Raw genomic sequence first — 144,179 nt, forward strand, 5'->3', positions numbered from 1 at the left:
GTTCATAGGAATTTCCTCTTGGTTTTCCATGTGATGGATTATAATTACTTCATAATAACTTAATATTATTTACACATAACCATGGTTTATACGTTCACATTTGCATATTTGGTTTATACGTTCACATTTGCAGTCTCTAATACCATTAGTCCAACTGCGGAGATGAGATATTTCAATAATAACAGAATATTTAAGTCAAGATTCAGAGCTCACATAAAATACACTTCTGCCACCAAGTGCCAGGCAATTTCAAAAAGGTTGTTTTTTCGAGAACTTGACAACCACTTGAAATGTTGATGTCTTTTAACTTTTTTTTTTTTTTTCTGCCACAGCAGTGTTTTTGATTAAAACTGTTACATCAGGGTATGAGATGAGAATGCGCCCAAAATGATTCTCTGATGAATATTCAGATTCATAATGTAATAATCAGGTGTTAATATTTCACTTTTGAGTGGTTAATCAAAGATATAACAGTACTTTTCATTTGTTTCAATTAATAGAATATTAAAGGGACAGTTCACCCAAAAATGAAAATTCTCTCATCATTTACTCACCCTCATGCCAACCCAGATGTGTATGACTTTCTTTCTTCTGCTGAACACATACACAGGCTTTTGAAGTTCTGTAGGTCCATACAATCTAAGTCAATGGGTAAAAAAAGGAAGCTTCAAAAAAGCTCCAAATGCACACAAGTCAGCATAAAAGTAATCCATAAGACTCTAGTGGTTAAATCCATATTTTCAGAAGTTATATGATATATGTGGGTGAGATATTTAAGCCCTTTTTCTATCAATCTCCACTTTCACGTTCTTCTTTTATTTTAGCGATTCGCTTTCTTTTTTGCATATCACCACCTACTGGGCATGGAGGAGATTTTATAGTAAAAAGGACTTAAATATGAATCTGTTTCTCATATTACTTCTGGAGACATAGATGCACCACTGGAGTCTAATGGATTACTTTTATGCTGCATTTATATGCATTTTGAAGCTTCAAAATTTGATATGCTCACTTGCATTGTATGGACCAACAGAGCTGAAATATTCTTCTAAAAATGTGTTGTGTTCAGCAGAAGAAAGAAAGTCATACCCATTTGAGATGGCGTGAGGGTGTGAATGATGAGAGATTTTTTATTTTTGGGTGAACTATTCTTTAAGCTGACTGTGAACTCAGTACCTGGCAAATCTAACTGATGTTGCACTTCATAAAGCTGTTTTATTCTTTCTAAAGTGTGGGAACTGTACTGAGTTGCTGATACTGCTGAAATTCTTATTGAAACTCACCAACTAATTTGCCTTCAGGACAATCTGCAGCTCTAAGTTTATTTTAAATTATTAAGAGTACTTTTTTGCCTTTTTCTATGCAATCATTAAGGCCATTTCTACTCTTCAGTCAAAGATTAGGGCCATTTGCATAATATATAATCACAACTATGTACTATATAATCTAAAAGAAAAGTCTTCTAGAGAGATCTGTAGCCAGTTTTATTGCTGGCCTCACTACTTTGGAAATCTGCTTAACATTTCAAACTTTTCTGGAACCAGCTCGGTGACATATTTGTTTTATTCCGTGTAAACCACACTTGAACTGTGTCATGTGTGCACTGTAAAGTCTCAGAATGTGACAGTCAGTGATCAGGAATGCGCAGTGTTCATCCTCACCGGAACTCTTTGCAATTACAAAAATAAATATGCCAGACGGGCAATGTCGAAACTCTGCTATTGAAAACAGATTGTTGGTTCTCTTTAATCTTTATTTGCACTTGTTTGTAATTATTCAGCTATTAAATCCCACTACTGATAATGTTTAGTCATTTTTGCACCTTTTTCCTACAAACAACTATACTGTAAAAATAAATTGTTCACATAAAATAATAAGGGAACTTGCTGCACAACTTTTTTGAGTTTACTCAACTTTACACAAATTAGTTGTACTAAATTAAACTCACATTTTGAGGTTTAGCTAACCACAAATTTTGAGTAGTCATAATGAGTGATTTAAAAGTTCAAAAAATTTTCACCAAATCACACAAATCAGTCCTACTTGTAACAGTTCATCCTGACACTCCCAGCACTTTCACTCCACGTTCCCTCTCTCCAGAGTACTAATCACCCGCACCTGAAACCTGTTCCCTCATCAATCTGCCTCACAACATATAAGCTCCACTCTCCGTTCACTCTTTGTCTGATCTCACACGTGAACATAGACTCACTTACCTGCGCCTGCGCCTGCCCCTGCCCAAGCCGTTTCCTGGCTTTCATCTAATGCTCCTCGTGCCTTCGTTCCAGCAACGTTCTATGAGATTCTCCTCTCTAACGCTTCGGCGTGTTCTAAGCTCCTTACTCCAGTGCTCCAGCAACACGTTCCCGAGATCGCCTTTCCGAGCTCCTCGCTCCTTCATCATACTCCCTTCATCTCCACTCCATTGCACTGCAGTGTGCACTCAATTTCTCCAATTCCCTTTTTCCCTTCAATAAACGATACCTCCGGGTTCAACACTATCTTCGAGTCTGTGGTTCTGTTACACTACTAGAGTCATTGCTGTTAGTTCTACTAATTTATCAAAGGAATAAGTTTCATTGATGTCACCAGAGACAAGAAACTGGTGAAGAAACTAGACCAAAGTGAACACTAATCACCATGATGGTGATTTAAAACTAAGCACAGCTTTTCACAACAAAACATCATTAAAAACAGTAAAAAGAGGTAAAACATTTTATTTCTAGCAACAATTATTTCGATGTCCTCACAAGTTGACATGCATTCACGTGCAAGGAATTGTGGGTATTCACTTCAGCCACATTAAAGAATCTATATCACAATTTTTTTAATTCACTGATTTTCCATGTCTGTGGGAGCTCTGGCCTTAATAGACTTGCTGTAAACTTAAGTAAATATTGCTCAATATTTACAAATCATAAATTGCATGATAAATACACATTTTCTCATTAAATTATCACCCAATGCTGCAAGAGCAGTTACTGGCAGTTCTTAGCTGGGGAAACTATTTTGCCACAAATGACTTCCCCAGAACTGAACATGAAACTGAGCATGCTCAAAGACTTGAAATTTTATGTTCCCGCTCTTTCAAATTTTGAGTTGATCACACTAATTTGACTTGATCTAAAAATGTTATACATTATACATTTCAATCAACTTTTAAAATAGAGTTTGTCTGACAATATAGACATGGCTAGAATTTTTTGTGTGAACACATCGAGACAGTGGGATATCAGATCACCAATGCACAAATGAATTAACACCATAATGGTCTTACTGTGTAGAGGCAGTAAAAACATTTCAGGTTACTGGTTTTACCTGTATTTATTGAAAAGAATCTGTGATGACTTGAACCAACAACTAATCTACCCCCTTATGAATATCTGGTCTGAATAGGCTTAAAAAGCACAAAATGATGTCTATTGAATTGTGCAGAAACTGAGGAGAGAGGACTTTGACAGGACTTGTCCAGAGGATTATTTATCTCTATGGTTTGACGACAGTCTTCACCCTATTCAAAGATTATCTACTGACAATAGAAGTTTGAAAGAAGATTTTGACACATTTCCTTTTTAAGGGAGTAGAACTGTTGAGCAATAGCTCAACCTACTCAACTTATATTTCCTTTTAAATGGCCTTAAATGAATATTTACAGGATTCTTATTGAGGTTTTTAATCATAATTTTGAACCATTCCTGAAGGATCCTGATGTGCAGTAGCAAGCAGAGGTGGAAAGTTTAGATATTATATTTGAGTAAAGTATGGGAACTGTGTCAGAATTACTTAAACGATTAAAAGTCACTTACTCGAGTGGAAGTAAAAAAATAAATAAAAGAAGATTTCCACATTCATTTTAGGGTTTAATGGGGCTAGAGGCACCTTAAGAAAAATGTGTTTTTATTCTGGTCACAAAATGCATTGCAAAAACGTACAGTTGTACAGTTATCATTTTTTATAATTTTTTAAACAGTTAAACATTTTTTTATTTTTAAGTCTCTGTTAGCTACAAAAATTTGTAACATTTAAAAAAATAAACCTGTATTTCCTCATTTCTTTATCTGTTGCAGGATAGTGCATCTTTGTTGCAAGCACTGATGGGGCACTGGTGATCTTGAAGGAAATCCCGGTACAGCAGATGACGCGTGATGAACGTCCTCAAGTTACTGAACCACCCCAACATAATTGAGTATTATGAAAATTGAGGACAAGATGCTCATGATCGCAATGGAATATGCTCCAGGAGCCCATTTTATCACTCACTCGCTATTACTAGGGGCAAAATAAATTTGGGTGAATCTCATGGAGAACTGTTTGGGTCATATTCCAAAATCAAAATATATTTGCATTGTAGCAAATCTCATTACTGTAATTATACAGTATATTTGTTATGATTCTCTGTTGTTTGCCTTGTGTTTTGCCCCTGTCATCTGTTTCCCATGGACTACACTTCCCATAATTCCCTGCCCTCATCAATGCCAGCTGTCCTTGATTGTCCTCACCTGTGTTTCATTAACTCATATGTCATTGTGGATAGAAGGTTTGCTTGGTCTTGGACAGTTGTTATGTGTTTTGACCTCCTGTTCTCCACCCGTTCCCTTCGTTCATGTTTTTGATATTCCAGTGTTTTTTCCACATCGTGGATGTTTCTTTTGTTCCTGTTTACCCTAATCTGTACTTTGCTCATTTTATTAAATACTTCAAGCTGCATTTAGATCCTGTTTGTATGACCTCCGTTGTTGTAACAATATTGTGTATACTGTATATTATATAGAAAAGGAATGATATATTTATATAGTAAAGTATTTATACATCATAGTAGGATTTGTTGTACTGCTTTTCATTTACAGTATATATATATATAGGTGGAACCCTGACAGACTTCATACAAAAATGCTGCAACACCCTGTTAGACGAAGATACCATATTACACTTCTTTATGCAGATCTTACTGGCCCTTTATCACGTTCACAATAAGCTGATCCTACATCGGGACGTCAAAACCCAGAACAGTCTCCTTGACAAGCACCAGATGATTAAAACGGGTGACGTTGGGATCTCAAAAATTCTACACCCTACACCATAAGTGCCATATAATATTGTTCAATGAATTGAATTTAACAGCACATGATTTCATTCAATTCAAAATATCCTTTTCATGGCAGGTTGTGGGGACACCATGTCATATCTTCCCAGAACCATGTGAAGGAAAGCCATACCATCAGAAGAGCAATATTTGGGCCCTAGGCTGTGTACTTTAAGAGCTTGCTAGTCTCAAGAGAGCTTTTGAGGCTGCAGTATGATATATTGTATTATTGATATGACTATTTGTCTTGATTTTAAATCCTCAAAAGACTAATATTACAGTATCTTTGAAAATATTTGGAATAGCATACTGTCTTACTACTCGTACTACTGTATTTCTGCAGTATGCTGTATGTTTATTGTGGCAGTATGCATGTATGCATGGAATACCCAGATGACCTACTACATTTGCCAAAGTATGCAGTATATAGCAAAGCACACTGTTTGCAGAGCACGGTGGAATACTATATCATTCAAAAGCAAATGCTTTTCTTCTTTTCTCAGAACCTGCAAGCCTTGGTACAGAAAATCATGAGTGGCACCTTTGCCCCCATATCAGATCATTGCAGCCCAGCGTTGAGACAGTATTTCTCAATGTGCTGAATCTGGATCCATCCAAACGGCCCCAAATCAATGAGATAATGGCCAATCCCATCTGCATCAGACCACTGCTCAATCTCTAAACTGATATAGGCAACACCAAAATGTGCAGGTAGGATCTATCTATCTATCTATCTATCTATCTATCTATCTATCTGTCTGTCTGTCTGTCTGTCTGTCTGTCTGTCTGTCTGTCTGTCTGTCTGTCTGTCTGTCTGTCTGTCTATCTATCTATCTATCTATCTATCTGTCTGTCTGTCTGTCTGTCTGTCATCTATCTGTCGGTCTGTCTGTCTGTCTGTCTGTCTATCTATCTATCATCTATCTGTCGGTCTGTCTGTCTGTCTGTCTATCTATCTATCTATCTGTCTGTCTGTCTGTCTGTCTGTCTGTCTATCTATCTATCTATCTATCTATCTGTCTGTCTGTCTATCTATCTATCTATCTATCTATCTATCTATCTATCTATCTATCTATCTATCTATCTGTCTGTCTGTCTGTCTGTCTGTCTGTCTGTCTGTCTAAAACTATTGTCTAGCTCTGTTGATTTCACTGTTTGTTTGAGGATTTTCTGTTCCATATGCAATTTTTTCTCATTCCTTCCACTTTATTAGGTGGGTACTAAGGATTTTCTAATCAGGATACAGCATATACAGCTCAATTTCAAGTTAAAACTGAAATGTAAACGATAAAATTACAATTAGAAAAAATATTGAAACTACAGTGTCGTTCTTTTCAACAAATCAAGTGCTCAAATAAACATTCGACATATTTAATTTGACAACTTCATCCCACATTAGCCGCTGTTGGCACTGGGATTTTCTAAATTGGTGGATAAATTCATGAATCAGCATGCTTTAAAGTGAAACTTGATGGTCTAGTTGTAGCAATTATGCTTTTTTGAATCATTCAGAGTTTTGTTTGAGACAATTAGTATCAAGTAAATTGGATATATTGAGCAGAATTATGTCTTGTGTTTTGTTTTGTGTACTTAGTACTTTTGGAAGGACATAAAATGTATTCACAAATTTTACACATTTTGTTCACTGAGATTGCTGTGCATTTGAATTGTTATTTGTCTTTCATTGTGGTATCATCTATTTCAGGTTTACCCACCTCTAAAGAGCACATAAAAACAAATTGAACTGTGGTTGGTCTGTTTACATGTTGGTCAGATGTTTTTTTTCCTGTCTTAAGTGGGCGGTTCTTGGCCAGAATAAACAACAAGGTGGACCATAAATTATGCCTTTAGTCAAAAGTCTGGCTACATGAAACAAGGCAGAGAGTGATTTAGATGTTGAAGTTGGAGTTTAGGAGGGATGAAAGAAGGATGTAATCACCCGTTTTACCATTCTTCTAACAGAGCTCATTAAGCCCCATTTGTTCACACTGGAAAAGCTAATCTCTTATCTCCGGGAACTGTAGCACAGTGGTATACATCTGTCTGCTCTAAAGTAAAGGATATGCTGTTTCTATCTGTCTCTGCAGGAGAATCATTAGTCATGTGACACCAGCAGATACAAAGGATTAAATGGTCTCACTTCCAGTTCGATTGCTTTTTTGTACATTTGATGGTGAAATGATTGTTATTTAATCTTTGTTTTTGATTAAAACTGTTCACTGTCACTTTGAATAGGCTTTGGCTGTATTCATCAGTGGCAGCATTTAAGTATAACCCACTCAATTTGCTTTCGTTTTGCAGACAGGAGTATAATCATGACGTTTGGTAGTGGAAGCAATGGTTGCCTAGCACATGGCAATTTCAATGATGGGACACACGTACATTTATTATTAAGATGGTCCAATATAGCTGTTTAGTCATGCTTGCTAAGGCAAGGGTATAATATTGCTCTCACTCAGGGTTAGGCATTTGAACAAACTTATATGATTAAGGCCAGAAACATACTTTAGTAGCACACATATGCATAAGCAAGCGCTTGGCCATAGTGCGGCCCTGTTGAACATGCTAACATGCATTCTTGCATTACTGTGGCGGTTATAAACCTCAGGTTTATACACAAGGGGACGATAGAGATACCTTCAAACATGTACCGGTAAACTGGTTATTATTCAGGTAGGTTTCTATAAATATATTATCTTTAACTTATTTACTCAGCAACACTCTCATCAAACTGTTTCTCCACCATTACAATAGGTCACAATTATGCCTGCAAGTGCGTCTATATATAGAAATCCAGTATAAAAGTACAACATATTCTAGGTTTAAAACTATGATAAACAATGAGTGAAATAAACATAAATCATTTTAGTATTTATTGTGAAAACATTATTTGCAACCATTTTGGCATCATTCCCACATCACCAAACAATATCTTAATTTCCAATGAAGCTGTAATTTTGCCAAATAATATATAAATGAAATCTAAGCTATGAAATTAGCCTTGGCAAGACAAAGGAGAACAAATGTAATTTCCGTCACCGTAATTTCCACCGCGGCTTTCTATTAAACACAATATAGAATTGTTTTTTGTTTTGCCAAAAATGACATAAAAATCCATGAGATGCACGTACACTGTTGGACATTGTTAGCAATCAATATAAAAAAAAATAGTGAGAATGTGAAAAACGTTATAAAATGACTTTACTTTCTAGAAATCCACAGTGCTATAAGTGCCCAAAGGTTAAGAAACACTATTGTACTCAAATTGTGCAGCTTGTTTAGAGGCTAATGCTTGTCTTAGCATTGAGATTATAATTTACGCCTTGCGAAAATGGGTGAAAAATCTCCCATTGTTTGGCACTGAAAGAGGAACATAAGCCATAATCTAAGGACCAGAATATTATAGAGACTTGAGGGTGGGGTCTTTTGACTTGGGCAACCTAGCAGCACCATAACAACCACCCCTGGCATCCTACCGAAAAAAATATAGTATTGTGGCGATATGTTTCACACAAGCAAGCACCTCACATTTTCTTTAGAAAGCATAAATATCTAGTTGCATTTGCATGATTTCTCATGTCCATGTCTTTCCCATGTATTCAGTTCAAGATAGTGGAGGCTTTCCTTGGTTATGAGCTGGTCCAAGTGTCTTGTGGAGCATCTCATGTACTGGCAGTGACCAGTGAACGAGAGGTCTTCTCCTAGGGAAGAGGAGACAGTGGTAAATGAGCACCGTCATTTGTCCCTTAAATGTTGCGTTTCTTTGGTTTACCTTGTTCTCTTGTAGACAGCAGTGCCTCCAGGCAGACCTGGCATTTTGTGCTACAACATTCTCTCTCTCTCTCTTTCTCTCTCTCTCTGTCTGACATGCTGGCTTGCGCACTCAAGACAACCACAACTCCCCGCAGCAGGTGAGATTGCCGTCTGATTTTGAAGCCCAGCGAGTGCTGTTCGGGATGGACTGCTCCATGATTATGAGCACAGAGCACCAGATTTTTTGGTATTCAAAATAACATTCTGAAATGACCTCTCACTGTTCATTATGTAGAAAAACTTTGGAAAATGAAATGTCAAGAAAACGTTTCACATTTTTATAATAGGGTCTAATGGTACCTTCGAATCCCCCTGGTAAGTGCAGGGCACTTACACAATAAAGAAAGCTTCGACATACATCTTGACAGATAGGAATATGTAAGATCCATCTAAAGGGTGTGGAAAGAGCTGTGTCAGTTGAATGAAGTGGGAATATAGTGAATTGGATTTCACTGGATCCCACGTCTCTGAAATGCAATTTTTTTAACGGATGCCTACATCAGAGTGCATTGTCATAATTTTCGCAAGCATGGTGGAGTGTCACTTTTACAAACCCTTGTGTTTTTCCACTACAACCTTGTGACGCACCTTTTTCATTGAAATCAAAGGAATCATAGCATTCTTAAACGCAGTGTAAACTCTAGTGTGTAGGCACCCTTAATGTGTTTGTTAAGTAATTATAATTATAGTATGATGTGCAGCAGGGGCGGTACTAGGGGATAAACTGTGCGGTTCATTTTGATCTTTAGGGTGGACAACTGTTTATCTCTTTGGGTTGGTACCCCTTGATCATGTTTTGGCATTGGTCTGCCACAGAAAATCGTGTCGTGTGAACTTGTTGCCTGATAAACCAGCTAAATGAGTACTGCTAGAGCTGTATACACTCCTGAGACCTCAGCATGACTGCTTTGTGCATTGTCCAATCCTCTTCTTGATTTCTAACTAATAGCCCCACAAAACATGCAAAATATATTTACTGTAGAGCTGCACGATTATGGATTCATTGAGAATCATGATTTTTTTTGCTTAGAATAAAGATCATGATTCTCGAAAAAAAATTGATTTACAAAACCTGGACATAAGGTTACTAAACAAAGTAACATGTAATGTACTAGAGGTTCTGACTAAATGTTCTCTGCTTCAATCTATGCAAAAATGCATAAAAAAATAAATGAACAATTTAGTCTCGCATGCTAAGTAAAAAGCAAAATGAGCGGAAAAAGCTTCATTAACAGTTTTATGTCAATTAAGTTTTGCAAATATGCAATAAAACACTGTTATTTTACTCATTTAAAAAATATACAGTATATATATTAACAATTTAAATTAAAACAATGAGGCCTTCAGTTTCTCTTGTAAAGATTGCTTCAAGCTTTTAAAGGAATTTTAAAGTTTTTTTTATCAACAGTAAGTCAACATTTACAAAATTATAATATAAAAACATTAAAATAGTAATTTAATGCTAAATGAAACGATTAAATGTTTGACACTCTATTGTGCGATTATTAGATATACATTAATACTGATTTTATGCAGTAAGATTGCCTAAATGCAGGGGTGTAGATTCTGAGGGGGATGGGAGGAGGTTAACCCCCCCAAAACCAATAATCAAAACATGCCAGTACAACCCTAACCCTGCCTAAATGCCTATAACTGACCGCATGCAGCTTATATTCCTTTAGACCTCACACAGATCTGACACTTTGAAGAATATGTCCCATCTGCTTATACATTAACGTCTGTGTTTGCTTTAATATCTGGTCAAAACAGAGAAGATTTAATACTGTCTGTTTACACTCTCGTAATTCATTAACAGCTGTGTTTACTTTAATATCACCTAAAGATTCTTATTTTGATTAAGCACAGAGTCTCATGCGCGAGTGCTGCATTCATCACGATACACAAGCGTAAGGGCAGACACGTTTGAGAGCAGCCGGCTCTAATCAAACAGATCACAGGTAGTGAATTTAGTCAGATGTTGGTATTGCCGGTATTTTTTTTAGCATCTGTCAGTGGCTATTAAAATATTGAATTGAGCAGAGATTCAGTCAGACTCCTCGCTAATCTTGGCTGCACCCCGAGTTTGTAAAGCACTATGCTGGACAAACATCTTTGGCTGTTGCGTTTTAGTTTAATCAGCGTCTCATGCAGGAGCGCTGTGTTTTGTAGATGCCATAAAATGTTTAAAAGATCAACATTTAAAAACATGTCTTGAAGTGAATTTCGATTGAAATTTGACTGCCTTACAAATGCATGCCACAGGAATGTTAATATACTGTACACTGCAGAATCGTTGTCATTTTAATATGAGATTGCGTGGGTGTCTGAATCAAGATCGCAATCCTTTGGTGATTAATCGTGCAGCTCTACTCTATATACAGTATATTTAGACCCATTTTTTTTTCCTAAATATTGAGGTCTACATATGTGAGACTAAGCTGTGAAATTTTGAATACTGTAAAACCAAGCTACAGAAAGTTTATCATGTTTCCTGGAGTGTTGGTTATACATGTTTTCGAGATGTTACAGACATTACATCAAAAATTTTCATAAATAATTCTGATTTAATGTAATGACCAGCATCATCCAATCACTGCCAACCATGTTAAAATACAATTTTGCATGTAAAATTCTGAATCTATGCACTGATTACCATTGTACCATGTCTGTCAACCATGTAGACATGAACCTGAAAATGAACTTGAACTTTTGAATGAATGCATTTGGCTGCATAGGAAAGTATAGGGTGTTCCCTTGCTCCCTATTTACAGTAAGTAATGACTTAACCTCCAGTGTGCTGGGTGTCTGCACTGGTCTTAGAATAGCTTGCTCCTTATTTTCATCCTAACTCTGTATACAGTCTCTGAAAGCAAAATGTTTCTGCTTTTGGATGAACCCATTGAGCCTCAATGTGATAATGCACAGTGACAATAGGATATTCAAAGGATAATGCACCTTTAGTCCACACATGTGGTCATTGTGTTTAACAGTCGTTTTGCGATAAACCAATGACAGTTTCTAAATATCATATGGATTATCAGCATATCAGATGAAACTAGAGACTCCTCTTTTTACTCAAACAATGTAAAAACTTAATGAGGTTCCTTACCAGATGTAGTTTTGTTGCCATTTCTCCCAAAGTCCAACTAAAACCAGCTTCATACATCATGTGGTTGGTTGAGATGTTGACACTAAGTGTCACAGATCTCATCCCCAAATGTGCCTAGACTTTGGCATGCTCTTCTGGCTTTGGTCAACGATCATCAGTGTATTTTTACAAACATGGTATGAATTCAAAATTGCATCACAAAATGTAAATATTTCCATTTATGTGTTGCTCAACTATCTTGATTTATCGTAGATTGCCAAACCTGTTTAGGGAGTTAACACTCTCCGTTCTTGCTTTAGCATTAAAAGGACTTTGATAATGAAGAGGTTTAATCACAGGAAATGGTCTAAAACTGTGCTATCCATATTTTCCATAACTGAGTCACACCCTGTTAGCCACACCATTGTACTCTCTGAGCGCTACATATTCTATTTCATCCCACTCTGAGGTAAGACTTCAACTAAAAGTTTCAATCTGATTTTTTTTTTTCTTCAGAGAAAGCCTCTTTAATTTTTTATAACAGACTTAGCAGGTTTTTACAAAATGCTTCTGCTGTTTTGCTATGAATTAACTTTATGATTCTCATCTATTTGACTACTTTATACACAGATTTAATACACTGGGATAGGACATTGTCACTGACATGGAGGAGCCCCCGTCCCACTGTCAGGCGGAAGAGACCCACATGTTCCAGCCTGTCAAGTCAGCTCCTCTAAATGTTGAAAATATTGTTTATATAGACATTGGAATAGCGCACTCTGTTGCAGTCACAGGTTAGAATGTTGATGCTGGTTGTCTTAAAAAAGTATTTACATTAGAGATCAATGGGTGAAATGCACGAAACCTGTCAAGAACACGTCCAGGTCGCATTTCACCCCAAAATCAAAAGAAACATATAAGAAACCAGAAGGGACCATTAAGGTTTTCTGCAGAGTAAGATTAACAGTACCACATAGGGGGATAGTTAAAGTGTGAAAAATGAGGATTTACTTTCTAAAAATCCTGTTGAATAAACACATATATACATCATGGTAGTATTTTTAATGCAGTATTTTTTCTGTAATACAGTAAGGGGAATTTTAATGAGGATCACCATACAAATAATGTATGGTGTATGGCCAAATGGTTAAAAAAATAAGCTTAATTTTTGGTAAAAATATCATTTAATTTCAGGATTTAATTGTTTATCTGTGATTAACCCCAGTACACATCAGTTTTCATTTATTCTCATTTTTGTGAAATATACACACTAACAAACTACAAATATGTACCATATATGCGGAGAAAGGTCAGTGTTTCACCTTCGGCAGTAACCAGCATGGGCAGCTTGGCTGCAGTTCCTGCAGAACCAGTCGGGTGCCATATCAAGTCCCAGGACTGCAGGGGATCATCATGGCCGCATGTGGTGATGCGTTCACAATGGCTACTGGAGCAGGTAACTAAGACATATATAGACCAAAGTTTTAGACCTATTCCTGATGCAATTCAGTGTATAAATGTTGTAAATGACGTCAAAAGCTGTGCATCCATTTCAACTCTACACTGTATTTTTTCCCATAAATTCATCTGTTATTTGGGAATACTAATACAGCATTTAGTCCAGTGTTTGTTCAGTGTGTTAACCTGGTGAATCACACTTCTGCTGTTGTTCTTCTTTTGTTTATGCATTTTACAAAATTGTCAAATAGCTTATAAGTCAAGTTAAAACTTTTGCATATTGTTGGGCCTTGTCTGTCCATAGTGTTTCATGTTTGATTTTAAGGACATTGTTACTTTTGTATAATTTACAGGTAAAATAATGGTGATGCATCCCAAGTTCATTTTTTAAATGCTTATCATAAAATCAATCTGTAGAATTAGGGCATGCAATAATTGTTTTCCAAGGAGGGAGGGGAAGGCAGGTAGGCTAATTAATGTAACATGTGGGTAAAGGTCAGCGTGTCACCCTGATTGCGTCCTGAAGGCCTAGAAGACTCTGAAGACCCTGTTTCATGTTGTCTTTGTTCATTTGTGATTCTCACAGGATCTGACAGAGAAACAGAAGCACAAAGATGTAATTCAGTCTTGCTCAGTGTATATGGTATTTAGACTTGTAAGTACATTTTCTGTTCCTTCATTCTGTAGAAGGGGAGGTGTACACCTGGGGTAAAGGGGCACGTGGTCGACTTTGAAGGAAAGAAGAAGACTCAGGGATACCAAAAGCAGTGCAGCTCAACGAGAGCCACCCATTCAGTCACATCGGTAGCCTGTTGCCATGGAAACAAACTGTTGGCTGTGAAACATAATGTGCAGCTATAATTGCATATACAAATATCAACAGATCAATAATGTAGACATTTTTTATTTAAATATTAATGATCCATTGTTGATTCCAAGTTTTTTGTCATAGTTTTTTTTCAGCATTTAAAGAGATTAAAAGCAAGTTCAACTGCCATCAAGTACTCACCCTCACGTGTTCCAAACTAGTGTGATTTGTTTTGTGGAACGCAAATTGGTCGCATTTAAAAAACTTTAACGCATTAAAACCCCCAAAATGATTTTTTTCCCCAATGTTCAAGACATGGTTATGGCCTTGAATGTACATAATCTATTAATACCATTCAGATGGTGCTCTGTTGCCCTCTTTTGTATAAAAAAAGCTAGACTGAATTTGATTGAAAAATAAGATCTTTATGTAGTGTAGTTAAACAAATTAGGAGTATTTAAATGTTTTCAAGAAGTGAAACTGGAGAAAATGCATTAGATTACATTGCGATACGCACACACATGCATCTAAATGTAAAACATTTTAACAGTTGCTTTTTGTGTATTGTTGTGGCCAAAAATGCATTACTTTAAAATATACTTCAACACTGAAACCTTTTGGATATCATTTAAACTAAATAAACAATATAATTAATATATTAACTATTAATCAATTATTATTACTATCCAGAATAATCTTATTAAACTTGAAATAAATGATATGAAAGTCCTGCTAAAGTCTCAGATGAATGCCATCAACACTGCAGGATTCGCACAAAGCTCTTGGGTCCATCATGCGATGATGTAATTCATGGGCAATACGTGTCGTGATGCTGCTGTACGTGATGATGTCATTGTCCAGTGACAACGCTTTCCCGTGTACAGCATATATAAGGACGGCGTGCTTTATAATAATAATAATAATAATAATAAATGATCAAAAAATTACACCAATTAGGCAAAAAGGTTGTTGTTGTTTTCTTTTTGACGTTACGTCTCTTGGCATTGCTCGCCGATAGAGGGAGTCATTTCATTTACAAACAACAGTCCACAACCTTTTGTTTCCAATAATCCAGTTATTTTGTATGCACGCTTTGATAATTTAACTCTAGATTTTATGTAAAAAAGAAAGAACGTATACACCTCGTGCATCTTATTTTCCACAACTAGGTGTTTACATAATTTTTTTGTCTGCTTTTGGAAAGATGCTTTTCAGTGAAAGATCAAATACCATTTTAAACTACAGCAAATTGAAAGGACTGCAAGTCTATCTATCTAAGTTGTTTTCATCGCCGTCAAACGTTTAATTTGACGCTACACTGAAAGACTGTTTGTATTCAATAGTCACTTACATATTGAATGATCAAAACAAAGAGAAAACCCAATTAGCCTCCATGTGCAGCTGCGTTGTTAAAATAATGGACAGGAATAAAACATAACGATAACGACACAACTCCACTACAGAAGACTATTTACAGACTTTATTAATACTTTAAATAAGCTTGCCTTGCTGATTTCTTAAGGGCCGAGAGAGCATACACTACACAGAGAGAGAGAGAGAGAGAGAGAGATTTAAATTAGGCCCCTCCCTTATGGAGAGTGGGCGGGGCTTTATATACCTAAACAGATGGGATTTGAGCTTTGTCAGTGTGATCAAGACGTGCAGAGAGATACGCGCGCATCATTCGGTTCATCAAAGAGCACGAGCGCTTCATTGACAGGCTCTTCATACAGACAACCCGTGGCTTTAAACTGTTGCCCTGAAGCTGGATCGAGCCTGGTTGCTCGAAAGAGGACGCTGAGAAGGAACAATACCGAGACAGCCTGTGTATCGTTGGCAAGTGAATATCAATTTTCAGACTGAGCCCGTCTTCTGTTGACAGCGCCTTACCAAGCGTCACTGCAGAGGAAAACAGACGCCAGTTTCTCTCGGCGCTTGTTATAACACAAAAGCAATGCCGGGCTTTGACTACAAGTTCCTCGAGAAACCCAAGAGACGCTTTCAGTGTCCTCTTTGTAGCAAAGCGATGAGGGAACCCGTCCAAGTTTCCACATGTGGACACAGATTCTGCGACACCTGTCTGCAGGAATTTCTCAGGTAAGAAATCACTTTTGGCAACATATTTCTTGCGCGTGAAGAATAACGCGTGACAACAACAACAAGTAATGCATAGGATATGACAGACAACCATATTCTGATATTCTTGGCAGTAGGGATGGATAAACACTAAAGTGTGTTGTCTAAGTCATAGTCTCACAACATGACAGACAGTTTACTTTTTTATTGCTGCCCTTAGGCCCTCGTTTGTTTTGGCAGCCAGTTTGTGTATGCAAATATCTTTTAAATGAAGTTAGTTGCTGTTGTGTTCGGAGGTAAACACAGATGCATAATGGGAGGTAAATCCTGCTCTAACCATATAGAAAAAGCAAAGGTGACAGTTCAGGTAATCTGTTTAAATCCTGGTATCAAAAGCAGCACTTCAAAGCAATTGTTCCCCCCAAAAATGAAAATTCTCTGATAATTTACTCACCTTCATGCCATCCCAGATGTGATTGACTTTCTTTATTCTGCAGAACTCAAACAAAGATTTTTAGAAGAATATTTCAGCTCTGTAGATTCATTAAATGCAAGTGAATGGTGGCCAGAACTGTAAAGCTTCAAAAAGCACATACAAGGAGCATAAAAGACTCCATGACAGGTGTGTATGAGAAATAATTTTTTAGTATAAATGTCCACTTTACATCAGTCTTCCTAAGTGCTCTTCTCTCCTAAGAGTTTTCCTCTTTTTGTTTTTGGAGATTCACATTCTTCATGCATATTGCCACCTACTGGACAGAGAGCAGAATTTATAGAAAAAAAGACTCAAATATTGATGTTTCTCACCCACACCTATCATATCACTTCTCAAGAACTTAAACCACTGGAGTCATTTTGAGTTTACCTCCTGCATTGTGTTGTATAGAGGGTTGGGGAGTAATGAAATACCTGTAATGGGATTATGTATTTAAAATACAAAATATAAGTACTCCACTACAGTTACAATTTAAATCATTGGTAATTATAATACAGTTACATTTGAAAAGTACTTTGATTACAGAAGAGAATATTTTTATCAGAGAAATTTGATTGTCATTTGTTTCATTTAATATTTAGTCCTTTCGGATGGAAAACATATAGACATATAAATGATGCGATCCAAAGTGCATTTGAACAGCAGTGAAACATTTTCTTATGATGTGTTACATTCATACAAGCAGACAGAGAAGTACGTTTGAAGTAAGTTTGGAGCAGAAGAAATAGAAATAAACCTTGTGTAAATTGTCGGCTTTATGCTAAGATAAAATGCTATTTCTAGACATTTTACATGCACATGTTACCAGACACGATCATAATTTATCAAGAAAATTCATGTTAGATCATTATTTCTTTTGATATTAGGGCAAAAATCGTATTCTTGATAATACATTTTTATTGTTTTCCTGTAAAAATATCTAAAAATCCTTAAAACAAGATCGATATGATTCATCTTGTTTGAGAAACAACACTGCATTAGATATTTATGTTTTTCAGAGAATGTATTTTTAACATGTGTATTTTGTCTTACTGTTCTGACAGAGTTTTTATTGTCAAAACAAGTGAAAAAATCTACCAGTGCTGAAGAAGTAATCCAAAGCATTTATAATACGTTACTGACCTTGAGTAATCTAACGGAATACACTACAAATTATATTTTACATCATATATTCTGTAATCTGTAATGGAATACATTTCAAAAGTAACCCTCACAACCCTGGTTGTACCTTTGTGAAACACTCTTAGGATGAAAGATCATAGAAACATGAAACAAGTGGGACAGCCTTCTCATTATGTGTGGCAGTAGAGACCCTGAGATCTGGCCCTGTCTGTCATTTTGACCCAAAACACAGCACCGGGTTCTTTGAAGGGGGGCCTGTTGCACATGTTGGATTAGGAAGGGATTCCTTTATTGGAATCAGGGCCATTATGCCAAAACACTGGCGGAGCTTTCGTTCAGCACTAATTTGTGCTGCAGTCACTAAGTTTTGTTTGCACAGGCGTGTCTGAATATGTACGTTCTGTGAAAATGCGCAGAATATTACACATTGCCATTCACCTTTCAGTATGAAAGGATCAAATTATTCTAACATAAAGGCTTAGATCTTACTGAACATGGTACAAATTATTTTTTTAAATGCTTATTTGATTAATATTTTATGTCAAAGCTGATATGAGCAGAACAGGGAACATGAGAGCATAATTCGATTTTGTTTTATACATCAGTTCATGGTTTTTTTTTAGCAACCACAAAGGCACAAGTGTTGTCATGATAGCACAATTTCAGTAGTCAGTACCTGATACCAGTGACATGTCATGGTTCTCAATACCATTTTCAATTTCCACAGTATTTTTATAAGGTTGTGCTATTGAACACACTCCTTTAGTCTATTTAAGAGGTTAGAGGTTGTATAATTCTTTCACAATTTCATCTCATACAATGTGCATGATTTTCAGTCTCTGTAGAGTTTCAGTGTGTTTCAGGCTTCACACATTCATTTAAAGCATGCAACTCCTGCAGACTAAGCACAATGCAATAACTGTGCGAAACTTCCCTGCTGTTTTAAAACAGGCCAAAGTTCTTCTTTGCTTTTTCTACACTGTAAACCCTAAAGTTGTCATTACTGTAAAAATCAAGTTGTCTTAAGTATTACTTGAAATATCAAGTTTCTGAAATATTTAAGTTCATTGAACTTATTTTTCTTAAAAATCCATAGATTAAGATTTGAAGTGATAATAACTCAAACCACTGAGTACAAAATTGAGGCTATGGGGAGTTCCCACAATCCCTTGCTGCTTAAATTATGTTTCCTTGGTCAGAGGGAACTGATTAGGGAATTTAAATAATTATTATTAAGAATTCATAGATGTTTTAGCTCTTTTGTTGTATTATTTATGCTTTGTTGCAAATAGATATAAGGTGTAATGTCACCATTAGGGTGATCTGTGTCTCTTTGTTCAAGTTGGACCCTCACACTATCTCAGTTCTCTTTGTGTATGTGCAGCTGAAGTGCATATATGCATTTCTGAAAATAATTATTTAGTAACTGACCTAGAATCAGTTATCATCTTTATTTGAGCTGTGCTGTTGTTTTGATCTAAAATCGAAGCAATTCAGTTAAAATGTACAACAGTAGAAACAACAACATTTAAATTCAAATGTGAGTTAAGTCTACTTGCATGTAGTTGACTGAACTTAAATAGTTAAGTTCACTCTACTTGAAAACCCAAGTTAACTGAACTTAAATACTCAAGTTTTGGGAGACACCATTACTCAGTGGAATTGAGGAAGTTAGTTTACTCAATCAAATGAGTGCAATTAACTTATTAGGGTTTTCAGTGTACATATCTAACAGTTTTTCTGGAATATAAACAGGATTATTTTTGCTGATGCTCTGTTGAAAGATTAGCAGTCTCTTGGCAAGATGGCATCTTTCTCAGACTCTAGTGAATGCAGGACCACTATAGTTAAAGAGACGATATGGTTTGGAGAGAGGGAGGAAGAGGGAAGTGCATGATGCATTTTGCTTAAGGATCTGTGTTTTTGTTTATGCACTATTCTCAGAACTTTCTCAAAGTAAACCTTTTTTCTCACACCTGCATATTAAAAGGATTCTTTTAGAATCAAGAATACATTTTCATAAAAAGAATAAAGGTCATAACATATAAGACTAAATGAAGCCAGAAAAACGTGTAAGTCAACAGGTTTTTTTAGTGTTTCATGGAGAAAGAATGTGATCTACATTTCTTTCTTTGTCACCAACTAATAATTGACTTATTTTAACACTTGTTAAAGATACGCCTACAGTAATTAAAGGTTACTGTTTTCATACCTCAAAGACTGCATAACCTGTAAGATTCATTCAGAACATCATTAATGACTCCATCCTGTCATTACATTTATAAGCTCTATTCTTTACAAATTACTGTCCATTCAAGTTTGACTTGATTCATTGGAGTAGTTTGCATTGAGCTTCAATAAACCAAACTGGCCCCAGTTGAATTGATCTCTGAACATTAAATAAGACATTACTTGTGCAGATTCTTATAGCTTACATTTGGAATTGAACACATTTCAAACAAACATTTGTGTATATCATCATGATCATGATCAAGACCTAGATCTTGGATGGTATTAAAGGAATAGTTCACCCAAAAATTATTTTCTCATCATTTACTCACCCTCATGCCCTCCTAGATGTGTATAACTTTCCTTCTTCTGCAGAACACAAATTAAGATTTTTAGAAGATTATCTCAGCTCTGAAGGTCCATACCCCATTCAAGTGAATGGTGACCAAAACTTTAAAGCAGGCATGAGTGTGAATAATGATGAGAGAATTTTAATTTTTGGGTGAATTATCACTAAGAATACAAAATAAAATATTTCACCAACTCACAAGGCAACATGTGTAGGATAAGTCTGTGCTTTACTGGCATAGCGTGATAACTGCCATCTGTATTATACATTTTTGTGTACAGTACACATTCAAAGTTATAAAATCTGTCATTACAGTTAGCCTCTGATCAGTTCAGACCTGCATTGGGAAATTTTGCCATATGCGTGAGAGTTTACATCTGCCATGCTCTTGCACAACAAATCCCAACTATGAATCACCATCTGCTGCATTTTAACCATAATCAGAAAACACCTCCAGCTACTTCAGCTTAAGTCTTACCCTACATGCACACCTATAAACTCACCCTTCTAAATTCAGTTTCAAATTAATTACCTAAATCATCTCAATCAAACTTCATTCACTGAAGGTTTGTCTCTTGTATTTTGGCATGGCAGCAGGCACTGATTTTGGTCTGCCATTGGTATAAACTAATAATTGCATTGTAATTGAAGTGTGTTTTCACTGAAAGTGGAATGTGTGAGGATGGCAGTTATCTCAGTAGGCATAATCAGAGCCGGGAGGGTCACGAGGGGCTGACCCTCAGGGCATATCACACTGGCAATCAATTGATTCACATGACCATGTCACTGATGCATTATAGCAGAGATTATTTAGCAGAGACGGGCCATTTCTATTAAAATGAATGGGAAAAATTGGAACATTAAACCGAGGAGCTCTGAGCACCCAAAGGTCAACGGATGTAGAAAGGAAGTCCCGCCTAACAGATAAAAGGAACAGTCACCTTTTAGATACAGACATCACCTGTCAATCAACTCTAGAATGCCCATGTGCATTAGCTATACAAGCTGGAAAAATGTATTGTTTTTTAATGTAATATGAGGTAAAGAAGCACAATTTATGATACCAGTATTGTCAGATTTTATTGCTGATTTTAAATAAGTTCTTTGATCATAATCTTGACCAACCATTTTTTAGATTTTGGTCTTTCTCCATTCAAATAAGTAGGAGCTGCACTGGCATGACTGGAAATAGCCTCCCGAGTGCATTCCAAAGATGTCCAAGAGTGGACTGACTTGCTAGAAAGACTTTGATTATAGGCAAATCTTGCACTAAGGGCAATTGGTTCACCGCCATCACACAAGTTCTCTTAATATGGGCTAATGTCTCTTAACTCACATACAAGGGTGCGCATTATGTGATATAGCTACATTCATGTCCGTTAGACAAGTAGAGCCAAATATGCTCCTGGTCTGAAAAAGATGAAGGTCTTTGTTTGTGAGATCACAACCTTTGCATAACTATTGGTTAGTTATGCAACAAAAATGTGCATGTATTTAGTAGTGGTTGACCGATATATCGCAGAGGCCCATAAATCGGTCGATATTCTGACTTGTTTAAATAATCGGCATTGGCCGATTTGTTTCTTGAGGGCGACTGAGACATGTAAATGACCTGTTATGGTTCGTTTTCTTGGTACGTGCCATCGTGTTACTACAATAATAGACCGGTTTGCACCACAGTGTCATTTAATATGTGTCATATTGGAGCCATGGCAGACGCGTTTGAGCTCATAAATTGCTCACCTGTTTCATTCTCCCTCTCTCTCCTCAACAGTTCCCTGTAACCTTTAACTGTCTTGTCTAATGATAAAAAGGTAAATGTCAATAAAACTAATATAATGTACCATCTGCTAATATGCACATATTTCGTTTAAACATGATTTAAATCAACCTCACAAAACTTGAGCAAATCCAGCATCCAGTGTAGTGCTCATTTATTTAACTTTAAAGCACGTATTATATCAGTCTCTCCTTAGCAGTTCCCTGTCACTTTTGACTTTCTTTTCTAATGATAAAAGGCAAATATCAATAAAACTTCTAATATATATACTGTTTGCAAATACGCAGATATCTTTTTAAATGGATGTAATTCACGAATCTCACGAAAATCCAGCGTTTTCCTCCCGTCGAGTGCTCATCTAATATCTTCCTCTGAAGCGTGTATTCCATCAGCCTGATTCAAAAACTTCAGGATCAAAAGTTCCTCTGATTCACAAATCATGACAGTCAGTGGTCACAATCCAAGCAGGTGATCCAGGCTGTTTGAACTGTCAGGAGATTGCTGCTGCTTGTGCTGGATACGCACAAGCGCATGAGTGCAACTTCAAGGCTGTGTACGAAACCAGGAAAATGCTGTATATGGAGGGAGGAAGAAAATAAGGTGCTTTTCAAACTGTTCGGAGACCAGTTTCTTTAAGCGTTCCATTCATTCAAAACATATGTTAGTTAAGCCATTTACTGATTAGGCAGCAAGTCCGCTGCCTATGTTTTCAGATGCAGCCCAAGCATTTCACGTGTGCAATAAGTTAATGTCTTATTCATTATGCACTGTATGCACAATTGGTTTGATTCAATATTTTTGGAGTAAATGTGATTGCTAATGTGGACATTCCATCCATATCTGCTGGACAACTGTGTGTTCTGTTATTTCCTTTTTCCAAATATATTAACAATTTCTTCATGTGCAAATAAATTTGATGACTAAACAGAAATGTAAATAATGTGCTATCTATCATTTAAAATACAATATAATTTTAGTTTTGTGTGAAATTGAATAAATATAGTGCTAAATAAGAGTTTGTATATTTTTTATAGCAATTTTATGTTTGTTATTTCCTATATTAAATTGTGCTATATTTTGGCATTGTTTCAGCATTTCGGCCACCCTGCTCTCTGGATATCGGCATCGGGCATTAAAAAACCCATAACAGTCGACTACTATGATATAGGCTCTTTAGTTTGGTGTGGTTTCTTAAACTTTTTCTTTTTTTTTTTGTCTGCACATAACACACACGCCTTCGTTTACAAGTCACAATGTTTATCAGTTCCAAAACCTAGTGAGCTGCCTTGCTGTCTACTGTCTACATAGGCAGCTGCCTTCTAAGGCAGCATCCCAACTGAAATAGAACTTCACTAGTGATTTATTTGGAATGCTCTACACATGCAGCAGCTCTGTAAGGCCTCCACCACACAAAATAGCTGTTTTTATACAAAGCAAATAAGAGATGTACTCATTTCAACGTTGAGTTTGACGTTAGCATGTGGCTAAGCTAACAATGTGATACTCTATTAAGCAAAACAAATGGAGGTGTATGATCTGTATCTTAAGATTCAGTTTGATTCATGTTACTGAACTCCCGGTTCGGTTCAGTTCACGATATTCTGGGTTTAATACAGGATTAGCTCAATCAACAGTATTTGTGGCATAATGTTGGTTATCACAAAAATCTATTAATTCTGCATTTGCAACAGCGTTCTATAAAACGATGGCAAAATTAATGGTCAAACTATTTGCGCTACAAACCAATTTTTTTATGAAAATAATGGTTAATGATAATAAAATGGTGACATATATTGCCAGCCTGCAATATAAAGAAACATAATGTAGTATTGTTGTGTAGCTAAAATAGCTGGAGGTAGCTTATTCCCGAAGAGGTCCACATTCAAGGAGGATAATGGTGCGTAGGTTTCCTAGTCACACTGAAAATAAGGTGCGTAGTCAGTATTGCTCTCGCTTGTTGTCTGTTATCTTGGATTATTTTTTTCACTGACGTTTTCGAAATGCATTCTGAGATTGCTTTCTCCATGAAGGATAAATGTGATGCTGCCTTAGAATATGGCTATGATATCTTAAAAGGCACCATAACTTAGCTGCCTTCCTTTTGGAAAAGCCTATGATGCCTTAACATGCCATCTTGCCTAGGTAGGTAGCTCAGTAAATATCTAGCTTTAAACACACATATACAGCAGTTCTATTCTCTATAAAGCTTCTGTCTTTAGTCACATTTTCTCAAACAGAAAGTCTTTTCCTAGAGAGGCTGAATAGTTCTGTGTCTTCTATTTTCTCAAGACCTCCTACATTCTCTTGAGGGGCAATGGTCTGTAGCATGTGCACTCTGAAGCTGCAACGGAAGGATGGATTTAACCGGGATAGAACGTAACTGGTGATGGGCAAAGTGGGAAAAGAAATATTGACTTCTTTCAAACTAGGGCCATCTGTGTGCACAGCATCTTTTTTACATTCAATCTCAGTGAATGACCCTCTGTCCATTGAAAAACACAGAGGAGCCTTTTTAGCCTGTCACAGATAGTGAGTAGTCCTCTGAGGAATCGGTGCTTTAAAGGAAGCATTGGTGCCAGGGAAGCCCAGCAGAGTAGGGTAGGGCAGCTGGGAGACTGTGTTCTCTTAAGGACTCATGCCATTGTGGGTGATGAATGGTGACTGGGCATCCTCTGTTACTTCCTGCTCAGCCTTATTAAAGACCCCCACATCCTCTCACAGGTGGCACAGACCATCTTTGTCAAGAATAAGCAGAGAATGAAACTCAACTTGAGACTTGAGTTGCAAATAATTTGAATTGAGACTCGACTAAAGCAAGTCGCACACTGGATGAGAAGCACCATGTCGCGGGTAGGACAACGCACAGGTACAGTTAAAAATGTAAAGTCAAACATATACAGTTGAAGTCAGAAGTTTACATTCATATTGCAATAATCAGAGTATTGGTGTAAACATAGTCGTTGATGAGTTTGCAGGTTAGTGGATGAAAATTGTGTAACTGCAAAAACTGAATGATTAGAAATAGTGGCATTTATTTTGCAATTTCTCTGTATGTAGCCTTGAATAGGTTTCATTCAAGCTTTCAAACCACAAGCGAGTAAAGACGCTGACTACCACCCCTGGAGTTGTGAGTTCGAATCCAGGGTGTGGTGAGTGACTCCAGTCAGGTCTCCTAAGCAATCAAATTGGCCCGGGTTGCAAGGGAGGGTAGAGTCACATGGGGTAACCTCCTCGTGGTCACTATAATGTGGTTCGCTCTTGGTGGGGGCGCGTGGTGAGTTGTGCATGGATGCAAACCACACGTGAAGCCTCCACATGCACTATGTCTCCGTGGTAATGCGCTAAACAGGCCACGTGACAAGATGCACAGGATGACGGTCTCAGACGCGGAGGCAACTGAGATTCCTCCTCCGCCACCTGGATTGAGGCGAGTCACTACACCACCACGAGGACTTGGAGGGAATGGTAATTGGGCTTTCCAAATTGGGGAGAAAAAGGGGAGAAAATCTAAAAAATAAAAACCATACTTGTAATTGAAAATACATTGTGTAGGCTATTGGAAAGATTTTTATATATATATACACACACACACACACACACACACACAGTATCTGACAAAAGTGAGAACACCCCTCAAAATTTTTGTAAATGTATGATTATATCTTTTCATGTGACAACACTGAAGAAATGACACTTGTAAACAATGTAAAGTAGTGAGTGTACAGCTTGTATAACAGTGTAAATTTGCTGTCCCCTCAAAATAACTCAACACACAGCCATTAATGTCTAAACCGCTGGCAATGATAATGTCCAAATTGGACCCAATTAGCCATTTTCCCTCCCCGGTGTCATGTGACTCGTTATTGTTACAAGGTCTCAGGTGTGAATGGGGAGCAGGTGTGTTAAATTTGGTGTCATCGCTCTCACACTCCCTCATACTGGTCACTGGAGGTTCAACATGGCACCTCATGGCAAAGAACTCTCTGAGGATCTGAAAAAAAGAATTGTTGCTCTACATAAAGATGGCCTAGGCTATAAGAAGATTGCCAAGACCCTGACGCTGAGCTGCAGCACGTTGGCCAAGACCATACAACGGTTTAACAGGACCGGTTCCACTCAGAATAGGCCTCGCCATGGTCGACCAAAAAGTTGAGTGCACGTGCTCCGTGTCATATCCAGAGGTTGTCTTTGGGAAATAGACTTATGAGTGCTGCCAGCATTGCTGCAGAGGTTGAAGGGGTGGGGGGGTCAGCCTGTCAGGGCTCAGACCATACGCTGCACACTGCGTCAAATTGGTCTGCATGGTTGTCGTCCCAGAAGGAAGCCTCTTCTAAAGATGATGCACAAGAAAGCCCGCAAACAGTTTGCTGAAGACAAGCAGACTAAGGAAATTGATTACTGGAACCATGTTCTGTGGTCTGATGAGACCAAGATAAACTTATTTGGTTCAGATGGTGTCAAGCGTGTGTGGCAGAAACTAGGTGAGGAGTACAAAGATAAGTGTGTCTTGCCTACAGTCAATCATGGTGGTGGGAGTGTCATGGTCTGGGGCTGCATGAGTGCTGCCGGCACTGGGAAGCTACAGTTCATTGTGGGAACCATGAAAACCAACATGTACTGTGACGTACTGAAGCAGAGCATGATCCCCTCCCTTCGGAGACTGGGACGCAGGGCAGTATTCCAGCATGATAACAACCCCAAACACAACTCCAAGACGACCACTGCCTTGCTAAAGAAGCTGAGGATGAAGGTGATGGACTGGCCAAACATGTCTCCAGACTTCAACCCTATTGAGCATCTGTGGGGCATCCTCAAATGGAAGGTGGAGGAGCACAAGGTCTCTAACATCCACCAGCTCAGTGATGTCATCATGGAGGATTGGAAGAGGACTCCAGTGGAAACCTGTGAAGCTCTGGGGAACTCCATGCCCAAGAGGGTTAAAGCAGTGCTGGAGAATAATGGTGGCCACACAAAATATTGACACTTTGGGCCCAATTTGGACATTTTCACTTCGGTGTACTCACTTTTGTTGCCAGAGCTTTTTATGTTGCTATATATATATATATATATATATATATAGATCAACCTATACACAGTATATCAAAGATCTATGTCCTATGATAACGATTTGGTTCGGATTTAATGGAAAAGCTCCCCCTGTAGTGCTGCAGAATTTTGAGCAGCCGCTGGAGTCATAGATGGCTGCTGCCGACAGATGCCGAGTGATGGTAGTGGTGTGATGGAAAATCATTTTTGAATTTCAGAATGTGCCATTTAGTCAGCCAGATGCGTGCGGTGTGTGACCCGCTTTAGACTTGTAAGCAATTGACTTGAAACTTAACATTAACTTTAAATTAGAGACCGGTGTTCACCAAAATGTAAATGAGGTTTATAGAACAATCTTGTAGTGTATTACCAAAAGAGATTTATGACTTAACTTAGGGGCTGTTCCCACTAAACACATTTTTGCATCATTACTCCCTTCATGCTGTTTTTCAGTAGTTTTGCTATATCAACATGAATTAGATGGAAGTCATTCACGGTTTTTTTTAAGATGCCTTGTGAGGTGACAACGTTTATTCCCATGGAGACCAACTCCAATATCCAACACTGTATATTAAGAAAGGAAATACTAGTGAACAAATGTGGTTACTTATTCAGTATTTATTTATGCAATACAAATGACTGATAAATGTCTATAACCTTTAATGCGTTTCCCTCATCTTGTTCCAAACCCCGGTGTTGTCGTTCTTCCATGGTACACAAAAGGTATTTACCTTTCAAAATCATGGTTGGGTTAAAAGGATAGTTTGTAGGATTTCTTTTGATTTTACCATCTCATATACTGTATTATGATTTGTCATGAGGCTGGTTTGGTTTAGCATTTGTAGCGCAAGAATGCTTTTGGTCTGAACGGCCCCTTAGACTTAGCCCTTGAAAGACTTGTCTCTGTGTCAGAAACTTGTGAACATTTTGGAACGGTCAATGCTTCAAGCTAATCCATGTACGCTGAAGGGGAGCTGAGCTGATCACACCGTTGTGTATTTGCCAATACATGGTGGAGAGATAGTTAACAATAGGGTAATATTGATTGTCTTCCTGAAATTCACTGTGAATTCTGAAGAGCTGGCACTTCAGAAATCCCAATGTGTGCACAGCTTTTAGACAGCGGTCCAACAAATGAAATAGCCTTGGGTGCTACACTGTCCTAATCCATAAATATGTATATGCAACTACTGCTGAGAGGAAAAAGTCAACTGGAAATGTTCTTTAGTCCTGTCAAGTTAAGTCAAATCAATTCATGTAGATGACAAAAACAAGACTTGGTACGTCTAGTGAAGTGTTGCATGTGAGAGTCGTTTGACCTATGAAATTTACCACATCTGTAAAAATGTTTTATTGCAGCTGAGATTACGAACAATGCTATGGGAACTGGGCGTGAGTTGCAATATCTTCATTTGTTCTGTTCTTTATAGGTTCCATATTTCATGCATTGTTTTCTCAGCTGAAAATGTTTTTTTTGGTGTGAATGAACTGAGATCAGAATCTGTACGTGAATGATGTCATCAAAAGGGGACTTTAGGGAGTTTGTTATTCAGATTATGAACCCTAGCTCCAGCTGTGAACAGGAAATTATTGAGCAGAAGATTTGCATCCGTTACACACAGCTGCAAGCAATGGTGGGAGCATTCCCTCCTGGCATAGGGTGAGGTAGTTATTGAGAACCACTCTACGTTTCATTGCATTTAAATATTTTACATCAACGTTTCTTTGGTTCGAAGTGCTGTAAGGGTTTTGTGTTAATTAACGTTGTAGAGGGTATTATTAGGAACTAAAGGACTTGTTCAGTGAAGGCAACACAAAAAGTGGGTGAGCTCTTAACATTCTTTGCTGCCCGCTCCACTGCCCGCTTCAGATGTCCACCGTCTGCATGTGGATAGATAACATTCCTTCGTGAAGGAGTGTGCGTCACGGTCATGGACACTCGTAGGTATTAACATGCTTATAAAAGGTGTTCATAAACACTGTTTGGGGTGACTCAGGGCATGCCCAAACATTAGACTAGTCTTTGTCTTAATTTTTTCAGTCAGTTGCATAAAAATTAGATCAGCCTATTTTAAGACCAAAATGTAAGAGAGCACACCCCTAGGCTAACTTCTGTTAACACTCCATGTTGCCATGGAAAATAACTGTCAGCTGAGTCAGTGGGGACTTCAGTGTAGGCTTTGTAGAAGACTTTGACTTAAACGATGGTAACAAAATGTCATGTATTTTTTATTTTTTAGGTTAAAATCACTAAATGTGTTCATTGGACTCAAATTTGAAGCACTGGAGTCCTCTAATAAGCAAATATTTTTAGTGAATGAAAACTGTATTGAGTGTCCACTGTCGGACATTTTTTTTCAAGCTTAATTTTCCCAGTCTTACTACAGACAACTGTGAGCTTGTTTTATGCAACAGGCTTTCTATGGCATCTTTAGCTAGTCAAATTAATTGTTAGACGCAGCCTTAAGTTAATGGCTATGTTTATGCAACCGGCCCCAGGTTGCTTTAACCTGGACCTATCAGAGAAGCTTTATCAGCTGGCATACATAATGAAGAGGCATGTGTTGAACTGTATGTGCCACAGTTGCATATTAAATATGCTTGCTTGCAGGAATGCATCACTATAAATATTGCTCATTCTTGGGGTTAATTTGAACAAGAACCAGCTCATAATAATAATTTGTTTGGGAATTGGACTATACCGGGAACAATGTAATGCTATAGATTTAAAGAACCTGGTAACTTTGTATGTTTCAAGCAGAATATTCAGAAAAAGAACCTGCTCATAAGAGACATTCATTCGGGAATCAGTCTACACAGGTAACGTTGTATGTTTCATGCTTTAGATTTAAAAAAAACTGCTCATAAGAGTCATTCATGTAGGATCGGACTACACGGGTAATGTTGAATGTTTCATGTTTTAAATTAAAAGAAGGAACCGGCTCATAAAGACCTCTATATAACTCCTTCGAAATCGAAGATGAACGGGTTTGACGTCGTTTAGAACAAAATCGGGCCAAAAAGAAGTTGTTTTTGCATTTGTTTCGTTGGTTTGTAACAGCCCGCTTGGGCGAACTTTAAGGAAAAGTTCTATTCGACAATAAAACACCTGCTTACTGCCATTGGTCCACGTCATCGGTTGGTGTGACCTAGAGCTCCACCTACCTTGATGCCAACAGCAAGTTCTGTTTATGTTGTTTAGGGATTCAAACTGAGTCAACAGGAACACATCGGCATGTATAGTTATTAGTGAGCTGGTGCAACTAACATATATCTGTATGATCATTCACTTAGAGACATTTTCCAAGACCATGTCATGTATTTAATTTTTGTTTGTTAGTTTACTAAAAGGAATAAAATCTACTCAAATACTCTCAAATGCCCAATCACTCATGTACCATCTGCAGCAAAAGCCATTCACACTAGGGCTGTGTCGATACATTGATATATCGATATACCTTGATACTTTTTCTCACAATATTGTATCGATACTTAGATTCATGTATTAATGATATATCGTAAATTTTAAACTAACTAATCCTGCAGTCTCTCTCACGGACATGCTGGACCTCTCTCATGCGTTTGGATCTAGGACCAGGCAAAAATATTGATTTTTCTACTTAACCTTAATTTGTATGATCCCAATGTCGATTCTGAAAATGTCAAGATCGATTGAGCTTTCTTTCTGCAATCCCCAACAATCAGATGTGCATAATCATTTGCTACAAAAAATGTCTGTGATTAGCCACTGGCTGGTAATTTATTTACATTCAGATTTCATCAGTGTGTGAGTGGTGTAGTGGCAAAGAAGTACAGCACTGAGCTCTTTTATAAGAAAAATCAAACCATGATATGGTGATGTATCGTATATTTAGGTGGCTGGTGATCCCCAACCCTAATTTACACATCTGTCTAAAGAAAGATGCTCATGGGCGTGTATAGCATAATAGCACATTAGTGTCAATAATTCAGAATATAAACAACAAATTAAAAATGTTCTACTGCATATATATATATATATATATATATATATATATATATATATATATATATATATATATATATATATATATATATATATATATATATTACTTTAAATCATAATCGAGTGAAAATCTTTTAACCACTCACATGTTCTTCAGAAAATGTCAAAATCACATATTAATAGTATCTACAAATCATATTTGTGTATGGCTGTATATTCTGTTGATGAACATTCTGGTTTTGATATTTACCTAATGATTTAAAGGTAAATTGCTCACTATAAATCTTTTATGTTGGTATTTTTCATCATGAATTCATTCAAAGCTATACATTTCGTAGTGCGTCATTCCAACAGATAATTCAGGGTCACTTCATCCAGATGCAATTAGTTTCTCTCTGCTGATTATGTTCAATGCTCTGATAATGTAAACCTTCAATATCCTCTCTACTGACTTAAAATCCCAGTCAGAGCACACACACATTAGTACATGCAGCCGATCTCTTGTGTGTTTTTTCATTTGCTGTGACTCTGTCATGCCTTATCCTGTATTCATCCAGCATGCAAACATAGTTTAATCAAAAACGATTGAATTTGCAAGGGCTCTGAAGGGGGCTGGTGGGCTCAGACAGCTGAGAGAGCGCTAGTGTGAATACGCTATCTGTTGTGTAGCTGACAAGCAGGCATTTGAAGAATCTGACTCTGAGGGGAGCAGCTGGGAGGGCCAGATCTCCAGGAAGGAGGTGTCTCGCACTCTAAGGGCACCTGTCTTCGTGAAAGGCTCTCTTGTAGAGCCTAACAGGTGTTGGCAGAGCGCTTAAGCTCTTCGGTTAAAGCGTACACCCATTCGATGTTATTGACTGTCTATTCCGGAGGCCAGCCTGAATCGAAGGTCACAGCCATTGGTTCCTCTCCATGAATGAGGCCCTGTGATCGCTTCCTTCCTGCCTACCCTGTGCCGATCCGCTCTGTGTAATGGCTCAAAGACACCCTCTCAGATCCCGCAAGGAATGTTACACTCATCGAGCTCCAATGGCTTATTCTTAAATGTGTAAGCGCAGCACAAACTCAGAATCCCACCTTCTGACCAGGTTGAAAGTTACACAGATCCCATGAAAGAGAACACAGAAAGATAATTCCTCAAGTTCAAGGCCAGGTGCGTTGATGGTTTCTTCTGAGAGAGATGAGAGAGACATTAAGGGTTTCCTGTCTGAATTTATTAACCTTTTGGTGAATTTCTTGTTCTCTAAGCTATGCATCTTTCCCCCTTTTGAAATGCCAAACAGGGGTATAATTGTTTAAGGTTCAGTGAGCAATTTCAGTAACATTTGGACATTTGGAAAAGCAATAAATTGATGTTGATTTAAAACATTTATGGGTCTAAAAATTTGGTTGGTGTAACCATCATGTAAATCATAACATATTTTCCACAAACCTTAAACGCATGTGACTGGATGTACTCCTCTTTAATATATTATTTATTTTCAAAGTTTTAAAACATATTTTATAATGAATATCATGAAGGTTTTTTCAATGTTATGTCACAGATAATTATCAGACATTTTTTAGTGACCCTGACATTCATTCATGTGGATCTACAGAATTTCCTGCTTTAGTTTTTTGGTCACTTGATAACAAAATGGCTTTTTGCATGTTGGTTATACTACACTGACTTTGATTTGGTGGACAAAAGAGACGAACATCATTAATATTTTAACCAAACTGATTCATGGATTTTATTTATTTAAATAAATTGTAATTAAACATTACTTAAGGATTTTCCCACTTTTTAAAACTGTCTACCACCTTATGCTACCACTTAATTCCCAATGTTTTACTTTAAGCTCCACAAAAATTAGAGGTCGTCCGATATTGGATTTTGCCGAAACCAAAAACTAAAGTGGTTTTCAAAACATGGTTAATTACACTTTTTGTTTTGATTATAGTAACGATAGCATTGCAGCATCATATCAGTTTGTTTGCCATGAAAAGTCTCTGATAATCAATGTACCCCTCAAAGTCACAATATAATCAATCTCAAAATGTTAAATAAGCTCCCTCTTTGACACATTTGTGTTTAGTTGTGAGGTAATTGTCACTGGATTTTTAATTAAGTGAAAAGTCACATCATGCTTGATCACTATCGATCATTGTTTTCTTGATCGATCAGTGCTGCCGCATCAGAGTACCCCAGTCCTCGAGTACTCGTGCCCATCCCTACTTTCTATAATGATCTTTCGATAATGATCCTAAACACACTAGCAAATCTACTAAGGAATGGCTCAAAAAGAAGAATTGGAGGGTTATGGAATGGCCTAGACAAAGCCCAGATTTGAATACTGTTGAAATGTTGTGGGGGGATTTGAAACTGGCAGTACATGCAAGAAAACCCTCAAACATCTTGCAACTGAAAACAAATCGCAAGGAAGAGTGGTCAAAAATGTCAGCAAGCCGATGTCTGAGACTGTTGGACAATTATGCAAAACGCCTACAAGTAGATAGTTCTGCTAAAGGGGGCAATACTAGCTTCTGAGGCCAAGGGTGTATTTACTTTTTCCACAGAAGAATTTCACATCGATTGATATTTTTGTTGAATAAATTATTGAAAAGCTAATTTTCCTTGTGGTTTTGTTCAAGTATGTCAACTTTATTAATATGCGCTGTTTCAAAGAGGAGCAAATGTTTGCTTGTCCAAATATGCCAAAAAAGCCAACAATTTCCATGGGGTGTACTTATTTTTTCACATGACTGTATATAGTGTGTATAATTTAAAATATATAATCTTGATGCAAAGAGAGCACATTTTACACCACTCTTTGTCTCTCTCCACTGGCTGCCGGTTCATGCACGTACTAAATTCAAGGCCCTGATGCTGGCATATAAAACAGTCACTGGGTCTGCTCCAGCATACCTAAAAACATTTATGCAGAGCTACTATCCCACCAGAAGCCTGCGGTCGGCTAAGGAACGTCGCCTTGTCGTACCAAAACAAAGAGGCACCAAAACACTTTCCTGGGCTTTCAGTTTCATCATACCACGTTGGTGGAATGACCTTCCCTACTCAATCCGTGATGCTGACTTGCTCTCTATCTTCAAAAAATGGCTAAAAACACATCTTTTCCAAGAGCACTTAAGCAGTCACTAAAAAAAAATAATAATAAATAAATAAATAAATAAATAAAATATTTACAATTGTTGTTGCATTAAAATCTGTTTTGTATACTATTCTGATGATAGTGAAACTTTGTTGTATGGCACTTTTCGTACCACTGTCTCCTTAAGATGATTCGCTTATGTTTTCCTCTTTTGTAAGTTGCTTTGGATTAGACCCCGAAGCCGCCGCCAGGCGCCGCCATTTGCGCCATTTAGAATTTCAGCCGCCGCCAGCCAATAATTTTGTAAGCCAAATTGAGCCGCCATCTGATAAAGTTTGGCTGAGCCGGCTAGAATTATTTGCATCAAATAATAATTCTATCACATAGTGACATACACACACGAAATATATAAACAATACACGATATCTATTTTCCCACTGGATTCATAACAGCACAGTTTTGTGCTCGTTGCTACGATACACAGACTCACAGTGAATTGACGACCAATTAAAATTGCTCGTTTTCCGTACAGAAGAAGCGATGCATTTTTTTCTCGCACTGAGGTGAAATGGCGGAAAGAAGCAAGCGAGGTAATTTTGATCTCACTTCTCACATACTTTCCTAATTCCTACTTACTTTTTTTTTTTAAACTTAGGCCTACCCAGACTTTTGTTAAATCTTCAGGGCACGGTTGCACAAACACCTGAATCAAAGATTGATGTTATGAACCAAATTTTCTGAAACTGAGAGATTTATAGCACTGAACGTGATATTACTGCAGTAACAAACCACCGTTTCCACATTGCTAATTCACGACGCATGCTTCAGTGTACATTGAAGTGAAATGTGCAAAACTTTGTCCAAAATAATACTGATAACAGTGTGTGTTTATATTAAGGCGAGACACGGCAGGCAAAAACATCGTTTTTTTTTTTACTGGTCAATTTTGAGATTTTTGGATATTTGTCTTCAATAACATGTCTTCTTTCAGACTTGTGGTGAAAAAAAGTCCAAAATACACATTTACTACACTTCGTCTGTTTGCGTCTGTAGATTTCTCATAAATTCAACAAATGTTTGCGTTCTTAATTAACATAGCCTACTTCTACGCGATCTCTGCCGTCACTCACCCTCTCATCACATGCACCGTTAGGAAACTCTCTCTCTTCTGTACAATCCTGTTGGATCCAAATATGGTCATTTCCTTTTTATCAGCAACCAATCGTGAAAGTAAAAAGACTGAATGCGCGATCTCATTGGCTGATGATAAATCTTTAAAGCCCGTTTTCTCAAAATGACCTTTCTCTCATACTCCAAGTCCGAAATCTCCACTTCAGTAGTACCTAGTTATATTATGAAGACATTTACAGAGGGATTTGTAAATATATTATTCCTAGCCTGATATATATATAACATTTTATTCCAAAAAACATGGCGAAAATCATTATATTCTGATTTACAGGATAACAAAAGTAGATATCCATAAATCCCTCTGTAATTTTTTTCCCATCTAATATGTGAACACAATGAAAAAAATATTTTTAACCTGGCTTTATCCAATACTCAGATTTCGTTTTTTAAAATATATGCAAATTAGCACATATTTTATTAGATATTGCCTAATTTGCATATTTAAACATTAAATTAAAGAAAACTTGTAATACATTTTTTTCTCATCTTAATGTAACTAATCAACTGGGAAAATTTCATGGTGATATCTGCTAGTTAAAAATTTTACCCTATTCACCCGTAGTGTCTCGCCTTAACCATAAAGTTGTACAGCGAATTACTGTACATGTCATAAATATATGCATAATGTTACTCCGTGAAGTTTGACAAGTGTGCATTCTTACACAGCATCAGGGACATTATTCACTAACGTTACAGTGGCTATTGAATGCGCCTAGCACTATAGCAAATATGTACATACGTTGTGAAAGTAAAATCTGGTGTTTTCTTTATTACATTGTATTGCATTTTGTAGAAATATAGTGTAAGCCATGCATTGCTTGGAAATATTGAGATCTAGTAAATCAGTATAACATAGACATCTGTAGACATGAAGTGGCAGCTTCAGCCATTTACAGCTATGAAAAGTTTGGCGGCTGCAGCAGCCATTTAGGTTTTGGCTGAGCCGGCTAGCCAGCCAATAACTTCATCAGCCAGCCATTATTCTCAAAACAAATGGCTTCGGGCTCTACTTTGGATAAAAGCGTCTGCCAAATGAATAAATGTAAAGAAACCCCTTACTATCATTCATAGGGAAAGAGCTGCTCAGTGGTAGAGTTGCAGGCTGTGTAGGAGAGCAAATGAGAGGACTGTGTTTCGCTAATGTTCTCTTCTCTGTGTGAGGGTACTCTGCCTGCGCTGTGGGTGATGGTGCGTGCTGGAGTTCTAGCATGTTCTTATCAGCTAAATGAGTGCACATCCAGCTTCCGAATAGACATGCCTCTCCCTCATACACACGCCTCTCTCCGGCATAAAGAGCCTCACCTTCACCCCGTTACCATAGCCACTGAAGTTCCAGGCCGAGCCAATCGGTAGTACGACTGATGAGTGAGGCACACACACACACAGAATCACTGATGAAGTGCTGATGAACCTCCCGCTCTGCTCTTCTCTAACTCTCTTTCTCTAATCAATGAAGAGAAACACAAATCACATTTAAAATACATAATCCTCCTACGTTGAGTGTTACTGGCTGAAACTGAAAAGTTTTTGGATTCATGGAACTCAAGACAGGCTGAGTAGACTAGGGAGGAGTGTTCGCAGGACGAAGGTGAGTCACTGCACATTAGGTGCATAGTCGCGTTCAGCACACGGTGACTCAGATAGACAGCTACACAACAACCGATAACGAGGATGGATTCTTTAACTTTCACAAAGTGCTGCACCCACTTTCCAACTATTTTTACCAAGCTGAGTCAACTGCATAATAAACTTTTACAGGGCTCAACAGAATGGGTTTTTTTCTGTAAGGATAATTCAGATTCATATTTGCCTTGACTATATTATTTCTGGCCTTCTGTAAAAAATCATTCAGTTCATTTTTAGCAACATACTTTTAAGTTTTAAAAAGTATATTTTATATTTTTTATTAAACGTTTATGTTGAAGGTGTTCATCTGCAGTTATAGCTGGAAAATATGCCACTATTGTGTAACTGCTGATGCTAAATGAAATTCAAAGTTGTTTTGCGATCAAAAGTATTTTTTACTATAAATCTGATTTTATATGTGATATTTATTACTCCGAATTATATTGTAAATATTCATATACATTACAATATTCTAAATACATATTATGTGTTTATTGTTGTAAACAATATACAAAAACACACACATAAAAAACAAACTGTTATTGTTAACAAATTGTATAGATTTTCTTTTTTTTTTTTTTTTTTTACATTTGTCAAACATATTGATCCTGGATATTGGATACTTAAACATCAAAATATCTGTTAAAAAGAATATTGTTTGGTTTCTAAAGGCAATCTTGTAATTTCTACAAAGCATCAAACAATTATTAAACATTGGTTCTGCATATCAGTTATTGGACACTTAAACAAAATAATCAAAATCGGATCTGTTGTAAAAAATCAATATCGGTCAATCTTCTAAACATGTCTTCTCACAATTTCGACAAAACATCAAACAATTATTAAACAAAACAGTTCTGTATTATGGTTATTAGACCCTTAAATATAAAATAATCGGGATCGTATCTTTTGAAGAAAAGACAATTATATCGGCCCTCTAAACAATTAATTCTTGCAATTGATAATCTCATCCATTTTAGCTGGCTTGATAACCTTGGGACTCTGACAATCAGGACAACTTTCAATACATCACAACAACAACAAAAACAGTTTAGTAAAAACACTTATTCGCTCAACAAATGCAAGAAGTAGAAACAATGCAGCACTAGCCATATTGAGCAAGTGACTGCTCAGTCAGTTGGGCCAAAACACTTTCACACTGACCATGTGGCCATCATTACTGTTGAGCCATTCTTTTATGTGGCACATTTCTATCCATATTTTCAGCGCTGCAAACCGCAAGTGGATATTCTCACCCACTGTTTTTTAAATGTTTTTAGTCACATGAGGAAACGGATTGTATAATTATATGGTGGATCTGTACTATCGGGTGTGGTTGACTTTTTTCCCCAGAGTATCTATGGAATAGAGCTTAATCAAGCCTCCCACACAGCACACAAATTAGCTTATTCTTCCAGCACCTGCTACTGTACAGAAACTCTTGCAGCAACACACAATGAAGAGCTTTGTAAGTCTCGCATGTTAACGTCAAGCCGCGGCTCAAGTCTTGCCCGTGCTAGTGTTGGAGATGCATGAGGTTAATTTCAAGTTTATTCAAGCCATCTTTAGTGAGACTCAATAACACTGGACCCATTAAGAGGCTTTTGTGTTCATGCATACAATGCATTCACTCACTTGAAGGCCAGATCTCTATCTATCTTTGAATGAGGAATATACAAACCACTATGAAGAACTGTTGACAAGCTAAAATGTTAGCTGACAAAAATAGATACCAATGTATATAAATATTTGTGTGCGCTTTCTGTACTAATTTCTACTGCTTAGCTTATGTGTTGTAGAAATGAACATGTTTGTAGGGATATCTAAAAATTAAGGGCACCAGTCCAGCTCTGAAGAGAAAAATGTGTGGCTGTTGCAAGCAAATGAGAGTCATCTCAGCCTGATAATTATTAGTTGGCAGGGATTATCTGTCCATTCCACCTGCTGTCAATGTAGAAGGACCATGAGATAAAGCACATGACATTCAGGAAGGTAATCCATCTCAGTCACCAACATTCAGAATTAGCTTGACACTAATTTCTCCCTATCGAGGCCTGAGGTTGTGGCTCTGCTTTTGTCTGTTTAAATAGGTGTGAGGTGATGGTAAGATAAGGAAACTGTGTCTGATCTTATTACCTGTATTTTATGGCACTAACTCAGGTGCTGCCTCACTGAGAAACTTGTGTAGACTTCAGAGAGTGTGTGCTAAAAGGAATCGACCAGGAACAAACAGTCAGATCATTTGATATGCACCCTCTCTTATAAGATCATATCTCCAATTTGGATGAGCCTCAATTATCTTTTAGGCCTAACAACAAAGCCAAGAACATTTAGAACAGCCCACAAGCTTTATATCTTCCATCCAGAGTTTTGAACTTGCTAGAAGGCTCTCAAATGTACTTTTCTTCTGAAATACACCCTCAGAAGGTTGAATTTATCAAGCCGTTGCAAGATTATCCAAGAGCCATTATCAGCTTGTTCTTAGATCTTCTCATTTTAATGAATTATGTATTCATCTCAGAATGCGCTTTGAGAGCTTACTCTTTTGCAAGCCAGGCCCGTAGCATCTTAACACAGAGACTATTTTGAACATCTTGCCTACCCACCAACTGAGAGGGCAAGAATGCCTCACAGCTGGAAGATGAGCTAAAAACCTGCTAATTTTAAAGTCTTTTATTCTTGCACTTTCCCTTCTAGTTTCCACAGCACTAATCTCGCAATCCAATCAAACTGTAAAGAAGCTTTTTAATTCAGGCCAGCTTTGTCTTTGTCATCTGGGGTTTGTCAGTCGGAAACTTTAGTTAACCCCTCAAGGGTACCAGATGTGATGTCAAAATGTGCCCTAATTGTTCATTTTCATGAATCAAATGCTTTGTACATTAGCACACCATTCAATTTGTCATCAAGCTTTATTTTGTAATTGAGTGAAAGCTTTCCAGTTATGGATGTCTATTTATAGGTTTCTCTTATTTTACATCAATCATATTGCCTTAGTCAGAACGAATGCTTACTATGCTGAGCAAATTTTACAACATGATCACACAAGAAGTCGACATGTTGCTACCGAATGTTCCATTACCCTGACGTCGGCCCCATTCTGCTGAGTTACTGACAAGTGCCATCTCCCATCAGACATTTTTGCATCAGTTTACATGTGTTTACCTTCTCTTGTGGCATGACTAATAGCGCATTGCTTCAGCAACGTGTGAGACCCGGGTTCTCGTGCCGCGTCAAAACCAGGAAGTAATCGCTTTTGCATCGTCAGTGACGAGGTTCCATTTTCCCTCTAAAATGTAATTTTTACTCCACAGATGGTTCGGTTTAGGGTTGGGATTTAGGTGTAGATTTAATAAAATATGCATTCATCTTCACTGTATTTACATAATTTACAGTTAAAAACAACATACTTTTACAATTCACTTTTGGTGCCACTTGTGGAAATTTTACACTGAATCTGGAGCTCACATGTGCTCATGTCTTAAAAAAACACTTCTTGCCTTGACCACTGGGGGCAGTGCTTCGAATTTAGCTAAGCACAGACTGAGTTTAGCTTAAAGGGTTAGTTCATCCAAAAATTTTAATTCTCTCATTGTTGACTCTCCCTCATGCCATCCCAGATGTGTATGACTTTCTTTCTTCAGCAGAACACAAATTATGATTTTTAGAAGAATATTTCAGTTCTGTAGGTCCATACAATGCAAGTGAACAGTTGCCAAAATTGTTATGCTCCAAAAAGCACATAAAGGCAACATAATAGTAATCCAGAAGACTCCGGTGTTTTAATCCATATCTTCAGAAGTAAAATGATAGGTGTGTTTTTTGCTAGAAATTCTTCTCCCTGGCCAGTGGGGGGTGATATGCCTGAAGAATGTGAATCACCTAAAAAAACAAGAAGAATTTAAGTGATCTGTTTCTCACCTAAACCAAATACATTGCTTCTGAAGACATTGATTTAACCACCGGAGTCTTATGAATTGCTTTTTTGCTGGCTTGTGTGATTTTTGGAGCTTCAAAATTTTGGCATCCATTCACTTGCATTGTATAGAAAGAGCTGAAAAATTCTTCATTTGCGTTCAGCATGCACATTTGTGATGGCAGAAGGGTTAGTAAATTATGAGAGAATTTTCATTTTTTGGGTGAAATATTCCTTTAAGAATGGTCGACATACTGTTTCAAAATTCACAGTGGAGATCAGTCTTTATTAGATCAGATTTTTGAAGATACTAGAGAGCATTTGAAAAAGTCTCCGTTTGCAGTGGAGAAAATATCCATCTAGTGTGAATGAGATATATAAACGTAGCAAAATCAATTTCAACCAAAAATGTATTAGTGTGGACGTGGCCATATTTCAATATAGTTGAAATCTCAGCACGAATGTACAAAATCACATGCGCTGGAATATTTCTGTTTTATTTAAATTTTTTAACATTGACAAATGGAAAATATGACTTTTGCTTTGTTTGCCTCAAATTTGACGGATTACCCACACATTTGGTGCAGATATTTATTTAACAAAAAATAAAAAAATAAAACCAAATCCATTGTTTGTGAGAAGTAGACATGGTTTTAATTTTGTGTCAAATGATATATAGTATCGATTGAGGTCTATACAATCCAGAGTCATAATACAATTATGACTTTAAGGGGTTCTTTTGCAACGTCTCAGTATTTTCAGATATTTTCATAATCGATTGTAGTGGAAATTAACAATCAGTTAATCGTTAACTCTAATACGGCAAAAATCACATGGAGGACTCCAAATAATATGTGCATGTAGCTTACTGTTTAAATATAATTTAAATTAATACACTTAAGAAATTAAAGCATTGGCATTTTCCTCTTTAAATATTCTTAGTTCAGTGTATTTGAATTCATGTAGGCTATGTTTAGTAAAAATGTGTGGATTGTTTAATTACTGTTAATAATAACTTGTATATAAGAAACATATTTGAGCACTAGCCCATATAGGACAAGTGACAGTTCTGTCAACTGGACTAAAACAATCTTAAATCACTCACCATCATTACTGTTTAGCCATGCATTTATGACAGTACCCTTAATTGATCAAATTATTAACAACAATTAATTGATGATCAATTAATCATTGACATCTCTACATCCATCAGTAATATGTGAAATTACAATGAATTGCAATTGAGTGAACACAGGGGGCACAACATCTACATAATGCATGTTTAGGATGTTTCTAATTCTCTGCTCTGTTAATCTAGGATTGTAATAACGAGGAGTCCTATTGGCTGTATTTAATGGACAAGAAGCCATGTGTCCTAAGACTCAGTCATTTATCCTCAAGAGAACCAAAATCTTTGGATTAACAAAAACCTGAGTCATTTGTTAGATGTGCTGGTTATCCATCCTCTCAGTATCTGGGATTAGTGTGACACTTCTAAAATGGCTTTAATGTCTTCTTTTTATTTTTAGCCCTAGAATCTCCTGACCCCTTCCATGTCTTCCTTGTGCCATGTCTAACCTGATTGTGACAGTTAGCGCTGAGTTACCGTTTGTTAGCAAGGGGATCACCAAGACTGATCAAAGCACACTGCTGCATATGGAAGGCTGTCAGTTGCAAAACACCACACATATCTGCGGTGTCATGCACTCGCATTTTACAAGATTCCTATGGCGAGGAAGCATGTGCCTTCTCATGGATGAGTGTACTACAAACATCTGCCGTTTACAGATGGAGCCAAAATTAGACCTGCCATCTGTAATTAAACTGCAAAATCGCCCTGTCGGAGGAAATTTGTTTGCCATACACACCGTATTTTTCATGTTTGTGGGCAAATGTACACGTATGAATGCGTAGATATGTAGGAGGCAGGAAGATAGATGCAAACCAAAAGAAGTGACATTACAATGTGTGGGAGACATGGAAAGCACACGTAAAGGGGTTGACATTTAGAGTGAACATCAAAGCAGAGGTTGTGGCATTTCACATCTGCATTTGACTGCAGCTTTTAGCACCTCTACACAGACCAGTGTCTCCTTCTAACATGTGTGCAAAGTCTAATGGACAAACTCTATTTAACTAAAAACTATAGCCACTTAGATTATTCACATGCATGATCAATCTCTCCCGGATCATCTTTCAAGTTGGGATCAAAGTTCTGGAACTGTTATACTCTCTTGACACTGTGCAAATGCAATCTGTGTTCAGATCTAATCCCAATTATTTTGAGTCCCATTTACACCTGGGTTTAGCATCCATCTGAACAAAAATGGACAGCATTAATACAGGAGTAAATTAAGTCTAAAATGGTTTGTGATCCAATCACTCAAACCACTTTCAGAGGTGCTCAGGGCGACATATGGCAACATGACCTTTGGAGTTTCAATGCTAATGTGTTGAAAATACAGGATGTTGAAGGACTACCTACTGTTGTATCATATTGTGCCAAATCAAGAGTTTTAAACATTGCTGATAGATAAAAAAAAAATAGCCCAAAAGCATGCACAAGACTTCAGGGAACACCTTTGGTATGCATACATTTCCGAAGGTCAGTTAATACCGGTGCCTTGTTTAAAATAACAAGAAGTAATCCTCTCGCAATGTTATGCTAAAGGGAAATTTTACCCAAAAGTGAAAATTCTGTCATCATTTACTCAACCTATTGAGCAGCTTGGACATACTGCTGTAAAGTTCTCATTTTGTGTTCCACAGAAAAAAGAAAGTCAGATGGGTTTGGAACACCATGAGTGGAGTAAGTGAGTATATGATGACAGAATTTACAATTTTTGTTGAACTATCGCTTTTATAGTCCTCTCCGAGGGTGGGGGATGGACCTGGCAAGAAGGTCCAGGCAAGTTGCATCTGATGAACTGAAGCTGGTAAGAGATGAGATGATGGCAGGGGGCAGTAACACATGCCATCTCTATCAGGACTAATGGCAGCAGCTCGACCCAGAGTAGGTCACTTAATGAGATGGAATTGATTTTCCCTTGCCTCCCACATACATCTGTACTTAACCAATTACTTCATAAAAACACTCCCTGAATGCGATTTTCACTGGAAACCTCTTATACAGCTCCATTCAAATGTTGAAATCAAAGTTAGGATGCCACTAGAGTGGCCTTTTGTGCATTTTGACAGACATTCTTTCTATTTAAAGGAATTGTTCAACCAAAAAAAGAGAAAGCTGCCATCATTTACGTCATCATTTTCCAAAATCGTATGAATAAAAGATATGATGAAAGTAAATGGTGACTGAGGCTGTCAGTCCTTAACATTGTGTTCCAAGAAAGAAAGAACGTAAGACAGGTTTGAAACAACATGAGGGTGAGTAAATAACTAAATTTAAATGTTTTGGGTGAACTATCCCTTTAACTGTATTTTTACTTTTCATTCAATGACTTTGAAAAATGTTCATTCATATTAAGACTCAACTTACCTGATCTACCTGTTGTTGTTGTTGTTCCAATAATCCTAAATATAGAATTGTGTGTGGATGATGATTGTGTTTTCCATTACTGTCAGCAAGGCAAAGAACCTCACTTACCCCATTATATTGCGTGTAGATAAGAGGCCCTCTCACTCATCTAGTTAGTACTGACATGCTAAAACCATACTGATAGAATCTGTTATCGATGGGCACAGGCTGAATAACATTGACAGATCTTGCAGACATTTATGGGAAAGAACATTTGGAACTTTTCATTGGAGTAGAAGCAGTTGAGTTTATGTTAGTTTTGGAGTACTTTTATCACACATGGACTCTTTGATGGCTCAGCATGTGACATCAAAACATATCGCTCTACCGTATTCTACCTTTACTGTTTAACGATGTGTGTCTCCTCCAGGCGTCCTCATTAATGCTGATGGATGAAGTATATCGCAGAGTTCTTTACATCAAAAAACCTTCCCGCTAAAGATTCTGACATCGGTTTTCCTATTCTGACATAACCATTTTACCATAGATGTGAAGTGCCTTGCTGTTTGGTATCCATTAGAACATTTGCACACTTCTCACTGTGGAGACGTCTTTGTAGATATATCTTGTAATCTGCATTTATTATGTTATTATTATTATTATTATTATTATAAAGACCTAATAAAATAGTTTGAGGAACACATTTTTCCCCATGCAAATGTCATTAGTGGGAGGGGACATTCTCAATCCAGTAAGCATTTTATTAAACAAACCTTGTATACACCCATTTTTGGTCCATTTTCCAAAGCTAACAGACATGCACTAAAAGACACAAAACACTTATTTTGATTTCATGGGTTTTTAAGAGTAAATGTATCTGCAACATCTTTAACTCCTTATAATAATCTAGATATTGGTAGTAATATGACATTTGTAAAAAGGCTGATATTTTGCTAACTTTTGCACATGGAGGGACTGTGCAAATTAGACTACAGATGGCTTGCCTCACAAATGTCATTGGAGAGAATGATAAGAGAACTGAAGAGAAAAACGAAAGGGTTTTGCACAAGTGTGACCCATGATGCCAACAAAATGTGTCAACGAAAATGTGCATGGGGGCACATCATTTATTCTCGATATTTCAGTGCCCACCATCGTGATTTTGGAGTCCTGCCAGGATCCACCATATTCTTCATATGAGGACATCATCATAAATTTGCATTTGATTCAGCATCTTCATGCACAGTATTTGCATTATAAAGATTTGGCAAAACATATCTGAAATGTTTTTGTATTAAGGTCAAGAATATTTGACTTGGCTGTTATAAATCACATTAATAATGGCTGTTAAGACACTCAGGCAAGGGTAAGTAGCAGTGAGTGAGGAACTGTTAAGTGCTGGGGTTAAGTGCTCAGCCCCTGCACTGTTTTAAACCAGCAGGCATGGTAGATTTATGATTGTCAAGTCCTTGCAATCTAACAAACCTTAGTTGCAGTGTTGCGCAGACCTGGTCCTGCATGCCTGCGGAGAACGGCTGTGCCCATACATTCAAATATTGATATAGCCTGTTTGTCGATTCTTAAAATGCCAAGAGCGATCAATCTTTCTATCTGCAATTCCCAACAATCAGTTGTGCATAAATACTTTCCATTTGCTACAAAGTATGTCTGTGATTAGCCACTGGCTGGTAATTGTTTTAGATTTCACTCATCAATGTTTTAGTGGTGTAGTAGCGATGAAGTTCAGAACTGAGATCTTTTCACTGCATGCTGAGAGTAAAGGCTTTGACACTTTCTGTGTAATGTGAGTCCATAGACTAGATCCAAGAATTTCTTTCATACTGTATTCAAGCAAAATGGATATTATAACTGAACTATGCCCAAATGTAGTGACTTTTTATCACTTTATTGATCGAGACAGTAAGGAAAATTAAATTTGGGGAAGAGAGATGGGGAATAGAACATATCTCTGGCTGGATATGGTGCTTATTTTCCCACTTGAGCACCATAGCGTCAAGGCCATGTCCACACTAATCTGTTTTCATTTGAATTATTATTATTTTTTTTTCAGTTTCATAATGTAATTGGTCTCCACTTTCGGTTGTAGAAAATTCGGTTCTAGTGTGGATGAGAGGGATAAACGTTCAAAAGAAAGTTAAAAAAAAAATAGTTCAGAAATTAGATTGCACCATTCAGAGTTTCATGCCTGAACTTAGTCACTGATTAAGACATTTTAGGATAGGGATTTTTTGGGGCGAGTGAGGAGGAATGGGTGATGAACATGTCACAGACTGGAATCGAAGCTGCATTTTCCAATTTAGCACCGCGGCTGAAAGTGTCTGGAGCATGTGCGCTAATCACAAGGCCATGGCCATGCAGCTGAGTTTTGGGGATTAAGGGAACTCCCACAGAGATGAAACAAGATTCCAGGTTCCTCTCAACAGGAAAGTCATCATTTAGTAGTGGAATAAACAACAGAAAAGTATTTTGCAAGGTCTGCGATTATAACACAATTCCGGTACCCACTATAATTTCTAAATAAACACTAAAATTTCTATAAATTTTTTTGTCTTGTTTTCCTGTAAAATTACATTCATAAAACGTGATTTATTTACTTCTCAAGCGGAATGGGATAAGATATTAAGACTTGTTTTAAGATAAATCTGACAATTTTGTAAACTTTAGACTTAAAACAAGTTTATTTTGCCTACCCCATTGGCAATTTTCTTTTCTTGTTTCAAGTACAAAGTTCACTTTTTTATTTCAGAGCAAAATCTCTTTTTACAGAGCAGTGCCGTTTTCAAGGGCTGAGTTTCTTTTCACTGGATCAATGTCCTCAATTGTATTTACCATTCGTAGCTTTTGAATCAACGGCTTTAACGCCTCCATGCAACTCTTGAGAAAGAAATGGAGAGAAAGAGAGATATAGCATTCATAAAGAAGGCATTCAGAGTTGCTCTTAGCCCTTCCAAGGTTCCTTTTGTTGAGCGTTCTTTACAACGATTGGCCACTTCCCTGGTGGCCTGCTTGTCAAAGGCTGTGTAGAAGGTGTGAGTACGGTGTTGTGACGCCTGTCCTGATCTATAACACTTTGCAAACTGATGGTTTGATAATCTGACCAGAGGGCATACAGAATCATTGATGAGTTTGGGAGAAGCAGTGGTTTAAACACGCTTGCTGTTAAAGCTACATAGCTGACCCTATTATGCATTCAGGATGTAGAAGACGACCAAAAAAGATGTAGTAAGAAATGCAAGGAGAGGCTAGAAGGTTGTAGCGTTTAAAACTGTGGGTTAGATGAATGGAACATTAATGAATATATAATTAGCCTGCAGGGATTTTCTTCTGTCCTGCTGTTATAGCACATGGGCTCTACTCTCGGTTGGTCCTCTTTGTTGCAGAGCAGCTGCCACACTTGCTTGTGTGCTGGATGGAACTGAGGTTTTGCTTTTAATGTAACTATTGTTTGCCCCATTGCTTATGTGCGGTTTGTAATTAGTACTGTATATAGTTTCAGTTGTTTGAAATTCAGGTATCTTTTAAATGTTTTTTTTTTCTTACTCTCCACCGTAGCTCTCAAATGTCAGTCAAGCCAAGTTATAGTCAATCTAGCCGTGTCTGATTGTTTGGTGTCATTGATGTAAAGCCTGGTGCGATGAGTCTTGAATACATTGTAATCACATGGAAAAAGTACATGTTGCATCCGAATATTCATGATTTCAGGTTTAAAATCGACCACATTCTGCCGAATTACTGAAAGCGGCATTTCCCCATTAGAATTTTTTTTTTCATCAATCCAAATGTAAATAAGTTTCTTTCTGGCAATACATTAGTATTGCCACGCATTGCGTGAGTAACTTTCGAGACACAGGTTTTGGTCCCATGGGAACCAGGAAGTAATTGCAATTAGGGTTGGGTTTTGGGTTAGGGTGTGGAGTTAATACAATTTAATTCCTGTTGACTGTATTATATGATTTAAAACAAGAAATACAACACACTTTTGGCACCTTCTGTGGACATTTCACCAGGAAACTGGAGCTCACACATACCCATATTATATGTTCAACAACAATTCCTGCTTCAGCCACTAGGGTAGTGTTTAAAATTTCGGTAAGCACAGATCGGTTTCAAAGGCAGAAATCTGACCTACTGTCGTTGTACTCGCAGTGCGATCAGTCTGCAACCATGAATGAGATTTGAGAATGAGTAATAGAAAGAATTTTATTTTTGTAACTATTCCTTTAAAAGCCACATCAGAGGTTCCCTCATGCACTTTTCCAACTTCTCAAAGTAGTGTGTGAATTGAAGGGGCCAAGCATCAAGGGTTTTGAAGTGTCCCTTTCATACTGTCTTGTTTTAGTATTGATGTCCTCTAACAGGCCCATAGCCAGCCTAGTGGCCTAGCCAGCCTATTTTGTTCAAAAAGTGGACCTTTTTGCAGTTTTCCCCCTCATTTTGTATTTAATTATTCAAATACTTCATTTTGGTGACTTTTTTAATGCACTAATTTGTGCTGGATTAACTTGTCTGCTGGTATCTTAACGAGCATGCTTTTTGATGCACTGAAAATATTTACTACAATGTTGTCAAATTGCTTACCAAGTATAACAACCGTACCCTGTTTGGCAATTTTTTGAACATATGTTCAGTATTCTGCGACAATGACGCTGCTGCCTGCTTTCTCTTCTGTCTGTCCTGCTCTTTTCGCCCCATACTCACTATCCAGCTGGATGTCATTGGCCTCACTGATTTAGTGCGGTAAAGTTTGACGTTCGACATTCGGTTTAGCAGATGTAAGGGACCGTCTGAAATCTCCACTCACTACGCAAAAACATAAGAGATGTCCAGTCATTCATTCAATTCACGTGCAAGTTATACATGAAAAAAACAACCTGTAAAATACATTTTCACATTCAGAATGTTCTTATAACTTCCCCAGAGGACAGACAGACAGACTACAGGTGATTTTATTACAATATGATCAATTATATAAGTGATGTAATCAATTTTAGAGGATAGAAGGATTTACTACTTAATCACTAAAATAAAAAAAAACTATAGCAGCTGAGCATTTATAGCCTTTAAAATGAGAAAATGTAATTTTGGTGAATGGTTGGGATTTGTTCTATAAAATAATTGATTCCTGTACTTGTATAATTGATGATACTGTAAAAATCTATCCTGTAATAAGTCTGTCTATCCTCTGGGAAGTTACCACAGCCTTTAAAATGAGAAAACATAATTTTGGTGAATGGTTGTGGGGTCATTCGAACTACCCAGTCTAGGGGGGCGGTACTCAATTGTAAATCAGAGGCTAATCTTAAAAGCCGATTGGTCCCAATGGAACTGCATTGATGGCCTGGTAATAAAGTCCATCAGCATGCATTTGTTGCTGAGTAGGCCTGCCTCTGGTGGGTAATTGATTGACTTTTTTTTGTTAAAGTCTGGTGTATTAATTGCAGCCTCAGTGACACACTGACCTTAATGGATGGAAGTGGCTGCCGTCTGCTTGGGCGAAAAGCACTTTCCATCTGGCCCATCTTTTTCCGCACATGTCTACTACTTTGTCTAAAGAGGACCACAAAACGGCGCTGCGATCTGCTGAAGGGGGCCCCGATGAGCAGAATAGGACAGCGACAACCCCCCTGGATATTAAAGAGATAGTTTACCAAAAAATGTAAACACTTTACTCATTTACCCTTATTTTGTTCCACAGCCAGATAACTTTCTTTCTTCGGTGGAACACAAAATGAGATTAACTCTGAATTCAGAACTCAGAAGAGAAAGTATTAGATTTTCAAAAATTACATTTACACTTTAACATAAATTCTTTTTTATTTTATGTGGCTCACAATGTATTGTGCTATACTGTTTAGTACTGTTTAATGGCCACTTTTGTTCAGGGAGGCCCTGTGTCTTGGCTGTAACAGGCAGTAGACGGGCCATATTAACACATCTCTTGGGACCACTTCCACAGATGGTCCTTTGGAAGGATTCTCTTTATGTAAATAACGGTGCTGTACAGTTGGACACAAAGGCACACATACACGCACACATCTCCCACTACCCCCGTCAGTGCTATCTACAGTCACTTCCATTATTTTACACAGTGAATATTTCATGGTGACATCAGCGCTCTGGAAGGCCCATGCTGCCAGAGGGGCCCTGCTAATGAGGCACGACACCCCTCTCAGCTGGTCGCCTCACAGCCATGCCAAATCTCATGTCATTCCTTTCTCTTCTTTATGTCCCACCACAACGTCGTCTCTCAGCTCCATTCAGCTCTTTTGTAAGCAGTTCATAACCAGGGTACATAATTAACCTTCATCCAAGTGAAAAAGGGCAGTAGCAAACAAAGAGCCTCTGCCTAGAATAGTGCACCCCTCCAGTCAGACACTAAGTCGATATTTAGAGGCGTTTGCTAGGGCTGTGTTGATACAATCCAATATCGATGTCACACTTTTTCCTCACAATATTGTATCTATAATTTAGAATCCATGTATCAGTATTTACCGTATATTCAACTGTTTGTGCTTTCATATCTTGTCCAGCATTTCAGTGAAGTAGAAACAGGTTTTTGATTCATTCGCTGCTTCTCTTTAAATTTGACAATCCTCTCTTTCTTCTGTTTGCAGTGAGGGGGTCTTCAAGTGCCCCGAGGACCAGCTCCCACTGGATTATGCCAAGGTAATGGACTCCACACTAATCTCTCATGCATTCTGTTGTTGAAGAGATTACAATTAAATCTCACACAGTGATTTACATTCCTTTAATGTACAGTCGAATAGACTTAAAGGGGCCTTGCTCTTTGGCTTTTCTCTGTGAGATTGTACTTTCCTCTAGTGGCCCTGCAAGAGTGTACAAATGTTGCTGTGTCAACAATTGCACGCTACTTTTTTGAGTCAGAGCGTGGTGAGGCTCTGGTCCTGCCCCAGGCACTCACCCCTTGTCTAGGCTCCTCAAACCATCCGAGTAATCACACTAATGAACTATCATGGGCCACTCATGTCCAGAGATGGCTTGTACTGTATCTAAATTCCAAATGTGACAAGATAAGTTATATGCTGTCTTGCAGACTAGTAAAACTAGTTCAAGGACTAGTTTACCAGTTTCATTTTTCTTTCATTTTCAAGAATATTCCAAAAATGATCTACTTTTGTGTAAATATAGAAAGTCTTAGAAAAAAATGAGGTTTGCTAAATTATGACATAATTTTCCATTTTATTAATTTTTTAAAACTGGAGAAGCAATGTGCTAAATGCTGTGTATAACATATCAATTATTTGATATAGCCACCCCTGGAGTCACAAGTTCAAATCCAGGTCATGCTGAGTGACTCCAGCAAGGTCTCCTAAGCAACCAAATTGGCCCGTTTGCTAGGGAGGGTAGAGTCACATGGGGTAACCTCCTCGTGGTCGCTATAATATGTGGTTCTCGCTTTTGGTGGGGCACGTTTTGAGTTGTGTGTGGATGCCGCAGGGAATAGCGTGGGCCTCCACATGCGCTACGTAATGCACTCAACAAGCCACGTGATAAGATGCGCTGATTGACAGTCTCAGGTGCGGAGGAAACTAAGGTTTGTCCTCCGCCACCCAGATTAAGGCAAGTCACTACACCACCACGTGGACTTGGAGCACATTGGGATTGGGGATTCCAAATTGGGGAGGAAACGATCAAACGATTCTAACGTCTGATTCATCTTCTCACGCAGTGCACTTGACATGCTTCTGCAAGGGCACATGCAGGACGTCAAACCTGTTCTGTTTGCAAAGAGCTTTAGCGTGCTAATCTGTTGAAACTGTGATTTGCATGAAGTCAGGGGGATAACTCTACTCATCCTGGAAAGCCAGGTATGCTGGAGATCTGCCTGGTGCTCACGAGTCTTGGAGCGCACACAGTATTACACAAGCAGTCTTTTTAAAAGTCCTAGCGGCAGCCCAGTCACCCACAGATTACCCATCCACCTATGCAGGGCTGTTGTTCTGTCTATACCAGTTTGAGGTCAGGTTCACCTCACGTCTCCAGTCTCATTTGGTACACCTACTCTTTCAAAATGGAGAAGCGAGTAATTGATGGCGCCAGTCACAATCAGGCACTGTAAACCCAAAATCTGTGCATTTCTGTTCAGAGCAGCTTGACACTGTCTGTTAACCTGGCACAATGTGATATAGCGACAAGCTTAAAATCTGTGTATCTAGTGTTTTTAGCTGTGACTCTATTATGTGACTTTATTATTAGGATATTACTGTTAGTATTAATAGAATTATTAGTATTGGTATTATTTTGTTGGTCTCTTTGTTTCAATTTCTGTAGCATTGCCATAGGTTGCCCCAGCCACATTAAATGTCATTGGTCCAAATTTCTACCGGCAGTATGCATTACATTCTGTAAGCAGGTTTCAGGGGCTACACAAAAATAATTTGATTGTGCTTTGTTGAACATATTAAACAAAATGTATGACTTAAAATAAAAATAATAAGGATTATGGGTGACTAAAAGATGGATTTTCTGATTAACCACGATCTTCATTTGAACGATCCTATTATCGATTCTTAAAATCCCAAAATCGATTTAATTTTTTTACTCTGTGAAGTTCACACATGAGATCCTTGCACTGCATGTTGAAAGTTTAAATTTGACTCATTCTGTCCAACATGTGTCCAAACACAAGATCCACGCAATCCATTTGTCATTGATTAATGTCATATTTAATTGCATTTCTGTTATTTACAGTCAGTTGTTGATCAAAAACAAAAAAAGAAACATTTAATTAGTGCCACTCCACTCTTGTTACTATGCTCTCAACCAAAGCAAAATGCTGAACTGCCAGTTTTCTTAGTCATATTAAATGAAAAATGGAAATGGAAAAAACAACATGTATCTATATACAGTGTTTCCCATTCATTGACTAGACTATGGCAGCCCGCCAGTCTAATTTGCCCCGCCACGGTCTCCTAATGAGCCAAATTTATTTTTACACGTCTCATCTAAAATATTATTGCACTTCTCAATCTCATAATAACATAAAATAAAAGGTTGTGTTTTGCGCTCTCTGTTGTGCGCCAGTCAGTTCAGTCAACTCCTCCCCCGCTGCTGTAAACTCCCACGCTCACACACACTCGCAGATAAATGCACTGGAGTATTCCTGGATTATTTGGTTGAGGAGGATGACAAATCTTTGAGGTAAGTAAACTCCAGCCCTCTACATTGCGAGTAAATCACTCGCATATACGAGTAGATTTCGCATTATGCGACCAAAAAAGGTCTGTGTTATTAGCCACTGGCAACAAGTAAATATTAACATTTCACTCACCGGTGATAGAGTTGTGTAGTTTCAAAGCAACGAGTCCCTTTTACTGAATAAAAGCAGCTGATTAAGAAGCTGGATTCAGCCTCGTCTTTCCCTGCATGCTGTCTCATGCACGCAGGAAAAATCACTTGTGTCTCATTCGGTTGAACTCTGAGCATCTCAGGGAACCACACCGCATTCGTCACAAGAGCAGCTCTCTTCTCAAGTGCCTAAAACTTTACACAGTACTGTGTATGTATATACACTCACCTAAAGGATTATTAGGAACACCATACTAATACTGTGTTTGACCCCCTTTCGCCTTCAGAACTGCCTTAATTCTACGTGGCATTGATTCAACAAGGTGCTGAAAGCATTCTTTAGAAATGTTGGCCCATATTGATAGGATAGCATCTTGCAGTTGATGGAGATTTGTGGGATGCACATCCAGGGCACGAAGCTCCCGTTCCACCACATCCCAAAGATGCTCTATTGGGTTGAGATCTGGTGACTGTGGGAGCCATTTTAGTACAGTGAACTCATTGTCATGTTCAAGAAACCAATTTGAAATGATTCGAGCTTTGTGACATGGTGCATTATCCTGCTGGAAGTAGCCATCAGAGGTTGGGTACATGGTGGCCATAAAGGGATGGACATGGTCAGAAACAATGCTCAGGTAGGCCGTGGCATTTAAACGATGCCCAATTGGCACTAAGGGGCCTAAAGTGTGCCAAGAAAACATCCCCCACACCATTACACCACCACCACCAGCCTGCACAGTGGTAACAAGGCATGATGGATCCATGTTCTCATTCTGTTTATGCCAAATTCTGACTCTACCATCTGAATGTCTCAACAGAAATCGAGACTCATCAGACCAGGCAACATTTTTCCAGTCTTCAACTGTCCAATTTTGGTGAGCTCTTGCAAATTGTAGCCTCTTTTTATTATTTTTAGTGGAGATGAGTGGTACCCGGTGGGGTCTTCTGCTGTTGTAGCCCATCCGCCTCAAGGTTGTGTGTGTTGTGGCTTCACAAATGCTTTGCTGCATACCTCGGTTGTAACGAGTGGTTATTTCAGGCAAAGTTGCTCTTCTATCAGCTTGAATCAGTCGGCCCATTCTCCTCTGACCTCTAGCATCAACAAGGCATTTTCGCCCACAGGACTGCCGCATACTGAATGTTTTTCCCTTTTCACACCATTCTTTGTAAACCCTAGAAATGGTTGTGCGTGAAAATCCCAGTAACTGAGCAGATTGTGAAATACTCAGACCGGCCCGTCTGGCACCAACAACCATGCCACACTCAAAATTGCTTAAATCACCTTTCTTTCCCATTCTGACATTCAGTTTGGAGTTCAGGAGATTGTCTTGACCAGGACCACACCCCTAAATGCATTGAAGCAACTGCCATGTGATTGGTTGATTAGATAATTGCATTAATGAGAAATTGAACAGGTGTTCCTAATAATACTTTAGGTGAGTGTGTGTGTGTGTGTGTGTATATATATATATATATATATATATATATATATATATATACAGTACAGTGCAAAAGTTTTAGGCACTTGTGGAAAATCGTTCAGAGTGAGGATTTCTTTAAAAAATCATAAAATAAATAGTTTTAACGTCATACAAAGTCCAGTAAACAGAAAAAGAGAAATCATGCCATGGTCCAAATAACTGAGATCACATTTTTTCCCTATTCTGATGGTTGATGTGAACATTTACTGAAGCTCCTGACCCATATCTGCATGATTTTATGCACTGCACTGCTGCCACACGATTGGCTGATTAGATATCTGTGTGTGTTTACTATAGAGGATTTTACGAAAGATTTGCCACATGGTTCTGTTTTACTTTTCTTGTTTTTATCTGCAAATTTTATTCCACGGATTCTCAGACACTATGTAATGCATGATGGTACAGTTGGGAGAATTTATATGAGCATGCCAGAAAATCTGTCAGTGAAAATGAGTTTGTGTGTGTGGTTGGGGTGGGCTCCATATGGGACTACATGGGTGGCGAACAGTCGTGTCTGCACTGATGCCTTTAGTGCTGTCTGAACACACAGCAGATCTCTGTGTGTATGTAAATCCTGCAAGCAGGGGATTTTGGCTGATTGTATGGAGCAGCATCTCATCCTTCATCGACTTTATGGATGAAGTGAAGATGCAATAGCCGCTGGGTGTAGCCTACATACACATAACATGCATGCTTACACATTTCATTGGGCACTGGCGAGGGTACCAATCTCCTTTCATTTCATCATATGACACTATATTTGTGAATGTATTAGATAAAATATAAGTCTTTTGCCTACATCTCTAAAAATTTTGGAATTCCGTTTGGTGATGCTAGTTGTGCTGAAATTACACACTTCGCAATTAACATGCGGTTAACTAAGAAGGACATTACGTTAGTGGTTATTGCAACACAAAAAACCCTTTTCTCGTGGGAGAGGCCACAGGTATATACTGTGTCATGGTTAATAAGTGAACATTTAAGTCCAGTGCTCTGCCCTGTCCTTGGTTGGTTAATATGTAAGTGTGTTTTTATTTTAAGAGAGGAGACAGGGTTGATTAATGTGTCCTTGGTGTTTGTTGTAGATTTATCCTGACCCTGAGCTGGAGCAGCTGATATTAGCACTGCCCATCCGCTGTATTCACAGTGAGGAGGGCTGTCGCTGGACCGGCCAGATGAAACAGCTACAGGTAAGCATAGTTTTTAATTCTGGGCTTTTTGCAGTTTTTTTTATGGTGACAGTCTGGACAATTACATGAAATGATAGGCAGAAGAGTGTGTGGGGTGGGCGGACAGGTGGGGATCAGGAAATGACGCAATCCGGATTTGAACTTGAGTCGCATGCATTTAAGCACCACCCCATAACGTACCTGTGATTTTGGAGGGTGGGGGGAGATCGCTATTTCAAAGTATCTCAATATTTTACCTCATGATACTGTATTAATATTGTAATGCTAAGTATTTTTACTTTTGGTTACATTTTTCACATATTATTTTTGGAAAAGAAATGAACCGAGCAAGCGTGTGAGTAGATGAAACATACTGCAGCATTAGATTTACGACATGTAATGAAACTCTTCCAGTCAATCAAAATGCAAACTCTGAACGAGCAAAGAAAATAAAAGTCTATTACTTGTTCCATTTGTAAGGATGTTCCATACAGCTAGATTGCAATGGTTTTTGTGTAATGATAACACACTGGAACAAAGATATGCTATTGCCTTGCATTATTTTTTAACTGTCACTGACGTACTTATCGTCTACACAACATCTTTGACTCCATGATGAAGGATGATTAGCATTAGTTGCGCAAAGCACTGAAGTCCAATGAGAAACCAGTAAAAGATCGCAATATATCACAATTTGTAATTGCAATACACTAAACAAAAAAACACAATATTATCATATCGCAACCCAGATATAGATATAATATTGTATCATGTCTTATTTTAGCATTGCATTGCTTCTGTCTGGTCTTTTGGTCTGTAGCTTCATACAGTATATTTCGCACTTTGTTAGCGTAGCAGCTGGAAGCTTTAAACTTTAATTACATTACATTTAATATTTTAGTAGTGTGTTGAAGCCGAACCGTTGTACCTACTAACTGTCCCTGCATCTATTTTTTTCCAGAGTCACTTCTCCACCTGCGCATTCAACGTGATCCCCTGCCCCAACCGCTGCTCCGTCAAGCTAACTCGCCGGGACCTGCCTGAGCACCTGCAGCACGACTGCCCCAAACGCAAGGTCAAGTGCGAGTTCTGCGGGAGCGAGTTCACAGGAGAGGCTTTTGAGGTAGGTCGGAGCACTTAAACTGCCCTGCTGAAAATAAAAACCTTAAATGTGCTGGTCTCTCAGCCTGGCCAAGGTGATTTAGCTGGACTGCCAATAGTCATCTAGCCTGACTAGCTGAAAATGGCCTAAAACCCCTATAAAACCAGACAACAGACCAACTGACCAAGCTGGGAGACCAGCTAAGACCAGCAAACCATTTTAGGCTGGTTTAAGATTTTATTTTTTCGACAGTGTAGTTAGATTATGCTAAAGACAGATTGTTGTTATTTGGAATAATACCTTATTGGATGTATTGGCACATCAGCTAAGCAGTATTAGCTGTCTTATTTGATTATTGGCAGTTTCTTAGCTATTATAATCATTGCTACATGAAGGAAGGCTTGTGTGTTTCACACTGTGGTGTAATTCTCTCAGTGTGTGAATTCTTATACATTTGTTACTAGCAAATTTGCAGCTTGATCTGCCGTTGTTCGCTAATGTAGTGCCACTCCTATTTTTACACATCTAATTCAAACCTCATAATGCATCAAATAGACATTTAGTCTTGTTTAATGTGTGTTTTATTTATATATATATATATATATATATATATATATATATATATATATATATATATATATATATATATATATATATATATATATATATTAGGAATTGTTCATTGTTTCATGGCTGCACTGCAAATTTGCATAACATTGTTAAAATATATGATTAAAGAGCAATTTTACTTTGTATTTTAAACTGCAGTGCTAACATTTTGGTGTGCATTTTATGGTGATTTTTGTCTTTTTGCAAGACACCACTGTTTTGATTTGTTTTCTTCCAATTTATTCAGCCTAAGCTGTTTAACATACAGACTTTGTTTTGTACATAGTTTCAGTCTTAGGGGTGCTCTTTATGTATGCTTTTTGTAAAATATAGCCTTCTTTAGAAAAGGTTGAAAAGCTGTCTTTGGCTTGTATTGATAGTGTTTTCGTCATTTGAAGTGTGAACTAAAGTGATGCATCAGCATATGCTTAATTTCCAATTGGTATATTTTTTACATACTAAATTGTGATTGATCTTTTCTCTCTTGCATATATGTAACAGTCCATTTGTCATCTTTATGCTGTAAAGACAGTCACATTGTATGTTGATGTTTTAGACCAGGGGCTTTCAAACTTTTAGATGTCAAGGACCCCCAAACATGTTGATATCCTTATGAGGGACCCCCTTACTTAAATATAAAGCAGCTATATATTTTCATGCTTGGACACAATTTTACTGTGTGAAAAAAAAGTTGTCTTTTGTTTTTTTTATCAAATCTAGACAGGTCCATTTCAAGCAGTCTTTACTCCAACACCTTACCCTCGAGTAATCATGCTAAACTGCTAATTTGGTACTACAAAATCACTTGCCATTATATCAAACACAGTTGAAAGCTATTTGGTTCATTAGATGAAGCTTAACATAGTCTTTTGTTTGTTTTTGAGTTGCCACAGTATGCAATAGACTGGCATGTCTTAAGGTCAATATTAGGTAAAAAACAACAAAAAAAACAGCTTTCTCTAGAAACTCGTCAGTCAATCATTGTTTTGAGGAATGAAGTCTATACAATGCTTGAAATTGACAAAAAACTGACTAATTCATACAAAGGTGTACACTCAAGTATTCAAAGAAAAGGACAACTGGCTCTAACAAGGACAGAAAGACATGTGGAAGACCAGATGTACAACTAAACAAGAGGATAAGTACATCAGAGTCTCTAGTTTGAGAAATAGATGCCTCACATGTCCTCAGCTGACAGCTTCATTGAATTCTACCCACTCAACACCAGTTTCATTTGATTAATATTTTATTTTAAAACACTGAAACTCAAAATCAATTATTGTGAGTTGACAGATTTTTTTGTTGGGAAATATTTTTATTAAAAATAAAAAATTGAAATATCTTTCTTGCATAAGTATTCAACCCCCACACATTAATACTTGGTCGAGCCACCTTTTGCTGCAATAACTGCTTTAAGTGTTTGGGGTACAAATGTACCAGTTTTGCACACAGTGACAAAGTGATTTTGGCCAATTCTTCTTGGCAGATTTTCTTCAGGTTGTTCGGTTTGATTGGGTGACGCTTGGGTGACACTTGTGGACCGCAATTTTCAATATAGTGCCACAGATTCTCTATAGGATTGAGATCAGGACTTCGACTGGGCCACTGTAGGACATTTATCTTTTTGTTCTTGAGTCACTCCAATGTTGCTATGGCCTTGTGCTTGGGTCATTGTCCTGCTGAAAGGTTAATCAGCTTTTTAGCAGACCGAAGCAGGTTCTCTTGCAGTAATTCCCTATATTTTGCTCCATCCATTCTTCCTTCAATTCTAACAAGATGCCCAGTCACTGTAGGGATGGTGTGTCTTGAGGCATAGGATGTGTTAGGTTTGCGCCACACATAGCGCTTTGAGTTTTGGCCAAATTTTGAGATTGGCTCAATCTTGGTCTCATCTGACATCTGACCTTCTTCCACATCGCAGCTGGATCACTCACATGATTTCTGGCAAACTCCAGACATGCTTTCAGATGGTACTTTTTGAGTATCGGCTTCTTTCTTGCCACCCTCCCATACAGGCCAGTGTTATGCAGTGCTCTTGATATGGTTGACTGGTCACCATTACTCCATTCCCAGCCACTGAACTCTATAGCTCCTTCAAAGTGATTGTTCGCCTCTCTGTGGCTTCTCTCACAAGTCTCCTTTTTGTTAGAGCTGAGTTTTGAGGGACGGCCTTTTCTTGGCAGTGCCTGGGTGATGTGGTGCAGCTTCAACTTCCTGAATATTGATCCAATATTCACTGGGATATTCAAACATTTGTATTTTGGATCCTTTCCCTAATCTATGCATTTTTATTACTTTATCTCTAACTTCTGTGGAATGCACTTTGGTTTCAACAATGGGTTTTTTATCCAGAAAATGTGATTTGCAACATTAATGATTCATAGGTGGATGTCAATGGTAATGTAATTGTGTCCTCGTTAAGGCAATTTCTTTCATCAGTGTAACCTGGCAGCTTCCACAGCACAGGGGTTGAATACTTATGCAAGATATTTCAGTTTTTTTTTTTTTTTTTATAATTCCCAACATAAAACCAATTTCACCTAACAATAATAGATTTTGAGTTCCAGTTTAATTTAAAATATCAATCAGAATGAAATTTCAGTGCAACATTTGTAATTCAGTAATATGAGATAATTGGTCAGGGTTCTGAATACTTTTGCAAGGCACTAATATATATATATATATATATATATATATATATATATATATATATATATTAGTATCACAAACTTGCCTAAAAACCTATAAATAAAAAATGTGGCCATCAATAGATTCAAATGATCCTGATTAATCTCACGATTTCCATCCAGTTTAGAATGCACAATAAAACGGTAACAATGTAAAATTCCTGAATGTCAAGTTTTTCAAAATGTTTACACTTTTATTATTATTGTTTTTACCCGGACCCCAGTTTGAAACCCCTGTTTTAGATTATGCTGCTGAGTGTTATGAAAATGGCAAAGCAGTACGGGTGCAGCTGAATTAATTTACCCTCAACCAAAACCTACGCTTACCTAAAACTTCAACAATGTTCTTTTCCTGCTTTGATAAAGCAATGCTATTTTCTTAAAGATATGATATGACAAACAAATGTTGTTTCCTTTCTCCCTCTGATGTCCCTCAGAACCACCAGGGCATTTGTCCACAGGAGAGCATCTATTGCGAGAACAAGTGTGGAGCAAGAATGATGAGGAGACTCCTGTCCCAGCACACCATGACAGAATGCCCCAAACGCACCCAACCCTGCAAGTACTGTGGCAAAGAGTTCGTCTATGACACTATCCAGGTCAGTAACACAGCAGAGCGACCTTTAAAGGGATAGTTCACCCAAAAATGTAATTCTGTTATATATTTACATCCTCATGTTGTTCCAAAACTATATGACTTTATATCTTTCTGTATTATCGGTATGATGTTACTTCTATAGAACACAAAAGTGTACTTTTGAAGAATATCCTGACCATGCTATTGCATATAATGAAAGTGAATGGGGACTGGGGCTGTTAAGCTCCAAAATGACCAAACAAGCACCATTGAAGTATAATAAAACTGGTCCATATGACTTGTGTGCTGTATTACAAGTCTTTAGAAGTCACACGAAAGCTTTTCTTGAGGAACAAACCAAAATGTAAGTAGTTTTTTCCCGGAAACCTTGATATCCGCCCTAGCTCTACTTGGAATGTTCATTAGAGATCATGACAGAAGTTCACATTTTTGTTTTCAATAAATCAGTTGATCCAGTTCACAAATTTGGTCTGAATGATTTGATTACAAATCGGACTGGTCCAGTTCTCAAGTTCAACTCACTGACTCAATGATCCAGTTGCAGCGGTTAGTAGCCCTCTAAAAGGCATTTTCAGTGAATACATTCATGTGTTGTTAGAACCACATTACGGGGGTGTAAAAATTACCCAATTTTCATTTTTGGGTGAACCCTTTAAATCATTTAGTGGCATGACTTAATGTATAGACTTGTGTCTGTGTGATGCAAATACTGTTTGTTCACTGGGTTTTCTATGTGCATATTCAGCTCTGGTTGCTAATGTAACTGGTGGCTCAGTGGCAAATTAAAGGGGTTTTGAGTCTGCATAGGGTGGGATGGCAGAGGACCTGTAACTACATAAATGCAGCCTTTCATGCTAGATTCTGGGTTTGGTGCCAGATAGCCATAGCTTGTCTTGCCAAGCTTCTTTTAAACAACACCTGTGTTTACACACACAGAGGTACAGTATATAGAGTATACTGAAAAAACTGCAATATTCAGCAACCTAGCAAACACACACACACACACCCCGCTTACACCTCCCCATAGAAAGAATGATTCGCATTTTGTCCGCTTTATATTGCTGCATCATATCTTTCTTTACATCCTATATAAATTTGGTGCATGCTTTTATAAAGAAATATAATATACAAGCGTAAATGCTGCTGTACTGCAGTTGAGCTCATGGTGATTGAATGAATCCATGTATATTTTAGTGCACACCTCCTTTCATCAAGCTGTTTTTACTCAACAAGAAATCACACCACAACCTACACATCAATGCTGACTGCTTCCTTTCATCCCTCAGAACCATCAGTACCACTGCCCTCGCTTTCCCGTGCAGTGCCCTAATCAGTGTGGAACCCCAAACATCGCCCGAGAGGATCTGGCTAACCATGTGAAGGAGAGCTGTGGTAGCGCATTGGTCCTCTGCCCCTTCAAAGAGGCTGGCTGCAAACACAGAGTGAGACCTTTTACACCTCCTGCACTACAACTTGTATTATACTCACTGTGTTCCAACATTTCTATGCACAGTTTGCTATCCTCAACATCTGTAATAAATTATCTATGTCAGTAAAAATTTACTTTGATCAATTTGATCAAAGAGCACTCTTTTTGAGGATGCAGAGGGTTGTCTGGGCTGTCTGCTTTGAGGTGTCACCTGTGCACGCTTTTGAGATCTAGGGAGGTTTGAGAAACTAAGTTCCATATACTTTAGTGTTAATTAGTGCATCACCCTGGAGTACAGGCAGCAAAGCCAACAACTCAACAAGTAGGCATGTTACTGATTTCTTATCTTCACATGCATTTTATAGACCCTAGAGTAGATAGCATATTTAATTTGATGAGATCAAAAACAAGGCTGTGAGGATAGAATACAGTTTGGTTAAAGTCATGCTTTTGTGTACCTGGGTGTCGATTATCCAGTTGATGAAACATTGAAAATGCATCTTCCCACAACCTGCCAGTGGACTAAAAAACTTTCCAAAGCATCGGTTTTGAAGTTTTGACATAGCATTGGACCTTAAAACAGTTAGACCTACAGTCCATTCAAAATATCATGGAGGGTATCGATCATTCAGTTGACAAAACATTGAAAATATGTCTTTCCGCAGTCTGCCAGTGGACCAAAAACCTTGGGTTGTGAAGATTTGACGTTACCTAGGAGGACCTTAAAACAGTACCTGGGCTTCACTGATTGAATATAAACATTTTTTAACAAATTATTTGTGAAACCATTTTTTCTTAAATTGTTGCATTTAATGTACAATGCAAGACCTTAAGACAGTACAACACACTGGGCCTTACTGATGGAGTACAAGCTAAATGCATTTAAAAATTTTAACAAATAATTTGTAAGCCATTTTAATGTAAATTCTTGCATTTAATTTACGACGTAGGACCTTAAGACAGTACGACATACTGGGCCTTACTGATCAAATGCAAGCAGAACAAATGTCTAAATTCAAATAAATCAAATCAAAATGAATAAATCTTTAAACCATTTTTGCATACTGTAAATTGTTGCATTTTGTTGCGTGCAACATATTCATTTAGTTTCTTCTTCTCCAATCAATTTCACATAAAGCTTATGTAGATGTTCTGTGTTTTCTAGTGCCCAAAGTTGGCTGTTGGTCGACACATGGAGGAGAGCACCAAGTCCCACCTGACGATGATGTGCAGTCTGGTGGGGCGGCAGCGACAAGAAATCCTGGAGATGAGACGAGAAATGGAGGAGCTGTCCGTCAGTCACGACGGCGTTCTCATCTGGAAGCTGACTGACTACTCACGCAAACTGCAGGAGGCCAAACTCCGCAACAACCACGAGTTCTTCAGCCCGCCCTTCTACACACACCGCTACGGCTACAAGCTGCAGGTGTCCGCTTTTCTAAATGGTAACGGCAGCGGCGAGGGCTCGCATCTTTCCATCTACATCCGCGTGCTGCCCGGCGAGTACGATAACCTGCTGGAATGGCCCTTCTCATATAAGGTGACTTTTTCCATTTTGGACCAGAGCGATCCATCGCTGTCCAAACCTCAGCATATCACAGAGACCTTCAACCCTGACCCCAACTGGAAGAACTTCCAGAAACCTTGCAGCAGCCGGAACTCCCTGGACGAGAGCACACTGGGTTTCGGCTACCCCAAGTTCATCTCGCACGAGGAGATCAAAAAGAGGAACTACATTCGTGACAACTCCATCTTCCTCAAAGCTTCTATAGAGATCCCGCAAAAAATCATGGCTTGAGTTTAATGGGACATGAGTGAAGATTTGTCTTGACAAGTCTTGATGGACCCATCTCAAAAACTCTGAAAGCCTCAGAGATTGTCTGTCTGGTTATTTAGCTGGCTTCAGGAGCCCGTATTTAAGTGCTTGATTGGCAAAGTCATAACTTTGAAGTGTTTTGGATTTGCTTTTTAACACATTCTTCCTCAATCTACAGCAACGCCTTTGGACATTCAGTAGTGCCTAGAACATTTATTTGAATTTAAATGTTATTTTTAAAGTGTGATGTATGTTATTTCCCTAACAGATATCAAGTATAAGTAAAAGGCTATTCATAACATTTGCACTTTGAGAATGTTTGAATATTCTTCGGAGACAAGGCAACGGAGCTCTAAAACACAACAGCATGCTGCACTGTTATGTCTGTGTTAGGAATTTAGCGTACACACACTGACACAAAAACCTTCTTGGCTCTTTTGTGTACACACTTTCGCCCGGCATTGGCTCTTGAAAAGAAACTCAGTGATGGGGTCAAAAGGACCTAGCTTTCCTGTTTAACTTGTTTTAAGTAAACTAACAACGGCTGTGAACTAAATGTAGCTTAACCTTTTAGTTAGCTTTTGTCGCTCTAGCAGTATGAGACAAGCTAGACTTAGACTCCCATTTTTAATGGTGTATTGTAGTACTTGGTACATCAAATTTCAACACCCTGTTGTTCTTAGCCCACCAGGACTTCTGCGCCAATGTTCCGTTTGGGAGCGATTCCAGGATTTTAATGGGTGAAGGTGCTAAAAACGTTCTTTTTTTTTCATTATTGGACAATGGAAGCGAAACCTTTTGCAACTCATGCACTCCAGTCTGGATCGAAAGCCATGCGAGAGTTTGTTTACATTCAGTCTCTGGGTGTTTGGCGAGGATTACATTAACAGGTCACATGATCTTTCACGTGGACCACTTTTTGTACTGTATTCTTAACCAGCAATGTGTCGAGGACTTGTTACGTTGTGGCGGACGAATGGTCAAAAGGAACCAAATTTCTTTTTTTGTGTGTGGAGAAAAAAAATGTGAGCAACACCTGTTGCGTTTGTGTAATTAATGGAGGGTGTTTTGAATGTGAAATCTGGACTCAAATGTGCGGTACACACTTTCTGTTTTTTGTCTTACTATGCCGGTCAGTGGTAGCTGATGGATAGAAAAGTGCGGGCACTTGCCACGGTTGCCCCCAAAGTGTGTTGGTGCCTCAGGTGCGAGAGCGTCTTTTTCGAGCAGCGCTGGTAGCCATGGTTACCTGTGCCTGCAAAGCAGCATGTGAATGAGAGGAGAGTTCTTCCATGTGCCTGAGGAAGATGAGCCTTGTGCAATATGGCTGCTATTGCTCCATACAGACCAGTGGAGGACTTTGTTGATAGTTATTATATATTATATGTGAATACTAATAAAAAATGCAAAAGCACATTCTTCTTCACATTTAATCTTGCTATGATACCAGCTAATATTTTGCAATGATTTTGAGAAAACCTGAAAAAAAAAAAAACTTTTTGATAAGATTGTGTATTTTACAAAGTACTTCAGATGTTTTCTACAACACTTTTTTTGGAAATGAGTTTGAGGGGTTGGGGATGTTGACATTTTATGGACCCTTTTTATGTTTCACCCCTGTGGCATTTGCTCGATCGTTTGTCTGGTTTGGATTTTGCATATTATGTCTGTATTATTTCCTATTGAAAGTATTTATTTTAAGGCACCATGACATAAGCTTGTTTAAAGAAATGGTGCAGATGTTTTTATATGTTGATTTGATGATTGCTTGTCAAATATCATTTGGAATAAAACAATGTCTGAAGATCTGCCCTCAATGGTGTCGTATCTCACGTGGTGTTGGAAAAACACCTGGGTTCAATGCTAAGGTCCGTGTTGTGGTTGCTTAACAGACAGTTTCTCTAACTGTTTGCTTTCGCTGTTTACACAAATTTGTATCAGTCCTGCAGGACTCTCCCACAAGACCAGCAACACAAAGCCATTGTAGAAGAATCGAACCACTTTAGAGGAAGCGCACATCTTCCAATTTAGTCTAAAATACCTCTGCATTTACCTAAGTTGAAGTAAAATAATGTGAAGCCAGGATTACAAGGGCCATGAGAAACCTGGAAATATCAGGGAATTTAAACCACTTGATACTGAATACTGTTCACAACACTCTACACTGTCATTTAAAGGTTAAACTTATGGCACAACGCGTCACCTGACACAACAGTGTGACATCAATTTCCGTGAAGTGCGCCAATGTGCACAGTACCAACAAAAGTGACTCTGGTAAGAAACCTCTACGTTTTTTGATTGAAACCTGTTTAGGTGTAAAGAGTAGCATCTCTAGTTCCGTTTGATATGCGGCTTTAAAAACAATCCATCATGCATGCTGACAAAGATGTCTACATGTGTGGAAAATGGGACCTTAGTCCATCAAAAGTTGAAAAAGCATGGTGGCCAAAAGTTTGTAATAATGTCCAGATTTTGCTGTTACTGAAGGAAATTGGGACTTTAATTCACATAAGTGGCATTCAACTGATCACGAAGTATTGTCAGGATATTACTGATGTAAAACAGCACCATCACTATTTGATAAAAGTCATTTTTGATCAAATCTAGAAAGGCCTCATTTCCATCATTCCAACAACGTATCCTTGAGTAATCATGCTAAATTGCTAATTTACTAGAAAATCACTTGCCATTATATCAAACAGCTGAAAGCTACAATATTTGGTTCATTAAATGAATCTTAACATTGTCTTTGTGTTTGCTTTTGAGTTGCCAAAGTATGCAATAGACTGACATGTGTCAATATTAGGTCAAAAATTGCACACACAAAAAAGTTACTTGTTAATTAATCATTGTTTTGAGGAATGAAGGCTATACAATGCTTGAAATTGCCAAAAAGCTGAAGATTTCATACAAGGTGTACAAAACAACTGGCTCTAACAAGGACAGAAAGAGATGTGGAAGACCAGATGTACAACTAAACAAGAGGATAAGTACCTCAGAGTCTCTAGTTTGAGAAATAGACGCCTCACATGTCCTCAGCTGACAGCTTCATTGAATTCTACCTGCTCAACACCAGTTTCATGTACAACAGTAAAGAGAAGACTCAGGGGGTCTTATATGAAGAATTGCAAAGAAAAAGACACTTTTGAAACAGAAAAACAAAAAGAAAAGAAAAAGAAACAGATATTGGGCAACCGATAATTGGAAAAGAGTGTTACGGATCTTAACCCCATTGAGCTTTTGTGGGATCAGAAGGTGTGTGAGAAGTGCCTGACAAGACAGTCACATCTATGGCAAGTGCTACAGGAAGTGTGGGGTGACATGTCACTTGTGTATCTGGACAAACTGACAACTAGAATGCCAAAGATCTGCAAAGCTGTCAATGCTGCACATGGATTTTTTTATGAGAACTCTTTGAAGTAGTTTAAGAAAACTTTTCAAATTGTAATAGTAATTTTTAACAGTTAATAGTATCAGTTGAATGCCACTTTGGTGAATAAAAGTACCAATCTCTTTCCATAAGAGCAAAATCTGTACATGATAACTTTTGTCCACCTGTGTACATTGAATAAATTTGAACTATAACACATCTGTGGGTCATTTTGCTTACTTTGAATAGAAATGTTGTTCTTTTATTTTGTAATCATTGTACAATATGGATCTATTCATTAATATTAGTATTTACTGTCCGTTTACATATTGAGAATAATTGTATTCATCCAAAAGCTGAAAAATGTTGCTTTCAGAGGCTTTACATGGAGTTAGAATGAATATGAAATATTTTTGTAGTATTATTTTGAAATATCTTAATAACGAACGAATGAAAAACTCTTGGAAATGTATTGGTCCAATTTTGTTCCAAGCAGTCATGAAAATTGCAAAGCCTGCACTGTATTTTGCAACAATAACAAAAAAAAAGAGTGCTAGATCTGATTGGTAAACTGAGTTTTCTCACATCGCCTCTACATGTGCCGAGAGAGAGCGAGATAAAGGCAGAGGAAGTGAAGCAGACACATGTTCAACTTTGATGTTGTGCCAAAGGTTTTCTGGACTGAATGGGAGTTTTGGGAGAAAAAAGAACTACATGAACTTCACAAGTCCCTCAGAGGAGAAAAGCTGTTAGTTCACTTTGCTTCTAAGACAGGCCAGGCATAAAATATCACTTTAAACTTTGCATTGAAAGCTTAAAAAACATTGAATTACTTTGTGATCAGCAGAACCTACATTTTCAATGAAACTGTACTATTTAAGTTTGGTCACACTTACACAAACTCATTCTTATTATTATTCTAATATGTGGAAAAATTATTTATAAGTAATAATAAAGTCATCAAATTATAACACAGAGAGATATGGGAATTATGTAGTGACTAAAAATGTTTAAGAAAGCATAGCTATCTCATCCAACTTCATGAGGTACTTTTTAAACATTATACTATATATATATATATATATATATATATATATATATATATATATACATATATATATATCATTTTTATTATTATTTATTTATTTATTTTTTTCATGTTCCAGGGGTTGGTATTTATTTAAAATATATATATAGAGAGAGATAGATAGATAGATAGATAGATAGATAGATAGATTTTTTTTTTTTTTTTTTTTTTTTTTTGGTAAATGAAAGTCCCATTCAAACTGACTTGGAATAGTTTTTCCAGGCCTTTTTTGTACTTTTTAAATGCCTTTATGTACAGAGTTTGTTGTTTTAGGTTTGTCACAGACCCAGACTTTATATTTTCCATTAAAAATCCATAAAAAAAAAAAAAAGTTATTGCATGTATAAAACTATGATAATCCAAACAAAGAGTGAAATAAACATAAATCATAAAAAAAAAATTGTGTGAATAAGATTTCTATTCATTTCCAAAGATTATTACTGTCGTACAGTTGTGGTGTTTTTCCACCTTAACAATTTAGTTTTTCAAACAAAGTGTTTTCAAAAGTTGTAATTTTAACTGAGCCCAGAAAAGTGTCAGTGAAGAACATGCTTGAGATAAAATATGATGTTACAGTAATGTTATTAGTATGTTGACAGTAAATATCACTTGTGAGCAGAATATTTTTATTCAGCTAAATCCTCAATCGAGCTGTAATTTTGCCAAATTATGCAAAACGTGTTAAATATTTTTTTTTAATTGTGTGTATTTGGGATACATAAAATGTCTTATTGATTACTTTTATGCTGCCTTTATCAAATTTTTGGAACGTCTGTGTCCTGGTCACCATTTGCTTGCATTGTATGGACCTAGAGAGCTGAAATATTCTTCTGAAAATCGTCATTTGTGTTCAGCAGAAGAGAGAAAGTCACACACATCTGGGATGGCGTGAGGGTGAGTAAATGATGAGAGAACTTGCCCTTTAAGCATATGCCTTAAGATCAGAAGGTTTTTAAGATAATTAAAAAACTAAATTCAGTCAAGTTCATCCAAACTTTTCACGCTATGTTGATGGTGTATCCTGTAATTTAGTTGCCGATTTCTATCATATAGCCAGGCACGTGCACACATAGGCATCAAAGGGGGCTTGAGCACCTGCCCTTTTTCTTCCTTGAGAGAAAGTGCCCTTTTTTCTGGGGTGCATATATATATACATATTCCTGTTTGTGCACAGCTTCCCTCTCAAACAAATATATTTATTTAATAAAAATTCAAAATATCAGGTCGAAGATGAGACTTTGTCGAGTTCCGATACCCTCTCTCTCTCTCTCTCCCACCGCATCTCCGTGCAGAAGTGCAGCACACAACAGCACATCAGACACGCAGACAGGCAGACAGGCAGACAGCAGCCCCTTCCAGCTCCTATCCCAGTTGTGTTTTTCTTGGCTTGTGTGGAGGTGTGTGGTGATGAACAATTGACTAAGCTACCAATGCCTAGACTTTACAGTTAATTAGCCAAAAGAAAAATATTGTTAACTTGTGTCTTGCTAACATGCACTCATGAGCTACTAGCTAATGGAATAAGTTAGCTAAAGTTTAGCTAAGGTACTATATCATGGCCATACAGGCTAAAGTACTGTACTTAATGGAGACACTACAGGTGAATACAGTAAAATTTGTGTCTAATAACATCATCACAATCACCACATTGATATGCAAATTAGGCATTAACTAATTAAAATGTGCTGATTTGCGTACATTTGACAAGGCACTGCAGGTGAAAAGGATAAACAAAATAACTAAAGCATATCACCACAGAACTTCCCCAGTTAATGGCTTACATCAAGAGTCTTTTCCCCTGAAATGTTATGTTTAAATATGCAGATTTTCTTGTTTTGGTTAATTTAGAAGAAATCTACAGATGCAAATAGACGGAGAGTAGAAGGCTTAAAACAAACACCATCTAAATGTGTATTTTGGAAGTTTTCTTTCCATTAGAATAAAAGAAGACATGGAAGCAAAATAGACCAAAATCTAAAATATTTTTTGAAATCTGTTGAGCATATCTAGACCTGTGGTGCTGGGGAGGAGGAGGGTTTCATAAAGAAAACTCTGTTTGGCTAATATTTTAAATGTTAACCTATCAGCTGCACCGTGCAATATGTTATTTCCAAATGTTCCAGTACCCTGCCATCAGCCCTATCATACAGAGTCTCTGATAAGCGCCATCTGCCATCAGATATTTTTGCATCGGTTCGAGTGTGTCCTGTAGTGCTACTGATCCGTGCATTGCGGCAGCAGAGTGGGTGACCTGGGTTCCTATCCAGTGTTAAAACCAGCAAGTAAATGCGTTTGCATAATCACTGACAAGCGCGATTCAGAGGTTCCATTTTCCCTCTAACAATAGATTTTTACTCCACTGACAGTTAGGTTTGGGGGTAACGTTAATAAAATATTTATTCCTTTTCACTAAATTACATAATTTACAGCTAAAATTACTCTCTTTACATCTCGCTTTTGGCACCCCTCTGTGGACATTTCACTTGGCAGCTGGAGGTCTCATGTGGCCTCACTTTCAAAAATACTTCCCGCTTCGACCACTGGAGGCAGTGCTTTGCATTTCTGTAAGCTCAGACCGAGTTTAGATCAAGAAAAGTTGATCTATAGTTTCCGAATTCACTGTGAAATCAGTCTGTATTCTTGTAGGCACATTTTAAAATAAATAATTTTCCATATGCCAGATATTTACATTCATAGAAATATATGAATTGTAAGATGTTATTGTGTTTTTATAATGTAAGCTCTGGAGTCCACTATAATGCAACTGGGGGAATGCAGGTATTTATTAGTGAAGCCCCCCTTATGTCTGGTGATGCATATTGGATTTAGCTGGCAATAGAAGTGCTGCAGAAACAGGTGAGTTTGAAGTACGGGATATGAATCTTGAACTGAACAGTCACTGGATCGGGCACAAGTGATGGTGAACCTCAGTATAGTCAATTTCAGCCTCTATAAAATTCACCTCATTCGCCCCTCCTCTCTCTACTTTCACTGGATCAGAAATAGACGCAATACTATAATAAGTAGCCTGTACCTCACCCCAGCTCTCTGGAGAACATCGATCAATATAGGCTTTGGGATCATCATTTATGGTTTTAAGAGGGTGGCATGACAGGTGATGGCTTTGAGTCTAGCCAGCTTATGAACACAGTAATGAGCCCCTATTCATCTTAGTTAGAGAAATGTTTTCATTGGATCACAGACAGACTAATGTGTAAGTTAGGCATATGATTGGTGTTTCATCTCCTTCCAAAAGATGTTTTATAGAGGGCAGGATTTTGCTGTTGTCCTTAGATGCTAAAACACTTTGAAATAGAAGTTCAAAGGATGTTCAAATGAATGTTGAAGTCCTGTCATGCGACGGTAACAGGGGTCACAAAGTCTTTCTAATTAATTTCTCCTTTCTGTCAATCTCTGTCTTTACAAAGGTGTGAGTATTTACCTCATGTTTCTAGAAAACAAAGGAAAAAAACAAACTCTGGATCACAGAGCCCCTGCCATGCCCTGGCATCTCAATCGTCAATGCTCTTATTCATACATTAAAACTGGTAACCACGTCAAGCAAGATTTTTAAGTCCAGATAATCAGAATCATTAAGTCCAGATAATCAGAATCATTAAGTCCAGATAATCAAGTGTTTAGAAGTCATATGTATGACTTGTATGTAGCTCTAGTGATCTTTTTTTTTTCTTTTTTTTTTTTTTTTTTTTTTTGGAGCATGACAGCCACTGGTCCCAATCCACTTCAACTGTACAGAAAAGAACATTCAGCTTGAACATTCTGCTAAACTTGTCCTTTTGTGTTCCACAGAAAAAAGAAAGTCATATAGGTTCAGAATTTCTTGAGGGTGAGTAAATTATGACAAAACGTAAATTTTTCGCGAACAACTCTGTAAACCCTCAAATTTTTAAGACAATTAGAAAATAGTATAATATAAAGCATTCTGATATATTTTATTATATACTACATATATTAAATAAATTCTGCAACAAATATACAGGATACATTATTTCCACACTGAATGTGACACAACTGGCTGTAAAACACATATTTGGCTAAACATAACACGTAAGCTACACATAAGCTATGCTACACTGTATTTTTTTCAGCCACTTTATTGAGTCTAAATTGATGCACAACTAACATATTCTCAGTACTACACCCAAACAACAATAGTTATATCATACTGTTTATGTGTTACACCTGCTATAGTTTTCTTCCACATTGCTTCTTCATTAAATAGCAATGTCAATCACTGAAACATCAACGCCACCTTGAGTAACAAATAGCATGTATAATATGTATGTGTACACACTGATGGAATACTGATAATTCATCACTGTCACACAGAAAATCAACGTAATATAGTTGTCAGTTGTATGAATATAGTCCTCATTTGTCATGTAATAAACAAAGAAATATATATATATATATATATATATATATATATATATATATATATATATATATATATATATACTTTGATGGTAAACTTGTACAGATATTAAATAATCACAAAATTATGATTTATGTAAGAGCAGGAAAAAAATAGACCCCACTACATACAGTATCTAGGGTCTTTAATGACCCTATACACTTTTGGTAATTAAGCAGTTATAAAAATATATATATAAAAATATATATATTTTTTTTTTGCAAGTTTATTTTTATTACAATATTCAAAAGAGAAATGTTAAAGAATACCAAACAGGTGTGGGCATAACTCAAAAAAATGTATGAGGTACAGGTTGTGGAATGAGGTTCCGGGTTACTAAATACCAAGTTATGCATTATAAGGTTAAACTGAGAGAGTTTATGCTATTGTTCAGCATGAGAACAGAGCCAACACGCATACATTTAATTTCCATTGTTATATTTGTTATGCATGATGTGTTTGACATCAAATTCCTGACAAAACCAGTAAAACTACTATATTGTGGAGGACCATTTCTGCCTAAATTAGAAATAAATAAATTAATTATTTCAAAGTTAAAAGTGTACATATAAATAAATAAATACATACATATATGTTAAAATATGATAAATAAGTATATATAATTTTATTTCCTTATTTATGTATTATTTATTTATTTACATATTAATATATTTACACATTTATTTTTGTATTTATTTCTGCATTTATTTGTACATGTATATATTTCCATATTTATTTATTTCCACATTATTTATTTCTACATTTCAACATATCAACATATTTACATGGGAATCACAGGAATTAATGTATCACACGGAGTAACGTTGCTCACAGCTGATATTAAGATGCGCAATGTGCCCGCTCAGATCCGCACTAGTGGACACGCATAGTTAAGGGTGTTTTACATAGCACGTAGTTACAGTTCCCAATTCATTTTCAATTGGAGAAAGTGACAGGATGCAAAACGGAGGGTGACAATTGAAGTGCCTCAAATATAACACGGATTTACATTTTCCAAGATACTCCTTTTGGATTCTGAAGGATAGGCTATAATAATTAATGTCAGCGTCTCTCATTCAAACAGTTCCACACATGCACCTGTCTTCTCCATACTGTACCCTACATCTCATACAAGTCATACATTGAGGGTGTATACTTGTATTATACAAATTAAGAACAGTTTGATAGAATTGAGCTCATTGTGTTTTCTGTACATCATGATCGTGTGTCTGTGTGTGTGTCAAAAAGGCAACGTCTCTGGTTTTTTGTGGGGATTGTGTCACAAAATGTGCCAGGAATGAGGACTCAATTGCAGGAATGAGGAAAAAAATAAAGATTTTATTGAATACAAACAGGGGAAAACATACTCTCCTGCGGAGAAAAAAATTATAAAACTGAAAAGCAAAAAACAATAACAAACACTTGAACAACAACAACAAACGTTTGGTTACGTATGTAACCTCCGTTCCCCGAGGGAGGGAACGACACGTTGTGTCGGAGAAGCGACACTAGGGGTCTCTCTTGAGCGCCGATATTCACCTCTGATCTATTGAAAAGGGCCAATGGGAGTTGGCAGTCAGTATTTGCATACCCGCCCCGGACATACGGGTATTTAAGCCGGGCAAATACGGGAGTTCATTCAGGATTTTTCTGAGGAGCCGGAAATGGTCCGGCCACAACAGTGGCTCGGTTTAGCGACATGGCGGAGGAAAGACACAACATGTCGTTCCCTCCCTCGGGGAACGGAGGTTACATACGTAACCAAACGTTCCCCTTCTGTCGCTCTCTCCACGTTGTGTCGGAGAAGCGACACTAGGGGACCCATTCCAAGCTTGCCATGCGCTGAACTGTGTACGTGAACCGCAGATACAGAGGCGGGCAGGGATTTCATCCAGTGCCGCGCATCGTCTGTACCTGGCTGCACGTACCCTTCCCCAATGCCCCATAAGAACATCGGAATCCTTATAGTTACCCTGGGAGGGGAACAAGGCGATGTTTGCCAACATGGGAACGGGCCAGCCTGGCTGGGCCTCTTTTCTCTCTATGTTTCTCGCATAGAGCAATCACGGCCAGGGCCCTTACACGCATATAGGGAAGGGGTCTTACCCAGACCCTCGCGGAGACCACACCTGCCCTTTTTCTTGGGGAGGAAAGGTGGTAGACACGTCACACGGCCGTCTTAGGGCTCGTGTGGAAAGTAAGGTGCGGTGGTAGATCCAGCCTCGAAAGGGGGAGTTGCTACAGCACGGCGACCGGGGCAGCTGTAACTGCCTAAGGGAGACACGGGGGTCCGCTCGTAAGGGGACAGAACCGTGGAATTACACACAGGGGGAGTCCGAACCGGAGGCCTTCTTATTTTACCTGTGGAGCCCCTATACCAGTACTGGGTGGCCATCAGGGTACCCGCAGTGGCTTGGGTCGGCGAGTTCCTCCGCTGAACCGCGGAATCGACCAGGGTCCCAACTCGGAGTGGGGCGCCCTGGGAAGAAGGCGCACTACTTTACCTTGACGTCAGGAAAAGGGCGCTGGGCACAAGCGATCCACCCGGCCGGTCGGTCTACATGTTACCGAGTTCTACGGGCTCGGACCTGAGAAAACACGAGACGCAACCGACTCAACGCGGAGGTTGTAAAACCTCGCGAAGGTGTTGGGTGTTGCCCAACCCGCAGCTCTACAGATGTCTGCTAGGGAGGTGCCCTTGCCAGTGCCCATGAGGACGCAACACCCCTTGTTGAGTGAGCTCGGACCCGCAAGGGTAGGGGCACGGCCTGGGTGTGATAAGCCAGTGTGATGGCGTCGACAACCCAGTGGGCGAGCCTCTGTTTGGAGACGGCATTCCCTTTCTGCCGTCCCCCAAAGCAGACAAAGAGCTGCTCAGAGCGTCTGGTGCTCTGTGTGCGGTCCAGGTAAATGCGCAGGGCGCACACTGGACACAGCAACGAAAGGGCTGGGTCTGCCTCCTCCAAGTCCAGGATTGGTCGTAAGCTGCCGCCTTTCTTGGGTATAATGAAGTAAGGGCTGTAGAAACCCTTCCTCATTTCGGTTGGAGGGACGGGCTCTACCGCGCCCTTGGCTAAGAGGGTCGTGATTTCCACGGACGCCCCTGAAGGGGGGCGGGAGCCGGGCAAACTGAATTGCGTAACCGAGTCGAATGGTCCGGTGCAGCCAGCGTGATGCGTTGGGAAGCGAAAGCCACGCTTCCCAGCTCTACGCTAGGGGCACCCAAAGGGAGGAGTATTTTGAAGGTACCCGCGGGGCCTCGCAGCGGGGCGGAACAGGTAATGCAGCGTCGGGCGGCTTCGTTGCGGCCTGAGGCTGAGGTGCTGAGAATAGACTCAAAGCACTTACCTTGCTCCGCGCACCCGGCAGGGGGCGGGTTCGTGACTGAGGAGGAGGTCTGATGCTGGCGTCCTCTGGACTTGTCTGAACCGACCGGCCGGGGGACAGTCGTGGCGGAAGGTGGGATCGCCGCGTCCGGTGTACCGGGACTGTCGTAATCTGAAAGCAGATTGCCGTGAGAACGGCATTTGCGGGCCAGGTGACCCAGAGGCAAAGGAAATAGCTCTATTATTGAGAATGTGGAAAATGTAAATCAAAGGATTCTCCTCCCGGCCCTCCACCGGGGAACGGAGAGGTCTTACCACCTCCAGAGCTAACGTCTCGGTCTCTGGGTCGGTCGTCTCAGGAGCGCCTGGGAGCCTTCCGGGTCCTCGAGGGGGTCCGTGAGACGAAGGGGGCGTCCTCTTTCTGCGGGGAGCTCAACGCGGGGCTGAGAGCTAGGCCCGCTCTCGTTCGTTGAGGCGGAGCACCACTTCCTTTCTTCCTTGAAAGCCGCAGGAGGATGCCCTCGGCGAGCAGACAGGGCATGGCCCCTGGCGGCAGGTTTGCGGCAGGGCAGGACGTGTGACCTGGCCTCCGTCTGTTTCTTCACCACTGAGGACTGCTGGGTGGAGTCGTCAGGTGGTGTCACCGAATGGAGCTGGGAGACTGGAGAGTTTTGAGAAAGTGTGCTTTGTCTATCTCCTGTACTACGACCAGATCCAGTCCATTTGTTATGTTTCTGGACCACGAGGGTGGACATCGCCTGTCCGAGTGCAGTTCCTGCAGCACGTCAAGAACAGGACTACCCAAGTGCAAATCTTGAAGTGCCTTGGCCCGGTGGACTTGCAGGGAGGGGCCATGGCATGCAGGGGGGGAGCGGTCTGGGACCGTTCTACCGCCGAGGGTAGTGAGAGCGGAGGAGCGAGGAAGCTTGGCTCGCTCAGCTCGTCGTGCACGTCCGGGAAGGAATGGGGGGACGCGGCAGTGGGCGGCGCACAAGCCCGTGAATCATCAAGCCCGGGGAAGCTTAGCGGATCTCCGTGCGTCAGGCTCAGACTGGGCAAGCAGACCCGTAGGTGGCGGCCCAGGCAAGTTATCCGCATCCGATGCCGCTGTGACGCTCTCCGATGCAGCGGTGATGTCGTCATCCAATGTCCGGGAGCTCTAGGGACCAGGCGGCCGGCCGTTAGGCGGACCGCGCTTATCCCGAGCTTGTGAGGGGAGCAAGCAAGCGTGCGAGGGAGGCGGGGGTTTCGAGCGGTTTTACCCGGCAAAGCGCAGCCCGCCATTATCCCGGATCATCTTCATCGCTCACGGCGCCTGCGTCAATCCCGTAGGAAGGAGGCGAGAGCGGAGGGCGGCTGAAGTGGCTTTCTTCTCACAAGAAAGCAGAGATCGCAACGCTGCTGCAGCTATGTTCTCAGGCTGAAAACATAACCCATTGGAGAGCATGCTCATCCCGAGCCCGGACGGAAAACAGCAAGCGTGCCGGGAGGCGGGGGTTTCAAGGGGTTCACCCGGCAAAACGCAGCCCGTCATTGACCCCAGATCGTTTTCATTGCCACGGCGCCTGCCTCAATCCCGTGGGAAGGAGGCGAGGCATGAGGCGGCTGAAGCGGCTCTCTCTCACTACAAGAGAAAGCCTACGACCGCAATGCTGTCATGGCTATGTTTTCATACTGAAAACATAGACCATTCATAAAAACGCTGCCTGCGTGTTTCGCAACCCAGATACGCCAGGCGGTTTTATGACCGTCAGAGGTGGGGAGAAATCACCGCCTCCAAAAACTACACAGGGGCGGAAAGGCATCTTCAGAAAGACGCGTCCTGAAAAGGACGTTCAACGCTGCTGTGTTTGCTCTTTTAGAGAAATTTACTCTTTTAAGGAAAATAACTCTTTTAATATACACAGTGTGTATGTGTGTCTGCGCTGTCGAAGCACTCAGGGGCAACAATGCACGCCGTGCAAAGTGAAGGAGAAAGCCGCTGTTGTGCGCCGTCAAGATCCAACAGCATGCAGATCGTCAGAGGAAACAGTAACGTTTTATAGTGGTGTGTAAACTCGCAGCAACTGCAGACAGACCATCGGCTCCGAAGAAATTTTCTGAATGAACTCCCGTACTTGCCCCGCTTAAATACCCGTATGTCCGGGGGCGGGGTATGCAAATACTGACTGCCAAAATATCGGCGCTCAAGAAAGACCCCTAGTGTCGCTTCTCCGACACAACGTGGAACTGAAAGCCTCTGCCATATCACCCTGCAGCTATTGCCTGGTTGCCTACTAAAGCTAAGCAGGGTTGAGCCTGGCCAGTACCTGGATGGGAGACCTCCTGGGGAAAACCAAGGTTGCTGCGGAAGTGGTATTAGGGAGGCCAGCAGGGGGTGCTCACCCTACGGTCTGTGTGGGTTCTAATGCCCCAGCATAGTGACGGGGACACTGTACTGTAAAAAAAAAGCACCGTCTGTCGGATGGGACGTTAAACCGAGGTCCTGACTCTCTGTGGTCATTAAAAATCCTAGGGCCCTTTCTTGTAAAGAGTAGGGGTTTAACCCTGGTGTCCTAGCCAAATTCCCCCATTGGCCCCTATCTATCATGGCCTCCTAATAATCTCCATCCCTGAATTGGCTACATCACTCTACCATCTCCTCTCCACCAATAGCTCGTTCGTTCGTTCTGGCGCACTATGGCTGCCGTCGCATCATCCAGGTGGATGCTGCACACTGGTGGTGGTTGAGGAGATTCCCCCTATACTATGTAAAGCGCTTTGAGTTTGAGAAAAGTGCTATATAAATGTTCTTGTTGTTGAAAGACAATATTACAAACCAGACTGGCAGACAGAGGAAAAACGAACACCACCTGAAGAACATGAGAGAAAAAAAACAATCCGACAAACACAAGAGAAAAAAGGACCCCAATATATACATACAGGTAGGGCACATGAGGAACAGGCAAAGACAATCACATAAAAAGGACAAAAGGAGGGAGAATGATGAGGGGAACGAGGAGGCGGGGCCAGGGAAGCATATGTCAGACAACACAAAGCCATGTGCTAACACACAAGACTGACAGAAGACAGTTTAGCAAGAGGACCAAACCTAAAGTCACAAAAGACCAGACATGGAGCATGAGTGTCTGGATACCGGCCCAGAACAGAAACCGAACTAGACTCAGGACCAAGACAGCACCCTCAAACGGACACCAAATAGGGATTGTGGCAGCGGGGGCGTGGTCAAGCGCCCGTCCGGGAGAGAAAAGCAGTAAGGGCGCTCACACCTGAGCTAAATGATGACTAACACCTGTGTCTGATTTCAGTAACATGAGGAGAGCGGCATAAAAGTGCAGCAGCGACGGAGCATGGAGAGCCCGACAACCCGTCCAAGAAAGACTGTGACTCAAAATATATGTGTTTATTTAGTAAAATAAAAAGCTTACCCCTTAAGCTGACACCTGTTTCTGTCCCTTCCTTTGGCGGTTGTCACATTGGTGCAGAAACCCGGGAACATTTATTTTTTTTTGTTATGGAACAAGATCGCCCCATAGAGTCCTCCCAGCTGGCGGAAATCCTCCAGTCCCTCGCTACTCTCCATGAAGGCCACCAACAATCCCTGCTTGAGCTCCAGCAGGATCAAGATCGGCGGTTCTTCGAGATCATGCGGGCTCAGGCAGAGGACCGACTCGCTCCTCAGCCAGGAGGCTGCGTCAGCCCCAGCCGCGACCCCAGACACCCACGCTACGCTGCCCCCGCCCACGTTACAGAAGACTTGTTCGAGAAGACGGCTGAAATCTGGGGCTGGCCGCCCGAACAGTGGGCAGCCCGTCTAATTCCTCTCCTGTCCGGGGAAGCACAGCTCGCGGCACAACAACTGCCGGCGATGAACCTCCTGGCTTACTCTGACCTGAAGAGGGCCATTCTGCAACGGGTTGGTCGGAGCCCGGAAGAGAATCGCCAGTTCTTCCGGAGCATGAAGCTTGAGAAGTCTGACCGCCCGTTTGCGTTTGCTCAACGGCTCCGGGACGCCTGTCGGCGGTGGCTGCTCGCGGGGGACCGCGACATCGAGGGAGTCATCGATCAGGTGGTACTGGAGCAATTCGCGCAACGACTGCCCAGGAGAACGGCGGAATGGGTCCAGTGCCACCGCCCGGCGTCGCTGGAGGCAGCTGTTCAGCTCGCGGAGGACCACTTGGCGGCGATACCGAGGGCGGATGAGCACTCCCCCTCTCTCTCTCTCTCTCCCCTTCCCCTGTGTCTTCCCCTGCTTCTCCCCCCCGTTCCTTCTCGCTCTGCTCTCTCCCCAGGGCCCGTTCCTGCCCCCCGCAGGCGTGGAGGATACACCAGGCCAACTTCCCGGCCATGGGAGAACCCGCCTAACCCTTCCCCGTCCTTCAGCCGCTCTCCTCCTTAGGTGGTGGCGCCTGCCAGCACGGGTGCGGCCGTGGCGCCTGGGCCGGTCTGCTGGAGGTGCGGAGACCCGGACCACTTCCGGGATCAGTGTCCGCTGATGGAGGTGGGAACGGTGGTGCGGGTCTCCGATGTCCCGCAGGCTGCCCCCGGTCGGGCTGGAGCGTACCGGGTCCCGGTAAGGATCCAGGGGGGTACATACCAAGCATTGATGGATACCGGCTGTAATCAGACCACCATCCACCAACGCTTGGTTCAACCCGGGGTTTTGGGCACAGCTAAATGGGTGAGGGTGAGGTGTGTGCATGAGGATATTCACAAGTACCCCATGGTGACTTTAGCGATCAAATTCCGGGGAGAAAAACATAGTGTGGAGGCAACAGTTAGTTCGCGCCTCACCCATCCGCTAATCTTGGGTACTGATTGGCCGAATTTTAGAAATGTATTAGAGGGAGTTTGTGCGGATGGGTCCTGCATGAAAGTGAAGAGGTGTGTGATGTGCGATGCTTTGGCAGGGGAGGCGGAGCCGGGGCCGTCCTCGGCTGCTCCGAGTGACGAGGGAAGGGGCGAGGGGGTCACCCCTCCTCTCAGGGAGTTCCCTGAGGGGGACTTCCCCTTGGAGCAGTCGCGGGATGAAACCCTTAAGCACGCTTTTGACCAAGTGAGAGTAATCGATGGTCAACAACTCCGGCCAGGTATCGCCATTTCATATCCGTATTTTTCAGTTATTAAAGATCGGTTGTACAGAGTGACGCAGGACGGCTCAAACAAAGGAGGAGGTGACACAATTGTTGATTCCACGGAGCCGCCGGAAATGGTTTTCCAGGCGGCTCACTATAATCCTATGGCCGGTCACCTAGGGGAACGGAAAACACTTTTCGTCTAATAGCCCGTTTCTATTGGCCAGGCATTGGCGGCGACGTCCGCAGGTGGTGTCGCGGCGTGCCGCGTATGTCAGCTGGTAAACCCACCGGCCACCCCAAAAGCGCCTTTGCGCCCCCTTCCATTGCTCGAGGTTCCCTTCGAGAGAATTGGAATGGACCTCGTCGGGCCATTAGAACGGACGTCACGCGGACATCGCTTTGTGTTAGTCCTGGTGGATTACGCAACGCGGTATCCGGAAGCAGTGCCTCTGAGCAACATCTCAGCACGTAGTGTTGCCGGGGCACTCTTCAAGATAATCTCCGGGTGGGGTTCCGAAAGAAATCCTCACCGACCAAGGCACTACTTTTATGTCACGAACACTTCGCGAACTTTACGAACTATTGGGCATTAAGTCGATTCGCACTAGCGTGTACCATCCTCAGACAGATGGACTGGTGGAACGATTTAATAAAACACTCAAAAATATGATTCGTAAATTCGTGCACGAAGACGCTAGGAATTGGGATAAGTGGCTGGACCCCCTGTTATTCGCAGTACGAGAGGTTCCGCAAGCCTCCACGGGATTTTCCCCATTTGAGCTGCTGTACGGACGACGCCCACGCGGGGTCCTCGACGTCATCCGTGAAGCTTGGGAGGAGGGACCTTCTAATGCTAAAAATGAAATTCAATACGTTCTTGATCTTCGAGCAAAACTCCACACACTGGGGCAATTAACACAGGAGAATTTGCTCCAGGCTCAAGAACGCCAACGCCGGCTGTATGACAGGGGTGCTCAGCTACAGGAATTTGCACCGGGAGATAAAGTGCTTGTATTACTCCCAACATTGAGCTCGAAATTACTCGCCAAGTGGCAAGGACCCTTTGAGGTCACACGACGAGTAGGGGACCTCGATTATGAAGTTAAACGTACCGATAGAGGGGCGCGTCAAATATATCACCTCAACCTCCTGAAATTGTGGAGGGAAGAGGCGGCCTCTGTGACGTTGGCAACGGTAGTTCGGAGAGGGCGGAGCTCGGACCGGAGGTAAACAAAGCCTGCAATCCTAACACCCCGGTTCCTTGTGGAGACCACCTCTCACCACGCCAACTCGCAGAGGTTTCCGAACTACAAAAGGAGTTTGCAGACGTGTTCTCTCCTCTACCGGGCTGCACAGACATCATACAACACCACATCGAGACCGAGCCGGGCGTAGTGGTACGTTGCCACCCTTATCGCTTGCCCGAACATAAAAAGAAAATAGTTCGGGAAGAATTGGACGCGATGCTTGACATGGGAGTAATAGAAGAATCTCACAGCGATTGGTCCAGCCCGGTCATCCTTGTTCCCAAGAGCGACGGGTCTGTACGTTTCTGTGTGGATTATAGAAAAGTCAACGCGGTGTCTTAATTTGACGCGTACCCAATGCCCCTTGTTGATGAACTGCTTGATCGGTTAGGTACTGCTTGGTTTTATTCGACCTTGGATCTAACGAAGGGTTATTGGCAGATCCCCTTGACACCAATATCCCGTGAAAAAACGGCCTTCACCACGCCGTTCGGATTACACCAATTCGTGACGCTTCCTTTCGGTTTGTTCGGGGCACCAGCCACGTTTCAGCGCCTCATGGATAGGATCCTCAGACCGCATACTGCTTACGCCGCTGCCTATCTAGATGATATCATCATTTATAGCAATGATTGGCAGCGGCACTTGCAACATCTGAGGGCCGTCCTGAGATCGCTGCGGTGGGCGGGGCTCACTGCAAACCCGAAAAAGTGCGCGGTTGGGCGTGTGGAGGTACGGTATCTGGGGTTCCACTTGGGTCATGGCCAGGTGCGTCCCCAAATTGACAAGACCGCGGCGATTGCGACTTGCCCTAGACCCAAGACCAAAAAGGGGGTGAGGCAGTTCCTGGGGCTGGCTGGCTATTACAGACGGTTTGTACCTAATTATTCGGATGTCACCAGCCCGCTGACTGACCTTACTAAAAAGGGGGCTCCAGATCCGGTCCAATGGTCAGAGCAGTGCCAACAGGCGTTTACACAGATTAAAGCTGCACTTTGTGGGGGGCCGCTTTTGCATGCACCTGACTTCTCTCTCCCTATTGTTTTGCAGACGGACGCTTCAGACAGAGGGTTGGGGGCTGTACTCTCGCAGGTGGTGGAGGGAGAGGAGCGCCCGGTGCTGTACATTAGCCGGAAGCTCTCCTTGAGGGAGACTAAGTACAGCACCGTAGAGAAGGAGTGTCTGGCCATCAAGTGGGCGGTCCTCATCCTCCGATACTACCTGCTGGGGCAGGCCTTCACCCTCTGCTCGGATCATGCCCCACTGCAGTGGCTCCACCGCATGAAAGATACTAACGCCTGGATCACCCGTTGGTATCTGGCCCTCCAGCCTTTTAAGTTCAAGGTGGTCCACAGACCGGGGGTGCAGATGGCTGCTGCTGACTTCCTCTCCAGAAATGGGGGGGAGTGGTAGGCAGGCCGGATGACGCCCCGGCCTGAGTCGGGCGGTGGGGGTATGTGGCAGCGGGGGCGTGGTCAAGCGCCCGTCCGGGAGAGAAAAGCGGTAAGGGCGCTCACACCTGAGCTAAATGATGACTAACACCTGTGTCTGATTTCAGTAACATGAGGAGAGTGGCATAAAAGTGCAGCAGCGACGGAGCATGGAGAGCCCGACAACCCGTCCAAGAAAGACTGTGACTCAAAATATATGTGTTTATTTAGTAAAATAAAAAGCTTACCCCTTAAGCTGACACCTGTTTCCGTCCCTTCCTTTGGCGGTTGTCACAGGGATCATCTAACAGAAAAACATAACAGACAAAAACACAAACCAGGGTGGGGCTGGAGGCACAGACCGGGGTGGGACAGGGAGCACAGACCAGGGCAGGACTGGAGGAACCAAGAGATGGAGAGTGGGTCGGGGAACCCAGGACTATGGCTCCAAGTAAGGGGCAGGGTTGGGAGGCCAGGGAAGTGGAAAGTACCAGGCCATAGATGACAGACCAGGGGACCATGGTGACAAAGAAGGCCAGGGTGGAACCGGAGGAGGGCCCGGAGACATGGATGGACTGGCAGGCCAGGGCGGAGATGAAGAAGAGCCTGGAGTTTATGGCAGGTTCAGAGATGCAGGGTTCAGTGCCGAACAGTCCTTGACCACTGGGCGGATGGGGTTAGTGGCAGCTTCTGGGCAGAGGTAAGTGGCAGCACAGGACAGGTCTGATTGGGCAGGGACCCCAAAGGGCAGGACAGACTGGGCAAGGGCCCCAGAGGAGCTGGCCCACCTATGCCCACCTATGCAGCTGGGCATAGGTTGAGGTCAATGGCCGCTGGGATCAGAATAGGGGTAGACGACTAATAGAAAGAACAATGACATGACATGACACCAACAATACTCAACAAAGGACTAGAGAACATGAGGGCTATAAATACACAGACTGGGTAAACAAGTTAACAAGACAACCAATGAAAATAAAAAACTGAAAACAAGATAACAAGACAATAAAACATGAACCAATAATAAAACAGAACCAATGAGATAACAAGACACCTGAAACCAGAGGCATGTTCAGCCCCGACAAACGTGAATGTGCCCCAGATACTCACATGACAGGAACAAATGAGGGAAACAGGAAATCACATGACAAGAACAAATGACCAGAAACAGGGATGGGAAGTAAACTAATTTCAAAAACAAAACACGAACAAAAAACACATTTAAACATGAAAATAAATAAATAAATGTAGAAGTACATAAATGTGAAATTATAAAAATGTGGAAATAAATAAATATGGAAATATATACATGTACAAATAATACATGTAGAAAAAAATAATTAGGAAATAAATAACTGTGGAAATAAACTAATATGGAAATAAATAAATCCAATAATACATAAGGAAATAAAAGTATAAATACTGATTTATATAATATTTTAACATTTATTTATTTATATGTACTCTTTAAATATTTATTTATTTCTAATTTAGGCAGAAATGGTCCTCCATACAATATCCACTCCATGAGCATGACTCACTTTCTCTGTCTCTCTCCCCAATAAGAACAGACACTGATTCGTGATGCTTTATCCACAGACAAAGACGTAGTTGTGCGCAAGTTTACAATGATGCAAAACAGCTTTTGTGAAGCTGAATTCGCACAAAGGCATTCTAAGTGCAGACATCATATCTTCCTCACTACAAAGTCTGCTTCTGTCATCCTCTCTGCTCTGCACGGAAGGCACTTTATATGTGTACAAGAGACAGGATGGCATTATCACAGCCTGTGGGCATGAGTTTTATCCCCACAAAAACTGAAGATGGGTGAACTGCATCACTGAAAATCAACAAATTTAATTGCGTCTCTCCAGGACATCATTTCTTTGTTGTTCTCAGAGGAAGTGTGTTCCCCCACCTTTCCTGAAAATGAACTGTAACTCATGGAAAATTAGCCCTATCTGACATATGATGAATGTGCCTTTTCATGGTAACGGTAGAGGTGTTGTCCAGTGCCAGGAAACTGTTGGTCAGAACCTGTGTATGGTTAAACGAGGCTGTGTTGCTCTCACAGTTGTAAGTAGATGGAAAGAGTTATGGCTCAACATGAAGATGAGAGATGAAGGAAAGGTTGCTCAAAGACTTAAAGGAATAGTTCACCCAAATTTAAAATTCAAAAAATAATTTACTGACCCTTATGCCATCCCAGACGTGTGACTTTCTTTCTTCTGTAGAACACAAATAAAGTTTTTTCAAAGAATATCTCAGCTCTGTAGGTCCTCACTATTCTAATGAATCATGGCCAAAACTTTGAAGCTCCAAAAAGGGAGCATAAACATAATCCATACGACTCCAGTGGCTTAATCCATGTCTTCAGAAATGACATGGTAAGTGTGGTTGAGAATCAGATCAATATTTAAGTCCTGTTTTACTATAAATCTACACCTTTGACCAGCACCGACCAGTAGGTGGCGATATGCACGAAGAATGCAAATCACCATAAAAAAAAGAAGAAGAATAGAATAGAAGAAGAATATCTTTATCTAAATATTTATCTGTTTTTCACATGCACCTATTATATCGGATTTAACCACTGGAGTTGTGTGGATTATTTCATTTTAGGAACAACAGAGCTCAAACATTCTTGTAAGAAGAAGAAAGAAAGTCATACACATCTGGAATTGCATGAGGGTGTGTAAATGATGGGTGAGTTTTCATTTTAGGGTGACAGCAGCCCGTTCTTGCGATTTTTGCTTTTAGTTTGCTTTAGAATATGGTTCAACATCTCATAAACTTGATGTTAGCAAAATGAGTTCAATTATTAGTGTGCAGATCTATTGTTTTACTAATCTGTATTATATTTTTTACAAGCCTATAATGCTATATAGCTAGGCACATGTCAATCATTGTTCACATTTTTAACACAAAGATTTAAACACAATACAGATATGACCATAATAAAAGAATACTTCATTTAAAAATCTTTGATGCTCTGCGCTGAGCTCCAATATCATATTGTGTCAAAATTGTATTTGTGTTGTGGTGGTTCTGAATAAAGTTGTATTTATTTAATTCTCAAACGCTCTTTTACTGGAATGTCCTTGAAATGAATCTTGGGAATAGTGTTTGGGCTTTAGGCTTCGAGTGCATTATGGTTGTGACTGAGAGGCCTTTAATTTGGCTCGACTGAAGGGGACACAGTGTAACCGTACTGAGAGGACAGCAGACGTCAAAAACCTGATAAAAGACTACTGACATACATGGCCCACAAATAGCCCAGTCTGATAGAAAGCATGACCCTAATGCTGACTGCTGTGTGACATGTCAATTAGTTATATATTTGAGCATTTTAGTGTATAATTGCTGTTGAGGTCACAGATTGGATATTGCAATGAAAGGTTTGTTCATAGAAATTAGATTAGCTGATTGCAACTCTGACATCCAAAGCAGCATGATTGTTGATTTTTAGGTGGAAATTATATTGCTCATTAAATGACTTTATGTTGATATTCAGGGACATTTATGTAGATTATACATTATGTTTAGTGTGTGTCTGTGTGCGCGCGTGCGAGCATGTGTGTGTTTGTGTTTGCATGTTCTATCTAAACCTGAGTAAGAGTCAATAGTATAATTGGCTAAATAAGGTCAAGTATAAGGCCTAAAGTGGTGTCATTGTTTCTTATTCGTTTAAATATCTAAAAATGCCGCTGTCAAGATTTTGCCTGAGGTCATGCCAGGTGAAGCCGATGAAAGCGTCGCTGCGTAAGACTGTTTTGAGTTGTCATTTATTTTTCTGTCTGATCTCGCACTGTCAGATCTAATCATCATAATTCATCAAGGGCAAAGGTCAAGCTGAATCCTGAAGCACTCACCTCACGACTGCGATAAGCTGCGGTAACCACATCACAGCTTTACTGCTAAACAGTACTAATCCTATTACACCCACTTTCATCATAACCAAAACATCTCCATTACATCTCTATTTTATGGCACCTTTTCGTGCTACCAACAAGAGAGATGTGTCCTCTTCAGCTGTCAGAGGGGCTTGCAGTAAAACAATTCAGTAAAACAATTGAAGGAATGTTCTGGGTTCAAAATAATTGAAGTTAATAAGATAACACCTGTGACATGCTGTCGATTACCACAGACACAAATGTTGGCTCTTTTACAGTAATGCACTTATAGTTGAAGTCTATGGGGAAAGACATTCTGGAGGGGTTAAATGCAGAATTGTGCAACTCATATTTACAGTATGTATAAATGTAATACAGTTGTATGTGCTTGTTAAAGCACATACAATTTTAAGTACAAAAATTATATTCAAGCTATATTTATTTGAGCTGTACAGCTGTTTGCGTTGAAAAATATTTTTCAGGCATATACAGATCTTGTTTTGGGGTCACAGATGTGTGTGTGTGTGTGTGTGTGTGTGTGTGTGTGTGTGTGTGTGTGTGTGTGTGTGTGTCTCATAAATGTCTTATAGATATACTTTCAAAACAGTGTTTATTTGAATGTTTATTCTGCTCCAATGCTCTACTCAATAAACTTGCTTTGTAAGTGCATTGCTGTAATACGTTTTTTTGCTATTTTTTACAAACTGAATGATGAGTCAAAATGATTTACCTTGGTAACTGATGTTGCAGATGCTATCGATAGAGCTAAAGTTGCGCTATACCTGGAACATCAATTTAAGATGTTTGTGCAAATGTGTGGCTCATTTCTAGGTCTCTTCTTAGACATTTGAAAAGTATTTTAGTTGCATTTTTTTATTTGAAATGCATCTGATTATTAATCATATACTGTATTTTACATCAGTTTTAAATTGGTATTTTCTTGTTTGCTTTGCCCTTGTCACCTTCGGTTTTTTATGTGCCATGTGTCTCTTTTCTCAGTGATTATAAAAGCTCACATACTTCGTTATTCAAAGGGAGGCAAAATAAACCGTGAGAGATAGAAAATCCATAGCAGATTGTCAGTGGAAGATTATGCACGAACACTTTACAGCTGACCTGTCCATGCCTCGAATGCAGCACGAGTGCAGTTTTAATGTGACTAGCAATGCTTTTGCTGTTTTTGGTGTGAAACAGCTGATCTTGCACTGTCTTAAACGGATTATGTTTAAATTCAGGACATTTTTTACAGCACTGCTTTTTTTCACTAGACATGTCTGTGTGGGAATATTTAGTACCTTCCTCTGTTGTGTCAAGCTATCCTCTGTGCTGAGGCTCAGATAACACTGTGTGCTCCAGACATCTGCCTTAGGTATATTGTAATCTTCTTTTCTTTTTGTTAAACCAGTTAGTAGGAAAACCAGGCTTAGGAAAATAAAGTTATAAACATTAAACACAATAAAGGCATGTAATGCATTAGGCAATAGTGCGCTACATTGCCCGTCCACTTTTTTAGGCCTTTTTTCCGGAAGTATTTTTCTCATAAAATGTTTTTCCCAAAGGGATTTCTAAAACAATTCTGCTGAGACCTGAGCGCAACTGCTGTGTGCATTTTCCATGTCCCATTTTTATTTGTTACTAGTAGCCCCTAACAAATGCAAAAAAATAATAATATTATAATCATAATAATAATTCTTAGCGCAAATAGTTTCCCTTAAAGTTGATATCCTCATATGGGGACAGCAGAACAAAGTTGTGAAATTTTAAATAATACCAAGCTAAAAAATGCAATTGTTTATTATGTTTCCATTAGTTTGAGTTATTCATGTTTTTGGGACATTACAGACATTACAGCTGATCTTATGTACAGCTGTTTTGGAACAATGTGTATTGGGAAAAGCACAAATAAAAAACTATACAAATAAAAATTATTTGACTTTTATGTTACAATGCTTTTTCTACTTTGGCAACATGTTAGAAGTGAATGTACTTGACTGCACAGGAAAGATATTGCAAAAATTGCTCCCTTGCTCACTATTTAGTGAATGGCTGTGTGTCTACACTGGTCTCAGAACAGCTTCGAAATGCAACTTATTTTTTCAACATAAATCCTCTGAAAGCAAACTTTTTCAGCTTTGGATGAACCCATTGATTCTCAGTGTGATAATACATAGTGGATATAGGATTTCTAAAACAAAATTAGCCTTATGGTCCATGTCCATGGTCATTGTGTTTAACAATGTGTCATTTTGTGATAAATCGATGAAATGTTCAAAATGGCATATCAGATGGAACAAGAGACTCATCTTTTGACAGGTGTCAATGTAAAAATTTAAGTTTTACTTCATTTTTACTTAAGCACACGAGGAATAAGGATCGCACAAGGTCAAAGCAAAAAAACTTTATTTGAAATTCAGAGAAAAATACAAACAAAGGTGTAAGACAGTATATACAGTATATGAAGGAGGCGCTTGTTCGTCTGGGCCTGCCAATCGTATCCCAATCATATGTCTTTCATGAGGAAATGAGCTACAATCCCATGAAGCTTTGCCAGTGATGCAATAGAAGAAAAAATTATATCCAAATATTAAACTTTGAATTTAAATTTGTTATAAATTTAGCAACATATTGTACAATATATTTTAACAATACATTTAAAGTTTATTGCAAAATATTAAGATACTATATGCAAATATTTATATAGTTATTCATATATATGCACTGGCGGCCAAAAGTTTGAAATAATGTACAGATTTTGTTCTTATGGAAAGAGATTGGTTCTTTTATTCACCAAAGTGGCATTCAACTGATCACAATGTATAGTCAGGACATTAATATCATGAAAAATTACTATTACAATTTGATTTTTCTTAAACTACTTCAAAGAGTTCTCAACAAAAAATCATCCATGTGCAGCATTGACAGCTTTGCAGATCTTTGGAATTCCAGCTGAAAGTTTGTCCAGATACTCGGGTGATATTTCACCCCACACTTCCTGTAACACTTGCCATAGATGTGGCTGTCTTGTCAGGCACTTCTCACACACCTTCTGATCCCACAAAAGCTTAATGGGTTTAAGATCCATAACACTCTTTTCCAATTATCTGTTGTCTAATATATGTGTTTCTTTGCCCACTTTAACCATTTCTTTTTGATTTTCTGTTTCAAAAGTGACTTTATCTTTGCAATTATTTCCATAAGGCTGCACCCCTGAGTCTTCTCTATACTGTTGTACATGAAACTGGTGTTGAGCGGGTAGAATTCAATGAAGCTGTCAGCTGAGGACATGTGAGGCGTCTATTTCTCAAACTAGAGACTCTGATGTACTTATCCTCTTGTTTAGTTGTACATCTGGTCTTCCACATCTCTTTCTGTCCTTGTTAGAGCCAGTTGTCCTTTACTTTGAAGACTTGAGTGTACACCTTTGTATGAAATCTTCAGCTTTTTGGCAATTTCAAGCATTGTATAGCCTTCATTCCTCAAAACAATGATTGACTAATGAGTTTCTAGAGAATGCTGTTTCTTTTTTGCAAATTTTGTCCTAATAGTGACCTTACGACATGCCAGTCTATTACATACAGTGGCAACTCAAAAAAAAAACACAAAGACAATGTTAAGCTTCATCTAATGAACCAAGTGAATTTCTAGTAACAAATTAGCAATTTAGCATGATTACTCAAGGATACATTGTTGGAGTGATGGTAGCTGGAAATGGGCCTGTCTAGATTTGATTAAAAATTACTGTTTTCAAATAGTGATGGTGCTGATTTACTTCAGTAATGTCCTGACTATACTGAGTGATCAGTTGAATGTCACTTATGTGAATTAAAGTACCAATTTCCTTCCGAAATAACAAAATCTTTACATTAGTCCAAACTTTTGGCCGCCAGTGTGTATAAATAGAAATCATAAGGAGGCACGCTTTGTTGGCCACAATTCTCTGATTGTTGGATCTTTCTCTGCTGAGTCATGGGTGGTGTAGTTCTTCCCAGTTATTCTGCTATTGAACAAGATTCTTTGGTTGAAATAATGTCAACTGATGGCTTCAACAGAAGCATATACCATCGATCAGGGGCAGACTAGCAATAGGGAGAACCGTGACTGAACGAGGCCGAATGGGCAGCATATGCTGAAACGGACCAGCACGTTTTGACAAACGGGCCGTGACTGGCTGCACAAAATAGTGCCACAATATGCAGAAAAGGACAGCGATACAACTTTTGGGCCGGGTTCTATGTAAAATCCAGGGCAAAGACTCTTCCCAGTCTACCCCTACCATCAATTAACAACTTTAGCACTCACAGAAAGGCTGTCATTAAAGGTTTATAAGTTATAAAATGCGCTGTATAGACCTGTGGCAGCAGGGGCGTGGTCAAGCGCCCGTCCAGGAGAGAAAAGCAGTAAGCTCTGTTTCATAGCTTGGAAAAAAAATATTCCTTCTTTTCCCGGGTTTCGGCACCAGTGTAAAGTTTTCCACTAAGGAAGGGTCGGAAACAGCGACAGCTTCAAGGGTAAGCTTTCTTTTAATATATATTCTGGTCGTTTACAACAAATGACATCACACTTAATTCTTGGCATTAGTCTCGGGCTCTCTCTCTCGATGTTCTGTGGCTGCTGCTTTTTATCCGCTCTCCTCACGCTACTGCAATTAGACACAGGTGTTAGGCTTAAATTTAGCTCAGGTGTAAGCGCCCTTACCGCTTTTCTCTCCCGGACGGGCGCTTGACCACGCCCCCGCTGCCACAAGACCTTATTTACAGTAGCCAGGGGTGGATTATGACTAGCAAGGCCCTGGGGCAAATGTTCTTTTAGTGCCCCCCCCCCCAAGGTCCAATTATCTTTCAAAGTTGAGATCCACGCAGTCCATTTTCATTGATTTAAGTCTCTTTTTATACCCGTTCTGTTTTTTACAGTCAGATTAACTAAAATATACAGCACGGTTGTGGTAAAGAAACTGCTCAACCGAAACAGTGTTGCTGAACAGCCCCTGCTCTTAAAGAGACAGTACCATTTTAACGTTTGTTGTACATAATGTAAACTCAATGTAAATTCTACAAATTATGCATACAAAAAACAAGAATGTAACAAAATGTTAAATAAATGTGTAAATGTATATATTTAAAAGGGCAATAATACATTATGAAATATTTTATCTTCACCAAACACTTTAAATATAAATAATTTTACAAATAGACTCTTACAGCATGTACATATGGGTTTGTGAAACTTGACAAAGAGTTCATTCATTTCTGGGTCACGCTGCTATATCTTTTCTTACTCATCTGAATGATGGGGTGCGTTCCATTCAGAAGCGATCATCTCTTTTCCTAGTCTAAAGTCTAAAGTATGAAATAACAGTCAGAAAACTCTGCATTTTCTGACTATTATTTCATACTTTAAACTTTATAGGGTTAAGCTTTATACTTTATATGAAAATTTTTGTTGAACAAAAACATGTATTATACTATTCATTATGCAATTACTATACTAAGAGTGGCTCAAAACAAATATGAATTAGAAACAGGAAGGCAAAAGGGTACTATAAGCGGGCTGGAGGCCCTCATAGTCACAGGTCGCTATAGAGGGGGCCTTGTATATAGAGGGTCACATATTCAAGCGTATATAAACATTTGTGAATGGGCTGCCAGACCTGCCGGACCTTGCAGCCAAGGGTCCCCCTGGGCCCCTGGTAGTCAAGGGCCCTTGGTCACTGGCCCGGTCCATATGTGTCACAATTCCCTTGTTGTCTGCCCTGTGTTTCACTAGCCTTTGTCTCAAACTCCTATTCCCTTTGTCAAAAACTACACTTCCCATGATTCCCGGCCCTCATCACTGCCAGCCCTGTGTCATTGTTCTCACCTGATTGTCGTTTGTCATCATCATGTCTCCTGTGTATTTAAACCCTGCTGTTTCTCCATTCCCCTGTCGATTGTTGATGTATGTTTCACTGTTTTGAATGTTTCAATGTTACCTTTGCCCGTCGTGGATGTTTCATTTTGTTCCTGTTTGTTTGTTTTTCACTTTGGTTAAATAAAGAACCAGCAATTAGATCCCCAATCCTCGTCTGTCCTCGTCTACATCCCTAACAGAACAATCAACCACTATGGATCTAGCGGTTCTTCGGGCAAATTGTCGTTTGCTGAATTTGAGGCAGGAAAGCCGTCCGGTGGAGGACCATGTTCGTGACTTTCTTGAGCTAGCGAGTGCCACGGACTTCCCAGACTCCTCCCTGGTGGTTTTCTTCCGGGACAACCTGACCAGTTCGCTCAAGGAGCAGTTGTCACCGGTGACAAGCTTCTGGACGCTCCGCGATTTCGTGGAGGAGACTCTGCTGGCATGCGGCTCGCCGTTCACTGTGGGCGTTGTTGAGGAGGACCCTGCCTCTCCTCCCACAGTGGTGACCCTCCAGTCATCCATGGCTCGTCCTTTCACGCCTGCCCCACCTGCCAGCAAGCCAACCCCCACGCCTGCCTTGGTCAACGAGCCAGCGCTGCCCGGAGGAGGAGGAGAAGAAAGGCTTCTGCTCCCCAGCTCACGCCTGCCACGGTCTGCGAGCCAGAGCCCACGCCTGCCACGGTCTGCGAGCCAGAGCCCACGCCTGCCACGGTCTGCGAGCCAGAGCCCACGCCAGCCACGGTCAGCGAGCCTGAGCCCACGCCAGCCACGGTCAGCGATCCAGCGTTGCCAGTCTCGTCCGCCTGGAGGAGGAGGAGAAAAGGAAAGGCCTCTGCTTACCAGCCTCCGCCTACCACGGCCAACCAGCCAATGCCTGTAGCCTCGACCGTCCCAGGGCCAGCGCCTGTAGCCTCGACCGTCCCAGGGCCAGCGCCTGTAGCCTCGACCTTCCCAGGGCCAGCGCCTGTAGCCTCGACCGTCCCAGAGCCAGCGCCTGTAGCCTGGCACCATATTTACCATATTTAATTGTTGACGAGAATGAACGAGAGGGATCTTAGAATCTCTTCAATGACATATGCTGTATAAAACTATTTTAAAGTCCTGTATCAGTAATCTAATCTAATTTTCACAGCTCATATTTTCTGGAATTTGTCTACTGACATGTTTTGTCAGTGTTTCGTCAGCTGAACAATTAACACCAATTTAAAAACGATTACAACACATTGATGAGTCTGTAAAAGCAGAAAACAAAAGAAAAAACCTTAAATAAAGGTGAAGCAATGATGTCGTTATAGCACAGGTAATTTAAACCTGGTGTTGCAATTACCCTCACTGAAATCAAATCAATTTGGAAACAGTTAGGCAACTTCCCACACAACAAATTAGCAGGATTTTTCCCTGCCCGATAACTCCATGGGACATCTTTGCTTCATGAGAGGCAGAGACGAGCGATTAATAATAATAATAATAACTTTATTTTGTATAGCGCTTTTAAAAGTTAATTCTCAGAGCGCTTTACATAAAGAGACATGATCACACAATACAAAATATTTCACACAAGATTACAAACCTAAAAACAACAAAAAATAAAAAATAAATAAATATCAAGACAGAGTAAAACCATAAGATACATCTCATTAACAACCACTAATAGCACCTTTACCCAAATGCTTCCTGCCTTCTGCTAAGAATTGACGAGTCACAGCTGAGAGCATGTGAAGTTATGACTGTCTGCCTGTGAATATGGACTGTGAGAAAACCTGCCAGCAGGGAAAGGTTGAAAGGAGTGGTTGCCAGGGTGAGGAGACTCTTTTCCATCAAGCTCAGCTCTGATTGGCTAGGTCCATGTCTGAGGGAAAGGAATTCTGCCAATTGGAATCAATAAATGTAATTTTGCCAAGGCTAAGTCACTCCAACACAAAGCTGAAATGTATTGGCAAAAGGTTTGCCCCAAAGGTTTAAAACGACTACACTTAATAGCAAATTCAGATCCTTCATTAGCTGAAGTACTTTTACAGTAGGAAAACTGCAAGGCTCTATGAAGCTTTCAGAAAACAGCAGTTACTTTACATGTGAGAGACACTTATTCTACATGTGATAAACATTACATTTTTTGCAAAACTTGCACCTTTCTGATAGCCTTGATTTACTAGGTTTTACCATATATGTAAAATATACAGTTTGCAACTCTTTAGTCGAGTGAATTTAAAGAGTTAATCATGTTGGAGCACAATATTTTGTGTCACCAGGGCAACCTGGCATTAAACCTTACTGAGCATGTAAACAGAGGGGGTGTACTTTTCAAATTGCAGTATTTTTGTTCAACTAATCATATTTTGATTTGGACCTATCTCAAACCTGGGATATGCTTGTAAAAACAAATGAAAACTGCTCTGGTTTTACAGAGCAGTCAAACTTCAGAATAATTGATATACAAGGTCTCATATCAAATCTAAATTTAGTTAGGCTACTGCTCTTTGAAAAGATACACATCAAACATAAGTCAATGGCTGAGTAAACCACATTGCACTTCAGTTACAAGTGTGGAATATTGGCCCTATTTACATATTTTATTGAACTGAAGCCACATGACAGACAAACCCTACCTCATTAAAAAAAAAACAACAACAAAAAAAACGAGCATGAAACAATGGTCTGCTTTGATTTAGTAGTGTTTGATGTCACATGACTGCTGTGCAATGCTTGTTGACAGACTCTTTTGCTGTCGTCTTGCCCGCTGTGGTTAGACATCACATGGATAACTTGGATAAATGACGTGAAGCTAATTTTTCCCCCCGATCTATTAAGTTTACATTTACATTTACATTAAAAATGCAATTTACACAAAACATTTACTTGAATACACCACTACTATGATGAAGTAATTGTGATATGTTTTTTCTTTCTGGGGCTTCTGAAAATTCTCAGTTTTGTAACTGTCCACAGACAGTGAAAATAAAATAAAATAAAATAAAGAAATGTCTCATTAAATAGAAATGTTTAGAATAATGTTTAATTATTACTTATTAAAGAAATAAGGGAACATTTGTAGTTTTAAGTTCTTTATTATTATTATTATAATTGTTGTTGTTGTTGTTGTTATTATTGTTGTTGTTATTTGAAAAAGTCAGGTGGTTTAAGCAACATGCAGGTAGACATTCTGTTGTCATGTTGTAATGCATAAAACCAACATAGACATAAAGATTACATTTAAATGATCTTGTCTTTTGTTTCTAAATTGTGCTTATTTTTATTACTTTGGACAACCTCATTTGTCAATGACTCATATGTTGGACTGCTGCCTTTAATTTATGTCTAGGTAATAATATTACAATAATAGTGCCTATTAGTGTTACATACTTAGAAGATAATGAGTATCACAGTCACAAATGTATCAGTTCTGCTCAGTTTCAGTGCCATACAGAGCATTCAGAAAGTATTTTTTTTAAATAATTCACATCAATCTACACTCCATACCCCATAATGACAAGGAAAAAATGATTTTTTATAACTTTGCACATTTATTAAAAATAAAAATGAATATCACATTGACATAAGTATTCAGACCCTTTGCTATGACACTTGAAATTTAGCTCATGTGCATCCCATTTCTCTGGATCATCTTTGAGATGATTCTACACTTTTTACTTTTTCTGCCACAGGTGGATTGGTGTCTACCTGTGGCAAATTCAATTGAGTGGATATGATTTGGAAAGGCACACACCTGTCTATATAAGGTCTCACAGCTGAAAATGAATATCAGAGCAAAATCCAAGCCATGAGGTCAAAGGAACTGGCAGAGCTCAGAGACAGGATTTTGTCGAGGCACAGATCTTTTGCTGCATTGGAGGTTCCCAGGAGCACAGTGGTCTCCATAATTCTTAAATGGAAGAAGTTTGGAACAACTAGGATTCTTCCTAGAGCTGGTCGCCCGTCAAAACTTAGCAGTCGGGGGAGAAGGACCTTGTTAAGAGAGGTGACCAAGAACCCAATGGTCTCTCTGTTTAAGCTTCAGAGATCATGTGTGGAGATGAGAGAAACTTGCAGAAGGATAACCATCACTGCAACACTCCACCAATCTGTGACCAGGTGGAAGCCTCTCCTCAGTGCAAGACACATGAAAGCATGCTTGTAATTTGCAAAGAGGCACCTAAAGGACTCTCAGACTGTGAGAAACAATATTCTCTGATCTGATGATACGAGTATTGAACTGTTTGGCCTTATTTCGAAGCATTATGTCTGGATGAAACCAGGAACCACTCATCACCTGTGCAATACCATCAAAACAGTGAAGCATGGCTGTGGTAGCATCATGTTGTGGGTGTGTTTTTCAATGGCAGGGAATAGGGGACTGGTCAGGGTTGAAGGAAAGCTGAATGCAGGAAAATAAATAGATAGTCTTAATGAAAACCTGGTCCAGAGCACTCAAGACCTCAGACTGGGCCAAAGGTTCACATTCCAACAGGACAATGATCCTAAGCACACAGCCAAGCTAACGCAAGAGTGGCTTAATCAGAACTCTGTGATTGTCCTTGAGTGGCCCAGCCAGAACCCAAACTTGAACTCAGTTGAACATCTCTGGAGAGACCTGATAATGGATGTCCACCGACGGTCCTCATCCAACCTGACAAAGCTTGAGAAGATCTGCAGAGAAGAATGGCAGAAAATCCTCAAATCCAGGTGTTGTCGTATTAAACCCAAAAAGACTTTTGTAGACTGTAATCGCTAACTAAGGTGCTTCAACTAAGTATTGAGATAAGGGTCTGAATACTTATGTCAATGTGATATTTCAGTTTTTTCTTTTTAATAAATTTGAAAGGTTATCATAAATCTGGATTTTGCTTTGTCATTATGGGGTACAGAGTGCAGACTGATGTAAACAAAATACATTATTTAAACATTTTTAGCATAAGGCTGCAACATATAATGTGAAAATAAATGAAGGGATCTGAATATTTTCTGAATTCACTGCATGTTGTCAATCTACATAGATGTTGAAGTGTACAACTACTTCATTATGTCACATTGCAGATGAATGATGGCAGACAGTATCGTAGCAGGAAAATAAACCAACAGTGACTGCATTTGTCTGGCTGTCATTTTACCCCTCTGGCTACTCTCTCGCTCAGAGACAACGACAACAAAGATTATGTGATGTTGAGATGGAGCGCCCGAAATTATCCAGCACATCTCAAATCAAATGTGAACCTGTGTGAATCACTCAATGCAAGAAAACCTTAAAAACATCTAGGAACCATAGCTTTTATTATATAATACAAATGCATATGTAGTTAGCTTGTTCTAATGTAAAATGGCAGTGTATCTAAAAGTCACCCAAATTCTCGCCTGGGGCCGCCAGACAGAGACTGTCAGCTGCATGTGAGTAATTGAATATGGTGAATGATTTAAAATAATGCCTTATAATTGCACTAATCCATTGCCTGTGGCAATAATTGATGGGCAGAAGGGGAATGGAAATTGGCATCCCCACATTTATAATAGCACATGTAACCCATTAGCATTGGCATATAATTAGGGGCTAAAATTGAGGTTATAAAAGCAGACCTCCAATTAATCCAATGTGCTGGCAGGATGTCATCTTCACTGATAGGGAAGGTCTTATCAAGGCAGGTCATCAGTGTTTGAACTAATAAGATTTCTATATATCTGCTTATTCAGTGAGGGTCTGATTTTTTATGAGGCTCTGTTAGAGTCATTTAGTAATGAGAGTAGTAAAGTGAGGGCAGCTCACGTGTACAGTATGAGTCACATGGAGGGTGGGCGGCGTTTGTGGATGGAGTAAGCAGGCAAACCTCTGTGTGTGTGCGCCTTTATGTAAGTGGGATCTGTAGTTCACCAAAAGACAGAGAACATCTGGAGTTGCTGCCACATAGCGGAGCCAGCCGCCAGAGCTCCTATTCATCAGCCTTTCACTTAAGTCTGTTTCCTTGCCTCATATACAGTATGCTTGCACATGCAGGGCTGCCTGGTGACAGGGTGTAGTTTACATTTAATAAAACAAATCTCTCAGGATGTGTATAATGAGTATGAGAAAAACAATGTTTTAGGTGAGGAGGCTTGGAATGGTAATGTCACTTGTTAGGGCTGGGAACACAGACAACTTAGTATTCACAATACATGGGGGTGTTCACTGTCCTTTTCTGTATATCGTGGCGGCTCATTTTAGCTTATCGCGGCACATTCGGCCCGTTTCGCGGCCGACCCACCGGCCCGCTCCGTTCTCCCGATGGCCAGTCCGCCCCTGATCGGCCCCAAAGTGTGTCGGTCCACCGGGAAAAAAGTGTCATAAAAGAAGTCCATGTGTCTTGTGTTTATAGACATATGATCACTTTGTATAATTAACAGACCAAAATCAAAGTCATTATTCACTCTTAAATCAAATCATATCAAATCATTGTAAACAGAAGACAAATCCAATATGGCAACACGTCAATTACATCAAACATCATCAGTTCCAGATTGATTTCTCAGTGGAATCAGAATCAGCAGGTTGACTTTTTAGGTAAAATCTATCTGTGCTTACCGAAGTGTGAAACACTGCCCCCAGTCCCCAAAGTGGAAGTGTTTTTGGGAGTATGGGCAACTGTGAGCTCCATATTCCAGGTGTAATATCCATAGTGGAGTGCCACAAGTGACTTGTTTTAAGCTGTACAGGTTGTAGTACAGTGAAGAGGAAGGCATTTTTATGCAATGTACCCCTCCGGCTCTCCCAAGCTGCTGACGCAACATGCTTCCATTCACCCCACAAGGGAAGGCAAACACACTGGAGCTGATGCAAAAATGTCTGATAGGAGATGCTGCTTGAGTCGGCAGAATTTGGCCAACCCTAGGGTACTGGAAGTGTTGGAAACAACATGCCGACTTCCTGTGTGATCATGTTGCCAATTCTTGCACGTCTTGAGACCAGACAGCATGACATCATGACAAAAGAATGAGTGAGGATTCATGTTATTGATGTGTCACTATATTGGAGTTGTGTTCTGTATAAATGAGTTTAATTTTTAAATTCCAGTGTGTTCATCACACAAAATGATTCAGCCTTCAGAACACTTGATTCAATTTGGCGCACAAGTCACATGGACTATTATGATACTTTTGGGTGCTTAGTGTTAAAGTGAGTCACTATGTACTTCTGCCTTTTTATTGAATTCAGACAAATGGGACATTCATTCAATTATTTGCCTTTGTGTTCTGCAGAAGACAAAGTAAAATAATTTTGCCCATTTGGTAAAAAAAATGATGGTTTTGATGATGTTTAGATATTTTTACTGGAAAACAAGGAAAAAATAGTGACTAATAGTGACTGAGAAAATTATTTGTTGCAGCCATGGAGTCCTCTGCATTTTCATATCACACTTGGGGGAAACTAGAACATTTCTTCAGTAATTGATAAAACTTTTACTTTTAGGCAGCCGCACATGTCTGTTAACTGTCCTCGACTTTATAAATCAAATGTGACTAAATTTTGGGAACATGTCCAGCTCGTCTGTTTCCAATTAAAATCCAGCCACATGTTTCTGGAGAGTAAGTTGGATCTGCAGGAATTTGTGGATGGCCAAGCCCACACCATTGTCTTGAGTGACAGGCTGAAACCTCCCGCTTTTACTTTGGAAGCTATGATTACAGTTAATTTGCCTTGCTGCACTGGCATAATGTGATTATGAGAAGGACTGTAATCTTTGTCGTGGAAAATTGGGCTGAGATTTTGCACATTCACAGAAGCTTTGGGATGACTAATCACTCAATCAAAATAGATGAAAATAGTGGGGGTGCTCTGTATAAAGTGGAGGTGTAATATAATTAAAGCTGAAGTATGTAACTTTTTCTTTGTTAAAGAGCCCATATTATGCTCATTTATAGGTTCATCGTCTAATTTTGGGGGTCTGCTAGAATAGGTTTACATGCTTTAATGTAAAAAAAAAAAAACTTAATTTTTCTCATACTGTACATTGTTGCAGCACCTCGTTTCACCCTGTGTCTGTCTGAAATGCTTTTTTTAGCTCCTGTCTCTTTAAAGCCCCCCTTTCTGAAAAGCACAGTCTGCTCTGATTGGTCAGCTGGCCCAGTCTGTTGTGATTGATCAACCGCTTAGAGTGTGTGTCAGAAATGTAACGGCCCTTACCATAACCGAGTTTCAGCTGAGGCTTGCTGAGCAGTGCATTCCTGAGGCGGGCATTATGCAAATGTGTTACATAGTGACGTAGCTGTCACAGAAGTGATGGAATTAACCAATTAAATACTCATGTCATGTGTAGGCATTAGAGGTATAAAGCAGATTGCTCTGTCTGCATATTAGGATATACTGATTTGCACGATCATACACATTTATTCGTTCAAAAGCAGTGATTTGTGTGTGTTCGCCGAACTTCAAGATAATATGCTCTGCCAATATACACTATCAGGCTTACATTTTTAATTGAAGGTGCTCTAATGGTCGTTTATCGGTGCTTAGCACCAGAACATTTCTCAGGATGAGCACAATTAATGTTATAGTTCACCCAAAAATGTATATTCTGACAATATTTCCTCAACCTCATATTGTTCCAAACTCATATGGCTTTCTTACCTCTGTGAAATTCAAAAAGGTGACTTCTTATAAATAAAATTGAAGTGAGGACCAAAATAAATGACAAAAAAATTTAAATTCAGAATTTCACCTTTTGTGTTATGCAGAAAAAACAGGTTTGGAACAACATTAGGGTGAGTACATGATGACATAATTTAATTTATAGAGGAAACTATCCCTTTAAAGAAGCAAAAACCCACCAGAGGAGAGTAAATGGCATTGTGGAGCCATCCAGACCTTCCAAACATATCTTAGGATGAGCAGATTTATGAGGCACCAGGGATTGCCACAATGCAGGGGAGTGCCATCATTCTTTACTGACCAGTTCTGTGGCCCAGTGCATACAGCTCTAAATTATTGCCCTGCAGTAGTCCACAGGTCCAGTTATAGGCCTGCATTTTAAAAAGGGTTAGGGAGAAGGGTTGCAAAATAGTAGGCCCCAGTGGAGGAAGGGTGTTTAGCCACGTTTTGGCCCCATACCAATAGCTCAGGAGGAAGTCCTCCATCACCAGTGTGCCTTTTCATTCTGCTGTGCCTCAATGCACAAAGTGTTGGGTTTCAACACATGGAGCACATTATCCCCTGCGCTGATACAAACGTCCATGCCCAGTTATGCCCCACCAACCTCTTTGTGTGTTATTTGGGCTTTTCAGTGATTTCTGTGCAAACAGAAAGTAAATTGAATGTTTTACTTGGCATGAAAGGTTTACTGGTGACAGACAGTAGTTGCAGACAGTAAAGTTGGTCAAAACAATTATTTGCAAAAATGGTTTTTCCAGCTGTCTTAAAGTGAGTATCTTGTTGAAGGAGTCAGCACTGGGACTTTCTTAGACCGTCTGCATCACCGAAACCTACATGAGATAGATAGAGAGATAGAACTGTCCCATAAAGTTTGTCGATCTAAACAGATATGTTTACAGGTTCGAGTGAATCACAGTAGTTCTCGCCACCCACTGAGCTCTCACAAAAAGCAGGAGGAGTTGGCTGCCACAGGGCGGTCGGGTGTGAGGTAACCTGATCTGCTCTTCAGCAGAATACAGGCAGATTGATTTCTGCCTGCAGATGGACAGAGTGCTCCATCAATGAAAAGCCCTCCTTCCAGCTGGCAGTAGCTGACCTCTCACCCCCAGCCAGGACACTCTTCCTGGGGGGCACGTCCCCTACCTCAGAAAGGAAGAAGTGACTGGCTGAAACCTCCGTCTTTTTCTTATGAAGCAAAGGTTTTACATTTGGTCCCCACAGTGTAGCATAAACATGTATACACACACACACACACACACCGTATCCCTCTATCATCAACAAAATACAGTATTATTTCCTGGAATAAGCAAAGTTCAGCATCTTAATATTTTTAAAGGAATACTTTACCCAAAAATTGTAATTCTCTCATAATTTACTCGCCCACATGCCATGCCAGACATGTATGAGTTTCTGTCTTCTATCTGAATATTTCAGCTCTGTAGGTCCAGACAATGCAAGTGAATGGTGGCCAGATCTTTGAAGCTCTGCAGAAGAAAGAAAGTCATAGATGCAGGGGTTAAATTGGGCCGGTACGGTCCAGATTCCTTCGATCACCTTCGATTCCAAAAATAATTGCAACATCACCCAATTTTAGCTTTATTGATCTGTATCTCTTCAGAGGTCATTATATATATATATATATATATATATATATGACATGATATATAATTTTATTTGTTTGAATTACTAGTTTATTAGCACTTTTGTTGTTTTACTTAATTCTGCATTGCACGATTTAGAAGACTGTCGATACTTGTGCATTTCAAATGTACCATTTTTGGTAATGTATAGGTCTACCTCAAATTTCCTAAACCTACGTGCCTAGTAGCACAGACGAAATCAGCTCAAAACAACAGAAAATTCATAAAGTCAATTTAATACACATTTTACCCAGCACCAGCCAAGCCAGAATGCATTTGAAAACTAAATTAAAAGGTACAGTACAGAATTCTGGGCTCTCTATCAGCATCTGTGGTTGAAACAGAAAATTGTTTTCTTAATACCGTCAGCACTGTAATCTGCGCTGAGGAATCTGATGGTTTGAGGAATACCCATGGGTGCCTGTGATCACCAAATCAGAACGGATCTGACTTGCTACACCAAGAGTCACTGATAATAATAAAAAAGTCCTACAAGACATATTGAAAAACAATTTGTCTGAGCAAGTAGAGCAAAGCATGACAAAAGCCTGAAATTTCCCACCATATTGAACCTGACAGCTCTGAATGTGAATCATTAATGTAAATTTACAGTGGTGGTAAGGTAAGAACACAGTTACGAAAGAAAGCAGTTTTGAACACTGATTCTTTTAAAGTCCTGCCTTAACCTCGTGCGACCCCTTGTCCACATGCATGTATGTTGTATTTTGGCTTCGCAATACGCAGCACATAATTAAAATGAATTTAAACCGACTGAATACTGTTCACAACACTCTAGACTGTCATATAAGGGTTAAACTTATGATGCACCAAGTCAGGTGACACAACAATACGGCGTCGATTTCTGTAAAATCAGAATCAGAATCAGCTTTATTGCCAAGAATGGTTAAACATACAAGGAATTTTGTCTTGGTGACAGGAGCTTCCAGTGTACAACAATACAAACAATACCAAAAAACAGCAGCAAGACATAGGTAATTAAAACAAAAAAGGTATGTATGTATAATTATACATATACATACATACACTCACCTTCATACATACCCACATACACACACGTAGTGCAAATCTAATACAATCTGTATATAAAGAACAAAAATACAGTATATTATGTACAGAGCAATGTGAGTAATGGCAGAAGTGGATATGTTGGATAATATAAATTGACTTAAACTGTGTGTTGCACATAATTATTGCTCAATGGGGCAATTTAATTGTTCATTAGATGGATGGCCTGAGGGAAAAAACTGTTCCTGTGTCTGATGGTTCTGGTGTTCAGAGCTCTGAAGCGCCGGCCAGAAGGCAACAGTTCAAAAAGGTAGTGGGCAGGGTGAGTGGGGTCCAGAGTGATTTTCCCTGCCTTTTTCCTCACTCTGGAAGTGTATAGTTCTTGATGGGGGTGCAGGGGGCAACCAATAATTCTCTCAGCAGACCGAACTGTCCTTCGTAGTCTTCTGATGTCTGATTTCATAGCTGAACCAAACCAGACAGTTATTGAAGTGCAGAGGACAGACTCAATGACTGCTGTGTAGAACTGTTTCAGCAGCGCCTGTGGCAGGTTGAACTTCCTCAGCTGGCGAAGGAAGTACATCCTCTGCTGGGCCTTTTTCACAATGGAGTCGATGTGTATCTCCCACTTCAGGTCCTGTGAGATGGTAGTGCCCAGGAACCTGAATGACTCCACTGCTGTCACAGTGCTGTTTAGAATGGTGAGGGGGGACAATGTTGGGATGTTCCTCCTAAAGTCCACAATCATCTCCACCGTTTTGAGCGTGTTCAGCTCCAGGTTGTTTTGACTGCACCAGACAGCCAGCCGTTCAACCTCCTTTCTCAATGCAGACTCATCATCATCTCGGATGAGGCCGATGACAGTGGTGTCGTCTGCAAACTTCAGGAACTTGACTGATCCTTGGTGGTGCAGTCATTGGTGTACTGGGAGAAGAGAAGTGGGGAGAGCACACATCCCTGGGGGGCACCAGTGCCTATGGTACGGGTGGTGGAAGTGAATTTTCCCTGCCTCACAAGCTGCTGTCTGTCTGTCAGAAAGCTGGTAATCCACTGACAGGTAGAGGTGGGAACAGGGAGTTGGTTTAACTTAGTCCGGAGAATAGCTGGGATGATTGTGTTGAAAGCCGAGCTGAAGTCCACAAAAAGGATCCTTGCGTATGTCCCCTGTCTGTCCAGATGTTGCAGGACGTGATGCAATCCCATGTTGACTGCATCATCCACAGACCTGTTTGCTCGATAAGCAAATTGAAGGGGATACAGAAAGGGTCCAGTGATGTCCTTCAGGTGGGGCAACACCAGTCTCTCAAATGACTTCATGACCACAGATGTCAGGGCAACAGGTCTGTAGTCATTAAGTCCTGTGATTTTAGGTTTCTTGCTTCTATGTGCGCAAAGCCAACAAAAGTGCTTCTAGTAAGAACCCTCTTTAAAAAAAAATATTGCTACCTGTTTGGTTGTTAAGAGCAGCATCTCTAGTTTCGTTTGATATGCCACTTTAAAAAAAAAGATAATTCGGTAAATATAGTGTACACTATTTTTCAAAAGTTGAAAAAGCCTGTTATTTTAAATAACTTTCCTATTAACAAATCTTTGGGTCATTTTGCTTCATTTTAATATACCTTTTGTTATATTTTATTTTGTTATCACCATACAATAAGATTCTATTATTTAACAGTAGTAAATGCATTGTGTATCATGAACTAACAATGTACGATTAATTTTATAGCATTTATTAATCTTGACTGACGTTACTTGTTTGTTCAAATTAGTCATAAAGCATAAACAAATACAACTTTTCACTTAAATGTATTCGTATATGTAGAAATCAACGTTAACCAAGATTAATAAAAGCTGTACTGAAGAAAAAAGTACTGTTCATTGGTCTAGTTACAAGTCAAAAAGACAATTAGAAATGGCACCCACCAGTCACACTCAGGTCTCAGGAGGTTAATAAAAGGTATTTTGTTAAATAAATGAGTCCCTCGCAATATGCAACAATGTGATTTAAGCACTGAATCCACAATAAATTTCAACAGTCTGCAACAGATTTAGAAATGCTTGCCTTCACAATTTTGACTTATCTTCACCTCTCAGCAATTGGCTGCTGTCAATCGCTTTTTGCCTCTCGTTTGCATAAAACTCAGTATTTCCCAATTTTTTGGTGTGGTCATTGCCTGCCACTTTCAATCCCAAAACCACCCACGGGAGCCTGCTGCATAACTCCAATAGAGAATAAATTTGTTCATGCTGTGTGACAGTGGGCATGTATGGTAAGTAGGGACTAAAAATTACATGTTTTTCCATTTTGGTTAGTTCAGAGCAGAAACTGTATTTTTTCCCATTCCAGTTCTGGCCTTCTGCTGCATCCTTTCTAATTATTAACCAATTAGAGCTAAAATAAAGAACGGTTATTAACATTTTCTTTTTTTATGACAGTACTCTGTGCTAATAAGTCATGATAAATCAGTTGCAGTGTTACCAGATCTCTCAAGAAAAAAAAAAGGGACCAGGTCTGGAAAAACAAGCTCAAAATTAGGGACTGTCCTCAACCTAAATAAGTGAAAGCAAGCAATTAAAGACATTTATCAGACAGACAGAGAGACAGACAGAGAGAGACAGAGAGAGAGACAGAGAGAGAGACAGACAAGAAACAAACACAGGAGAACCTAACAGGGTGATAAACCGCAACAAACTGACCCAAGACAAAAATCACAATGGGGTTAAATAGGAAAGAAAACCAGGAGGGAAATCAGAAAGCAGTTGAAGCAGATTAAATAATAATAAGGTAACAAGGGGGCAGGTTCAGGATGAGAGACAGGAGACCACATGGCAACTTAACAAGAACCATGTGCTTACAACAAACACAACAGACTGGACAGAAAGAGCACAAGGCAATGAAGCCATCATTGACCATGTCCTCAAAACAAACACAAAGACAAGACAATAGAGCACATGACAATGAAGCCATTATAAGCCATGTGCCCAAACAAAAAAACAAGACATGGAGCTTGAGTGTATGGATCCTGACTCAGAACAAGACTGAACCAGACAGAAGAGTCAGGATCCATACACCATGCTCTGAACATGAGACACAGACTAGACAGAAGAGCACATGGCCAGGAAAACAATCAAAGCCGTGCGCTCACACGGAGACATAGAACATAAGAGTCAGAATCCTGTCACTACAATAAACCTGACTGACAAAGGTGACAGGATCCTGACAGTCTTCTAAAGCGATACGTAAAATGAAGCTTTAATTGTAAAAGATCTGTTTGATTTTATGTTGGCCACCACTAAAATGGGCCATACCATTGACATTGCCTAAGCAGTTCAAGTGAATGCGCGGGGAAAAAAATGCTTGTTCTGGGACATGCGTTCATTATGCACTTGGACAGAGCATAGTGAATGCAAGTGTCTAAAATGCTTGTGTACAGTTCAGTTGAATGATAAAGTTTACCCTCTCAAACTTAATGCTGATGATTCTAATGTATGAAGCAAGCTGTAACCACAAATCTATCAACAAAGCTGATATAAAAGCTTGCGATTTACTTGTCAGTCAGACTCGCTTGGAAGTTGCATTCGCTTCCATCCACAATATTCTCAGCAACTCTGCACTGTATTTCGCTAGATAGGAGGAATTTCTGGTTGACTTGCGGAAGAGCGATTGGTTGGCGTTTTGTGTATAGTGCATTTAATGGTTATCCTAATAATGAAGCGAAACTAAAGTTTAATCTAAAACATTAATGTTATGATCAGAAACCACTCGCAAAGCACTCCAGTCCCAGATGCTGCTTCTTCCATCGGCTGCCTACAGAAGGATTGAATGAAGAACATCTGTTTGAAAAAGCTGGTAATAATTTGTTTGTTTGCTCTTTTCACTTTAATGGCAAGAAGTCAACAGCGGGGATTTCTTATATTATCCACTGTTATAGTCCGGCTGCAATAGATGACCAGAAACGGAGAGCAATGACTTAAATAATATAAACAATAGCATTATTGTGCTAACATGTGTGTGTGCATGTGCTGAAAGTTTTCATTAGACATTTTGAGAGTTTGTTCATTTCTATTTAGCATGTTTCTTTGTGAATGCTTCACATGTTTTAATATGAGTATAAAAGGAACAGTGTTTTTCTTGAACTGTCTATGAGTAGTGATGATGTTTTCAACTGTTTTCATGCTGTGATGCTAAATGGATCAATTCTACAGTGAAAGACAATAATTATTAGATGAGACATGTACAGTAGTGAAATGTTTTATCATGTTTGAAATTAATTGCATTCTGATTTTCCACTTTCCTGCATTATTCCTGACTGCAATTCACTTTCTTTTGAGTGTCTTTACAGAATGTGCTTGTCTTCCCTTAAGGGGAAACGGTGATTTGGAAAACAGTGTGGACATTAATTCAGTATCAATAAAATGTATTGGTACAGTGTTTTTAATAATATATCCTGTTTTATAGTTGCTTTAAAGAGAACATTGAACTTTTGTCTAATGTTTGTCCAAATAAATGTTTATTTGTATTGGATGTAGATTTTATATGGTACAGTTTATTGTGTGGCTGCTAATACATCATTATTTCCTACACAAGATCAATAAATTCAATCTACAAACAGGATCAGTTGTTCAGTCAACACTTAAGCATTTTATGTAGGTTATAGCATTTACATATGGAAACTAACTGTGATGCAGCAGTTCAGAATCAAAGCACTTGCTTATCAACTAAAAAGAGAGAAGCCAATTTTTGGGGTAAATGGGAAGTGGTGTAATTCTGAAAATGTACTGTTATAAACCATTTAGACTTTGGTTTTATGGAGAGAAAAAAATGAAACTAAATTAACCAGTTATTAACCAGTTACATATCTCTTTCACTCTAGAACTATTGAAAGAAATATTTCCATTTTCGGTTACGTTCTGCAAAAACTTTCGCTCGTTTTCGGTTTACATTTTCGTTTCTTGGAATGTTTTCAGTCCCTGATGGTAAGTCCCAAGAGTGATTAATGTAAATGGGATTAGATTTATTTTGGGGGAAACACTTTCAATCATTTAGGCCCTTACAGTAATGGTCCTACCAGAAATATAATGACTTATCTACCAAATGAAGAGAACTGGCTCAAAAGTAATTCAAAGATTACAGTAAGTGACAGATGCAGTTATACCTGCTCTTCTGTAGTGAGCCATAACTGATGAGCAAATCTAATCAGTGTCATCAAAATGGGCCACTGTGATGAAATGACTCATGCTGCAGTGAGGCTAGACAGTTAATGATGCCCCTTTATCCCCAGCGATCCATTAAATTAATCATAGCTTTTGGCCGATTTTGGTTTTATCTTGCTCTTTATAGGCCTATGGATAAATGTAGAACACTGTAAAAGCAATCACTGAGTTTTGGAGAAACTATGCACTTTGATAAGGTACAAAATAAATAGGTAAATTAAAATGACTAAAGCAACAATATATTAACAGTGGATAATTAATTGTTGGCACATTGTCAAGTGCTTACAATGCACATGTACTGTATCTGGGTAGTTGACATGAAATACATGTCTTGATACTAGTACTAATGTCCAGCAGTGTAACATGTTGAACTCCTATTGTACATGCAGCTTTTATTTAATACCTCAGATTAATTGAGAGACTAAATTGAATATTTGTACTTTTAATTGAATTCACTTTCCCTTCATTCATACAAATTTTACCTTAAAATATAGGTGTAGATGAAAAAACTGAACAAAAAGAAACTTCATGGACATTTTATGCGTCAAATGCGACTTCATAACATTTTTGTGTTCCATGGATGGAACAAAGTCATGCGGGTTTAAAGTTACATAAGTGAGTGAATAATAGAGGACTTTTCATTTTTGGATAAACTACCTTTTTAAACATGTATTAATAGCCTCTCTTTCTCTCCTCTCTCTCTCTCTCTCTCTCTCTCTCTCTCTCTCTCTCTCTCTCTCTCTCTCTCTCTCTCTCTCTCTCTCTCTCTCTCTCTCTCTCACACACACACACACACACACACACACCACACACACACTACTGAACTCAACAGAAATTGTATATGTTAGTGTTCAAAACTTTCGAAATAGTGTCTACACATTTGGCCATGTTCACACCATACACCTGTACAATGTTGTTTTGCACCACATTTTCTGACACTTATTATATCTAATCTAGCTGTCATTAGTGATGTAGTATAATTGATAAGTTCAGAGGGGTGTGATACATTTTTTGTCTTTGAACCGTTTCAAAGTTGCCTCTTCATGATTAAAAAAAACAACACTAAAGCCCCAAAAGGCTTTAACTTTTTTATCCCAAACACACATTTCTTGGCAGTCGTGTTTTTCAAGCTTCAGGCCAAATTTTCTGAAATAAAGCGGCAATCCACCCAAAATGACATCATTTATAACGCTTTATAATGGCCATACATCCAAGGGCCTATTGAAAACATTCACATCAACTGCAATCTCAGCACTAAACCTCCCTCCCATATACAGCAATATTCCACACATTACTTTTCTTTCTTTCCCTGCACTTCTTCACACAAACGTAAATACAGATAAAAAATGATGTGTAGTGGAGCTTGCAATAGCATTAGCCGAAGGACTTGGCTGTGCTCCAGAGATGATTCTGATGAATTAGAGTGCAGTGAGATAGACTGGGTGGGGAGAGGGTTGAGATGATACAACAATCATCTCAACTCTCTAACACACATCCACTGCTTTATCAGTGACAGTACAGACTTTAATAAACAGACTGGAAATACATAGATATTGCTCTCGACCAAACCTTCTCCAAACGAGAGACTCCATTCCTGATGTTTATCATTCTGAACATCTGACCATCTGGTGCTCAACGGTCTTTATAACAGTAATATGGTAGTAGTAAATAAAAATAACCTTGCCAACGATAAGCAGTCTTAAGAAATCTATAGCTATGTTTGAATTAAAATACTTGCATGCTCTGTACTGCATACTTATATTTTAAAAAATAGCATGTGAAAACAAAATGCATCAGGATTATTCCATGTCAAATCAACCAAATTTCAGAAACTACCCCAGCTCAATATTTACGGAGTAATCCATTAAGTCAAAATGACAATTGTCGTTTTTGGAGCAAACCTACAGGTAAAAATTTACATTAGGAAGAAGGCAGCATATTTAGTTTTTTTACTAAGACATAGGTGGGACTTTTATAAAAAGCAATTGACTTTGGCATCACTTGTTGCCTTATAATCCAACGGTGTGCTAAAATAGTGCAAAAACACTTTTTGTATTGTTTTTCAAAAAGTTCTAATGCCTTTTACTCCAGAAGTATTAAACATATCTTAATGTCCTTTAAGATTTTGATTTCCTTTTTTAATCTTTATTTGTAAGCCCCTATTTAGTTACATCCCATAGATATGGGGTTCTCATTGATGCTTCATGCATAAATTATTAAATTTGACTTATTTTCAATGGCTGGAAACCAAATTCGACCTTCATTTTCCAAAGTATGAGATTCTAGGAAGCATTTTTCTAAAAGTCTCGATTTTTGGTACAGGAAAACGCCATTCCAATGTGGTTAAGAGTAATTTATTATCAACATCAATGAGTTTTTAAGCTAAAGTGTATTAGTGTGGATGTGGCCTAATTCTACTAGTGGCATCTAGTTGTCATCTCAGTAATAAAAATGATCACTTGGCATTCTTAATCCAATTTTGAGGAACAATCTGATCAAATAATTAGTCAAGAAAGAGATAAAATAACAACATTATTTCCTTGTACACAGCACATTTGGGCAAAAATATAAGGTCATCCTAGTATTACATGCATACTGAATATTTGCCTACAGCATGCAATATACATACTGTATACTGCATAAATAGTAAGTGCAATATGGCATTTTAATTCAAAGAAATCCCATGTTTAACTGTTCTGAGACCCTTGGCAGTCATAATTGTATGTTTTTGTAGTGCATGTTGTTTATGATCTATTTGTTGATGTGAGGAGCAGGTTGCAGTGTCCGTGGATTCTGGGCATTCTGCCTCAAGAGCATTTGGAGGAGCATTAGGTATGTGAACAAGAAGACAGCACTTGGTGCCAAGGCGCAGTCTGGCCTGTGCATTCATCTCAGACCCAATGCCAGCAGTCTTGGCAAGCATTCATAGGCTACTTGCAGAGAGTCCAGACTGAACCCATCTTTCTACTGTTAGATAAGAGATTATTGCTTAAGACTCTCTGGGCACTGGACTTTGAACTGTTTCTAAAGGGGATTTCAAAGGAGCATATCTCTCACCCATGTTTCCATGTCCCTTTTTTCCACAAAAACAAGGACAGATAGTTAAGCACAATGGTTCAAATGGTTTTTCTTCAGGAACCAGATTTGACAGTTGACAACAAGTTATGGTAAATGGGCTGCACTTATATAGCGCCTCTTTAACCTTATCAGTATTCAAAGCACTTTACACTGCATCTCATTCACCCATTCACACACCAATGACGGCAGAGTTGCCATGCAAGGCACTAGCCTGCCATTGGGAGCAACTTGGGGTTCAGTGTCTTGCCCAAGGACACTTCAGCATGTGGAGTCGTGTGGGCCAGGAATCAAACCACCAACCAACCCTGCGATTAGTGGCCAACCCACTCTACCACCTGAGCCACATACAGAAGTAAACAATACATTTTGAAATGTATTAATATTACCATAAAATGCCAGACTGATCAGAGAGTGAATATGGCGACAGTAGGTTGAAAGTTCTGCTGCTAAAATCGGTCTTTGCTAACCAAAATTTAAATCTGTCCCCAGTGACTGAAGCTAGAAGAGTTGTTGAATTATATGGGCATGCATGAGCTCCAGTTTCAGGGTGAAATGTCCACAGAGTGGTGCCAAAAGCGAGTTGTGTTTTTAGTTATAAATGATGTAATACAGTCAACAGGAATGCTGATTTTATTAACTGAGCTGTAAGGTCCATGGAGGGGTGACAAAACTGAGTTGTGAAGCTAACTGTTTTCAACTGAACAGGATGTAACACAATCAACAGGAATGCTTATTTTATTGACTATACCACCAACCAAACTTCCTGGTTTCAATGCAGGATCTGAATCTGGAGCTTACACGTTGTTGACACAACACGCTTCTGGTTGCGCCACAAGGGAAGGAAGGAAGATGATGGAGACAATGGAAAAATGTCTGATATGTGATGCCGTTTGTTGGAGAATCAGCATAATGTGGCCAATCAACATGCCGACTTTTGGGGAAAATGGGAAGTGGTGTAATTTGAGGATGCGTTAACTTTTGAAAACTAGATGCGGATTTCCAATGTGATCATGTAGGAAATGCATAACCTTTCTAGGTTGTTCAAAGAATACATATCACAGAGCACAAATTGCACATCCACTTTTATCCTTCCCTTCAGTACATCTCTTTTGGAAAATAACTGTCATAAAAATCTCACAATATTAAAAATCTGCAAACCACTCTCCCCGACTATTTGTATTCTTGGTGATCTTTCAGTGTTAAAATTGTCTCTTGAAATCAACACTGCATTATTGGAAGCCTTAGTTGTTACCAAAAAAATATAATACATTTTCCCCATTTATCAAAGAATTAAATTAGATGGTGAGCTGATGCTGCTCTCTTCATCTTCCATATGTATAGAGATTTTTACATTTATGTACAAGGGTATGTATGTCAAGGTATGTTATATTAAATTAGTACTTACACTAGAACTTGTCGCCAATTCGCATACGCCAAAGCACCTACAAATACCAAACAAGAAAACATATGGGAAGCATTTTCTGTTATCAAGTTGATAAGCCTATTTACTTTTGCCATTCTAACTAACTATGCATGATTATATGGTTAGTTGGATTTAATTATATGCATTTAGCATTGTTTCTTTCCCTGCTGTCAGAACAGACCACTTGAAAACCACTGGTTTAGCATGCTTGAAACTGGATTGAGTTTTAAGTACTGTATATTCAACTGTATGACCCCTCAGGGTCAGTGAGGCTAGAGTGTGACCGTTGTGTGTTACTCATTCATTACCAAGTGGACAAATCTGTGTGCTATAATATGAGTTGACAATTGAGTCATTGTGTGTCGTATTCATAATGGCCCATTAAGCCCGAAGTATACTTTGGTTTTAAGATGAAAACTTAGCTTCTGCGTACAGTGAAACGTTCACCTTTCAAAGTATACTTAATTTTACTGTGCAAACATACACAGGCGGTTGGCGAATGCTCACTACAACTGCTATGAGATACTGTACTATTAATATAACATAACATAAACATGTCTTTATAGTCCTTCAGACTCGAGTTACACTTATACATGTATCTTCTGACCTCCTCACACATGCATTCTTGACATGCACATCCACACAGCCCTTTGAAAATCGAGAGTTTGACAAACTTGGTGCATATTTGCCACACATTATTATGCAAACGAGCTTTGCGGAAAACTCTTCACTGTTGCCAAAAGAAATTTGACAGCACAGTGACTGCTCGGATCTCGGCCTGCCCTTATAGACATCTCGGCTTGGATGAAGGAACACCACCTTCTCAACATGGCAAAGACCGAGCTCCTCGTCTTTCCAGCCAACCCTGTTGTTGAGCACAAAATTAATATTCAGCTGGGTTCATCTATAATAACGGCATCTAAAACTGTCAGAAACTTGAGGTCAACCATTGATGACCAGCTTACCTTCTCAAATATCAAATCTAAAAAACTCAAAAACAGCCTGATCCTCTCTGAACTTGCTACACAACTCTTCGTTCAGTCTCTTGTTTTATCTAGATTGGATTACTGTAATGCTGTTTTAGCAGGCCTTCCTACATGTGCGATCAGTCCTCTGCAAATGATCCAGAATGCAGCATTATATCTGGTCTTCAATTAACTCAAAAGGGCACATGTTACACCACCCCTTGTCTCTCTACACTGGCTGTCAGCTGCAGAACATATCAAGCTCAAGGCTGTGATGCTGGCATCCGGAACAGTCACTGGGTCTGCACCAGTCTACAAACATTCCTCCAAAGCTTTGTCCCCACCAGTGGATTGCGGTCTGCATATGAGTGGCGCCTTGTGGTACCAACACAAAAAGGCACCAAATCACTTTCCCGCTGTGTCGACTTCCCTGTACCCCAATGGTGAAATGACCTCCCCAACACAAGCAAACTCCCTCTCTGTCTTCAAAAATGATTGAAGACACAACTTTTTCGTGAGGAAAAGTTTTTTTTTAAACTTTTTTAACTTTAAACGCTTTTGTTTTACCCGTCCTCATTTTGTAAGTCACTTAGGGTAAAAGCGTCTGCTAAATGAATAAACGTACATGTAAACATGAATGTTATTGTCATTTGAGACAATGTGAACACCTGAATATCTCATCACATTGTATCTCTACAGCATGTGCTGAGTGAAGTTAATGTGCCTCCCTCCAATAACAAGGACCATTCAGGAAGTTTCGAGAGGTCCGGCAGAGTTGCGGAAACTGAGAAAAGTAGGTTAGTGATTGATGAAGAGTGGTTTAACAAAGAGATATTTAATATACACTCATTCACTCCGGCAAAACCCCTGCACTTCAAATATTTGTGGGAAGCACAGAACAAGACAGGAGAGCTGAGTGGACAACTTCTAAAGCTTTATCACCCATGTCAGTAAGAACTGCCTAAGTAAGACAAAGCTTAAGCAATCATTCTCATTTTTGAAGACCAGATTGGATGGACTGGTTTAGGAGTAATGTAATGACAATTAGTCAGTGAAATCTCAGACAGATCAGCACGGTTTCCCAGCCCATGGTGGTCTGTACACCGCAGTCGCTTTTGTAGCAGGTGCTAGGAGCGATAGCTCAGGACTTTGCATATGCTGCTGACAGGGAAACTCTTCAGCTGAACAGTAAACCTGCAGTAAGTTTGGAGACCAATAGCTCTCCAATGCATAGACTTTAAGATTCTCTGCATTCCGCTCCGCTAGCAGGATATGAATAGGGCAGGAAATTGTAATCCTAGATCAGAAAACTGCTTGAGTAGAATCTGAAATAAGATCTCAACAGTGAAGACAGACAGAGGGTTAAATGACAAATTAGGTAAATGAGAGGGCAACAAAGTAATAGTGAGTGACACAAATGGAATGGTTAAGGTATAGTGTGCCAATAAAGTTTATGCCTTATTGAAGTGCCATTGTAATGGGAGGCAAGGAGAACCAGTACAACAATTAACAGAACTTTAATTTGACATAAAACACCCTCCTCCTCATCACAGCCATGTTTAACTAGTTGCTAAGCAACTTTTTACCCTTTACAAGGGTAAACAATAAAATCCATATATTAAAGACATTGTAAAAAATGTAATTAACAAGGCAAATTTTCCAAGACAGTTTTTATGTGATATTCATAAAACAATTACTTGTTAATTACAATTACAGTTACTTTTAATAAAAATTGACTCATGGGACATAAAATTGCTTTAGTTGAAGTGACAGATTTCAGAAAACAACATGACATTTTGAGGGAAAAATGACTTAAAGACTTGAATCACACATGGATAAGCATCTTCAAATGGACCCAGCTTCATAACAGAGTGGCACGTCTTTAACAAGCTCATTGCTGTCAGTGATCTGAATGACAGCCATACACTAAGCTCGTTTAACCAGTGACATTTACTACTTTTATACTACCTGTCAGCCAGAAAACAACCCTCACTAAATACACTCACACACTCAAGGAAGTGCTGCCAATGTGTGCAGAGGCAGTAGAAGCATTCACAATTACTTATGAGTTGATTTATTTACATAAAGGCCAACATTTTGGGCGGCTGTGGCAGTATGCATGTCACAGAGCTGAGGCGAAGGACTGCAGCATGCTAGTAATGAGCTCTCTGCTGCAGAGAGATAAGCCAGTTACAATTCCCTCAATTAAACACTGGAAGACAATCTCAGCTGCACTCAGAGTCCAGGCTGTCACTCTAACACCTTGTATTCAATCTTGCAGGCTGCTGAGTTTTTGCACCCTCCTTTGGGGCATGGAGAGCAAATGGGCCATGGCTACCAACTGACCCGCACGTCTCTGTTTCTCTAATTAATTGTATTAGCATGCACCTTAGTCGCAGCTTCAAATCAGCTTCAAAACTGAAGCGTGTTTGTTACGGTTTCTGTTTTGTTGTGCTTTGTCATTGCACATGATGTCACAGTGGATGAGGTATTTATAGTTCATGACATGGAGAAATCTGAAAGTCAAGCAATGAATCAGTGCCAGAAGAAACAGCATGTATCAGTGGACACGAAGGGCATGGCAAAAGAATGATACATTTGTTGTTTTGAAAAAGAAATTGCTTGTGGATAAATTGTGACTAAATTGTGGAATATGATTCTCTTACTTGATGTTTAGATGCTTCACAAAGTCAATATTACACACAAGATACCTCTCTCTTTCATGGGTCATTAGACTTAATGGAGTTCACAGTTATACCTCATTTACATATTAATTTTGTCTCAGATGTTTTCCTTAAAACTTCTTAGGAGAAAATAAATGGAGACATATGAGATGAGACACTAGTTGACATAAAGTACGAGTATACAGACATATACTGATGATTCAGCAACTGTTGGTTGAAAGTTCTTCTGCTTAACTCGGTCTGTGCTTACCGAAGTGCAAACCACTGCCCCCAGTGGCTGAAGCTGGAAGTGTTTTTGAACATATGGGCACATGTGAGGTTCAGTGTTTGTTTGATGTATTCAGAGTGGCACTAAAATGTAGTTGTTTTTAATACAGTCAACAGGAATACATATTTTGTGAACTCTACCCCTAAGCCAAAGCCCTCACCCTAAACTTAACTGTCAATGGAATACAAATGTATTTGTAGAAGGAAAATGCTGACTCCAAATCACACTCATCCTTGATTATGTACTGTGTATACGATTACTTCAGAACCAGTGTCTCGGATGTTGCTTGTCATCATTAGGACCAGAGGAAAAGGTAAAGTTAAATTGATGCAAAAATGCTTGATGATAATGCCGATTGTCAGTAGCAGAATGGGGTCGATGTCAGGTTACTGGAACATTCGGTAGCAACATGTCGAGATCCCTTTAGCAAAATTTGAGACATTGTTGAGATCTGAAACTATGTTTTCTCAGGAGAAACATCTAAGAGTCTCCAAGTCTCCATTTGCTCCCCATTTAATCTCATGGCTGTCTAGGAGAAACAATGGAGATATTAGGACACTTTTTAAACTTGTCGGGGTCTTCTATTATGTTCCCAGTTGTACCACTGGATTAAAGAGTATGTATGGCTCCAGACATTGCAGGGTTTATTTTCTGGCCACTCAAGTGTGATCTTGAGGCACACACACACACACACACACACACACACACACACACACATACAAACACATGTAGACATATAGCTGCAGCAGTGCTAAAATAGCTGGCCCCTTCTCTGCATGTGATTCAAAATGTTCAGGCTTATTAGCCAACTTAGCAACTCTTTAACAACAACAACTTGTGTTTTCATTACACCATTACTTACATAGTCAAATCTCATTGGGGCCTTGACTGCTATGAATCATAAACTTGATATTCAACATGTTACAACGTGATTAACCATCTCATGTGGCAGCTCATATGTAGACAAAATTGTACTGGATTGGTTAATGGACATGGATGTATTATGTTTCAGAATGGTCATTTGTAAGTGTGGCATCAAACAAGCCCCTTTTCAGTGAAATTGTAGTGAATGTGAATTAACCTTAAACCCAATGTAATACATTATTCCAAAATTACCCTATTGATTCAATGTGTATATTTAGGAGGGACCTCCTCCCTTCTGTCAGCATCAAAATAGGCCCTTCAGTGCATGGCCATAAAATATGAGTGCATGATCAAGAGGAGAGACACATAAATGGAACATTGCTGGCAGCATGTTACAAGGCACACCTGTTGCATGTTGGACCTTGTCAACACTGCCATAAATTCACCATTGTGTTTTCCCTCCAGAGTACCTGGTTCCGTGATTGCATGCATGATGTGTCCTAGAGGTTTAGTACAAGGTGAACAGCTGGCCCACCACTTACCTCCCTGCTGAAAAGACCAGCTTAGAACAGCTTAGTTGGTTCTGTTTTGTTCTGATGCTGGTCTAGCTTGTGGACAAGCATACCCATGCCGTTTTAAAAAAAAAATTCTGGTGAACCTCATTCCATTATGGATGCCAGTATCCAGAAATTGGTTTTTTCAAAAGGGCTGATGAGGACCTTGTGGCGGTTCAGGCGTGGTCGAGAGAGAGAGAGAAAGCGGTATGGGTGCACACACCTAAGTGCTATAATGTCTAACACCTGTTTCTGATAGCAGTAAGCACTGGGGAGAGCGATAAAAAGGGAACACGCAAGAGACAAGAGAGAGAGAGCTACCTGTCTGAAAGAGACTGTGTGTTTAGCTAAATAGTGCATGCTGAAAAGCCCCTTTAGTTATACCTTTGAGTAGAAGTCCTGTGTACTTCTTTCCTTCCCTTCCTTGAACATTTACTCAAAGGACTGACCTTCTACATAACCCTGATAATTAATGACCACACCATGCCCCATTTTGTAAATAACCCCTTCAGAACCCAGTTCCTGGACAATAATGTCCCATTCAGCTCCTTTATTTATTTTTGGTGAATAAAAGCTTCTGAGTCACATCATGATGAACACCACTGTGTGCGTTCAGACCAGAGGAGGCAAGAGTGTCAAAATTCGCTCTGGCTGCCCTGCCATCAACGCTATTGAAGATTCGTGGATGCTCTGACGTAATTTAAATAGGCTGTAACGTTCGTTTTGTGAACTATATTTAAAGGGGCCACAAAACAAAAAAGAAAGTAATTAAAATTATGGTTTGTTTTTTACCAAAATAAACAAATTAAAATACAGATATCCCTGTAAGCAAACAGGGATAGATCGTATATTATAAAACCCGCCACAGCAATAATCAGTTTCTCCTCCATTTTGTCTTCGGAACTAATGTTTGTTGGGAACCAAAGTTTAAACTGTTGTGTTCTCTAGACTTAGCTAGAGTGGAGCACTTATAAATTCCAATAGGTTGCCGCTGAACCGCGTCAAAGCTCATTACCATATTGTTGCCCACACTTCCTCTGACACCCACAACGGCCAAGACGTGCCGGCCACGGACCCGCCGCTTCTCGCCGCCGAGAGACGCTGGCTACCAAAGAAAATGTATGATTCCGGTCGATTTGATGCTCTCGATGGCTCTGGTCTGAACGCATCATAACTCTATGCTCCATGTGTTTTGACATAAAGTTTAAACACATTTCCGGCCTATAGCTTTCTTATCCAACACACTCTTTTTTTGCACACCATTCAAAGGACATCACAACAAACCTTTCTAAAGCACACACACAAACAATCACAAATGTGCCTGATTAATCTGTATTCTGTTTGCTGCTGACACCCATATTAGAACATTGGACGGCACATTGCCTGACCTCATCGGACCAGTCACCTCAGTTTACCTCTAAAGAATTCAACTGGAGGAAATACCTTTCTGAAGTGCTACGTGACGTGGGTTTTGGTCCCATGGAAAGAAGAAAGTAATCCTGTTCACATAAATTGTGGTGAGTGTGAGTCGGAGGTTGCATTTTTGCTCTAAAATAATTTCATTTGTCCACTGATGGTTAGATTTAAGGTTGGGGTTTGAGTTGTGGGTAGAGTTAATAAACTATAGTCCTACATTCCTGTTAACTGTATGTATCATACAACTAGAAATACAACTTGCTTTTGGCACCACTCTGTGGAAATGTCCTCCTGAAACAGGAGCGCTCATGTGCACATACATTTAAAACATATCGGTCCTAGTAGAAGTTAGAATTTCGGTATGCACATTCAACTTACTATTGCGGAATTCACAGTGAGATCGATCTGCAGCATGTCTTGTTTTATATGGACTGTCAATGAGAATCAACAAATAAAACTGTAGATTTAACACATTTATTTAGTGATTTTAATTATATAAAAATAAAATTAAAAAAAGTAAACACATTAAATCATCATGCCCCTGACCTGTTCGTAATGTACTGACATATGTTCAGTTGTATGGAAATAAAACAAAAAATATATTGACATCTAAAGCCACTTTTGTATTTTTCTTTTTTTTTTTTCAGAGTAAGAATTTCAATACCTTGCTACCTTGCAATCACTTTACTAAACCCACTGCACTCAGCACTACACATATAGAGGCCTAAACCTGCAAAAATTATAAATAAATAAATGTAATAATACAAATAAATGTAAATAACATGGAACTAAATACAAGTGGGAATAAATAAATAGAAACATAAATGAATGCATAAATAAATAATAATTAAAAAAAATGAAAGTATAAAAAAAGTTTTAAAGAATAAAATTAAAAAGAGAAAAATAACAAATAAAAGAAAAAAGTATAAAAAAATAAATTCAGGAATAACTTTAATTAAAAACTAATTATATTTGTTTTATCAAGACATTTGTTCCCTTATTTATTTTCTTATTATTACATTTATTTATGTATTTATTTATTATTTTTGCAGGTTTTGTCCTCCATATACACAAACCACAAACATTGGCATGGAAAACTTGACCACTTCCGTTCAAAACAATACACTAGAATTACACCACTCTTGGTCATCTCTCATTACCTTCCAACAGTCATGACTCTGCTGACCTTCTTTGTCTGAAACAACCACAACGATACAGCTACATTTACATCCACATATGATTGGGGGGGTTGGGAAGAGGTAACGATACTGATTAATACTGAACCTAGTTAAATACATTTAAATTACATATAAGTTAATTTATCATTTTTTTTTTTTTTTTCACTTCGTTCTCTGTTTCGGGACCCCAGTAGGCCATGGCATCCTAGTCCATGTCCGTGTTGTGTGGGGCCCTGGCCTGGGGCTTGTACCTTTCCGCCATCCCGCTGCACTCTTTCGCCCTGGATTTCTTGCTTGGGGCTGGGTCTGCATTGCATGCCTCGCGTTTTATAATGCATCACATATTAGCTGAGATACATTCACATCTACTAAGAGCTTAACAAGAATACATCTGAAAAAGGATGAAAGGGAAAGGACAAAAAGAGAAAACGGGAACACAACAACACAGGGTAAGCGTGGCATGTGTGTGGTGGCCTAGGCTTTGCCCTGGGCTGGTTCTACGCTGCACACCATGCTTTTATAATGCATCACACACACCTAGTCAATGCACATACACACCTATTAAGCGAGGAGGAGAAAAGGGGACAGAGGAAGGAAAAAAAAAACAACAACATAGGCATGTGGGGAATGACCTGGTGGATGGGGGGTCTGGGCCTTGGGCCATGTGCCCGGCAGCATCTCTCCCTGATGGCCCGTTGTGGTGTGACATGGGCGTGGGATTAACTTATGACGTGGCCACGGAGGGATCAGAGGCAGCCTTATTTTATATTAAAATGTATATTATAATTACTAATACTATTATTATTATTTGCCCTCTTCCAACTCCCCCCCACCTCCCATTCTTAATCAATTGAGTTTATTATTGTCATTATTATTTGTTGTTTTTACTATAGTTATATCTGTAATACATTTATAAATGTTCTTTTGTTTATGTGCTTCCACCCCAACACCCAGATACACTTACATACACACACACACACACACACATATATATATGCATACAGGAGATAGACTTGGCATGTTGGCCGTTGGTATGTATGTATGTTTTTTGCCTTGGTTATTTTGTATTTGTTACATGTAAATACTGTCACATTCTTTATTTGTATAATAAAAAAACTACACAAACCTTCTCAATAATGAACTTCCCCGAACACCTCCTTCTATAATACACACACCCACAGGAGTGATCATTCTTTTGTATGCAGTTTTGTCCCCACTGCAGTTGTTGTACTTCAGATACCAAATCAAATTTGCATAACCAGAGACATTATCTAAAGTACTTTTCCATAACAATGCACGTAAATAATTTCTCATCATGTAAATGTTGTGGATTGGACTGCATAAGATAAGTCATTTCAGTGATTATACTGGATGGATGCTAAGCTTCTTTTCATGAGAGACAAAGAGAGTTGCTTTTTTTTCATTTCTTTCTTTTATAGGTAGCTGATGGGATCACATTTGACCTGTTTGCAGATCTGTTCATAGTTTCACTCCTGGCAAGGTGATACACATAAATCTGTCAGAGATCATATTGTGTTTCTCTCCCTTTGAGCCAAAGGCTGTATATTACAGAGTTTGGCTATGAGAATGAGGGCCATGTGTTCACTGTGTTGCATCAGCCATGTAAGCGCAGCAGCAGTTTAAATTAAACAAATATTAAAGTGACTGTTGAGGAGGCAGGCAGTGCTCTTGCCAGAGTTTTACATCCACAGACCTCATATACACTTTTTGCACACACACACACAGCACACACATCAGCAACATGTGGTTCTGATAAACATGAACGGTTATAGTCAATAAAGCCATCAATTCATTGTGATTATTTTCGCCACTGTGCAAATAAAACTACATGACAAAATAAAAACAATCGCCTTCATCAAAATCACTGGATTTTCTGGATATTCTGAAGTTAAGAGCTCGACCCCAAGGCTCTATGATATTCCTGCCATACAGTACATGCCAAATATATAGGTTATACTAGCCTTATTATCATCCGTTAGGGGAAAATTGTAAGTAAGATCAACATGATCACATGGGAACTCACCATGTTGCTATGGAATGTTCCGTTACCCTGAAATTTACCCAGTTCTGCCGAGTTACTGAAAAACTCCACCTTCCATCGGACATTTTTGCACCAATTCAAATGTGTTTACCCTTTTCCTGTGGCACTACAGATTGCACAGTGCACAAGCAACTTCTAAGGCAGGAGTTCTGGTCTCATGGAAACCAGAAAGTAATCACATTTGTATAATCAATGATTATTTTGATTCAGATGTTGTATTTTACCTCTTACATTACATTTTTACTTCACTTATGGTTAGGTTTAGGTTTGGGGTTTGGGTTAGGACGCATGGTTAATAAAATATGCATTCCTGTTGACTGAATGATCGAAAAATGATATTTCACTTTCTGAAAGTACTGTAAAGTACAAGTACATCTTAAGAACAGGAACTGGTGCATTATTGGACATACCATCCACATGTTTTCTGATAATGCCATTGAATATGTCATCTGATGTGTTTTCTCTCACCCCAAATTACCTTCCAACTGAATCCACAGCCTAAAGTGTAAGAACCGAGACTGCAAATCCATTTATGGCTGCCAATATTGAAAGACTGCACAGACAGATGAGCATATGAGATGGAGTGGATGGGTGCCAGAGTATGTTAAATTGAAACACTACAGCCCATCTGTTAAATTTCAATTCAGCACTTACACACTAAAATCATTAGCCATGGCAGTTTAGCTCTTTAAGTGTTCTGAAAATGCAACATCCTATCTGTTGTTCCCTCTTCTGGATATGTTCCATATTTAATGCAAGTAAAAAAAATAAAAATTAATCTCCCCTCAATTTTTAAAAGCAAAACGTTAAAAGATTTGACCGCAAAATCACAAATTGCACTTTGTGACAGAATAAGCTGCAATACGCACTGCTTTATGTCAGTATTTATAATTCTGGCTTGGAGACAGTCAAATCACAGTGTGAATTCTGTGAAAGTGCAGTAGGTTGAAAATTCTGCTGTTGTATTCAGTCTCTGCTTACCAAAGTTCAAATCATTGCCCCCAGTGGCAGAAATTGGAAGTGTTGCTGAAATAAAATGTCCACAGGGAGGCGCCAATAGTGAGCAGTATTTTTAGTAGGGCTTTTTTAAATACTAGGATTGAATGGGCAGATTAAATTCATATCAAGCTTAATTAGCACGAATTGGCAAGATTTCTTTGCTAGAATGAACATGGAGTTGAGACTCCAGTGAATTGAGAATTGTAACTTCTAATTTCAGTAAGTGAAAGAAACAGATACTGCATTAATTGCTTGAATTTTTCAAAGTGATAAACAGACAACTCTTAATCGCAGAAATCAACGCATTAAATTTCCCAGCTCGAGTCTAGATTTATTTGAAAATGATGCAATATAACCCTAAACCTAACCCTCAGTGTAGTAAAAAAAAATGAATTAGTGCAAATATAAAACTTCTGATTCACACTCAATATAGTTTTTGTGAACACAGTATCTGGTTTTGATGGGACTAGAAACCGTGTCTTGGAGATAATAGCATAACAAGGTAAGGTAAACATGTTTGAAGTGATGAAGTAATTCAGCAGAATGGTATCGACTTCAGGGTACATGAACATTCAAAGGCAGTCAATTCCCGGTGTGATTATGTTGTGTGAACCTACGTCTGAAGTTTAGTGGAGAATTACAGCTATGAATGAGTTTATAAGTGACAAAAGTTGCCAGGCATGAAAACTTGTGATAAAGACAAGATGACAAAAAAAAAATACATTCACCATCCCTGGCCCATGCCACACCTCAATGTGTCTACTACTAAAACACTAACCACTGCACCATGCCCCAACCTGCTGTTCCCGCTTAAAAGTTTCTTGTGAATAAGGAATTGAATCTATATGATTTGATTATAAGGGTTAAAGCAGTTACTATTTGCATTCTGAAGTCTTGAAAGTATAATGTTTCCATTTGATTATTCAGCTGCTCTGCTCAATTTAGAAACGTGGTCCTTGGGTAATTACCCTTGGAAAGACATGTCTGAAGTGATGGCGACAACCAGTCTGATCTTCTGGGCCAACTAGGGCATTGATCTCTGCTTTGTATGTGTATTCTTGCACAATTGACTGCTAGCGGTTTGTTAATAGAACATTTCTCACTGCTCACACTGGGACAGACGGCCCCAATCAGCTGTCTCATCAGTCTTCTGTACTGTTCTTGTACACATCTCTGAGGTCTGATCTTTGCTTCTAATGACATATGCCTTCAAATGAGGCCTGTAGACTGTGTATGAGACATTCTGCTGTGTGGTAGAAAGTGAAAGGGTCAAAGGGTTGAGAACTTGTTGGCGACTGACAAGTGAGTGATGAGCTTCACTCTGCACAGAACTGGTAGTTGAACATGAGTGTGTGTGTGTGTGTGTGTGTGTGTGTGTGTGTGTGTGTGTGTGTGTGTGTGTGTGTGTGTGTGTGTGTGTGTGTGTGTGTGTGTAATGTAGTTACATTCCTTCCCTTACCCACAGCAAGTCTCATCTCTCTTATCCTTTGCACTTTCTCTGACATTCATTTTTAAGGAGCAGGTGGCCTCCAGAAATACCTCCCATCTTTCCAACTTCTCTCAGTTCTACTAAGGCATTTCATTTTGTCACTGAAAACTCAAGGATACAGATTTCTTGTTGTATCCCTTACAATTGTAGGTAACACGTTACATTATACATTAATATAATTAAATACAATAAAAATAACCATGTTTATTTGCCAAATGTAATCATATTTTGTTATTACATTATTATTACTTTGTTCTTATAAAGTAATTACATGAGGCACATAATGTTGTGTGCGACCTACTAAAAACAACATAGATAATATTTGCAAAAATTTGATTTGTAATATATTTACCTCGGGTATTTTATGTTATGTAATAACATTGTAGTTACAATTTAATAATTTTAAATTCCCTAATTATTGGATATTGTCTATAAACACACAAATGGAGCAGCAAAGACCCTTACTGTGGCACAAAAAGGAAGAACATATTTAATGACATCACATAATAATAACTGTGTGTAATTGTGAACTGTAATAACTGTAATGTCATAAACATTACTCAATACTTATATAATTACATTAATGCAATTACAATACAAAATGTGTCCTATCATAAACCAACCTAGTTTTGCAAATATTTTGCAATGTTTAATACTTTAATTACAGTGGCTTCTAATATTACTATTAATACTACTATTGTATAATGACATTGTAGTTACAATGTAATAGCTATTTTAAATGTTGTTTTGGGCATTAACCATACATTTGCAAATGGAGTTGCCAAAGAAGACCCTTGCTGGGACACAAAAAGGAAGAAATCATAAATCACATAGTTTTCTTACAGAGTTGCAAATTAGGTGATATTAGAATGTGAGCACTAGAGAAGAACTATTTAATAACGATCATGTTCAACATTTAAGTACTTTTTTAACTCTAAATGCTGCATGTGAAGTAATCGGATTGGCATTTGAAACACATGAGAACCGAGGCGTGAACATCACAGCCGGAAGAGCAGTGCTGTTTACAAGTGAGAAGGAGGAACACTGTACAGTAGCTTGGTTGATTTTGATCTGTTTATCTGTTTCTTTACTCACAATAGTGCATTTTTGTGCTCATTCTGGATGTCTCAACCGCATGGAGAATGTGAGATTATGTCTGTACCATGGCGATGGTAATACATCGCAAGAGAACGCGTAATCTCTAGCCTCTCATGAAGCTTACCAGAAGCGATGCTTTAGAGTAAAAAAATACCTAAATATTGATCTTTTTCACACCAAAAGCAATAGTATCGCTTTAGAAGACCTTGCGCATCGATTGCATTTATGCTGACTATCTGTGATTTTTGGAGCTTCAAAAGAGAAATCCCCATCCACTTGCAATTTAAGGATCTACTGAGCTGAGATATTTTTCTATTTTCCTTCAAATGTGTTCTGGTGAAGAAAGAAAGTCATACACACCTGGGATTTCATGAGGGTGAGTAAAAAAATGAAAGAATTTAAATTTTTTGGTGAAGTATCCCTTTAAATTATAACTTTTAGCTTAACAGTCCACAATGTACAATAGAGTTTATGGCCATGTTTATTTTCAAAACATCTCACACAGAGCGTTATTGTACAGTGTTAGTAATCTTTCCATGATGGTGAGGTTATGGATGGTATCTTATCAGTGTATGCTGCTTTGAGTAACGAGACACCCTGGAGCTGATTTTGACAGTGATGTCTGGGCAAATACAACAACTCAGATTGTCTCTTCCAGCTCTCCAGACTGTGTGCGAGAGGGTGTGTGGGAATGTGGGTTTGTGTGAACGATCACAGACATGGCGGCTGATCAGCCTTGACAGTGTTTTGGTAGAACTGTTCTGCCATGAGCAAATACATTGAGCTTCAAATGCAGGGGTCTTTGTGCCCTCCGCAGTATCACTCCTCACTTTTTGTGTTAGCTAGAGCTACAGGCTGTTCAGGCCGGCGACGTCTATGTCTGGATATGCTCTCATCAGCAGATCAAGCTAATGGTATCAGCTGAGATCTGTTCAGTTCCAACTCTGTGTTTCTCATCCATCCCACTCAAAATAAAGATTTTTTTATTTTATTATTTTAATTGACTGGTCCAAAGTAAATTTCACATTATCAAATGCACGTGTTTACAGTATTTAATTGTTTTTCATTTTACTAACTGAAAATAAGTTATTTGATATGTATTCACTCTGTGTTTTGAACAAACTATAATAAAGTTTAAAAAGGGCTAAAATCTACATCCATTGAGTAGAATGAACTTGATGTGTTTGTATACTCGGTAGAATTGAGTTGATAAAACTAAAACGTTTGTAATAAAATAAAATAATCATTATTATGTATGTTCAACTCATATTATGTATGGAGATCAATTTTGTGCCACTATATTTCTTGAAAAAATGCAGTAAAATCAACCATCAAACACTTTTTTTGCAGTATCCACTAGTCCCAGCCCCGCCAGCATGAGCCGACCAATGGTCAGAGGCCCAGCATCCCTGTGGTATTTCTGCCCTTTTTACTTCAGTATGAAACTTGTTTTCACATACAGCATTCATGAGAATGCGCACGGCTCAGTGTGGGAAACTCCGGTTCCACACCCTGTTGTTGACCTGTATGAACTCCACTACGCTGATGTTTCAGAATTGCCTTCAGCCAAAGGAAGAGGAAGTCTGACCCGCTCAGCTTACAAGGTCAAACACACACACACACACACACACACACACACACACACACACCTTCTGTATGTTCGCACACATTTCTATACTGGGATCATAGATGCAACTCACACGTGTGAGACTGTCCATGTGTTCAAAGTGGAACCTGATACACTTGAAATCACTGTAGACAGCACAGTGTGTTAAAGGAATAGTTTAGCTGAAATAATAATTCTTCTATTATTTACTCACCCTCATGTTGTTACAAAACATGTAGAGTAAAGGCTATTATTTTCCCCATTAAACAGAAAAGGAGAATTTTTTAATAATCTTTACATAGACAATTTATAGTCAACATGTTTGTTAAGCTAAAAAAAAAAGAACCATATGGTCCTTGCAAAATTTAGAAATGTAAGTAATTATTCACTGAAAATATTGCCCTCCCCCTTAGTTTGCAAATCTACAATCTGGTCTCATATAATCACATTACTATATACATATGTTTTTGTGTAATAATTTTTTTATAATGGCACTTTCTTGGTAAAATGAACCCTAGAGGCGCTACAACAACAATTACTTTTATTCACTTTCATACAACTCAAAGAGTAAAATGGCAGATTACAGATTACTTTTCAATATGAAGGATCAGAAATCCAGAAGTGCAGGCAAGTCGATGCTAGAACCAAAAGTTAAAGAAGCACAACATATTACATGGTTGTTTTCCGCAATAGCATTGTTCATCTCACATTTATACTGTTTTTGTGACACTATTGGTTAGGTTTACGTTTAAGGTTTAGGATAGGGTGGTTGGTTTTGTTGATTTAAATCTCAATATTTCATTACACTTCAAAACCTTACCTGTTTGAGAGAACTTTTAACTAGGTCTTAGCGCCACAGAGTGGACATTTTCCGCTGGAACTGAAGTACCCCATAATGTTTCGCATAAATGTCACCACCGTCAAGTAATTTGCATGAGATCAGGCTACAAATGTAATATGTCAGCTATGGGGGGCCTGGGTAGCTCATTGAGTATTGACGCTGACTTGAAATCCCTGGAGTCGCAAGGTCGAATCCAGGGCGTGCTGAGTGACTCCAGCCAGGTCTCCTAAGCCACCAAATTGGCCCGTTTGCTAGGAAGGGTAGAGTCACATGGGATAACCTCCACGTGGTCTCTATAATGTGGTTAGCTCTCAGTGGGGCGCGTGGTGAGTTGTGCATGGATGCCGCGGAGAATAGCGTGGAGCCTCCACACATGCTGTCTCTGTGGTTACGCGCTCAACAAGTCATGTGATAAGATGCGTGTATTGACTGTCTCAGACACCGAGGCAACTGAGATTCGTCCTCCGCCACCCGGATTGAGGCGAGTCACTATGCCACCACGAGGACTTGGAGCGCATTGGGAATTGGGCGTTCCATATTGGGGAGAAGATAAAAAATAAATAAATAATATGCAGATATGGCACATTTTGGATGCTAACGGCATTGGTTCTTGCATGTCTTTTGACCACACATCATAGATGTCAAACCTGAGACGATATCTAATAGTGCTATATTTGTACAATATTTGCAGTGGAGGGGGAGATTTTCAGTGAATAATGACTTAAATTTTAGATTGTTCCTCACACAAAGCTATCGTATGGTTTCAGCAGACTTGGAATATAGCGCAGAATTCATTTTGACTACTTTTACTGTGGATTCATGGTGTTTTTTGTCCTTTTTGGAGCTTGACAAACTTGGTCACTATATTGGGGTGAACTATCCCCTTTAAGACAGGATTGAAAATGAAAATTATCTTTATTTTGTAAAAAAAATAATAATTAGGATTATAATTATGGAAGAGAGTGCATCAGTTTTTGTCAAGTGATAATTAGTATCATCAAGCGACACATTTTCTTAGGTCAAGTGTAGATTATGCAATGTGTGGGATACATTACGTTCTGTTCTATGTGTAAACAATCTGACAGTCTTTTGTAGTTCACAGGGTATAGACACTAGTCCTGTTTAATTCTGGTCTTATTCATAAATCCAGGAAGACACTCTGACATCAAAGCCAGGATTCTCCCAGAGATAAGATACACCCTGGAGAGACACGTGAACATGATTTTCCTTAAGATGGCCCAAAAAAACCAAACAAAAAACCAGGGCCGGTTCTAGACATTTGGAGGCCCTAGGCAAAATGTATGTTGGAGGCCCCCCGCCATGCCCTCCTCCCCTCCACCTTTCAGAATTCACGAGTTCACACTTACATCAAATTAAATAGAGTAAAGATCATGCGTATTTGGCATGCTGTCCAGGGGAGGGCTCCCGGCTCTGAATTTTGGCCAGATTTACACAGTATTACATTGGATTGCATTGTATGTTGGATTGTGTTGTTTACATCCAATAAGAGATTATAAAAAATCAAAGTGAGGAGATGGGGGTGGTGGAGGGATGCTGATAAACTGTCATTGAACAGAGGTAAGTCTGCAGTATATATATACCTCTTATCTCGTTGATTATCTGAATGTGCTCCTCCCGAACTTTGTTAATAAAACATAATTTAATAAAAAAAGACTCGAAAACAAATATGATTCCGAACCATTTTATTTATACAAAACCTGTTATCAGTATTTTTATATTTTTACTTAAATGTCCATATTAATGTAACTTTAATTAAGGTAAACAAACAAAAAATAATCTGAAAAGTCATCTTTTTTTTTTTTTTTTAGCAGTCAGGAAGTTTTTGCAGTAATTTGTTCAGTAATTTATTTATGGTAACACACTAACCCACTATTTGGGATAATGGACAGTTTTGTTTTTGATAGACTAAATATAGTCATATTAGGTATGTATTGTAGAGAAATACCTTATGATACACAAATCAGCTGCTAGTGGAAGTGAAAAGACAAGTTAATTTCGTCAACTGTAATTGTGTGCTTATTCATATGCTTAAGATTGCATACTTATTTTCAATAAATATTGCAACATTATTTATGATTGGAAAACAAAAAAATGAAGTCTATTATGGTCTATAGTCTATTATGATAGACTAGAGCAGTTAATGTAGGCTAAACATCTGCGTTTTAGAAGATATTTTATTAAACCTTTATTTAATCAGGAAAATCCCATTGAGATTACTAATCTCTTTTTCAAGGGAGTCCTGGCCAAGACAGCGGCACAGATCACAACAATTTAGTACATTACAAACAATTTCATAAGACTATTTAAAAACATTTACAAACCATAGATTTCATTTCCAAACTTTTGAGCAGAAGTTTAAACTGGCCTATTGAAACCAGTTCCTTTAATTTCCAGAATTGTTGTAAGTTGTTCCATGTTGTGGGTGCAGAATAGTGAAATGCCACCTTACCCGCTTCAGTGCAGACACTTGGTACAGACATTAGTAGTGAGTCTTGTGAACGTAAAGAATACAGTCCAGCTCCTTTTGGTTGAATATATTCACACAGATATGAGGGGAGCAGACGCAGAATACCATTCTAAATAAACATATACCAATGACTGAGTCTACGATTCTCCAGTGCTGTCCAGCCCACACGTGTGTAAAGTTCACTTTACACACGTGTGGGTAAAAAACAGATATACAGACTGTTTTAAAACATAATAAACAATGCTTTAGTATAGTGCGTTTGCTCTTTGACTGACAAACTTGACTTTTTCTGTAGTGTTTTCCGAGTTAGCTCCTGACTAGGGCTGGAAATCGATTGTAGCTACATACGCTCGGATTCAAAGTGTCAGAAGCAAATTCAGTCCATCAACGGTGCTCGCGCTGTTTTGAACTGGAAATAACCGTCAAATGATCTATCTCAAAATGACGCTGATCGTTAGAATCAGTTTATTTTTTACAATACATTACAATCACTCAAAAATAGATGATACCTGAATCACGAGCTGCACTTTCTTTGCATTCCTGCTTAGCCTTACGCTTAGCAGCCCCTGAAGGATGAGTTACGCCGAGCCATCAGATAAATTTGCAGAAAAGTTGGTTTTTATTCATCTACAATCTCTTCATTCATAAATTCAGAGGTTGGGAGTGACTCGCATGTAAACGGTGATATTAGTGGTTTAACTACAGGTGAATGACAATTGTTATATCCAATGGACAAACAGCATAGTATTTTGCTGCTCTTGATTGGTGGATAAGCATGTGTATATTTTGGAGGCCCCGCTTCCAAGGCCGAGGCCCTAGGCAACTGCCTAGTTCGCCTATAGGTAGCGCCGGCCCTGCAAAAAACTTAAACTGAAGCTCTCTCATCAATCATTTTAACTCTGATTTGCTCAGCTCATCAACTCCCGTCACATATATCAATAACTGCTATGTGCATAGAACATTATCTCATAGTATGTTATGTTTACATTTTTAGAAACTGTCATCTTTTTGCACTACTGAGTACTGGTCGGCGCTGCACTGTCTATTGTCCTGTTCATTGTCAGTAATTTGTTGTACTGTCCTGTACTTTTGTGACGTTTGCACGTGCACTTTATATAGGTATATATAGGTAGTTTATATAGGTATTTTATTTCGTTGTGTAGTCTCATGTGGTCCTATGTTGGTCCTTTGTTGTTTTTATGTAGCACCATGGTCCTGGAGGAACGTTGTCTCGTTTTGCTGTGTACTGTACTAACTGTATATGGTTGAAACGACAATAAAAACCACTTGACTTGACTTGACTTGACATCTCAAGTCACAGTTTTGTTGCCACTGGCCTCCTATTATGATGTGTTTAATGAGAATAATCACATTCATTCAGTAACTGTGCACATTCTACATTCGACTGTTCAACAGGGCTTTCAGTTCCAAATGATTAACACTAACATAATTAAACTTCAGACTCACCTGAAGAAAATGTGAGTGGTGCTCAAAAGTGTTTTGAGTGGTTTTGGTGCAGTTATAGGCTATTCAAAAAGGTTTCTCACCATGTCTCTGTCACATTCTGGTCCTTAGATATGGCTCGGGTCCCTCTTCAGTGAAAGTCTGTGGGATTTTTTTGCGTCCTCTCATCCACCAACAGGCGAAGACAGCAAGTCTTGTCACTTAGAAAAGTACAGCACACTTATCTTCATTAAGCTGCACTAATTTGAATGCTTATGAAAGTTTAATGAATTTAACCGACTAGGAAAATACATTAAAAAATAATAATAATAATTTAATGGAAAGAAATAAAATATTGAAATGAGGTATTGCAGAATGTCTGCTGTAATTGAGTCCATTAATAGTATGCACTGAAGTGCTCAATCTCGTCATCATTTGGCCACTGAATAAGGCAGGCAGATGGACTCTGAAAGACTCTAGGTGATGATGCACACAGATTACTCTCACACTCAGCAATACTAGAAATGAACAATTGCCCAAGACGCTCTCATATTTTACACTTCTGTGCCAGTATATCAGTACATCTAATTATAATCCCCAGCAAAAGATGTCAATAGATAATTTTTTCTAAAGCTCCTGTAAGAACAAAACCTTTGTGGCACAGGTTGGCAATGATGAATAAAATAGTGAATCAAAAGTGAATTAAATAGAGACATTGTCAGACAGTGCAGTCTGTATTTGAGGTTATCTCTGGCAGATTGACTAAGTAATTCTCGTGTGTTCAGTTGTTTGCTGTGTGAATACATTTTCCCAAATGTACAAATATTCACACACATTCATTACTTTGCTCACAAATAGGGCAGCTTTCAGATCCATTTGCCAAAATGGTTAAACCTTTACATAAATACATCGGAGAGGGCGTCCTGGCAGAAAGTGTGCATATGTGAGACTGGCAGAAGGCCCTGAATATCTCCAACTGACCTCATTCATCAACACAACAAGAAGACTGATCAGTACACGCAGCAAGTCCAATGCATTAGTGATGTCATCAGGGTATTACGCATCATTGGCGACTGCCAGAGCTGCTGTGGGGGACCAATGAGACACAAGGGAGAGGAGTGAGATCATGATCAGGGATCATATACGGTCAGATCTCTCTCCCTATCCCATACCCTGCAATGTGTGATGCATACTAAGCAGCTGTGGAATCAATCCTCAATGCACGGCTCTACTGGATGTGCCTAAAGATGCGGAACTGCTAAATTGGCCATAAAGCAAAAGCGTTTGAAGGTATCATTATTTATTGCCTCTTTAGGCAATATGGAATGAAAAGCTGTCATTTATATTTCTTGGTGAAAAACATACATTTGTTCTATAATAGCAGTTGTTTTTCCTCATCTCATTCAAAATACTGTAGCTTATTTGGCTGTATGCGTGAAAAAATCTCATACCATTCTACTCTAATAATTATGCAGTACATAATATGAATTCTGTATATAGTATGACATTTGTCTGTATGTATTTAACACCTGGATGACCTGCTACTTTTGCCAAAAATTTGCAGTATACAATCGGATGTGATAGAAGAGCCAGTAATGATTGCAGAAATGATTTTTAAAATATATTAGATTGCCAAAAGTTAGTTCATTTTTACTCTAAATTGAATTAAAATGCAAAATAGCATGTTTATTTCTAGGATAATATCTCAACTCAGCTCACATGCAAAGTGATAAGGTCATGTGATATTAATTTAGCATGTTAATCATAGAACAATTATTACTTATCTTACTATTTTTATAAAAAAAAATTTACAATAAAGTTCCATTTGTTAACATTATATAGTGCATTTGGTATCATGAACTAACAATGAATAATATTTTTAAACAGCATTTATTAATCTTGGTTAATGTTAATTGATAAAAACACAATTGATCATTGTTAGTTCTTGTTAGTTTATATTGTGTTAATGTTAACATACAACTTTTAGTACTAACAAATGCTAATGCATGTTAACAGATTTATTTAACTAATATTAATAAAATAAAAAATTCTAAAAATTGTAGGAACATAGTGTATACTGCACAGTATATAATAAGTAGTAAGCTCCTGTAGTATTCCATTCTGAACATAGACAATGAGTCTCACAATGCATTAAGATCAAATAAAATAAGCAAATTAAATATTTTCATTACCGAGATTATAACTGGACGTCAGTTGCTGAATTAAACATGCAATGTGATGAGGTCATGTGAAAACAATATACAGGGGTTTAATACTTTTTGTTGTATAATGTGCTCTGTTTCACACTGTTTAAAAGAGTAGTAGTCAGCACATGAACATACTGTGCAGTATTCAGTAAGCTAGTTTTCCATTCTGAACATAGCCTCTGTTTTTAAAAGAGCACCCACAGAGACATAAAGCAGATGCTCTCTTTTCATCTTTGGGTCCCCATATTTAACACCTGGGGGTGCCAGGATGCAGGGAGGGAGAGAGAGAAAAGGAGGAGTACCAGGAGGGGAAATCAAGAAAAGGTGGTGGTTGGAGAGGGGGGGGGGGGGTTGTATTGTGATGTAGGGGTGGTGATTTTGGGGGCAGGACATGTTTTGCTGATGCATAATGTGGCACACTTCTTGTATGGAGTGACCCTAGTCTCGAAACTATTGGTTCCTTCACAGGCAGAGGGCGGGCCACAAGCTGGCTGATCCACTGTTTAAGGCACGGACCCCCACAGCTCTGCCATATGGGCCTCCACGTGTCCCTCTGCATGCAGTTTGCATCATTGCTTTTGTCAGTGGCTCCCCCCTGTATAACGGGTGCAGCAGCCAGTATTTAGTCTAGATTTATATGTCAGTGAACACTAATTCTGGCATGCAAGACTTTTAAGTGCCCTTTTGAAATCAGCTGATGCATGAACAGATCTATAACACAAGTTACACACAGACATACCACAAACATGGATTTTGCTACGTAAAGACTACAACGGTAGTTTAGCATTGTGAACCTATGAGAACCAGGAAGTAATTGCATTCACGTAAACAATATTGAGCATGATTTGGAGATTGCATTTTCACTCTAAAATTAAAATTTTACTCCACTGCCGGTTAGGTTTAGGGTTTGGGGTTAGGGCAAATGGTTAATAGAATTTGCATTCCTAATGATTACATGAAATCATTTCCATCTAAAAATATAACTTGCTTTTGGTGCTACTCTGTGGACATTTTACCTGCAAAGTAAAGTTCACTCGATGTTCAGACGTTCAACAAAACTTCCGTCTTTGGCCACTGGGGGCAGTGCGTCACATTTCAGTATGCACAGATCGATTTCAGCAGCAAAACTTTCGACCTACTATGTTTGAGGAATGACTGTGCGTAATTAATGTTTTAAAAAAATAAAATAAAATCTGTAAATTAATGCTAACCACAGATTTGATATATGTCATAAATCAAAACCCACTATTCTAAAAACCCATTTGATATCCCTGAGGGAACCAACTGCAATGTAGCTTTCCAGTTTGGCTTACAAATTGACTACATGATGGAACACACAGTATATACCATCAGAGACATGTCAGAAAGTAGAGAGAACATTTTTAATATCTAGCATATGCTAACAATGGCTAAACTAAACTAGACTTTTTCTAAACACAACAGTGTCACAGTGCAAACAGTAATTTACATGTGAGTTATTGCATACATGTGTCTTGGGAACCTTTTGAATGGAAATGAATAGTAGTACAGCTCTAAAATCATACATAGTGGGAGCTGGCACAACTGAGATTGAACCTTTCCCTGAGCACTTGCAGAAACCCACAGAGGCTGTTGCAGCCTCTTCTTCAGTTGCTTCTCTGTATCGCCCTCTTGTGGTGGGAGGAGGCAGATGGAGACCTTGCAACACAGTTCTTTGAGTGCATTAAGTTCTCTCTTCAGAAAAGAAGGGCCAGTCATAATGGAAAATACCTTTACTTGAGAAAATCCCAGCTCATCCCTCTGTTTATGCTCTTCAGGATGTCTACTTTGGAAAACTAAAATGCGTTGTTGTTGTTTTCCTGCTTTGTGTTCTGTCACAGTGCAAGATCATCACCTTGTGGAGGTTGAAGGAAATCTCTAGATTACATTTCAAACAAAAATATGAAGCATCTCCCTTTGTTCCCACTAAAGATATGTTATCTGCTGTATGCTTTCTAAGTGCAGAAAAGCACAATAACAGCACCATTTCCTCATGGTGCATGAAAGCTTTAAACTCATTTTTGCAAAACAGGAACAAGCTGGTTTCATAACGTTGCAATTACAGTGAACCCATGGACAGCATATAATGTAATTATGTGTACTGTCACACTATATTCTATTTGTACTTCTCAAAGAAAGGTAGACCAAAAGGAAGTGAAACTATTTTCTTAAACAAAATGAAAGAAAAATATGACTGATATGAGTCAAAACTAGAAAGTGTGAAGAGATATGCGCAGCTTTTGACTGTAGACAACCCGGATGCTGCGTGCTTGAGTTTTAATTGTGCGACACACACGTTACAGTGAATAGTGCAGTCATGACACGTGGAAGCGTTCACAGAGAAAGGGTATTTTTCATATATACAAACTATGTGCAAAATGGAAAGATGCAGAATGTTCTCTGGAAAGTTAAAGCTGAGCATACGATATCAGAAAATATGGTGTACTGGTGTGTTGATAAACAGTTTTGATAGCATTTGCATTCATGTTAGCATTAGCATATGTGTCCGTCTGTTGTATTTCAAAAGTTATTTTGGTTTTGAGGAACTAGATGAACTTGATCATTCTGTTGATTGTATCAGACTGTGTTGACATATGTTGATTGTGTTGACATTTGAAAAGCTTCTGGTTAGTTGTAGGTTTGAAAATCATGATCGTAGATCGTAGATCATGGCAGGATGTAGAGCCTACGGCAGTGTTGGGAAAGCTACTTTGATACTGTAGTTTGACAAGCTACAAGCTACTCATAAATTAAAGTAGTTAAGCTACAGTCAAACTACTCTTTGAAAAAGTAGTTAGCTACAATACAAGTTACTATTAAAAAGTAGCTAGCTACACTGCAGCAACTTAATGAGGTATTTTTTTTTACATTAAATGTATTTAATACATGGAAAGAAAAGTAACATTAATACAGTTAATAATGGCCATAAAATAAAATAACAACAGAAAATAAAACAGAAATGATCAGACGCCATTAAAACAGTCCTGCTGTGCCCAGGTGTAGCTTAATTCCCTAAAGATCAAATTTGTATCTCTCCTTGTGTTGGTGTTTTGTGCTTGTCACATAATATTGAGTGTGGATAATATGTGAATAGAGACTCTGGGCTTGTTCCTCTCCTCACCTGTGTTTATGTTCATTGTATTTTCAGACTTTTTACCACTGACATGTAACTTGCAGCTTTACAGGTCACATACATAGGTTGCTCTACACAAATCTCTCTGACATTTAGAGCCGATTTTGAAATCCCGGCAAGACGCTTTGTTCAGGTCTGAAAAAGAGGACATGTCTGGGAGAAAGAGGATGTTAGGGTCACCCTATAATAGATTGTTGCATAATAATACATGCCATAATAAATTATTTATTTTGCCAATCATTTTATTTATTTTATATTTATTTATGAAAATAATACTTAATTAAATGCTAAGATGTTGAGAAATCAAATACTTATGCATGTTAGGAATTATTTCTCTCGCTGCTCTCAATAAGGCACAGATAATGAGAAGCAACATAAACATGTTCAGAACAGAAAGAAAAATCCCTCAAAATGCAATAATAACTTTTTTTATTATTTTATTTAAAAATGTATAGGTAAATATGCTGTTATGTTGTCTATTAACAACAAAGTGTCTAAAACATTGTTTGTTTCAGAGAATAGAATGGTTCGCTTTACATCACCATAAGACAATCTCCGTCTTAGCCGTAATAAGCTGCTTGTAGATAGCAGTAATACACTATTTTAGTTTGTGATCTGTCATTACAAATGAAGAATAAGGACGGCCTGATTCTGAGCAGCAGCCAGAATCCTCTTCAAGTTCGTCAGAGGTTTTTCAAGGTAGAAGTTTGGCTTCTACGCAATAAAGAAGGCTATTAGTTATAATCTGAGCAAAACATGATGTAGCGTTTGGTCACACTATGCCGCTACTTGCTGGAAAATGTAGTTTTCTACTGGAAAAGCTACACAGTTTTAAAAGCAGCTGATCAACTGTCAAGCTACTGAAAATGTAGTTAAGTTAGTAGCACCACTACTTGTAGTTAGCTACTCTCCAACACTGGCCAACAGCATGTCCCTCAGACAAGAGCAAAAATCAGTCAGATCTACACTGATTCAATGAGGATATTCGGGATAGTTTAGCATGGATTTTGGAATAATAAAGTAGAGACAAGTAGATTGGAGGTGCACTTGTATGCCGTTTGTTTACATAGAAAATAGCTGCACGGGAGAATTCCAAAGAAGGCCGCCGAGTGACCTGACTTGCTAAAAAGTCTTTGGATGAAGTCATTTTAAGGCGTGTCTTTAATTATTAGTAATTAGTTAATTAGGCAGTTATTAGTTAATTATAGTAATTAGTTTAAAGAAGGATAAAAAGACATTTTATGGAATGACATAGCTGAAGATTCTTAACAGATTATTTTAATCTTTTTTTATTTAAGATTTAATCTTGGTGATGTGTTTTCAGTCAAAAATATTGTATAATTTTTCTGATATTTCACTGATATTTATTTGATCTCACTTCTTTTCCTTCTTTTTAGGTCCCTGTCCAATGTGAAGACACTGATAAAGTATACACTTGTTCTTGTTTATTACAACAGAGAACAAAATATCTAGTCTCACATTATGATGTTAATACATTTCAGAGCACACAGTTTAAAATCTAAAGACATCCACATTTATTTCAGATTTCAGTCCAGTGTCAGGACGACCCATTCGGATTCAACGCTAAAGTCATTTTTGATGACGAATCCTTCCCCTTAAGAAGGTGCACTCCGTTTGTGACTAGGTAAACCATTCCAAATTAACCTTGTTCAGAGGCTACCCATATTTCATCTTTCTGAATTCAAATGTTCTGCCTTTTGATTTTATTATTCCAAATATTTAAGCATAATTAAGTATTTTTTCCTAAAAATTACCGATATTTGTAGGGTTCTAACAGTTCATGGACAGAATCAGGATAATGGTGGTGAGTAATATTGTGATTGCTTACACTTTGGATAACAGATTTGAACAAGTCCCTAACCCTAAGTATTAAACTTTGCAAGATTTTTCTCATGCCATATTGAGGGACCAGCATATTTAAAATATTTGGGGTTGCCTCTTTTGACTTGACCAGTTAGTAATTGCCTACAAACTGCATAGCAACACGATATGATGCTTTATATCCTATATAATAATTATTTCACATTACATTTCACTGTATGTGATTTTTTTTAATTTTTTCAAAGCTGGTCAAGTGCAGGATTCTTTTGATGTGAATAGCCAAGTCAGTGCAACTACAGATGTCTTTACAAACACGGGTGCCGTGGGTGGGTGCAGCCTAACTTTCACAGATGGTGAGAAATGTTCTACATTTTCAGCTGTTGCCACCATCCAAAATGCAGTATTAAACGCTGTACTGTATATTGTTATTGTGTCAAGAATCACTTACAAAAAGACTACCTACTTTATTTAGGTGTTTCACTTGGACTCGTTCCACCTGGTGGCAGGGGTAGGAACAGCCCTGAACTGATGGATGGAGATGGACACTATGAAAAAGAGATGCATGTGCTTCAGAGGGGAAAGAAGAAAAAATCGAAAAGAGTCAGAAGAACTCACCGAGTTCGCCATTAGATACAAAAAGGATCTGGACAACATTTGCATCTAAAAACAACACTTATTTTACATTTCTATTAATGTAGCATCTTTCCATAAGCTCTAAATTCTAAACTCTAAAGCTTTAAAAAATTTGAATCTATAACGCTAACTGTCTTTACTGTTCAAATGATCCTTGATCCTCTAATAAACCACGATGCTTTAATAAGAATTTGTCAACTCATCCATGATTGTAAATGCATAAAAGTAACATCTTAAGAAAATACATTGACAAACATTGACACAAAATATATAAAAAAATGTCAAACACAACAATAAAACCTTGTAAAGGGATTAATGGAAAGGAGGAGGCGAGAACCGGCTTGACAATATAAATAATAGTTTTAATATAAAACTGACTCTCTCTCTCCCCCTATCCTTGGAGGATTGGGACGCCAGTACGAGGGAGAGAGAGATGCACATAGCAGGGTTCGAGTGTGTGCCATTTTGTGTTGTGCTGGAAAGAAGTTTTATGTTGTTTTGGATTTAAACGTCTTTTTGATTGTTAGCCCGGTACCTCCTCCTTTCCCGATGAACAAGTGTATGCCACACATCGGTATTTGACAAATATGCAAATGAGAACTCTATCCCTGTGTTTATGAATGTACATAGTGAAACCTTGGAAAATGTATTCAATAGTGTTCATCCATCCATGCTTTAAGCTATTTTCATCCACAACCCTGTGCTCAAGTGAAGGGAAGGAGTTTGTCGTGGTTCTCTTAGACTTTTTTGGCTATAGAAAACTGCAGAGAAATGCAAGACAGAAGCTGCCACA

The 144,179-nt window shown here is 39.1% G+C and overlaps 1 protein-coding gene and 2 pseudogenes across 1 annotated transcript; all 3 read left to right on the plus strand.

The window, feature by feature from the left end:
* Positions 1-2,640: 2,640 nt before the first annotated feature.
* Positions 2,641-14,303, plus strand: LOC127631661 (serine/threonine-protein kinase Nek8-like; annotated as a pseudogene).
* A 1,606-nt stretch (positions 14,304-15,909) lies between these two features.
* Positions 15,910-66,655, plus strand: traf4a (tnf receptor-associated factor 4a). Its single transcript, XM_052110056.1, has 7 exons — positions 15,910-16,347; positions 51,266-51,317; positions 56,527-56,631; positions 57,572-57,733; positions 61,446-61,607; positions 62,893-63,048; positions 64,201-66,655. The coding sequence occupies exons 1-7, from the start codon at positions 16,205-16,207 to the stop codon at positions 64,831-64,833; spliced, it is 1,413 nt and encodes a 470-aa protein (XP_051966016.1). The 5' UTR covers positions 15,910-16,204; the 3' UTR covers positions 64,834-66,655.
* A 74,883-nt stretch (positions 66,656-141,538) lies between these two features.
* Positions 141,539-144,179, plus strand: part of LOC127631662 (transcriptional adapter 2-alpha-like) — a 23,858-nt pseudogene continuing 21,217 nt past the window's right edge.

This window comes from Xyrauchen texanus, chromosome 38 (genome assembly GCF_025860055.1).
Source record: "Xyrauchen texanus isolate HMW12.3.18 chromosome 38, RBS_HiC_50CHRs, whole genome shotgun sequence".
In the NCBI taxonomy this organism is placed as follows: Eukaryota; Metazoa; Chordata; class Actinopteri; order Cypriniformes; family Catostomidae; genus Xyrauchen; species Xyrauchen texanus.

Coding starts and splice junctions, on each gene's coding strand:
- traf4a (XM_052110056.1), top strand. CDS start 16,205: ATGCCGGGCTTTGACTACAAGTTCCTCGAGAAACCCAAGAGACGCTTT. Junction 16,348..51,265: donor TGTCTGCAGGAATTTCTCAG/GTAAGAAATCAC, acceptor TTCTGTTTGCAG/TGAGGGGGTCTTCAAGTGCC. Junction 56,632..57,571: donor GCCAGATGAAACAGCTACAG/GTAAGCATAGTT, acceptor ATTTTTTTCCAG/AGTCACTTCTCCACCTGCGC.